The sequence below is a fragment of the Bombina bombina genome, chromosome 10, assembly GCF_027579735.1.
Source record: "Bombina bombina isolate aBomBom1 chromosome 10, aBomBom1.pri, whole genome shotgun sequence".
NCBI classification, from domain to species: Eukaryota; Metazoa; Chordata; class Amphibia; order Anura; family Bombinatoridae; genus Bombina; species Bombina bombina.
In genome coordinates, this window is record NC_069508.1 from 22,135,479 (window position 1) to 22,279,657 (window position 144,179).

General features: G+C 38.5%; 1 protein-coding gene across 3 annotated transcripts; it reads right to left on the reverse strand.

The window, feature by feature from the left end:
* Window positions 1-6,218: 6,218 nt before the first annotated feature.
* Window positions 6,219-110,409, reverse strand: LOC128641256 (beta-1,3-galactosyltransferase 2). Of its 3 annotated transcripts, XM_053693845.1 has the most exons (3): window positions 74,843-75,496; window positions 16,291-16,348; window positions 6,219-8,118 (listed from the first exon to the last, which is right to left on the reverse strand). In XM_053693845.1, the coding sequence occupies exon 3, from the start codon at window positions 8,001-8,003 to the stop codon at window positions 6,843-6,845; it is 1,161 nt and encodes a 386-aa protein (XP_053549820.1). In that variant the 5' UTR covers window positions 8,004-8,118; window positions 16,291-16,348; window positions 74,843-75,496; the 3' UTR covers window positions 6,219-6,842. The 3 variants fall into 3 exon arrangements, with proteins under 3 accessions (XP_053549820.1, XP_053549822.1, XP_053549821.1); XM_053693847.1 differs by lacking the exons at window positions 16,291-16,348; window positions 74,843-75,496 and adding an exon at window positions 110,325-110,409; XM_053693846.1 differs by lacking the exon at window positions 16,291-16,348.
* Between the last annotated feature and the right edge of the window lie 33,770 nt (window positions 110,410-144,179).

Sequence of the window (144,179 nt, forward strand, 5' to 3'; positions counted from 1 at the left end):
ATATTTTTATCCGTGCTTGATCTGTGCCAATACTTTAAATTGTATTTATATATTTTACCATGACATTATCACATTTAAAGAAAAACAAGGTATGGAGTAACACGAAGAGCTAATTGGTTGATCTCAATCATTTAGAAAAGTTTAACAATTTTCCTACAATATTCACCTTTAAAGTCTATGGGAATTTTTGTAGCTAGTCGGCCCTAAATTGTTTAGATATTTGGTCTAGACACCTAGGCATTAGTGTGTGGGATTCCTAACTATTTAGATTATTTTATTCCGAACGTAAAAAACGGTGTCATCTTGTTAGCAACCACTAGGGGGAGATGCAAACACAAAAATCAATTCCGCATAAACTGTGCAAACAAAATAAAAATTATATTATTTATTTTTTCCAATTTTTATATAGCTTAGCTCAGAAAATGGTATTTTTATTAGTTTCTACAAGATTTTGCAATGCATACACCAGACCTATTTTTGTTTAATCAGAATATCCACTGCAAGATTGTACAGGATACATTCAATTCTATCTTGAGGCAGGAAAAAAACCACATTTTTAAGAGGTAGATTAGAATAAAAGGGGACAAAGAGAATACATTTTTCTTCCTACATTTAAAGGTTTTATGGAGAATTTCTTGAGTTTATGCTCCTCTTAGGAAGTGACTAAAATGATGTTTCCAACATGGTGTATGAAGATTTTAAGACAGCTCTAGAGCCCAAAATGAATGGATACATCTTAATAAAATCTAGCAGTTCACTAGATCCATAGATATAAAGCCTCAAATGTTGCTTATAATAAACACTAAATAAAAGACTTCCATTTTTAGAATGTCATTTTTAACCCTCTCACTGCCAGAGACGGACACAAAGTTTTGCATAAAGTTGCAATAAAGATAGTTGATTGCGTAAAAAATGCTAAAGGTGGGAGGGGATATAAGTGACTAGTAGTAAAAAATCAATAATATTATAAAAAAATCTTAGCGATAATAATCTTATAATAGGGATCTATTTAATGAAAAAAAATCCCATGTAATAACTAATGTTAAAACACTACAATTGTGATAGAGTCTTGCAAATACGACTAATTTTGGGGTTCAAATAATGAACTCTAGCAATGTGCAAAAGGACAAATAATGTGATATAAATGAGTGGAATATATATAAAATGAGTGAAGTTCTACAAAACTAAATTTGACTGTGATGATCTTTGACAACCTGGGTAGTCAGTACATGTATCCTCCCATAAAGGTCAAAATGTATTTAATTCACAATTTTGATACAAAGATACATATGCGGCCGCATAACAAATAAAAATAAGATACACTTATAAAAAAGATGCACTTTTTAAAAAAAGGATACAATTATAAAAGCAATAGTAATACTATAATATTTATAGTTTTAAAAAACACATAAGAACATTGCAGACATAGATCTCTTAAGATCAAAATAATAGTGAAAATGTTCAGTATACAAAACTGATCGTTGATGGAAAAACGTTCCGGTCAATAATGTGGCTGAATCCGGAGCCTTTTGGCCTGATGAAATCCCTCAGAAAACCGCCACCGTGGTTCTGTTAATGGGAGAGAGGAACTCCTTAATGCAGTGTCTACAGCAATGACGCTTAAGAGTATATCCGTACCCACATTCAGGTTTGCGTTATCCGGCGTAGATCCGTAGTGTAGACGGGGTCTTGGGTGCGGATTTTCTCTATAATACACAGAACAAGACTTATAAAACTACAGATATATTCCTGCTTGTGACTCAAATACGCGGTCTGATCGTTAATAACAAAACAGACCCGAATTTAGGCCACACCAAACACAACTAGCTGCTCGTAGCAGAGGTATTGATCACAGCAGTTAGTAGTACGAGCAGTTAGTAGTGTCTCCCAGCCAACGAATTTGATTCACAAGCAGGAATATATCTGTAGTTTTATAAGTCTTGTTCTGTGTGTTATAGAGAAAATCCGCACCCAAGACCCCGTCTACACTACAGATCTACGCCGGATAACGCAAACCTGAATGTGAGTACGGATATACTCTTAAGCGTCATTGCTGTAGACACTGCATTAAGGAGTTCCTCTCTCCCATTAACAGAACCACGGTGGCGGTTTTCTGAGGGATTTCATCAGGCCAAAAGGCTCCTGATTCAGCCACATTATTGACACGGAACGTTTTTTCCACCAACAATCAGTTTTGTATACTGAACATTTTCACTATTATTTTGATCTTAAAGTGATTGTCAATTTTGATGCTAAAATGCCTGTTTTTTAAAAAAATTATTAAAAACAGGGGCATTTTAATACATCAAAATTTACATTTCACTCCTGTTGAGGAAAAAAAACTTACCTTTTCATCTTCAGAGCAGCTCCAGCTTCCTCCGTCGTTGCAAGCCATTTCTGATGTCAGAAATGATGGATAGGTCATCCTCCAATCACGGCTTCCCCCCCCGGGGGAATCAGTGTCTGATTCAACGCTGTGATTGGAGGAAGCCGGATTCCTCATTTTAGACCCAAGAAGAGACTTTGCAACAACCGGAGGAAGCTGGAGCTGCTGTGAAGTTTTAAAAGGTACGTGTTTTAAAAACCGGGCACTCAGCATCAAAATTGACATTCACTTTAAGAGATCTCTGTCTGCAATGTTCTTATGTGTTTTAAAACTATAAATATTATAGTATTACTATTGCTTTTAAAATTGTATCCTTTTTTTATAAGTGTATCTTATTCTTATTTGTTATGCGGCCGCATATGTATCTTTGTATCAAAATTGTGAATTAAATACATTTTGACCTTTATGGGAGGATACATGTACTGACTACCCAGGTTGTCAAAGATCATCACAGTCAAATTTAGTTTTGTAGAACTTCACTCATTTTATATATATTCCACTCATTTATATCACATTATTGTCCTTTTGCACATTGCTAGAGTTCATTATTAGAAGCCCAAAATTAGTCGTATTTGCAAGACTCTATCACAATTGTAGTGTTTTAACATTAGTTGTTACATGGGATTTTGTTTCATTAAATGGATCCCTATTATATGATTATTATCGCTAAGATTTTTTTTATATTATTATTGATTTTTAGTACTAGTCACTTATATCCCCTCCCACCTTTAGCATTTTTTGCGCAATCAACTATCTTTTTTTCACTATTTTAATTTTGAGGAGTTCTTTTTGGGAGATCCTCTCTATTTGATTGTTTGTGTGGTCTTCTGCGCTGATCAAATTATTCTTTTGATAAAGTTGCAATAACCAATAAAATATTTATAAACGTAAAAAAATAAAATGTTTTATTTTTAAATTTCCAAATTTACACCACAATGACATACAAATTTACATTATTATTTTTTTTATATACACAAGAGGCATAGGGGCATATTTAACAATGTGCGAGCGAACATGATACAAAGTAGCGTATCTTGTCCGCTGCACATCGATAATTGCCGACAGCATACACTGTCTGCATTTATCATTGCACCAGCAGTTCTTGTGAATTGCTTGTGCAATGCCGCCCCTTGCAGATTCGCAGCCAATCGGCTGCTAGCAGAGGGTGTCATTCAACCCGATCGTATTCGATCGGATTGATTTCTGGGCGTGGCCTCAGAGAAGGCGGAAACATGGGGCATCAAGCTGCATACGGAGTTTGATAAATATGCCCCTTAGCCACAGGTCTGCTGTTCCATGCATACAAAACGAGAGGTGTGAGGCAGAGTGACATGGGGATAGTGTCAGAAAAGCAAAGAGAAGACGTATATAATGATGGGGACTGGTATGCAGAGGAGAAACCGAAACTTGCACACAAAATAATGATATGAATTTATACTAGGAGATGAAGTTCCTCACCAGTACATTTATGATATTAAAAGGAACATGAAACTTAAATTGTTATTTTCTGATTCAGACAGGACATTTAATTTTAAACAACTTTCCAATTTACTTCTCAATCTAATTCACTTCATTCTCTCTGTATCCTTAGTTGAAAAGCCTACCTAGGTAGGCTCAGGAGGAGCCAGCAATGCATTACTGAGAGCTAGCTGCTGATTGGTGACTGCACACAAATGCCTCGCTATTGGTTGACCAGATTTGTTTAGCTAGTGCACTGCTGCTTCTTTAGCAAAGTATAATTTGAGAAGGAAGCAAATTTGATAATATAATTGGAAATTTGTTTAAACATCACATGTTCTTTCTGAATCATGAAAGGAAAATTTTGGTCAATGTTTCTAACCCCCAAATATGAGGTTTGTTTATAGAGAGGTGTATATTTGGGTGCTCTGACAGAATGCAGATGAACAGAATGCTAAAGTATGTTCCGAGTTCGGCCGAGGGCAGATACGCTGCAGAGTGCTCTGTTCTAATCAGAGCCTTGGGCGCCGCAACCGCCTCTGGGAACCTAACCATGGGTCTCAGTCCGCACGTCTTGTAGTTCTCTGTCTGGGAAATACTCTATCGAAAGTATCTATCTTATCTATTTATCTTTCTAACCTATCTCGAATCTATCTTGTGGCCGGTCTGTTATCTGACAGCCACTTGTCTGTCGGCCAAATGTCCGTTGGCCAAATGTCCCTCGGCTAACAGTCCGGCCACTGAATATTTGTGTTCTGAGTAACATAACTTAAGTTTGTTCATTGTCACTGCGATTGAAAAAGGACAGCAATAAAAATAGCATAATCCTTCATTTAAAAACATCCTTCGTTAAAGGGATATGAACCCACATTTTTCTTTCTAATTTACTCCTATTATCAATTTTTCTTCATTCACTTGGTATCTTTATTTGAAAAAAGTAGGAATGCAAGCTTAGGAGCTTGCCCATTTTTGGTTCAGCACCTAGGTAGCACTACTTTTGGCCACCAAACAGCAAGGGCTACCCATATGCTGAACTAAAAATGGTGTGGAACCTAAGCTTACATTCCTGCTTTTTCAAATAAAGATACCAAGAGAACAAAGAAAAATTGATAATAGGAGTAAATTAGAAAGTTGCTTAAAATTACTGCTCTATCTGAATCATGAAAGAAAAAAATTTAAAGTGAAAGTAAATCCTAGCGTTTTAATTTATTTTGAAACAACTAAAGGGCACTTTCATTCATGAAGGTATAAGATACTTCATGTAGAAAACTCCTTTATTTGTTTTAACCGATCGCCGGCAGCCCACGGCTAAAAAAATGTTTGGCTAAGAGATGACGTTTTCACCTCTTAGCCAATAGCCGTGCGGTAAATCCAGTTCCCATGGGCGCCACGCTGGATTTACCACACGGCTATTGGCTAAGAGGTGAAAACGTCATCTCTTAGCCAAACATTTTTTTAGCCGTGGGCTGCTGTAGGAGCTAAGAACGGCGATCGGTTAAAACAAATAAAGGAGCTTTCTACATGAAGTATCTTATACCTCATGAATGAAAGTGCCCTTTATTTGTTTCAATAGTAAATTTGTAAAACGCTAGGATTTACTCTCACTTTAAGGGCAGTTTTCTACAACTCAGGCCACACAATCCTATAAGAATCATGGTTCATGGGATTACCTAGCCTGCAAGAATAGGTTAGTTGCCATAGCTACTGAGCAAGGGATCATATCAACGGTACTTTACAAATCATACACATCTTGCCTGTTAGTGGAACCTGAGACCTGGGGGCCAGTTTACTAAAGTGCGGACGGACATAATACGATGTAGCGGATCATGTCCGCCGCACATTGATAAATGCCGACAGCATACTCTGTCGGAATTTATCATTGCACAAGCAGTGAACTGGTGAACTGCTTGTGCAATGCCACCCCCTGTAGATTGGCCGTTAGCAGGGGGTTTTAATCAGCCAGATCGTATAGGATCGGGTGGATTGAAGACTGCAGCCTCAGAGGCAGCGGATCAGTTATGGATCAGCGGTCTTAAAGGTACACTGAACCCAAATATTTTCTTTCGTGATTCAGATAGAGCATGGAATTTTAAGCAACTTTCTAATTTACTTCTATTATCAAATTGTCTTCATTCTCTTGGTATCTTTATTTGAAATGCAAGAATGTAAGTTCAGACGCCGGCCCATTTTTGGTGAACAACCTGGGTTGTCCTTGCTTATTGGTGGATAAATTCATCCACCAATAAAAAAGTGCGGGCCAGAGTTCTGAACCAAAAAAAAAGCTTAGATGCCTTCTTTTTCAAATAAAGATAGCAAGAGAACAAAAAAAATGTGATAATAGGAGTAAATTCGAAAGTTGCTTAAAATCGCATGCTCTATCTGAATCATGAAAGAAAAAATTTGGGTTCAGTGTCCCTTTAAGACCGCTGCTTCATAACTACTGTTTCCGGCAAGCTTGAAGGCTCATGCGGAAACAGGGGCATCAAGCTCCATTCAGAGCTTGATCATTCGGCCCCATGGTGTTGGCCATTGGAATAGTCAGGGAATGTAGATATAAGAGATAAGAATGTGACTCAAGCACAGAAATAGTCCTAACACCTTTAGCAAAAAATAAATATATAAAACAATCCTGGGGGGTTAGATGGCAATGATATTGCATAAAAACAAGCAATAGTAAGTGCACCCCGCACATTTCCCATATTTGCTGAGTATTAACATAAATAACTCCAACAACTGCAAGTGGAAACTACACAAACTGCAAAAAGTATCCCCTTTTTAAGTTAATATGGATGTAGAACACTTGCCCCACTGAACAGTTATTGCAATATAATTGCATTGCGAATATTTCTGTAATGAGGTCATGAAAAAATACTTCAGTTGTGCTTCTGTAATGTCAGATCATTGGGTTTTAGCTCAGTTGCCATTGGCTACCACTTACTGCCAGACACAACATGCTGGCCCAGTGCTTCTGTTATTTAACATTGAACCTTGTTGCATTTTATTTTGCTAGTTTGGCGCAGAAATGCTTGTTATTTTGTAGTTGGTTCCAGTACTTGAGCAACTCATCAGGTTGAAATTCATGGGAAGTAATTATCTGGTTGTATTTACAGTCAGAATATGAAACTCTCCAGTGATTGAAGTCAGAGTCATTGGGTGGTGGCACAGGGTCAATATGTAGATTGGCAAGACAAATCCCAACATATACATCCTCAAGGTGTAACCTTTTTATACTTAAAGAGGTTTTAAATATTTTCTCTGCCAGATCTCCAGAGAAAACATAACCCGTTCCAGAACAAAAAATAGGGTACATGTCTTCTGGGTATAAATCCGGCGGCATGTACCACTTACTGTCTTTATTCCTATTGGGTGAGTAACCTCTCATTAAATACCCTGTAAAATAGTTTGTTTTTGGTGGCACATCTGGCATAAGTAGTTTTTTAATGAGATATTCAGTGTTAACAAACATATCACTGTCTGTCTTCATGACGTATGAAACGTGTGGACAATATGTGGCGACCCAGTTCATGCCCATAAGTGTTTTTAGAGTCAAATTGTAGTAGTTGTCTATGTAGGATTGCTGAATGATGTCATGGTGATGTTTGCTTTCTTCCTTTATAGAATGTTCTGCATCACCATTTTTGTGTGTGTCTCTACCAAGCAGAAATAACCGTACAATCTGTAGTCCTGGCAAAAGGGTTTCATTGCCCCATGTTTTTCTGATAGCTTGGCGGGCATATGATTGTCCTGGTGAAACAGCTACAAGTAAAACTAAAAATGGATTTATCCCTTTACATTTCTCAGGCTCATTAATAATGTAATTGTAGACAATCGGATTTCTCTGACTATCCTGAAATGCATCGGACAAATGTTCCAACTCAGGTTCTGTTTGGGCCATGGGCATGGTGCGTTTAATCATTTTCCATAGGGCCCATATCATGGGTAGACTATTTTTCGAGTGATAATGGTTTACTGTTCCAGCTGAAGGATGGCCACCACTAACCATGCTGCTCAGTACCCAGCTGTGATTATTAAACATCAAAAACACACACACTAGAAGAACCAGAGACACAAATCCCATTACAGTGGTTTGGACCACAAAGCACTTGGAATTGCGCTTCAAACAGAGATGGCAGCAGTGGCGTCTTCTCCAAAACAGCATTGCTGAAGTTACTTCTATCTGCACTGCAGTATCACTGTGTCATTAATGTCTCAGTTCTTCCGCTGTAATCATTATAAGGCCTCCATATTGTGACTTTTATGTCCGGAAATGCTACCTAAAAAGGCAAAAAAAAACAAGTCTTAGGTCTATCCTCATTCTTTTAGTTAGTCCGTCACTTGCAAGTCTTAGAGGCCCTGTACACACCACATTTCAAGTTTAAATATTTATAGCTAGATACAAATAACATTAGTAAAAATAATTCTATCAGATAAAGGTTTTCAGTATTAAAACAATGATGGGTTACAAGCTAGTTCTTTATGCACGTGTACTACATTTCATACTCAATTAGAGCAAACACTTTCCAGAGTACTTCTATTATTTAATTTGCTTCCTTCTTTTGGTATCCTTTGTTGAAAAGCATACCTACATAGTCTCAGGAGCAGCAATGCACTACTGAGAGCTAACTGCTGATTGGTGGATGCATATAAAGGGAGTGCAGAATTATTAGGCAAATGAGTATTTTGACCACATCATCCTCTTTATGCATGTTGTCTTACTCCAAGCTGTATAGGCTCGAAAGCCTACTACCAATTAAGCATATTAGGTGATGTGCATCTCTGTAATAAGAAGGGGTGTGGTCTAATGACATCAACACCCTATATCAGGTGTGCATAATTATTAGGCAACTTCCTTTCCTTTGGCAAAATGGGTCAAAAGAAGGACTTGACAGGCTCAGAAAAGTCAAAAATAGTGAGATATCTTGCAGAGGGATGCAGCACTCTTAAAATTGCAAAGCTTCTGAAGCGTGATCATCGAACAATCAAGTGTTTCATTCAAAATAGTCAACAGGGTCGCAAGAAGCGTGTGGAAAAACCAAGGCGCAAAATAACTGCGCATGAACTGAGAAAAGTCAAGCGTGCAGCTGCCAAGATGCCACTTGCCACCAGTACCACCACTTAACAAGACACACAACCTGAAACGTCAAGACTGGGCCAAGAAATATCTCAAGACTGATTTTTCTAAGGTTTTATGGACTGATGAAATGAGAGTGAGTCTTGATGGGCCAGATGGATTGGCCCGTGGCTGGATTGGTAAAGGGCAGAGAGCTCCAGTCCGACTCAGACGCCAGCAAGGTGGAGGTGGAGTACTGGTTTGGGCTGGTATCATCAAAGATGAGCTTGTGGGGCCTTTTCGGGTTGAGGATGGAGTCAAGCTCAACTCCCAGTCCTGCTGCCAGTTTCTGGAAGACACCTTCTTCAAGCAGTGGTACAGGAAGAAGTCTGCATCCTTCAAGAAAAACATGATTTTCATGCAGGACAATGCTCCATCACACGCGTCCAAGTACTCCACAGCGTGGCTGGCAAGAAAGGGTATAAAAGAAGAAAATCTAATGACATGGCCTCCTTGTTCACCTGATCTGAACCCCATTGAGAACCTGTGGTCCATCATCAAATGTGAGATTTACAAGGAGGGAAAACAGTACACCTCTCTGAACAGTGTCTGGGAGGCTGTGGTTGCTGCTACACGCAATGTTGATGGTGAACAGATCAAAACGCTGACATAATCCATGGATGGCAGGCTTTTGAGTGTCCTTGCAAAGAAAGGTGGCTATATTGGTCACTGATTTGTTTTTGTTTTGTTTTTGAATGTCAGAAATGTATATTTGTGAATGTTGAGATGTTATATTGGTTTCACTGGTAAAAATAAATAATTGAAATGGGTATATATTTGTTTTTTGTTAAGTTGCCTAATAATTATGCACAGTAATAGTCACCTGCACACACAGATATCCCCCTAAAATAGCTATAACTAAAAACAAACTAAAAACTACTTCCAAAACTATTCAGCTTTGATATTAATGAGTTTTTTGGGTTCATTGAGAACATGGTTGTTGTTCAATAATAAAATAATCCTCAAAAATACAACTTGCCTAATAATTCTGCACTCCCTGTATATGCCTACTGTCATTAGCTAACTTGATGTGTTCACCTAGTTCCCAGTAGTGCATTGTTCCTCCCTCAACAAAGGATAACAAGAGAATGAAGCAAATGTGCTAATAGGATTTAATGCCCTTTAATTTGCAATTTACACACATGATACAGGGGGTTGGCAAATAAAAGAAACGTCAAATTTATCAGAAAAAAATCTACTGGTCATTTTAAATTCAAGTAAGTACTATTGCATTACCGTGTGGGCTATCCGGCTGGGCGCCAGCTGGCCTGCACGACTGTTTGCTAAAAGGTGGAAACGTCACCTCTCAGCAAAATAGCTGAGCAGCTCAGTGCGGCGAACGCTTCAAACAAATAAAGGAACTTTCTGCATGAAGTATTTTATAGTTAATCAATGAAAGTCCCCTTTATTTGTTTCACAAACGCTAGGATTTACCATCACTTTAAGGTACAAGGAAGGCGCCCCACCAGTGTCCCTTTTGACATCCGCCTGCCTTGAACCCCCCTTGCGGGGTCAAAAAAGATAGTGAAGATGTGTGAATTACAGTGCATTGTATATATGTCTGACGCGGTGACTCGATGCAGTCTGAGAAGATTTATCCTGTTACATCGGGCTTTACCCACAGTCGCTAGGGTAATGCTAGGATTACCCAATTTCAGACTTTACCCACAACACACGTATATGTATAGCACTGATATAAAAGTGCTCTGTATTTGTTAATATTTCCCTTTCTTGCTTGTAGGTGTATATTGCCTGGCGACTAAATAATACCAGGATGTGGCTTGTGCAATTAACAATTTCCTAAAAAGCATTTTATTATTGACATTTTGTAGACATTAAAACACTTAAAGGGACACTGAACCCAAATTTTTTCAGGACACACGTTAATAATAGACTGTTTCCTGCTTTATTTAAAAATCATGACATTTGTGCCCAACTTAAATACTGTACAAATGTGCCAGAATCTTCATATATTATTGCAATTAAAGGGACACTGAACCCAAAATTTTTCTTTCATGATTCAGATAGAGCATGCCATTTTAATCAACTTTCTAATTTACTCCTATTATCAATTTTTCTTTATTCTCTTTGTATCTTTATTTGAAATGCAAGAATGTAAGTTTAGATGTCGGCCCATTTTTGGTGAACAACCTAGGTTGTCCTTGCTGATTGGTGGATAAATTCATCCACCAATCAAAAACTGCTGTCCAGAGTACTAAACCAAGAAAAAAGCTTAGATGCCTTCTTTTTCAAATAAAGATAGCAAAAGAACGAAGAAACATTGCTAATAGGAGTAAATTAGAAAGTTGCTTAAAATGTCATGGTCTATCTGAATCACAAAAGAAAACATTTGGGTTCAGTGTCCCTTTAATTGCAATAATATATGAAGATTCTGGCACATTTGTATTTAAGTTGGGCACAAATTTCATAATTTTTAAATAAAGCAGGAAACAGTTCTGTTTATTAACGTGTGTCCTGAGCAAGAGCACAACCTTTACAATACACTTTGTGCTAGATTACAAGTGGCGCAGTATTTTTTGCGTAAGTGAAAACTCTCCTAGGATTTTCATTTTCAGTTATTAGACAGTGTTAATATGAGTATAACTGTACTGTGCATTGTATTGTTATTAGACAGTGTTAATATGAGTGTGACTGTACTGTGCATTGTATTGTTATTAGACAGTGTTAATATGAGTGTAACTGTACTGTGTAATGTATATTTATTAGATGGTGTTACTATGAGTGTAACTGTACTGTGTAATGTATATTTATTAGATGGTGTTACTATGAGTGTAACTGTACTGTGTAATGTATATTTATTAGATGGTGTTACTATGAGTGCAACTGTACTGTGTAATGTATATTTATTAGATAGTGTTATTATGAGTGTAACTGTACTGTGTAATGTATATTTATTAGATAGTGTTATTATGTGTGTAACTGTATTGTGTAATGTATATTTATTAGATAGTGTTATTATAAGTGTAACTGTACTGTGTAATGTATTGTTATTAGATAGTGTTATTATGTGTGTAACTGTACTGTGTAATGTATATTTATTAGATAGTATTATTATGTGTGTAACTGTACTGTGTAATGTATATTTATTAGATAGTGTTATGTGTGTAACTGTACTGTGTAATGTATATTTATTAGACAGTGTTAATATGAGTGTAACTGTACTGTGTAATGTATATTTATTAGATGGTGTTACTATGAGTGTAACTGTACTGTGTAATTTAAATTTATTAGATGGTGTTACTATGAGTGTAACTGTACTGTGTAATGTGTATTTATTAAACAGTGTTAATATGAGTGTAACTGTACTGTGTAATTTATATTTATTAAACAGTGTTAATATGAGTGTAACTGTACTGTGTAATGTATATTTATTAGATGGTGTTATTATGTGTGTAACTGTACTGTGTAATGTATATTTATTAGACAGTGTTAATATGAGTGTAACTGTACTGTGTAATGTATATTTATTAAACAGTGTTAATATGAGTGTAACTGTACTGTGTAATGTATATTTATTAGATGGTGTTATTATGTGTGTAACTGTACTGTGTAATGTATATTTATTAGACAGTGTTAATATGAGTGTAACTGTACTGTGTAATGTATTGTTATTAGACAGTGTTATTATAAGTGTAACTGTACTGTGTAATGTATATTTATTAGATGGTGTTATTATGTGTGTAACTGTACTGTGTAATGTATTGTAATTAGACAGTGTTATTATAAGTGTAAGTGTACTGTGTAATGTATATTTATTAGATTGTGTTATTATGTGTGTAACTGTACTGTGTAATGAATTGTTATTAGACAGTGTTAATATGAGTGTAACTGTACTGTGTAATGTATTGTTATTAGACAGTGTTAATATGAGTGTAACTGTACTGTGTATTGTATTGTTATTAGATAGTGTTAATATGAGTGTAACTGTACTGTGTAATGTATTGTTATTAGACAGTGTTAATATGAGTGTAACTGTACTGTGTAATATATTGTTATTAGACAGTGTTAATATGAGTATAACTGTACTGTGTAATGTATTGTTATTAGACAGTGTTAATATGTGTGTAACTGTACATTGTATTGTTATTAGACAGTGTTAATATGAGTATAACTGTACTGTGTAATGTATTGTTATAAGACAGTGTTAATATGTGTGTAACTGTACTGTGTAATGCATATTTATTAGACGGTGTTATTATGAGTGTAACTGTACTGTGTAATGTATATATATTAGAAAGTGTTATTATGTGTGTAACTGTACTGTGTAATGTATATTTATTAGACGGTGTTATTATGAGTGTAACTGTACTGTGTAATGTATATATATTAGAAAGTGTTATTATGTGTGTAACTGTACTGTGTAATGTATATATATTAGAAAGTGTTATTATGTGTGTAACTGTACTGTGTAATGTATTGTTATTAGACAGTGTTAATATGAGTGTAACTGAACTGTGTAATGTATATTTATTAGACATTGTTAATATGAGTATAACTGTACTGTGTAATGTATATTTATTAGACGGTGTTATTATGTGTGTAACTGTACTGTGTAATGTATATTTATTAGACAGTGTTAATATGAGTATAACTGTACTGTGTAATGTATATTTATTAGACAGTGTTAATATGTGTGTAACTGTACTGTGTAATGTATATTTATTAGATAGTGTTAATATGAGTATTACTGTACTTTGTGATGTATTTTTTAAGTGTTTTGTGCAACTTTTTAGTTTTGGAAAACCGTTAACCACAGCTCTGAGATCGCGGTAAGGATTGAAGCGTAAAGGGCGATTATGCTCCACTTGTAATATCAGTGAAATGAAAATGGCTTGCAAATACACAATTACGCTAGCGCAAAACCGTTTGCGCCTCACTTGTAATCTGGCCCTTTGTGTACAGCCAAGATATGCCATTCTAATAGGGCCAAGCTTGATTTTATGGTTTTGACAATTCAAAATTAATTAATTTCATAATTCAAATTGTGCACAATCATTTTATATGCACAATATCTGAGGCACCATCTCCTACTGAGCATAAGTATAAGTTCACTGTATATATATATATATAGAGTATATGTGTTTTGTTATTGGCTGATGGCTGTCACATGATACAGTTATATGCACACTTTCTGAGGTACCAGCTCCTACTGAGCATGTGTAACAATTCACTGTATATACATATATGCGTTTTGCGATTGGCTGATAGCTATCACGATACAGGGGACAAGTAAAATGGAAGTAGTAACTTTGTCAGAAAACTAAAGCTACTACTCATTTGAAATTCAGACCAAGAGTTTTAGCATTGCCTTTGTTGATTATGCAATTCTACTGTATTTAATGGTTGTGTTAAAGGAGGAAATGAGAATATATCAATGGAAGTCACATAACTTTATATGGCGTTTATACTTTACGGTGTTTAAAATGTTTCTATTTTGTTGTTTGTTATCAAAATAACATAGGAAATTTATTGGTGCTAAAAATTTGAGGAACCTGTAAGCGTAATCATTTTTGTGGGAATTTAAAATCTGTGTGTGTGTGCACAAGCGCACCATTTGTAGAGAACATAAAACGTTGTGTCTCTGGCGCCTACAATATAGAGTTGCAGAGTGGATAAGCGTGTACGTTTTATATGGAACTGAAGTTGCTATTGCTGTTTGCCAAGAAACTTTATGGGCTGTTTGTAATCCCTTGAGTGATATGGTAAATCCTGCAAGTACGGACAAATAACGTTTTTCTTGGACTTTGGATCTATTTCCTCTGTATAAGAGATAACACATATGTTTTTAAGATATCATACTTGTGTATTTTATAATGTGGATCCTTAATGACCTTTTTAAGATCGATAAAAGCTGTAGATGTAGTAGTAGATGCAAAGAAATAAGGAATCAGTATATATATATATATATATAAGTATATATATATATATATATATATAGATATATATATAAATATATAGATAGATAGATAGATAGATAGATAGTGTACCAAAAAAACATCAGATATACGTAGAAATATATATTTATAAATAAATAGAACATATTCTGCTATGTGAGGAACATTGGAATGTGAAATATTAATATTTTCATGTCAGGTAAGCACACTTGAGAATATGTGATCGGGTTTGCGCATGAGTAGGCTGTTATTTTTTTTCCTACTTTTCATGCTTCATTGACGTCTATGGGGGAATATGTTAATTTTCAAAGTTTAGCTTTTTGGGCATTATAGCCTGTGCGAAAACTTTTTACTTTCAACTTGTAATACATGCGCTACCTGACACACACTGTAGTGAGTAAGGGTGTTAGGGTTTTTTCCACTATTCACACTCCATTGAAATCTGTGGGAGAATACATTAACGTGGTTGCGATATTCCAAGTTCGGATTTTTGTGCGTGTTGAGTTAGCGCTTGTGCGAAAACTTTTTACTTTACGCTTGTAATATGTGCACTACTTGACACGTGCAAAAAACTAACTTCTAGCGGAGTTAACATGCAAACGGAGCAATAAATAGCGCTTCACTCTTAATCTAGCACTAAATATTCACGTCTGTTTTATTATGTTAAGCCACCTCACTGAATAGAACAATAATTATATAAGCAATCTTTCAGACATGAAAAAGGAGATGATGGTGGGCATTTTGAGGTGTTCTGGGGCAGAAAGCCGAGATTGCCCTAATGTAGCATCTCGGCTCGTGGTCGTGTCTCGCTATACCAAAGCTGACGAAGTTATCTCTTTTTTATTTGTATGTTCTTGAACCTTCTTCATGCTTTTTCTTTTGCATTCAAGGTGACGGTTTTATAGAAGTTGTTTTAATTTGCTTTTGTAATTAATTGAAGTAATATTTTTAAAAAAAATTTTTTTGTGATGCTGGTATTCTTGACAGTGGAAGTAATTGCACATTGTTTGCACACAGCTTTCCGATATACACAGGTAAACTATATGCAGGCCTATCTGACACACGCATTTGAGCTGTTTGACGTCACTGCTAAGCATGCACTAGCAGTGAATGTGTGTGCATAAAGCCTATCTGCCTACACTAGGGGAGCCTTGTATACAAGAATAGTTAAAAAAAAACTGTCTGAGAAGTATTTTGGCTGATGAAAAAGTATTGCAAAAAATAGCTTCTTGTAAAATTTGAAATGCATCACTATGAATTTCAAAAGTGACTTTTACTTTAATTTAAAAAAACCTTTAGGATTGGAGGTGCACAATTGTATCGGCACGTTATAGAATAGCTTCTGATATATTAGAATAGTTAATAATTTTTCCCCATGTGTCGTCATCTGACTTATCTCAGAAAAGCAGAAATCGACTTACCAGGAATCAAAAATCTGACCCATGGGTAGGCTGCTCAAAATGCTGGCGTAAAGGATAACTAATGAAAGAGGAAAAACATTCTAGTTAACTAGTGCTCTATTGCATGTAGAACCTAACATAAGGCTAAACAAACGTTTAAATGTAAAGTAAGGAAACCCAGAAAGTGATAGGCAGTCTATAATATATTAACAACAAAAAGGTATCAAAATAAAGTGCAAGGTGCTAAATAGAAACTCTCAAGTTCCTTGGTATATCACTCATTTACTCGCTCCAGCGTGGACAATGGAGATCTCACTCACCCAATCCTATGGAGAAGGCGGGTATCGCCATTCACGGCTGCAAATTCAATCCGGACGCCTCTAAGGGGGCACGGCCCAATCTCGGCCAATGGAACACACTCTGGAACGAGGCAGAGATCCCTTGCTCCGCCTCAACTTATTCCAGATACTTGTTCCTCCGATAGAATGCAGTATCCCTCCGCCAGTGACGTAGCAAAAAACAGTTCCTGCTTGCAATAGGGAACTGCCAAATGTAGAACAGCACACAATGCAATCCTTTTTGAAGAGTATAAGCTCGTAATGCACAGCAGGAAACAGCCAAACTCCGGACAATAATAACTTGAAAAGAGGAAATGTGGGCTGTTTCCTTAAAATTAATTCCTTTATTTATTCAGATTAAAATCGGCAAACACAGCAAGGATAGGGTATGGTGTAGAAGGCGCAGCACAGTCTGGCTTACGCGTTTCGGATGAAATCCGTAGTCATAGCCTACTGTGCTGTGCTCCACACCTGTTTAAAACTAGTTAAAACAAATGTGATTGGCGCACACATGAAAAACAACGCCTTCAAGTTTAACCAATACTAACAGTATGTAAAGTTAACCCACTAATGTAAGAACCGCACATTGCAATACATTGTCTGAGCCCATACAAACGTAATATACATACTGTGATAATTATGTGAATAACCAACATAGTGTTATGCATTACAGACAAAATGTCAAATATTAAGGGTTAGTGATCAATTATATATTACTAGAAATTCTATTGCCCAAATAGTGCGCATAGGAGACTCAATTAATATATCCTCATTCTCTAAGAGTTGAATCATTGCTCTTATCCTCTCTAATGCACTGATGGGCAACAGAATTCAAACAGTACCCTCAGTATAAAATACCACAATAGTTGATATCATATGTCAAAAATAGATAAATCTATTAACAAATCCTATAAGAATGAAAACATGCAATAAGCAAATAATTTTAATTTTAAATTTAAATTTAAAATGAATAGTAACCTGTCAAATACTATATGTTATAAAGATGTCTTGGCAAATCGTCATCATAATAACATATGATAAAGACAACAAGCAAACAAATAGGACATCCCCATATAGTAATTTAATGTGATTTGATACAGGTTAAGCACACATGACCAACCGATGAGTCTTACATTATAATAAACTAGGAGATCATTGGTAGGTGTATTACGAAATACCATAATACTATTCCCACAGGTTCATTACGTCATATCTTGAATTTAGACCATCAGGCACCCGAGTGCCTAAGGTAAAAATCCAAAAAGCTTCGCGTCTGGCTAGCAATTGGTCCAAATTTCCCCCCCTCACAGGTCTAGAAACTTTCTCAATAGCACACCATGTAAATCCTTTGAGGTTATTATCATGGTAGACTCCAAAGTGTTGTACTATTGGAGTCGTGGATCTCTTAGTAGAGAAAGAGGAAAGATGTTCCCTAATTCTAGAGTTCAGGTCTCTGGAGGTGAGTCCCACATATTGAATCTGGCACAATGTGCATTCAATCATATAGACTACCGATTCCGTTTTACAATTCATACAGGAATTGATTTTGTAGCTTTTCCTCGTTTTTGCACTCACAAATTCCTTTGTCACCTTGGCATAATCACAGGGCTTGCACTTCCTGTGACCGCATCTATACATCCCAGTATGTACCAACCATGATCCCCTCTCATCTTTGTCAGTTTTTAACAGGGTTGGCGAGAGAATAGAGCCCAATGTGGGGCTCTTCCTGTAGGCACATCTGAGCCCTTGTCGGACTGTATCAACCAATTTATCCTCTGCCTTCAATATTGGAAAATGTTTCCTAATAATCTCACATACCTGAGGATATTGGGTACTGTGTGTTGTAACAAAAGTAATTCCCTGTTTGGTTGTACTGTGCTTATCTTTAGTTTTCAGTAAGCTCTCTCTAGGTGTTACCTGTACAGATTCTCTTGCCCTTTTGATCACTTTTTTGGGATACTTTCTCTCTTTTAATCTCATCTCCAATCTTTCTGCCTCCTTGCAAAAGTCCTCATTGGAGGTACAGTTCCTTTTAATCCTGGTATATTCTCCTTTGGCAATGGCAAAGGGAACATGTCTGGGATGACAGCTTGTTCCTAAGAGTAAGGAATTCCCTGAAATGGATTTTCTGAAAATCCTGGAAAGTATTCTGCCATCTGAACTGCCCTCCAATGTAATATCCAGATAGTTAATAGAACTCTGACTCGCTTCAAAAGTGAAGCTTAGTCCAATATCATTATGATTAAGATAGTCAATGAATCCCTGAATGTCAGACTGATTACCCGACCAGATGAAAAGAAGATCATCTATGTATCTCCTATAAAAGGAGATACATTTCTTGTAAGGGTTTCTATCTCCAAAGATGTGGTAGAACTCCCACCAGCCCAAAAAAAGATTGGCAAAGGAGGGAGCAAATTTGGCCCCCATGGCGGTACCACATCTCTGGAGATAGAAAACATCCTCAAATTTGAAAAAATTGTGTGACAAAAGAAAAAGGGTGACCTTCAAAATGTACTTAATGAAGTCATCAGAGTAATCTGTATTGTATTCCAGAAAAAAGGCAATGGCCTCTATCCCTTTAGAGTGTGGAATACTGGAATAGAGCGACACTGCGTCCACTGTGAGCCAGATAGATTGTGGTGTCCATCTTACATTATCCATAACATTAAGGATATGTTTGGTATCCCTAATGTAAGAATGGAGAGTGACAACGAGGGGTTGAAGGATTGAGTCCAACCACTCTGACAGATTACCTAGAAGGGATTCCACACCACTCACTATAGGCCGTCCCTGGACACTTTCCAGGGATTTATGTGTCTTAGGTAAATGGTGGAACAACGGTATTTTCGGACAATCAACTAACAAATAGTCCATTGTTGCCTGATCTACAAAACCTTGTTCCAATCCATCATCCAAAAGATGTACTAATTTGGAACGAAAGTGAGTGGTGGGATCTCTTTGTAAAACTAAGTAATTATTCTCATTACATAGTTGTCTGTGGCCTTCATCTATGTATTGTTGTCGGTCCATGACCACAACCATTCCACCTTTATCAGAATTTTTGATCACCAGACTAAGGTCCTCTTTAAGAGAGGCCAAAGCACTCTTCTCAGCAAGAGACAAATTAAATTTACTTGGGGGCTGATTGGCCTTTAGTTGTAAAAGATCTCTTTCGACCCTGTTGTAAAATGTTTCAATGACTGATCCCCTGTTCTGAATAGGGTAGAATTTAGATTTCTCCTTAAATTTGGGACCCATGTTGCGACTACCCGAGTTCCCCATTGATTCTATTTGCAGCTGTTGCAGTGTGACTGTGTCACATTTATATTCAAAATCAACTGGGTCCCCGGTATCAGTATCAACATGGGTAACTGGCACATCGGTATGATCAAGTGTACTCAATCCGTGAAAATATTTCTTCAAAGTTAAATTACGTGTTAATTTGTTAACATCCATAATAGTTCTAAATACATCAAAATCTATAGTGGGTGCAAAGTTTAAACCTTTATTCAAAACACTATATTGTGCAATACTAAGCTGTTTAGATGATAAATTAATGACATTGCCTACAATCTTGGAATCGATTATTTGTATTTGGTCTGTGGACGAGGTTCCCTCAATTGATACTTGTCTTGATTCTTCGTATATTGCACTTTGGGCTGTGTATTCTGTTTGTTCTGTTTCCCTCCCCCCGCTGATGCATCTAGGTCTTGGGGAAAAACCTGATTGATGGCTAGAGTGTCTGGTCTGTTTTGAAAATACATATTAGGTGCTAATTCTGTGTAGTTACCCTGTTTGGGTTTAACTGCTACTGTGTTGTGTTGTACATAGCCTTGATTAGTGCTCATTATACCTGTGTAAGCTGTTTGGGGAATATGTACAATATTAGCAATATTAGGAGGGGCAGTATCTTCGAAATCTGGCCGTGTTTGTTCACTAATGATCTCACCCTCACTCGATCCCTCTGAATCACTACCAGAGAAGGTCACATTCTTTTTATTATTATTGCCACGATTTCTACTACGATTTCTATTGCCCCTCCTCCTACGGCCAAACCTAGGTTGATTTGCCCTAAAATTCCCCCTGGCACTTCTATTCCATATGTACACAGAATTGTTAGAATAGTCATATTTGTCCCTAATGTATTTGGTATGTTTTGTCTCCATGATCCCAGACCTCCCCTTGGCAACCAACTCTTTCAAAGTTTTATCAAATCTGGCAAAATCATTATGACTGCTCCTCCTATTCAATTCTATCTGTAATTCATTAATATCTGCTCTAATGTTATCCAACAACTTATTTTTATACTGTATAAGCAATTTCATAAGTCTCATAGAGCATTCAGATAGTACATTGTTCCAAGCATCTATAAAGTCTTTATCTTGTGCATCCACGTCAAAGGTCGGAAACTTGTATAGCCTTAATCCCCTCGGTATCATACTCAGACTCAAATATTTTTCTAATGTCCAGATATCCCACTGGGTTTTAGATTCTTTAAGTAACAATGTCTCCATTTGTTCAAACAAAGTGCTCAGTGCTAATACTCCTTTATCCTCAGAGAAAATCAATTCACAATCTGTAGGCAAAGTCGTACGTGCAGTTACAGGCATCAGTGAGTAAAAGGCCTGCTGTGTTTCCTCCATAACTGTGCTAACAAGTCTTATTAAAAGGCTGGACCAATATCACAAAACTGGGTGTAGGTATGTCCGGTAATACCCAAAAGAGATAAATGTAAAGTAAGGAAACCCAGAAAGTGATAGGCAGTCTATAATATATTAACAACAAAAAGGTATCAAAATAAAGTGCAAGGTGCTAAATAGAAACTCTCAAGTTCCTTGGTATATCACTCATTTACTCGCTCCAGCGTGGACAATGGAGATCTCACTCACCCAATCCTATGGAGAAGGCGGGTATCGCCATTCACGGCTGCAAATTCAATCCGGACGCCTCTAAGGGGGCACGGCCCAATCTCGGCCAATGGAACACACTCTGGAACGAGGCAGAGATCCCTTGCTCCGCCTCAACTTATTCCAGATACTTGTTCCTCCGATAGAATGCAGTATCCCTCCGCCAGTGACGTAGCAAAAAACAGTTCCTGCTTGCAATAGGGAACTGCCAAATGTAGAACAGCACACAATGCAATCCTTTTTGAAGAGTATAAGCTCGTAATGCACAGCAGGAAACAGCCAAACTCCGGACAATAATAACTTGAAAAGAGGAAATGTGGGCTGTTTCCTTAAAATTAATTCCTTTATTTATTCAGATTAAAATCGGCAAACACAGCAAGGATAGGGTATGGTGTAGAAGGCGCAGCACAGTCTGGCTTACGCGTTTCGGATGAAATCCGTAGTCATAGCCTACTGTGCTGTGCTCCACACCTGTTTAAAACTAGTTAAAACAAATGTGATTGGCGCACACATGAAAAACAACGCCTTCAAGTTTAACCAATACTAACAGTATGTAAAGTTAACCCACTAATGTAAGAACCGCACATTGCAATACATTGTCTGAGCCCATACAAACGTAATATACATACTGTGATAATTATGTGAATAACCAACATAGTGTTATGCATTACAGACAAAATGTCAAATATTAAGGGTTAGTGATCAATTATATATTACTAGAAATTCTATTGCCCAAATAGTGCGCATAGGAGACTCCTATCACAGTATGTATATTACGTTTGTATGGGCTCAGACAATGTATTGCAATGTGCGGTTCTTACATTAGTGGGTTAACTTTACATACTGTTAGTATTGGTTAAACTTGAAGGCGTTGTTTTTCATGTGTGCGCCAATCACATTTGTTTTAACTAGTTTTAAACAGGTGTGGAGCACAGCACAGTAGGCTATGACTACGGATTTCATCCGAAACGCGTAAGCCAGACTGTGCTGCGCCTTCTACACCATACCCTATCCTTGCTGTGTTTGCCGATTTTAATCTGAATAAATAAAGGAATTAATTTTAAGGAAACAGCCCACATTTCCTCTTTTCAAGTTATTATTGTCCGGAGTTTGGCTGTTTCCTGCTGTGCATTACGAGCTTATACTCTTCAAAAAGGATTGCATTGTGTGCTGTTCTACATTTGGCAGTTCCCTATTGCAAGCAGGAACTGTTTTTTGCTACGTCACTGGCGGAGGGATACTGCATTCTATCGGAGGAACAAGTATCTGGAATAAGTTGAGGCGGAGCAAGGGATCTCTGCCTCGTTCCAGAGTGTGTTCCATTGGCCGAGATTGGGCCGTGCCCCCTTAGAGGCGTCCGGATTGAATTTGCAGCCGTGAATGGCGATACCCGCCTTCTCCATAGGATTGGGTGAGTGAGATCTCCATTGTCCACGCTGGAGCGAGTAAATGAGTGATATACCAAGGAACTTGAGAGTTTCTATTTAGCACCTTGCACTTTATTTTGATACCTTTTTGTTGTTAATATATTATAGACTGCCTATCACTTTCTGGGTTTCCTTACTTTACATTTATCTCTTTTGGGTATTACCGGACATACCTACACCCAGTTTTGTGATATTGGTCCAGCCTTTTAATAAGACTTGTTAGCACAGTTATGGAGGAAACACAGCAGGCCTTTTACTCACTGATGCCTGTAACTGCACGTACGACTTTGCCTACAGATTGTGAATTGATTTTCTCTGAGGATAAAGGAGTATTAGCACTGAGCACTTTGTTTGAACAAATGGAGACATTGTTACTTAAAGAATCTAAAACCCAGTGGGATATCTGGACATTAGAAAAATATTTGAGTCTGAGTATGATACCGAGGGGATTAAGGCTATACAAGTTTCCGACCTTTGACGTGGATGCACAAGATAAAGACTTTATAGATGCTTGGAACAATGTACTATCTGAATGCTCTATGAGACTTATGAAATTGCTTATACAGTATAAAAATAAGTTGTTGGATAACATTAGAGCAGATATTAATGAATTACAGATAGAATTGAATAGGAGGAGCAGTCATAATGATTTTGCCAGATTTGATAAAACTTTGAAAGAGTTGGTTGCCAAGGGGAGGTCTGGGATCATGGAGACAAAACATACCAAATACATTAGGGACAAATATGACTATTCTAACAATTCTGTGTACATATGGAATAGAAGTGCCAGGGGGAATTTTAGGGCAAATCAACCTAGGTTTGGCCGTAGGAGGAGGGGCAATAGAAATCGTAGTAGAAATCGTGGCAATAATAATAAAAAGAATGTGACCTTCTCTGGTAGTGATTCAGAGGGATCGAGTGAGGGTGAGATCATTAGTGAACAAACACGGCCAGATTTCGAAGATACTGCCCCTCCTAATATTGCTAATATTGTACATATTCCCCAAACAGCTTACACAGGTATAATGAGCACTAATCAAGGCTATGTACAACACAACACAGTAGCAGTTAAACCCAAACAGGGTAACTACACAGAATTAGCACCTAATATGTATTTTCAAAACAGACCAGACACTCTAGCCATCAATCAGGTTTTTCCCCAAGACCTAGATGCATCAGCGGGGGGAGGGAAACAGAACAAACAGAATACACAGCCCAAAGTGCAATATACGAAGAATCAAGACAAGTATCAATTGAGGGAACCTCGTCCACAGACCAAATACAAATAATCGATTCCAAGATTGTAGGCAATGTCATTAATTTATCATCTAAACAGCTTAGTATTGCACAATATAGTGTTTTGAATAAAGGTTTAAACTTTGCACCCACTATAGATTTTGATGTATTTAGAACTATTATGGATGTTAACAAATTAACACGTAATTTAACTTTGAAGAAATATTTTCACGGATTGAGTACACTTGATCATACCGATGTGCCAGTTACCCATGTTGATACTGATACCGGGGACCCAGTTGATTTTGAATATAAATGTGACACAGTCACACTGCAACAGCTGCAAATAGAATCAATGGGGAACTCGGGTAGTCGCAACATGGGTCCCAAATTTAAGGAGAAATCTAAATTCTACCCTATTCAGAACAGGGGATCAGTCATTGAAACATTTTACAACAGGGTCGAAAGAGATCTTTTACAACTAAAGGCCAATCAGCCCCCAAGTAAATTTAATTTGTCTCTTGCTGAGAAGAGTGCTTTGGCCTCTCTTAAAGAGGACCTTAGTCTGGTGATCAAAAATTCTGATAAAGGTGGAATGGTTGTGGTCATGGACCGACAACAATACATAGATGAAGGCCACAGACAACTATGTAATGAGAATAATTACTTAGTTTTACAAAGAGATCCCACCACTCACTTTCGTTCCAAATTAGTACATCTTTTGGATGATGGATTGGAACAAGGTTTTGTAGATCAGGCAACAATGGACTATTTGTTAGTTGATTGTCCGAAAATACCGTTGTTCCACCATTTACCTAAGACACATAAATCCCTGGAAAGTGTCCAGGGACGGCCTATAGTGAGTGGTGTGGAATCCCTTCTAGGTAATCTGTCAGAGTGGTTGGACTCAATCCTTCAACCCCTCGTTGTCACTCTCCATTCTTACATTAGGGATACCAAACATATCCTTAATGTTATGGATAATGTAAGATGGACACCACAATCTATCTGGCTCACAGTGGACGCAGTGTCGCTCTATTCCAGTATTCCACACTCTAAAGGGATAGAGGCCATTGCCTTTTTTCTGGAATACAATACAGATTACTCTGATGACTTCATTAAGTACATTTTGAAGGTCACCCTTTTTCTTTTGTCACACAATTTTTTCAAATTTGAGGATGTTTTCTATCTCCAGAGATGTGGTACCGCCATGGGGGCCAAATTTGCTCCCTCCTTTGCCAATCTTTTTTTGGGCTGGTGGGAGTTCTACCACATCTTTGGAGATAGAAACCCTTACAAGAAATGTATCTCCTTTTATAGGAGATACATAGATGATCTTCTTTTCATCTGGTCGGGTAATCAGTCTGACATTCAGGGATTCATTGACTATCTTAATCATAATGATATTGGACTAAGCTTCACTTTTGAAGCGAGTCAGAGTTCTATTAACTATCTGGATATTACATTGGAGGGCAGTTCAGATGGCAGAATACTTTCCAGGATTTTCAGAAAATCCATTTCAGGGAATTCCTTACTCTTAGGAACAAGCTGTCATCCCAGACATGTTCCCTTTGCCATTGCCAAAGGAGAATATACCAGGATTAAAAGGAACTGTACCTCCAATGAGGACTTTTGCAAGGAGGCAGAAAGATTGGAGATGAGATTAAAAGAGAGAAAGTATCCCAAAAAAGTGATCAAAAGGGCAAGAGAATCTGTACAGGTAACACCTAGAGAGAGCTTACTGAAAACTAAAGATAAGCACAGTACAACCAAACAGGGAATTACTTTTGTTACAACACACAGTACCCAATATCCTCAGGTATGTGAGATTATTAGGAAACATTTTCCAATATTGAAGGCAGAGGATAAATTGGTTGATACAGTCCGACAAGGGCTCAGATGTGCCTACAGGAAGAGCCCCACATTGGGCTCTATTCTCTCGCCAACCCTGTTAAAAACTGACAAAGATGAGAGGGGATCATGGTTGGTACATACTGGGATGTATAGATGCGGTCACAGGAAGTGCAAGCCCTGTGATTATGCCAAGGTGACAAAGGAATTTGTGAGTGCAAAAACGAGGAAAAGCTACAAAATCAATTCCTGTATGAATTGTAAAACGGAATCGGTAGTCTATATGATTGAATGCACATTGTGCCAGATTCAATATGTGGGACTCACCTCCAGAGACCTGAACTCTAGAATTAGGGAACATCTTTCCTCTTTCTCTACTAAGAGATCCACGACTCCAATAGTACAACACTTTGGAGTCTACCATGATAATAACCTCAAAGGATTTACATGGTGTGCTATTGAGAAAGTTTCTAGACCTGTGAGGGGGGGAAATTTGGACCAATTGCTAGCCAGACGCGAAGCTTTTTGGATTTTTACCTTAGGCACTCGGGTGCCTGATGGTCTAAATTCAAGATATGACGTAATGAACCTGTGGGAATAGTATTATGGTATTTCGTAATACACCTACCAATGATCTCCTAGTTTATTATAATGTAAGACTCATCGGTTGGTCATGTGTGCTTAACCTGTATCAAATCACATTAAATTACTATATGGGGATGTCCTATTTGTTTGCTTGTTGTCTTTATCATATGTTATTATGATGACGATTTGCCAAGACATCTTTATAACATATAGTATTTGACAGGTTACTATTCATTTTAAATTTAAATTTAAAATTAAAATTATTTGCTTATTGCATGTTTTCATTCTTATAGGATTTGTTAATAGATTTATCTATTTTTGACATATGATATCAACTATTGTGGTATTTTATACTGAGGGTACTGTTTGAATTCTGTTGCCCATCAGTGCATTAGAGAGGATAAGAGCAATGATTCAACTCTTAGAGAATGAGGATATATTAATAGAGTCTCCTATGCGCACTATTTGGGCAATAGAATTTCTAGTAATATATAATTGATCACTAACCCTTAATATTTGACATTTTGTCTGTAATGCATAACACTATGTTGGTTATTCACATAATTATCACAGTATGTATATTACGTTTGTATGGGCTCAGACAATGTATTGCAATGTGCGGTTCTTACATTAGTGGGTTAACTTTACATACTGTTAGTATTGGTTAAACTTGAAGGCGTTGTTTTTCATGTGTGCGCCAATCACATTTGTTTTAACTAGTTTTAAACAGGTGTGGAGCACAGCACAGTAGGCTATGACTACGGATTTCATCCGAAACGCGTAAGCCAGACTGTGCTGCGCCTTCTACACCATACCCTATCCTTGCTGTGTTTGCCGATTTTAATCTGAATAAATAAAGGAATTAATTTTAAGGAAACAGCCCACATTTCCTCTTTTCAAGTTAAACAAACGTTTATACTGAAACTGGATAACCAAATCCTTGTCCTGCACATGCCTGGTAATGAGGGAGACGGTGTGTCTGGTCCCATAGAGCAGTTCCCAAGTAGCCCCAACAGGCCAGGTTTTCATTTTAGCTGAACCAGTGCATAGGTGAAATAATCAGCTGATGGGTGAGAGCAGGTTAGTTACCATGGTTACTGATCAGCTGATTATTTCACCTGTGCTTTAGTCCCGCTATAATGAAAACCTGCCCTGTTGGGGGTACTTGAACACCACGGTTGAGAAACAATGTTATAGAGCATGATTATACTGTATCTTTTTTTTATCTCCACAGGATACATTAATAAACCATTAAAGGGGCATGCAAACCAAAATTAAAGGACCATTAGAATTGTATAATCAACAGATGCACAATAAAAACAATAATGAATTTCAAAGAAGAAGTAGATTTTTTACTGACAAATTTCAAAATGAGTTTTATTTTCCTTCCTAGTTCATCATATGACAGTCATCAATTGCATAGATGTATAGCCGGCGAATCTTGCACATGCTCAGTAGGAGCTGGTGCCTCAGCAAGTGTGCATATAAAAAGATTGTGCACATTCGGATAATGGAAGTGAATTGGAAAGTTGTTTACAATCGTGTGCGCTATCTGAATAATGAAGGTTTAGTTTACACTTTAGAGGTCCTTTAAACCTTTATGGATCAGACAGAGCATGCAATGCTATGGGACTTTTCAATTTCATTGTATTAGCAAAATCACTTAATTCTCTTGGTATCCTTTGCTCAAAAGCATACCTAGGGAGGGTCAGGAGCAGCAACGCTCTACTGGGAGCTAGCTGCCGATTGGTAGCTGCACACTTATGCCTTTTGTCATTGGCTCACCAGATGTGTTTAGCTAGCTCCCAGTAGTGCTCTGGAACTGAGTTTAACAATGTGTTAATCCCTTTACAGGGGTTAAACACATATTTATACACAAGCAATAGTACAATAACAAAATGCTTTAATACATCACATTGATTTCATTTTGCACTTTTATATTACTTTAAAGGGACATGAAACCCACATTTTTTCTTTCATGATTTAGGCAGAATATAATTTTAAACAACTTTCCAATTTACTTCTATTATTTAATTTACTTTCTTCTCTTGTTATCCTTTGCTGAAATGTTTATCTAGGCAAGCTCAGGAGCAGCAGAGAACCTAGATTCTAGCTGCTGATTGGTGGCTGCATATATATATATCGATTGTGATTGGCTCACACATGTGTTCAGTTAGAAACCATTAGTGCATTGCTGCTCCTTCAACAAATTATACCAAGAGAATGAAACAAATTAGATAATAGTAAATTAGAAAGTTGTTTAAAATTATATTCTCTATCTTAATCATGAAAGATAAAATGTGGGTTTCATGTCCCTTTAACTATGCAGAGAAATTCAGAAAATGACTTTCTTAGGGTATGTGACAAGTAGAAAATATATAATTCAGCATCTAATCTATTTGCCAGCTTGTCACTGATATGCTTGTGTTTAAAGCTACAGGAATCTGCTTAAAAACTCATTTTTAAACCCCATTGGAATTTAAAGCACAGTGATATGAGACAGAAAGATGATATGAAATACAAAGGATAATGCTAAACCGAGTCTGTTTTAGCGTGCACAAATTCCAACACAATAATTCTTATCATTAAGAAAGTTATTTATAGACAAAAGAAGTACGTATGTGCATATTTTCATTTTCACCATTTGTTTAGTGAAACTGCAGCATTCTGCTGTTTTGGTGTCGGATATATTATAGAAAAAGTACAAGACACAAATATCAAAGTGGTTTTTTTTTTCAAAATAAATCCAGAACAAAAATAGTCAAATGCTGCAGACCTCAGCCATTTTTGTCATTTGTTTCATTAAGCGGAAGCTGAAAACTAAAATATGCACAAACCTAAAAAGAAGCACCATGAGTCTATATAGAAGGTATTTTTTTGTTGGTTTGTATGTAGCGCTAAGGAGCTCACACCAGCTGGGTAGCGCTGTCATTGCATTAGTGACCCAGTGACGTGCGGTGAGGTCAGAGGCTGGTGAGGCAGTGGCTTTGATACGCCTGAGAAACATACACACATACATATTATTTATATATATATATATATATGCACACACTAACTTACTCTCACTCTCTCTCACACACACACACTCTCTCTCTCACACACACACATACTCTCTCTCACACACACACACATACATACAAACACACACACTCTCACACACACACTCTCTCTCTCTCACACACACACATACTCTCTCTCTCTCTCATACACACACATACTCTCACACACATACTCTCACACACACACTCACACACACACACACTCTCTCTCACACACACACACTCTCACACACACACACACTCTCTCTAACACACACCCACCCACTCTCTCTCACACACACACTCTCTCTTACACTCTCTCTCACACAGTCTCTCTCACACTCTACTTATGCTCTACTTGCAAATTCAGCCCATTAAAATGTGTTGTAGTTTCATTAAGCAATTGCAAAAGCCATTATTGTATATACAAAAATAAACCTAAAAAGTTTCCTATACAGTTAACACTCTACACTTTAATAGTCTAGCATGTCATTGACAGTGTAGACTAAAGATACTGTGATATGTGCTCCCTAATCTCCTTAAGAGGCTTTTGCAGCCAATATCTGACTTCTTTGCTATTTCATTTGTCAACATAGAAAATCCCACTAACCATAAAACAAGCCCAGTATTTTTATTACATACTACTGCTAAAGTTAGAAAATCATCTGCTAATGATCTTCATACACTTTTATAAACTGAGTTATTAGTGTGGTAACCGACTGTTTTTGTATAAAACAAAACTTCTGTTTTCTATCTATATCACCAATCACTACTTAAGTTGTTCCACTCACTTGCTGATGAGCACCACCACTCATGGAGGAAATGGAGCCAGAGCCAGACAGATTTGTGTAAAAACTTTTTTTCCACTTAAACTTTCTCATAGAAAGAACATGTATGACATCTACAGTCACTGCACACTGACTGCACACTGACTGCACATGGATGTGAGAGTCAGGCATGTTTCGTTCTTAAAGAAAGTTTAAGTGGAACACACACACACACATTTGCTTGTTTTTTTAACTACAAAGGAGATTATAGCCCAGCAATAGAAAAAAAAAAAAACAATCTCAGAGAACGCTGTTCAAAAGGAAAGTGACAGAGAATAATAGCCAGTCATTCACCAACTTGATGTAAAGACACTACTGAGGAACGCTCTTTGTGTCCTGGAAACCCTCATTGAAAGTGATGTGGCAGAAGTGGCAGTGAATCAGTTTCAGTGGCCACACTGTGCTTTACAAAGTCACACAGAGGCAGCTAGGTAATTTCCTTATTGAATCATCTTAATGCTACTAGCAGGATCTGCAAAGCAAATAAGTAGAACCTTCATGCAGGGACTGTCATCCAATCCCCAGTGATTAAGTAAAAATCTTTCCCTACATTCAAAGTATGCAGACAGTAGAGACACAAAAATCTAAACTGAAAAATAATCCTAAAGTCAAATTTATATCTGCGCTTGCTTACCCTCCTTCATACGCAGGAAGCACATCCATGCTCCGGCAGCGCTGCTAGCTGATTGGCTGTCTGTTCACTCCAGACATAGCGGCGGTTTGGAGAGCAGCCTCAAATTGAGTTTAATATGGCCCACAACAGATACCACTGGGTGGCGCTAGCTCATATAGTGAGTTAGTAACCCAGGAGCATCTATGAAGGGCAGCTGAACTTCTGCCTCTCCTTAATTGCGATTGCGCAACATGGATGTCATGATGGAATCATGGATCGCATCGCTATGTGCCGGTAGAGGAAGGGGGCTGGGGGTACCTGGGGGGGCGTGGTCAATCTGCCAAAAAGTTAATGCACAACTTTTTTTTTAATTATTCATTATTAAAAACATTTTTTTTTAAGACTTGACAGGGGAGGCGCTGCCTCCTATCACTGCATGTCACGTCCCTTTGTCAGCTATATACCCACATCAGACCTCAGATTAGATCCCTGCTGCTATTATCTCTGCTTAAGCCACATCATACCACCTAGTTCTTAAGCCCCTATGTGATCCTCTTACGCAAATCAAACATCAGATCAGACATCTGACCCAGCAGCTTCTGTCAGACATATGCCCACATCAGAGCTCAAATCAAAACCCCTAGCTCAGTAACCTCTCTATCAAATGCACGTCTACAGTAGACCTCTGATCAGAACCCCTTGCCTTGCAACCCTTCTGTCAATCATGTGCTAGTTTTAGACCTTTGATCAGACACATTGGCCTGGTAACCCCTCTGTCAGACACATACTGTAATCAGACCTCAGGTCAGACCCCTTGACTTGCAGCTCTTCTGTCAATCACATACCCATATCAGATGCCAGATCAATCATACCACTGGACCTGCAGCCTTTCTGTCATTCACATATACATATCAGACCTCAGATTTCACCCCTAGCCTGACAGCCCTCTGTCAATCACATACCCATATCAAATCTCAGATCACATCCCTGGGACCTGCAGTTCTTCTGTCATTCATATATCCATATCAGACCTCAGATTTCACCCCTAGCATGACAGCCCTCTGTCAATCACATACCCATATCAAATCTCAGATCACATCCCTGGGACCTGCAGTTCTTCTGTCATTCACATATCCATATCAGACCTCAGATTTCACCCCTAGCCTGACAGCCCTCTGTCAATCACATACCCATATCAAATCTCAGATCACATCCCTGGGACCTGCAGTTATTATGTCATTCACATATCCATATCAGATCTAAGATTTCACCCCTGGACCTGCAACACTTCTGTCAATCACATATCCATATCTGACCTCAGATTTAACCCCTGGCCTGACAGTCCTCTGTCAATCACATACCCTAATCAGACCTCAGTACACACCCCTGGACTTGCAGCCCTTCTGCCAATCACATACCCATATCAGGTTTCAGATCACACCCCTGGTCCTGCAGCCCTTCTGTCATTCAGATACCCATCTCAGATCTTAGATCACACCCCTGGACTTGCAGCCCTTCTGTCATTCACATATCCATATCAGAGCTCAGATTTCACCCCTAGCCTGACAGCCCTCTGTCAATCACATACGCATATCAGACCCCTGTACTTGAAGCCCTTCTGCCAATCACATACCCTAATCAGACCTCAGATCACACCCCTGGACTTGCAGCCCTTCTGCCAATAACATACCCATATTAGATCTCAGATCACATCCCTGGACTTGCAGCCCTTCTGCCAATCACATACCCATATCAGATCTCAGATCACACCCCTGGACCTGCAGCTCTTCTGTCATTCACATATCCATATCAGATCTCAGATCACAGCCCTAGTCCTGTAGCTGTTTTGCAATATTTGTGTCTATGAAGGGAGAAGCCGTGAGTGACTATGTTCTTCAGTATAGTTGTGTATAGATAGAAGCATTGTGCAGTGAATATCCTCTCATATTAACTTCGGAGACAAAAGCATAGAATCAATATGTTGGTCACGGGTTGATGAATCTGGAGACTTCTGGGCAGTATTAACACTTTGTGATTTTCAGACCACTGTAAAATAATCAGAAGCCGGGAGCCTTCCCTAATACAGCTTGTCAAATCATATTCATCATGGCAAGCAAAGTGTGTCGTCCAAATCATATTCACCATAGCAAGCAAAGTGTGTCATCCAGGTCATATTCATCATGTCAAGCAAAGTGTGTCGTCCAAGTCATATTTATCATGGCAAGCAAAGTGTGTCATCCAAGTCATATTTATCATGGCAAGCAAAGTGTGTCGTCCACATCCAAGTCATATTCATCATGGCAAGCAAAGTGTGTTGTCCAAGCTATATTCATCATGGCAAGCAAAGTGTGTCGTCCAAGTCATATTCATCATGGCAAGCAAAGTGTGTCGTCCCAGTCATATTCATCATGGCAAGCAAAGTGTGTTGTCCAAGCCATATTCATCATGTCAAGCAAAGTGTGTTATCCAAGTCATATTCATCATGGCAAGCAAAGTGTGTCGTCCAAGTCATATTCTTCATGGCAAGCAAAATGTGTTGTCCAATCCATATTCATCATTGCAAGCAAAGTGTGTTGTCCAAGCCATATTTATCATGGCAAGCAAAGTATGTTGTCCAAGTCATATTTATCATGGCAAGCAAAGTGTGTCATCCAAGTCATATTCATCATGGCAAGCAAAGTATGTTGTCCAAGTCATATTCATCATGGCAAGCAAAGTGTGTTGTCCAATCCATATTCATCATGGCGACCAAAGTGTGTCATCCAAGTCATATTCATCATGGCAAGCATAGTGTGTCATCCAAGTCATATTTATCATGGCAAGCAAAGTGTGTCATCCACATCCAAGTCATATTCATCATGGCAAGCAAAGTGTGTTGTCCAAGCCATATTCATCATGGCAAGCAAAGTGTGTCATCCAAGTCATATTCATCATGGCAAGCAAAGTGTGTCATCCAAGTCATATTCATCATGGCAAGCAAAATGTGTTGTCCAAGTCATATTTATCATGGCAAGCAAAGTGTGTTGTCCATGTCATATTCATCATGGCAAGCAAAATGTGTTGTCCAAGTCATATTTATCATGGCAAGCAAAGTGTGTTGTCCATGTCATATTCATCATGGCAAGCAAAGTGTGTTGTCCATGTCATATTATCAAACAATGATTTTTTAAAGGTATAATGTTAGCAACAAGTGTCAACTTGTAACACTGAGTTTAAATGAATTGAAACTTCTCAATTTCCCTTTAGTTGCTGTATCAGGAACTCTCCTGAATAAATGATCTGTCACATCAAAAACAGATAAATCTATTGAACCTGAGTGGGCACGCCTAACTAACATACCTCTAGCGAGTAAGTAATACAGCCCTGTGATACACTAGATGCCTGAGAAACATTAGCTGTGTACAAAAGAATATTAACAATGTATATTCAGTCACACAGAAACCGCTATAAGCAGTTATCGCAAACGTTTCAAATGCATAATTGGCAAACTAATGTATTCCAATCAAGAGATGTGCATTGGTTTTCGGGCAAATGCCCATTCGTACTGAAAATCTGATTTTTCTTTTAGTAAATTAAAACGAATATCCGAATGAATGCAGCAGTAAAATTTAAAAAAACATAAAAATATACTGACAAAATTCATCAGTATTTGTTTCTTTTAAATTACTTTTAAAGTAATAATAATAATCGTACCGTGCTCTGGAAAGCGCGCTAACCCGATCCTCCCAGGTGCGGGTCCTGGGAGCCAAACAGCTAAGCTTCCTGTAAGTGAGGCCAGGGCGCTAGCAAGAAGAGAATCGGGTTAGCGTGCTTTTGAGAGCGCATTAGGTTAAGTATTGTAGCTACAAGTGAACTTTTGACCTGTAGCTTTGAAAAATGTACCTTCATTTAACAAAAATTGTATTTGCGTTTCGTTTTAAACTAAACAAAATCCGAATAGTTCAGGCAACGAATATTTTTTGGGGGGAAATTTCCTTGAATATTCTGAACAAAATTTCATCTGAAATGAAATTTTCTTCCCTGCTCATCTCTATTCCAATCTACCAGAAAAAAAAACTTAATTCTGAAATGTATTAACTCTACAGCCTAAAAGTTAAATAAAAAAAAAACATTCTGGTTTGTTTCAAGCGCACATCTTGGCTTCTTTTCATTCGCATGTTCTCAGTTTGTATTTAAATAAACATGAATGTAATAAAAAAATATATTGTTTAAATCACGTTTATATTAAAAAACTTGTACCTAACTTAAAGTGAATGTAAATTTTGAAGATAAAGTGCCCAGTTTTTAAAAATTCGATTAAAAACAGGGGCATTTTAATTTATCTAAATTTACATTTCACTCGTGTTGTGAAAATACTTACCTTTTAATCATGACAGCTGCTGATCGCTTCCTCCGCCCGTCGCAAAGCCTATTCCTGTGTCTAAAATTAGGAATCCGGCTTCCTCCAATTACGGCGTTGAATTAGACACTGATTCCCCCGGGGGGAAGCTGCGATTGGAGGATGACTGATCCATCATTTCTGACGTAGGAAGAGGCTTGCGACGGGCGGCGGAAGCGATGCAGCGGCTGTCAAGATTAAAAGGTAAGTATTTTCACAAAATGAGTAAAATGTAAATGCCCCTGTTTTTAATCGAATTTTAAAAAACTGGGCACTTTAGCATCAAAATTTACATTTACTTTAAAGGGAAAGTAATGTCAAAATGACATTTTCATGATTCAGATAGAGCATTCAGTTTTAAGGGGATATAAAAAATATTTTATGATTCAGATAGAGCATACAGTTTTAAGGGGATATAAAAAATATTTTATGATTCAGATAGAGCATTCAGTTTTAACAGCTTTTGTTGAAAAACTGGCAGCAGTTTTGCAAGAATGCAATCCATTTCCAAGAGCATCACTATTTCCTGCCATGTAGCCCTCCAGACACCTACCCAGGTGTCAATTCAACAAAGAATACCATGAGAACAAAGCAAATGTGATCATCGAAGTACATTTTATTAAAATGTTATGCTCTTAATCACAGAAGAAAATGTTTGGGTTTCATATCCCTTTTTTAACAACTTTCCAATTTACTTCTGTTTTCTAATTTGCTTCATTCATCAGTGCACTACTGGGAGATAGCTGCTGGTTGGTTTACTAGATGTGTTCAGCTAGCTCCCAGTAGTGCATTGCTGCTCCTTCAACAAAGGATACCAAGAAACTGAAACAAATCTGATAATAGAAGTAAATTGAAGAGTTGTTTAAATCTGTATGTTCTATCTGAATCATGTACAAAAATATTTGGGTTTCATGTCCCTTTAACATACATAAAAATATTTGTTTGTGAGAGTGATAAAGTTTTAGAATATTAAAAAAAATGTTAACAGAAGTACTGGACACGTTCCCCCAAAACACCCAGCGTAAATTGCACACAGTGTGAACACTATATTCATTTATTCAATCTAGCTCCCCAAATTAGATATACAGGTATACCTCATTTTATTGGGCTTTGCTTTATTGCGCTACGCAGATATTGCTCTTCTTACAATTTGAAGGTCTGTGTCGAGCAAGTCTATCAGCATCAATTTCCACTATATATACACATATAAACACATAAATGCACATGAATACACAAATATACACATATAAACACATACATGTACATGAATGCACAAATATACACATATAAACACATAAATGCACATGAATACACAAATATACACATAAATGCACATGAATACACAAATATACACATATAAACACATAAATGTACATGAATGCACAAATATACACATATAAACACATAAATGCACATGAATGCACATATATACACATATAAACACATAAATGCACATGAATACACAAATATACACATATAAACACATACATGTACATGAATGCACAAATATACACATATAAACTCATAAATGCACATGAATACACAAATATACACATATAAACACATAAATGCACATGAATACACAAATATACACATATAAACACATAAATGCACATGAATACACAAATATACACATATAAACACATAAATGCACATGAATACACATATATACACATATAAACACATAAATGCACATGAATACACATATATAAACATATATATATATACACACCACAGCAAAACGATTATGACCCCCTGAAGGCTCAGATGATGGTTAGCATTTCTTAGTAATAAATTATTTTTTAATTAGGGTATGTACATTTTTTTAGACATAAAGGGGTCCCTGTAAGGAGCGCAGCCTAAACTGGAGGGGATTTTGACCTGGGGGAGGAAGAGGCCTATTATTGGTGGTGAGGAGAAACGGGGTGGATCCCAAATTTGCCAGTGAAGGTAAAGTTTTTTCATTTTGAAGACATCCATGCATTCTTTATTATTTACATCAGCTAATCACTAACTTTTTTTCACTTTTTCTTTTATATTTTAAATATTATATATATTTATCCATCCCTACTGTTATGATGGTTACTCCTCCCTATCTCTATTTCCTGCTTTTCTGGTCAGTGATGTATAGAGCGGTCACACCCGCTCTATACGTCACTCAAAAGCGCGTTCACGATGCTCCTTTGAACTGCGCATGCGCAAATTGCCGATTTCACCCTCCACTCCACATGCGCAACTTGGCGAGTGCTGGTAATTCTAACTGCATACAGTTACGCATGCGGGAAACGGAAGGGCGCGTGTATTCCGATGTAAAGAAAAAACGACAGCGCATGCGCATACCATCAAGGAGGCAAATGACGTGGAGTGATGGCCGCCTAACAGCCAGATTTTCAATTTGACAATGTAAAAACGTGACCTGACCGAGAGTAAAAAAAAAAAAAGGGGGTTGAATTTGTATACCGTCAGAAATGGATTTATAAAGCAGATAACCTTTGTTTACAATAAGATTTATAAATATTGATGAATGAAACTCATACTGATTTGTATCATATAATAAAATACTAGATCAACATGAAGCTACATTTACCTTTACTTTAAGGGGCTGAGCGGGAAAAAGCAGGAAGTCACTTTTTAGTGAAAGTCAAGGTGACAGCAACTGCCATCAGTGTCTTCGTGTTTTCCCCACTCAGCTTTCTGGTATGGTGAACTTGGAAGATATGCTGGGCAGCTGAGGGAGGCGACTCAACACCGGGCCCTTACCTGGTTAGAAGAGAGGACCCGGTCCTTGCTGGAGCAGGGTGAAGAGCCAGTAGATGATCTCGTAGCAGGGCGGACCCGTCCGGTCCGCAGGTCAAGGCTTCCTGACGCCTGGATCCGGAGGGAGTTAGGATTGCAGTTGATAGGAGAAGTAGAACCCCTAGCCCTGGGCGCTGATCTTGAGTGACGCAGGCAGCAGCGGGAGGTCCCGTGATTGTTGTGGACCAGGTGGTGATGCAGATGGAAGGTGCCGGTGATCAGGACCAGAGGACCCACCCCATGCAGACAGGGCATGTAAACTGGGGTAAGCGGTCTGGGAACGGCCCGGTTGGGCCTGATGCTGTTATGGTCGGGTTGGTAAGTCAGCAGAGGCAGGACCAGTGTGACAGCCTGGCTGGGGCTTGAGGCTGAAGAGGGGGTGTTAGTTTTGGTTGTGAGCGATTCATGGGTTTCTGTAGTGAGGAAGGCTAGTGAAAGGAAGCCTAGGCTTCAGCCTGAGTATTTGGAGGAGTGATGCAGGAAGGGGCAGCTCAGGGTAGACAGTATATTAGCTTGGCCAAGGTAGCCACCCCCCCTTCAATTTATGTTGTGTGTGGGCAGGAGGAGGTTAATTCAGGTTCTCCAGGGGGATTCAAGACTTGGGATAACATAGATGAGCTGACTCTTTGTTTGGAATCCCTGGGGGTGATGTGATCCCTCCCACTCCCAGGCAGCATAGGCCACAGGACTTGTCAAGGGTGGTTTCTTCCAGGGTGGGTTCCTCTATCAGTGGGAGGCAGGTTAGGGATTTGATTTGGGGGAATTTGGGCAGATTCCTGGAGGGAGGGATTACGTTCTTAACTCCTCACTTATGTGGCCTTTATGTTTCAGATGGGAAGGGAGAGGAGTCACGGCCTGAGACAACTTGGGGCCTTCATACTCCTGGGAATGCCGGCCAAGTGAGGAGTTATAGTGGCCTGCAGAAGTCCTGACCGAGACCATCAGCCTGGACATGGGGTACAGCGTTCTGAGGGAGGAACGTTCTGATGGGGTTGAATTGCATGCTGCAGTGAGTACGGCCGGGGATTTCTGTCACAGTCAGCAATACAGAGGGGGCAGGGGAAACACTTATCTGTCCAGAGGGACCAATGTTAATGGGAAACGGCCGACGCGGCCTAGTGGTGGGTTGCTTGCTGGGGGCGGGCAATGCAGGAAATATATTACGGTAATAGGGTCATGAGAAGTAGGTGTTACGGCTCTAGAGGAGAGGTAGGGGTGGGGCTACGGCCGGTATGCTCGGCCTTTCCACGGGTTAAGGGTATGGTTTGTCACATGTTTCCTTTTTACAGGATTATACAAGGCCTGTGGATCGACAGAGGAGGACTACGGAACCTAGAGTTGGAGGGTTCCAGAGGACACAGCGTGCCATGGCTGGGGCACACCCTGGTCAGCCCACAAGAGATGGAGAGATATGGACAGGTTTGTGTGGGTATAATGTGGTGGGTCAAGCAATCAGTGCTGATGGGGGTGTGGATGTGTACATGGGGGATTCTGTTTCAGGTACCTTAATGGGGTATTGAAGGAACTATTGTCAGGATCGAAGGAACTGTAGCACTGGGGATTCCAGCAGTGGCCAGTGCATTGGTTCAGCCGGTGGCAGCTGGAGACTGTGCTCCCTCCGGGGGGGGGGGGTGCTTCTCTGGGGGGTCATGATGGTCTAGAGATTCAGGTGTCAGGAGGAAATAGTAGTGCAGCTTCAGCTGCAGCTTCCGATAGTGGTCCGGTTAGGGCGTCTGGGGGGCCTGAGCTTAAGATAGCGGCACTGTCTTATCACGATCTTGTCTCTGCTCAATTGGCTCCTTAGGTATGCAATTGACTGCTGACTTGGATAAAAAAAATAAAAATTCCTGACTAGGGTGCAGCTCTCCTGCTATTTAAATGAGATTGCAGGGGTGCAGAGGACGTACGGGAGAATGGCCTGATGGGCCTATGATGAACAGTTCCGGCAGCGCCTATCTGTCAAACCGGAGATGCGGTGGGACGATAGAGACATGGGCCTTTGGCTGTAAATCATGACCCCGCTGCGAGCTGCGTAGTCCTTTCAGTCTGGTGCCGGCAGCCAATCACAAAGGGGGAATGTCGGCTCACATGGAAAAGGGATTTTCTTTGCATTTCATTGTGAAAGTTTGCAAATGGAACGTATCGTCCAAGTTTAAACACGAAAGCTTGGGGTGTGGAGGTGCCCACTCTGTCTCAAAGTGCTTCCATAAGGGGGAGTCAGGAGGGTCTCCCAGTGTGGATAGGCAGATGTAATTGTGGCTCGCCATGTAGTTTAGGAGGAGAGGGTGTAGGGACTAGGCGGTCATATTGTGGCCTGTTGTTAGTTTGGATTTAGAATCACAACTACTGGGGGGGGGGGGGCATTTTAAGGGTAAGCTGTAATCGGATTGGAAGTGGGAAACTTTGATAAAGAGGTGGCTTTGGTACGCATGGTGAGTCCCTTCCAGGAACCTCCTATTGCCAACTTGCGATTTCACCTTTGGGAGTGATTCCTAAGGAGGATCCTGGAAAGTTTAGAATGATTCCCCATTTCTCTTTCCCAAAATGTATTTTGGTGAATGATGGTATACTGGAGGAGCTTGCATCAGTATCTTATACCTCCTTCAATTTGGCAGTCACGTTGGCAGGGAGGCTGGCCCCTTTTGTGTTGCTTGCCAAAATTGATATCAAAGTGTTTTTTAAGGTTACTGCCGGTACACCATACATCACACTATTTACTGGGCCATTAATTTAATGGATCCTATTACGTAGACCTCTGTCTTCCCATGGAGTGATCCATCTCGGGCTTTCTGTTTGAATGTTTTGGCCCATTCCTAGAGTGGGGGGTTCGTGTCCAGTCAGGTTTTACATTGGTGGTCCGCTAACTAGATGAATTTTGTTTGTGGGCTCAGCTGGATCGGAGGTCTGTGTTACATTGAGGGATGTGTGTCATCAGGTGGCGAGGGATACTGGTGTCCCAATGGCTATGAAAAAGTCACGTGTCCAGTGTCGGCACCTTTGAATTTTTGGTTATCACTATTGACTCCGGGGTCATGGAGTGTAGGCTGCCATGGATAAGATTGAGGATCTTGTAGGAATGGTTTGACGCTTCCTTAGCGTTTTCAAGGTGACACTGATGGTGTTTCAGTCTCTTTTAGGCAAATTGCACTGTGCATGTCAGATTATTCCTTTGGGGAGGGTATTCTGCAGGAGATTGTCCTTGGTGACGGCTAAGGTGCTTAAGCCTTTTTATTTTCTGAGATTATCTCGGGGGTTTAAGTAAGATCTGATAGTATGGGTGAGGTTCTTGAGTGATTTTATTGGGGTTGCCTTGTTCCAGGATTCCAGGGTGTTGAATGTGGATTAGAACTGGTGATTGATGCAGCTGGTGGCACGGTTTTTGGGACCTATTTCCAGGGTCATTAGTGTGCAGCCTTTTGTCTGCCGTCATGGTCTTCAGAGAACATATTTTGTAACTTGGTTTTCGTGGAATTGTTTCCGATATTTGGTTGCTCTGTTTGTGTGGGAGAAGGATGTGGTATCTAAGTCTGTCTTGTTCTACATTACTAACATGGTGGTGAACATTTTGCCCGGTTTTTGTTCTTCATTTTGTGAAATTGTTGTGTTTCATATGGTCTTTGTATTAGCGTTCTTCTGGGCCTTCTGCATTTCGGAGTTAGTCAGCCGGAACAGGTGGATTCCGGGCGGTTTGCGGGCGAGTGATGTAATGGTGGCTATCCATTTGAGAAGAAGTTAAACTGACCAGTGTGGGATGGGTAGGAGTATTGCACTTTTCCCCAGTGGCAGGGAGGTGGGCCATTGTAGTTGTTTGTAACAGTACCAACGTTACGACCTCGGTATGATGGCCCTCTAGTAATTCATTTGGATGGGTCTTTTTCTATCTCAATTTGGTTCAGAGCGGTGTTCCAATTGGCTCTACATTGGTTGGGTTTGACCTCATCTGATTTTTGGTTCCCAATTTTTGGGGGATGGGGGATCTGACAGATATCGATCATACATTTCCCATGGATTGGGAGTGTGAGGATTAGGGGTTGTGTTAGTTGTGGTTTTTTTCTGTTTTGTATTTTGGTAGGAAGAGCATTTGGGTGATGGAGCATCCCGTCATTTACTGGGCCAGGACTGAGGCTAGGAGCAAGGTTGTGTTGATTGTACATGCAGGTGGTAATGACCTGTTTTTTCATGTCTCAGAGAGAATTAGTGTGGAGAATTAAGAGGGACTTGGGGAGGTTGCAGAAACTGCACCTTAATCTTAAAATTGTGTGGTCCCATGTTATTCCGAGATTGGTTTGGAGGGCGGCATGGGACCATGCTGGGCTGGAATAGGAGTAGTACGAAGGTGAATTAGTTGGTGGGGATCTTTTATCCGGTGGTTTGGTGTGCTCTTGCTTACCACCCAGACTTGGAGGAGGTTGGACAAGGGGAATTTTATTTGGGGGACGGAGTGCACCTTAATGGGTTTGGTCTGCAGCTTTTATACTGGATTTTAAGGAGACGTTAAGGAAACTGTTGGGTTGGCTGGACTGGGCTGATGGAATCAGGCCAGTCGTTGGCGGGGGTGCTAGTTCATTTCACAGTAATGAAAGGATATGGCCAAGTGAGTAGGGTGTTTTAACAATTTGCCTCCCCATGGGGTGGGAGTGCAGGTGGTGGATTTATAGGGGCAAGGGGTCCCCTAGTGACAAGTAGAAGTACATTTTTAACGGGCTCAACAACTATTGCTTGGGTCCAGACTAATGACTGCCATGTGATGAATAAGGGAACTAGCACCGCTTGATGGTCCAGTTATGGTATTGTTATGTTGATGATGAAAAAGATATTTTATTACAATGTTATTTATGGTTATTTATAAAAAGTGGTTATTTAATGGTTATTTAAAGGTTTTTATATCTAATAAAGGTGCTGCGGCCAATTCATACCAAGGTGATGTCTCCAGAGTTTTATTATATATAGAAAATCGTATTGGTGTGATTGAATGAGTGTAAAATGTAATTAAGGGCCGGAACTTGACGACTTAGAAGGTCAAGGGGTCCCTGTAAGGAGCACAGCCTAAACTGGAGGGGACTTTTACCTGGGGGAGGAAGAGGCCTATGATTGGTGGTGAGGAGAAAAGAGGTGGATCCCAAATTTGACATGCTTAAGGGGCTGAGCGGGAAAAAGCAGGAAGTCACTTTTTAGAGGGAAGTCAAGGTGACAGCAGCTCCCTCCCGCCCACCCTTTTGTTGGCTTGTTTTTATTTTACAGTTGTCGCAGCGGAGTAGAGGGGGTGCTAGTTTGTTCACAGTAATCAATGGATATGGCCAAGTGAGTAGGCTGTTTTAACAATTTGCCTCCCCATGGGGTGGGAGTGCAGGTGGTGGATTTATAGGGGCAAGGGGTCCCCTAGTGACAAGTAGAAGTAAAGTTTTAACGGGCTCAACAACTATTGCTTGGGTCCAGACTAATGAAGGCCATGTGATGAATAAGGGAACTAGCACCGCTTGATGGTCCAGTTATGGTATTGTTATGCTTGATGATGAAAAAGATATTTTATTACATGTTATTTATGGTTATTTATAAAAGTGGTTATTTAAAGGTTTTTATATCTAATAAAGGTGCTGTGGCCAATTTATACCAAGGTGATGTCTCCAGAGTTTTATTATATATAGAAAATCATATTGGTGTGATTGAATGAGTGTAAAATGTAATTAAAGGGACACTGTACCCAATTTTTTTCTTTTGTAATTCAGAAAGAGCATGCAATTTTAAGCAACTTTCTAATTTACTCCTATTATAATTTTTTCTTCATTCTCTTGCTATCATTATTTGAAAAAGAAGGCATCTAAGCTTTTTTTGATTTCAGTACTCTGGACAGCACTTTTTTATTGGTGGATGAATTTATCCACCAATCAGCAAGGACAACCCAGGTTGTTCACCAAAAATGGGCCGGCATCTAAACTTACATTCTTGAATTTCAAATAAAGATACCAAGAGAATGAAGAAAATTTGATAATAGGAGTAAATTAGAAAGTTGCTTAAAATTTCATGCTCAATCTGAATCACGAAAGAAAAATTTTGGGTACAGTGTCCCTTTAAGGGCCGGAACGTGACAACTTAGAAGGTCATGTCATTGCGCACTTAATAGACTACAGTATAGTGTAAATATAACTTTTATATGCACTGGGAAACAAAAACAATAGTGTGGCTCACTGTATTGCTATATTTGCTTTATTGCTGTGGTCTGGAACCAAACCCGCAATATCTGAGGTACGACTGTGTTATTTTATTATTTTATTACTCTGATGCCAAGTGCAGGATACCCAAATGCCGCAATATGCAAACAAATATATGCTTAAAGGTAGAGGCGTAACTAGAATTCAAGTGCAAGAATCTAAGAAGCCCCCCCCCCAAAAAAAGTGAATTTGATACATATCTTCTCTTTTTTTTTAACATTTAACACAGAAAAAAAATGGCGAATCAGATTACATGTCTGCAAAAGGAGGTACCCTGTGCCCACAGTCTGTGAGATGGTCTGACCTTTATTACTGTATATAGTGACACTGTTTACCCCACCAGTACTGTATATAGTAAGTTAGTGACACAGTCTGTAATCTGCCCGTGAGGTGGCTGGCCTGATCCTACCTGCCCCAGTACTTTATAAAGTGACCACAGTAGTCTGTGACATGGTCCAGCCCCCTGTACTGTATATAGTGGTACTGTATAGACTGACACTGTTTAACCCCCCCCCCCCCCCCACATGCTGTAGTAACAAGGTCTGTAATTTGCTGGTTCCACAAACATACACACACACATACATATATACATGCATAAATACACACACAGTCACATACATACATACACACATGCATAAATACACACACAGTAACATGCATACATACACACACATGCATAAATACACACAGTCACATACAAACATACACACACACATACATGCATAAATACACACACAGTCACATACAAACATACACACACACATACATGCATAAATACACACAGTCACAAACATACACACATACACACACACATAAATAAATACACACACAGTCACATACATACATACACACACATACATGCATAAATACACACACAGTCACATACACACATACACACACACACATATATGCATAAATACACACACAGTCACATACACACACACATAAATAAATACACACACAGTCACATACACACACACATACATGCATAAATACACAGACAGTCACACACAAACATACACACACACATACATGCATAAATACACACAGTCAAAAACATACACACACACACACATACATGCATAAATACACACACAGTCACAAACATACATACACACACACATACATGCATAAATACACACACAGTCACAAACATATACACACACACACATACATGCATAAATACACACACACACATAAATAAATAAATACACACACAGTCACATACATACACACACACATACAGGCATAAATACACACACACATAAATAAATAAATACACACACAGTCACACACATACACATACACACACACACAGTCACACATGCATAAATACACACAGTCACATACACATACAAATAAATACACACACAGTCACAAACATACACACACACACACACAAATAAATACACACACAGTCACAAACATACACACACACAAATAAATACACACACAGTCACATACATACATATACACACACACACACATACATGCATAAATACACACACAGTCACAAACATGCACACACACACATAAATAAATACACACACAGTCACAAACATACACACACACATAAATAAATACACACACAGTCACAAACATACACACACACAAATAAATACACATACAGTCACATACATACATACACACACACATACATGCATAAATACACACACAGTCACAAACATACACACACACACATAAATAAATACACACACAGTCACAAACATACACACACACATAAATAAATACACACACAGTCACAAACATACAACACACACATAAATAAATACACACACAGTCACAAACATACACACACACACATAAATAAATAAATACACACACAGTCACAAACATACACACATACACACACACACATAAATAAATACACACACAGTCACATACATACAAACATACACACATACACATAAATAAATACACACACAGTCACATACATACACACACACATACATGCATAAATACACACACAGTCACATACATACATACATACACACACACATAAATAAATACACACACAGTCACAAACATACACACACACAAATAAATAAATACACACACAGTCACATACATACATACATACATACATACATACATACACACACACACATAAATAAATACACACACAGTCACAAACATACACACACACAAATAAATACACACACAGTCACATACACACACACACATACATGTATAAATACACACACACAGTCACAAACATACACACACACATAAATAAATACACACACACACAAATAAATACACACACAGTCACATACACACACACACACACATACATGTATAAATACACACACAGTAACAAACATACACACACACATAAATAAATACACACACACACAAATAAATACACACACAGTCACAAACATACACACACAAATAAATACACACACAGTCACAAACATACACACACAAATAAATACACACACAGTCACATACATACACACACACACACACACACACACATGCATAAATACACACACAGTCACATACATATACACATACACACATACATACATACATACACACACACACATGCATAAATACACACACAGTCACATACATATACACATACACACATACATACATACATACACACACACATGCATAAATACACACACAGTCACATACATATACACATACACACACACATAAACACCAATGGGTAAAACAGAAACACTAACCCCTGTAGTCAGAGACACTAGTGAAGCATCAGGTCACACTCACATGATATCAGTGCAGGCAGCGGCAGGTCACCATTTTTTATAAAAAAAATTTTTTTTTTTTAAGCTGGGCCTCCACCCTTGGGGGCCCAGTCGCAATTGCGGACTCTGCACCCCCTGTAGTTTTGCCCCTGCTTAAAGGGACATGAAACCCAAAAATGATTCAGATAGAGAACACAATTTTAAACAACTTTCCAATTTACTTCTATTATTTAATTAGCTTCCTTCTGTTGTTATCCTTTGCTGAAAGGTTTATCTAGGTAAGCTCAGGAGCAGCAAAGAACCTAGGTTCTAGCTGCTGATTGGTGGCTGCATATATATATACTGATTGCCATTGGCTCATCCATGTGTTCAGTTAGAAACCATTACTGCATTGCTGCTCCTTCAACAAATGATACCAAGAGAATTAAACATATTAGATAATAGAAGTAAATTAGAAAGTTGTTTAAAATTGTATTCTCTTTCTGAATCATGAAAGAAAAAATGTGGGTTTCATGTCCCTTTAAGGAATCATGTCTGATTCCTATAGTCACAAACACCAATGACAAGACAATGGCAGCATTGTGTCCATCTCAACAGCAATATCTCAGCTCTGTCTTTATAAATAAAAAGAACATTTTATTACATAGGAATGTAAAATATTTATTACTCATTTCGGGTTAGCACTGTAGTTTGAACGGGGTTTTTGGGTTAGCACGTGATACGTTTTTTTTAAGTTGCGCTCTCTATCTATTGAATTCTATAGGGAAGAAGTTAACGTGGTCGCGATATCTAAAGTCTTACAGTTAGCGCACATCGGCTTTCGCTGTTGCTCTTGCTTTTACTTTCAGCTGATATTATTGCTATCCCGCATGCGTTACAAGTTTATTAAATACCTCTCCACTTGTAAACTTGTAACCACCAGAATCTCCAACGAGTGATGTTTAGAGAATCATGCCCTGTAATGAGCTGTACCACTATACACTGCATCTGCAAGTATATAGTTAGAACCTAATTTCTTCATTGCCCCTTTATCCATCTTTATAGGTGGTATTTACTGTTTGCCGTTTTAATTTATTTTTCTATTTGTTCTGGCAATCTTTAAAGGGATATAAAACCTTAATTTTTTATTTCATGATTCAGAGCAGCAATTTTAAGCAACTTTCTAATTTACTCCTAGTATCAATTTGTCTTCATTCTCATGGTATGCTTTGTTGAATGAGCAGCAATGCACTACTGGTTGCTGTCTGAACACATGGGGGAGCCATTTCAAATTGGTATATATATATGCAGCCACCAATCAGCAGCTAGAACCTAGGTTCTTTGCTGCTGTTGAGCTTTTCTAGATAAACCTTTAAGCAAAGGATAACAAGAGAAGGAAGGCAATTAAATAATAGAAGTAAATTAGAAAGTTGTTTAAAATTGTATTCTCTTTCTAAATTATGAAAGAAATTTTTTGGTTTTCATGTCCCTTTAATGACATGTTAAGCTGCAATGCAGGAATTTTGAGCTCTGTTTTGAAAAACTGATATTTTCTTGTCTCACCAGACAGTATACACAAACCCAGAGGTCAGGCAACGCAAACAATTAAAGCCCTGGATAATTCCTCTTATTTTATTGACTACTACAACTTCATGATTTCCTGTAGTATTTGCTGAATGAGATTAGCTCAGTAGGCATCTATTTATCAAGCCATCAATTTACTTGCATTCGACGGCACCAATACGCTCGCCTAAGATCGCCTAACATCGCTGCTGCGGACCTGAATACGTTCTCCAAAATTATCAAAAAAGCTGTCAAAACGTCACGCACCAAGTACGGGGCGATGAGCAGCGGACTGTTGTTAACTAACAGTCATCGATTTCGCTGCTCTTCAGCTTTTTCACAGCTTTCTTGGTACCCTGTCACTAAACACCCACACTATACTATACTGTTTACCCCCTATACCGCCACTCCCGAAGCCCACCGCAACTCTAATAAAGTGTTTAACCCCTAAACCGCCGCTCACGGACCCTGCCGCAACAAAATAAAGTGTTTAACCCCTAAACCACCGCTCCCAGAGCCCACTGCCACCTACATTATACTTATTTACCCCTAATCTGTCGCCCCCTACACCACCGCCACCTACATTATACTTATTAACCTCTAATCTGCCGCCCCCTACACCGTCGCCACCTACAGTATACTTATTAACCCCTAATCTGCCGCCCCCTACACCGCCGCCACCTACATTATACTTATTAACCCCTAATCTGCCGCCCCCTACACCGCCGCCACCTACATTATACTTATTAACCCCTAATCTGTCGCCCCCTACACCACCGCCACCTACATTATACTTATTAACCTCTAATCTGCCGCCCCCTACACCGACGCCACCTACATTATATTTATTAACCCCTAATCTGCCCCCCCTACACCGCCACCACCTACCTACATTAATTAACCCCTAATCTGCCGCCCCCAACGTCGCCGCCACTGTATTAAATTTATTAACCCCTAAACCTAAGGCTAACCCTAACCCTAACACCCCCTAATTTAAATATAATTTTAATAAATATAAATAAATATTCCTAGCATTAAATAAATTATTCATATTTAAAACTAAATACTTACCTATAAAATAAACCCTAAACTAGCTACAATATAACTAATAGTTACATTGTATCTAGCTTAGGGTTTATTTTTATTTTACAGGCAACTTTGTATTTATTTTAACTAGGTAGAATAGTTATTAAATAGTTATTAACTATTTAATAACTTCCTAGTTAAAATAAATACAAGTATACTTGTAAAATAAAACCTAACCTAAGTTACAATTACAACTAACACTACACTATAATTAAATAAATTCCATAAACTAAATACAATAAAATACAATTGTCTAAAGTACAAAAAAAAAAAAAACACTAAATTACAGAAAATAATAAACAAATTACAAGATTTTTAAACTAATTACACCTAATCTAATTCTTCGGCCCGGCTGGGTGAAGACTTCTCACGGTAGGGTGATCTTCAAGGGGTTAGTGTTAGGTTTTTTTAAGGGGGGATTGGGTGGGTTTTAGAGTAGGGTTGGTTGTGTGGGTGGTGGGTTTTAATGTTGGGGGTTTGTAAAAAAAATTTACAGGTAAAAGAGCTGATTACTTTGGGGCAATGCCCCGCAAAAGGCCCTTTTAAGGGCTATTTGTAATTTAGTGTAGGGTAGGGCTTTTTTTATTTTGGGGGGCTTTTTTATTTTGTTAGGGGGATTAGATTAGGTGTAATTAGTTTAAAAATCTTGTAATTTGTTAATTATTTTCTGTAATTTAGTGTTGTTTTTTTGTACTTTAGATAATTTTATTTAATTGTATTTAATTGTATTTAGTTTATGGAATGTATTTAATTATAGTGTAGTGTTAGGTGTAATTGTAACTTAGGTTAGGTTTTATTTTACAGGTATATTTGTATTTATTTTAACTAGGAAGTTATTAAATAGTTAATAACTATTTAATAACTATTCTACCTAGTTAAAATAAATACAAAGTTGCCTGTAAAATAAAAATAAACCCTAAGCTAGATACAATGTAACTATTAGTTATATTGTAGCTAGCTTAGGGTTTATTTTATAGGTAAGTATTTAGTTTTAAATAGGAATAATTTATTTAATGCTAGGAATATTTATTTAGATTTATTTAAATTATATTTACGTTAGGGGGTGTTAGGGTTAGGGTTAGACTTAGGTTTAGGGGTTAATAAATTTAATATAGTGGCGGCGACGTTGAGGGCGGCAGATTAGAGGTTAATAAATGTAGGTAGGTAGGTAGCGGCGGTGTAGGGGGGCAGATTAGGGGTTAATAAATATAATGTAGGTGGTGGCGGTGTAGGGGGCGGCAGATTAGGGGTTAATAAGTATAATGTCGGTGGCGGCGGTGTAGGGGCAGCAGATTAGGGGTTAATAAGTATAATGTAGGTGGCGATGGGCTCCGGGAGCGGCGGTTTAAGCGTTAATACGTTTATTTAGTTGCCGTGGGGTCCAGGAGCGGCTGGATAGGGGTTAATAACTTTTATTTAGGTGGCGGCGGTGTAGGGGCGGCAGATTAGGGGTTAATAAGTATATTGTAGGTGGCGGCGGTGTAGGGGCGGCAGATTAGGGGTTAATAAATATAATGTAGGTAGCGGCGGTGTAGGGGGCGGCAGATTGAAAACCAGGTATACTGGCCCGGAATAGTGGCAAGCGTACCTGGTAGAAAATTCATAACTAGCAAAAGTAGTCAGATTGTGCCGAATTTGCATTCAAAACATCTGTAATGACGTAAGCATTGATCTGTGTCGGACTGAGTCCGGCGGATCGTATGTTACGTCACTAAATTCTACTTTTGCCGGTCTGTAGGGTTTGATAACTAAGGGGAATCAGGCTCGCTACAAATACGCTGTGGAATTCCAGCGTATTTGCGGTTGACGGCTTGATAAATAGATGCCGTAATCTCAAATCTCAAAGGCACAGTAGATTTTATAGTCATAAAGGATTATCAGATTGTTACAATTAATTCTCTCACTACATTATTTTGAAATTACTCTTTAACCTTTAAAAGGACAGTAAACACCATGTAATTACAAGATATTTCCGTTATCTTCCAATAACCTAATTCATCAGTCAAGTCTAAACATTTTAGATCAAATTAACATGTTATTTGCTCCATTAGTTTTTCAATAGCCAAACTCCACCCATTAATATTTATGTTATTTGGAGAAGCCAACGCATCTGCAGACAAGTCATAATGTTAGTATAAACTGTGCTGAGTTAGTCTTTCATCTGTTGTTTGTATACATATATCTGTGTGTGTTTAAGTATTTGTGTATGTATAAGTATATGTGTGTATAAGTATAAGTGTGTGTGCAAGTATATGTGTGTTTATAAGTATGTGTGTGTGTTTATAAGTATATGTCTGTAAGTATATGTGTGTGTATAAGTATTTGTGTGTGTATAAGTATATGTGTGTATAAGTATATGTGTGTGTGCAAGTATACTGTACAGGGAGTGCAGAATTATTAGGCAAGTTGTATTTTTGAGGATTAATTTTATTATTGAACAACAACCATGTTCTCAATGAACCCAAAAAACTCATTAATATCAAAGCTGAATAGTTTTGGAAGTAGTTTTTAGTTTGTTTTTAGTTATAGCTATTTTAGGGGGATATCTGTGTGTGCAGGTGACTATTACTGTGCATAATTATTAGGCAACTTAACAAAAAACAAATATATACCCATTTCAATTATTTATTTTTAACAGTGAAACCAATATAACATCTCAACATTGACAAATATACATTTCTGACATTCAAAAACAAAACAAAAACAAATCAGTGACCAATATAGCCACCTTTCTTTGCAAGGACACTCAAAAGCCTGCCATCCATGGGTTCTGTCAGTGTTTTGATCTGTTCACCATCAACATTGCGTGCAGCAGCAACCACAGCCTCCCAGACACTGTTCAGAGAGGTGTACTGTTTTCCCTCCTTGTAAATCTCACATTTGATGATGGACCACAGGTTCTCAATGGGGTTCAGATCAGGTGAACAAGGAGGCCATGTCATTAGATTTTCTTCTTTTATACCCTTTCTTGCCAGCCACGCTGTGGAGTACTTGGACGCGTGTGATGGAGCATTGTCCTGCATGAAAATCATGTTTTTCTTGAAGGATGCAGACTTCCTCCTGTACCACTGCTTGAAGAAGGTGTCTTCCAGAAACTGGCAGTAGGACTGGGAGTTGAGCTTGACTCCATCCTCAACCCGAAAAGGCCCCACAAGCTCATCTTTGATGATACCAGCCCAAACCAGTACTCCACCTCCACCTTGCTGGCGTCTGAGTCGGACTGGAGCTCTCTGCCCTTTACCAATCCAGCCACGGGCCCATCCATCTGGCCCATCAAGACTCACTCTCATTTCATCAGTCCATAAAACCTTAGAAAAATCAGTCTTGAGATATTTCTTGGCCCAGTCTTGACATTTCAGCTTGTGTGTCTTGTTCAGTGGTGGTCGTCTTTCAGCCTTTCTTACCTTGGCCATGTCTCTGAGTATTGCACACCTTGTGCTTTTGGGCACTCCAGTGATGTTACAGCTCTGAAATATGGCCAAACTGGTGGCAAGTGGCATCTTGGCAGCTGCACGCTTGACTTTTCTCAGTTCATGGGCAGTTATTTTGCGCCTTGGTTTTTCCACACGCTTCTTGCGACCCTGTTGACTATTTTGAATGAAACGCTTGATTGTTCGATGATCACGCTTCAGAAGCTTTGCAATTTTAAGAGTGCTGCATCCCTCTGCAAGATATCTCACTATTTTTTACTTTTCTGAGCCTGTCAAGTCCTTCTTTTGACCCATTTTGCCAAAGGAAAGGAAGTTGCCTAATAATTATGCACACCTGATATAGGGTGTTGATGTCATTAGACCACACCCCTTCTCATTACAGAGATGCACATCACCTAATATGCTTAATTGGTAGTAGGCTTTCAAGCCTATACAGCTTGGAGTAAGACAACATGCATAAAGAGGATGATGTGGTCAAAATACTCATTTGCCTAATAATTCTGCACTCCCTGTATGTGTGTGTGCAAGTATATGTGTGTTTATAAGTATATGTGTGTGTAAGTATATGTGTGTTTATATGTATTTGTGTGTGTTTATAAGTATGTGTGTGTGTTTATAAGTATGTGTGCAGGGCCGGATTGGGCCACCGGGATACTGGGAAAAATCCCGGTGGGCCGGCAGCCGGTGGGTCGGCAGGGGCAGTCTGCAATTTTCTCACAGCATTGTGTGATGAAATAAGATGTAGGCACTGGCAGAGAAGTGCCAGGGGACAATGCCTGTAGCGCTGGAGAGAGGCGGGACTTGTACCAATTGCGATTCCGGTTGGCTAGCCTGAGCCACTGCAAGGCGCTACAATTTCAGAGGGACAGGCAGCAAGAGCCACATCACTGAGCAAATGAAGTCTGGAGACGGAGAGACAGACACAGCTTGGTTAACGGGCTGGTTATTGGTGTGAGCTGCTAATCACTGTTTAAACCGGTGAGAAACAAGCAAATCTATTCTGTACCTTTTTTTTCCTGTATCCGCATATATATAATATTTTATATCCTGTTGCAAAGTCTGGGCGGTAACTTCCACAGCGTGGGTTTTTTCCACGCAAGAGGGTGGGCATTCTTTCTGTGTGTTGCTTGCAGCTGTGATTTGGAATATTATTAGAGCTAGCGTTCCATTGATGCTAACCAGGCTTGACTTATTGCACGATTATCATGATAATGTTAGGTGCTGCACCTGCACTGTTTGCTATGTTGTGAGCCTGTTATGTGAATCAATCTCTCATACCCATCATAATCTGTGGCCCTCTCTAAAGCTTCTTACCTTCTTTTCCCTTGTGGCCTTTGATGCTAAAATCTATGTATTATTATTTTTTAAGAGTTTATGCGCAATACAATTTGTAGAAGTAGGTCAGTTATACACAAATATATCAAATCTAATGATGCAGAGTGTGTATTGAGTCACTAATTGCCATTTGTGATTGTGGACTTGTGTGAACGTGTTATCCATCTTGGGTTTCAACCTTAACCTATTTTATCATTCCCAAGCACCTGCATCATGCTCCATGTCATGGTTACTGTCTGTGTATGTGAGCCTTAAAGTTATATTAAATTAAATACTGACATTGTCATGTGTGCAAGCCAGATCAACAGCTTATAGTTCCATAAAACAATAGTATTTGTAACCAAGTGGCCCCTTATTGGCATAGGTTGTAAACACCTGCTTCATATCCTAAACTCACCATTGTTAGAGCCTGAAGTAGCTAAACAAACTGCATAACTCTCCCCTCTATATAATGCTGTTGGGTCAAATCTAAGCTGATATTTTACTGTTACGTGATGGTTCTTTTAGTTATAAGACGATAACCAGCTTATTATAAAGTTATAAAAATGAGATTTAGTCCAATTTAATACCTTAATTTAGATAGCTTATTTGCTTTGTTTTTATTGGTATCCTTTGTTGAAAAACATAACTATGTAGGTTCAGGAGCAGCAATGCACTACTGGGAGCTAGCTGCTGATTGGTTACACATGTGTCTCTTGTCACTGGATCAGCTCGGGAGAGGGGGCACTGGGGCCGGGGGGGGGGGGGGGGGGCACGCCGGGGGTGGTTGCTGGTCTTCTAACATTTCCAGGGCCAGTCTGGATTCCCAGTCCGACCCTGTATGTGTGTTTAGAAGTATATGTGTGTGTATATAATTATATGTGTGTATATAAGTATATGTGTGTACGTTTAAGTATTTGTGTGTGTGTGTAAGTAATGTATGTGTGTGTGTGTATAATTATATGTGTGTTTATAAGTATATGTATGTTTATAAGTATATGTGTGTGTGTGTGTGTGTGTGTGTGTGTAAGTATATGTGTGTACGTTTAAGTATTTGTGTGTGTGTGTGTGTGTAAGTAATGTATGTGTGTGTGTGTATAATTATATGTGTGTTTATAAGTATATGTATGTTTATAAGTATATGTGTGTGTAAGTATATGTGTGTTTAGAAGTATTTGTGTGTGTGTATAAGTATATGTGTGTAAAGGTATATGTGTGTGTGTGTTTAAGTATATCTGTATTTATAAGTATATGTGTGTGTGTGTGTGTATAAGTATGTGTGTGTAAAGGTACATATACTTGTGTGTGTAAGTATGTGTGTGTGTATAAGTATGTGTGTGTAAGGGTACATATACTTGTGTGTGTAAGTATATGTGTGTGTGTATAAGTATATGTGTGTTTATAAGTATTTGTGTGTGTGTGTGTGTATAAGTATATGTGTGTTTATAAGTATTTGTGTGTGTGTGTAAGTATTATGTGTTTGTGTGTAAACATATGTGTGTAAAGGTATATGTGTGTTTATAAGTATATGAGTGTGTGTGTATGTGTAAGTATATACAGTATGTGTTTATAAGTATATATATGTGTGTGTGTGTGTAAATATGTGTGTGTGTAAGTATGTGTGTGTGAATTGCTATCGTGTGCAGACATGTCAGGTGCAGACATGAATAGATTGATATGATGTCTGTTATCAGTCTATCTGTGGGTGCTGAACATTTATCACGTGCCTTTGGTTGCTGAATTCGATGTGTCCATTTTATTGTCAATATTTAACCAATAACGTGGGTGGATTGTGATCACATACTCAGTGATGTTCATACATAGGTGACATGCAATCCAATACTTTCCCAGCACATTGTTAGCGCATGTATTTTTTCAGCAATGTCCTTTTAATGTTATTTGGCTAGATTACGAGTTTTGCGTTATGGTTTTAACGCTGAAAAAATTGCATTTTCAGCGTAAAAACAGTAGCACAGCCATTACGAGTCGTGTCGGTATAGCTATACCACAAGCATTTTAGCAACGTCAATCACGCACTCAAAAAAATAACGTTTTTGCGTGGGATTTCCGTAGCGTCAGTATTACAGGCTGTGCGGTGAGGCTAAAATGCTTGCGTTACAGCCTATACCGACACGATCCATACCGCCATCTGAGAGCAGTAGTTATGAGTGTAACAAACATGTTTCATAAAACTTATAACTAAACTGTTACAAAGTACACTAACATCCATAAACTATCTATTAAACCCTAAACGGAGGCCCTCCCGCATCGCAAACACTATTCAAAACTTATTAACCCCTAATCTTCCGCCCGCCCACATCCCCGCCACTATAATAAAGTTATTAACCCCTATTCCACCGCTCCCCGACACCGCCGCCACTAACTAAACCTATTAAACCCTAAACCGCCAGCCCCCACATCGCCACTACTAAATAAACCTATTAACCCTTAAACCGCCACCCCCCACATCGCCACTAATAAATTAAACTATTAACCCCTAAACCTATCACCCCCTAACTTTAAATTAAAATATCCCTATCTTAATATAAATAAAAACTTACTTGTGAAAAAAAAATTAACCTAACATAACTATTATACTAAAATTAAAATAACTACCAATTAAAAAAACTAAATTACACATTAAAAAAACTAACACTACTAAAAAAAAAAAACACTAAATTACGAAAAAATAACAAGCGAAATTATCAAAAATAAAAACAATTACACCTAATCTAATAGCCCTATAAAAATAAAAAGGCCCCCAAAATAAAAAAACCCTAGCCTACAATAAACTACCAATAGCCCATAAAAGGACCTTTTGTAGGGCATTGCCCTAAAGAAATCAGCTCTTTTACCTGGAAAAAAATACAAAGACCCCCCAACAGTAAAACCCATCACCCAACCAACCCCCCAAAATAAAAAGCCTAAGCTACCCATTGCCCTGAAAAGGGTATTTGTATGGGCATTGCCCTTAAAAGGGCATTCAGCTCATTTACATTGCCCTGAAAATGTTATTCAGCTCTTTTACCTAAAGCACAAACCCTAATCTAAAAAAAAAACAAACACCCAAAAATATTTTTAAAAAAACCTAGCCCCCGAAGATCCACTCACAGTTTCTGAAGTCCGGACATCCATCCTCATCCAGACGGTGAGAAGTCTTCATTCAGGCGGCGTCTTCTATCTTCATCCCGGCGGCGCAGAGCATATTAATCCTTGAAGACATCCGGCGCGGAGCGTCCTCTACATACGGTCACCACCGTACACTGGTTCTTCAATGCAAGGGAGCCTTTTCAAAATGGCTGATTTGAATAAGCAATAGAATTTCATTAGCTCCTATCTTATTGGCTGATTTGAACAGCCAATAGGATTTCAGTAGCTCTCATCCTATTGGCTGATTTGAATTTCAAGAATCAAATCAGCCAATAGAAATGCAAGGGACGCTATTTTGAAAAGGCTCCCTTGCATTGAAGATCCAGTGTACTACGGTGACTGTATGAAGAGGACGTTCCGCACCGGGATGAAGATAGAAGATGCCGTCTGGATGAAGATATTGCTGCCTGGATGAGGATGGATGTACGGACTTCAGAAACCGTGAGTTAGATTTTGTAAAAAAATTTTTGGGTGTTTTTTTTTTTCAGATTAGATTTTGGGATTTAGGTAAAAGAGCTGAATGCCCTTTTAAGGGCAATGCCCATACAAATGCCCTTTCCAGGGCAATGGGTAGCTTAGGTTTTTGTTAGAGCTAGGCTTTATATTTTGGGGGGTTATTTGGGTTGTGGGTTTTACTGCTGGGGGGTCTTTGTATTTTTTTCCAGGTAAAAGAGCTGATTTCTTTAGGGCAATGTCCTACAAAAAGTCCTTTTATGGGCTATTGGTAGTTTATTGTAGGCTAGGGTTTTTTTATTTTGGGGGGCTTTTTATTTTTATAGGGCTATTAGATTAGGTGTAATTGTTTTTATTTTTGATAATCTCGTTTGTTATTTTTCGTAATTTAGTATTTTTTTGTTGTAATTTTAGACTTACATTTTTTTAGTTGTTAGGCTTTTTTAAAGTGTGATTTAGTTTTTTTAATTGGTAGTTATTTTAATTTTAGTATAATAGTTATGTTAGGTTAATTGTTAGTTTAAACTTAGGTTTTTTTAATTTTACAGATTAGTTTTTATTTATGTTAAGATAGGGATATTGTAATTTTAATATAAAGTTAGGGGGTTGTTAGGTTTTAGGGGTTAATAGTTTAATTAAATTTTTTGTGATATGGGGGGCTGGCGGTTTAGGGGTTAATAGGTTTATTTAGTGGCGGTGATGTGGGAGGCCAGAGGATTAGGGGTTAATACATTTATTATAGTGGCGGCATTGTCGGGGAGCGGCAGAATAGGGGTTAATAACTTTTATTAGTGGTAGCAATGTCGGGGAGTGGCGGAATAGGGGTTAATAACTTTTATTAGTGGCGGCGATGTCGGGGAGCGGCGGAATAGGGGTTAATAACTTTTATTAGTGGCGGCGATGTCGGGAGAGGCAGATTAGGGGTCAATAACTTTATTTCGGTGTCGGCAATGCCAGGGGCGACAGATTAGGGGTGTTTAGACATGGGGTTTATGTTAGAGTGTTAGAGAGTGTTAAACGTAGCTTTTTTTTCCCATAGACATCAATGGGGTTACGTTAGTTTTTTTTCTAACACTCTCTCCCCATTGATGTCTATGGAGGAAAGCGTGCACGAGCACATAAACTCAGCCCTTGGCTTTTGTGTGGTATGGAGCTTATCACCACCATATCGCACGCACAAGGAGGCTTTTCAGAAACTCGTAATGGCAGCGCTATGGGGGTGAAATAACGCAACTTTTGTTGCGTTCGTTTCGCACCCTCTATAGCGCAAAACTCGTAATCTAGGCGATAGACTGTAAAATGGAAAATCACCCAGGCTGACTCCTACTGTTGTAGTGGTAAGATAAAAACAGAGGCGCCACATGTGTAGGTCAATATAGACAAGGAAAACCAGACAGCATCAGATTAAGGGTACTCACAAAAGGAGCGGCACTCTGGTGTGCCAGCGGGGACAGGCTGGTGTTTCTACAGCAAACCAGCTAGCTGTATAACAGGTCCACAATGGAGACAGTCAGCACTGGAATTCTCTGCTTGTGAGTCCTCTAGCCGGTGTTCCTGGTATGAATTTTCCTTCAGCTGGAGTTTTATCAGCATTTCTCAGTTCAGCTGCAATGTGTGTCTCTCTCCAAGTCAGAAACACTGGCAGCTTGGAGAGCTGAACTGAGAAATGCTGATAAAACTCCAGCTGAAGGAAAATTCATACCAGGAACACCGGCTAGAGGACTCACAAGCAGAGAATTCCAGTGCTGACTGTCTCCCTTGTGGACCTGTTATACAGCTAGCTGGTTTGCTGTAGAAACACCAGCCTGTCCCCGCTGGCACACCAGAGTGCCGCTCCTTTTGTGAGTACCCTTAATCTGATGCTGTCTGGTTTTCCTTGTCTATATTGACCTACACATGTGGCGCCTCTGTTTTTGTTTTTATCTTACCACTACAGAAGTACATCATCCTTTGGGGTGACGACAGAGAGCAGCCTATCAAGTTTTGGGACGTGGAAGACACACATTGGACTATATCTGGCTAGCCCATTACTTTTTATAGGTCTTAAACATACCTATTGGTGTTTTTTTATTGTTTTGTATCTACTGTATATATAGGGAACTGTATTAACCCCCTTTTTTTATATATATATACATATTTATAAATCTACATATATTTTGCTCACTAGCGCCTCCTATAGAAGCACAGTGTCCTGTACTCACTGTTTCTTCTTTATATTGACTCCTACTGTTAGATTGTTTCACCACACTCAGGAAGTGAAACAGGAAGTGTGACAAGAAATGTACAGAAAACCTAAAGCCATCGGGAGCAAGTACAACATTTAGATTACATTATGCGTTTTACATAGATTTTACAAAAACACCCAGTTAACATAAATCATTAAAAAAAATATCAAGATGCAGTTTTAAAGGACTTGGCGGTTACTTTGCATAATATTTATATGACAATAATTACATACCTGAGATCAGGCAGCGCATCTGTGCTTGGGGTTTCCCTTAAAGGGACGTGAAACTGCTGGGTACAACTAGACTAGCAGGGTTACTATTCACCATGATATTGTTTTCCTCTTGTACCTACAGATCTCTTTAAAGGGACTTTTTTTTTCTTTCATGATTTAGATAGAGCAGCAATTTTAAGCAACTTTCTAATTTACTCCTATTATCAATTTGTCTTCATTCTCTTGCTATCTTTATTTAAAAAAGTAGGAATGTAAAGCTTAGGAGCCGGCCCAATTTAGGTTCAGCACCATGGATGGTGCTTGCTTATTGGTGGCTACATTTAGCCACCAATCAGCAAGCGCTACCCATGTTCTGAACCAAAAATGGGCCAGCTCCCAATCTTTACATTCCTGCTTTTTAAATAAAGATAGCAAGAGAATGAAGACAAATTGATAATAGGAGTAACATTGCATGCTCTATCTGAATCATGAAAGAAAAAACGTGGGTTTAGTGTCCCTTTAAAGCCACTCCAGAAGCACCGCCATCTTGGTACGCAGATATTGTTTCATTCTGTGACAGAAGCACTGAGCTTTCACAGATCGGTGACGCTGGCTGTTTGACAGCCTTGCACTTTGTATTAGCTCACATAATAAAAAGCATTTTTTTACACAGTTTAAGTCATACAACAAATATAAAAAGTTCTCAGGAATAATATGTCCTGCTCTCTATTGTGCACGTTATACTGAAGTGCATGTTATGGCTTATCAAGAAGACAACGTCATCGGTCTGTGAATGCACTTCTGTCACAGGGTGCGACAATACTTAAATTCCAAGATGGCGGCGCCTAGTGTGAAAATGCAGAACCTCACTAACCAGCTCTTTTTTTTAATGGTTAAAATTAGAGAATGGGGGGGTGGAGCCGGCAGCCGCAAGGTATGGCCACACTGTAAGTGAGCTCTGTGCGCTTATTCTCTCTACTTAGATTAACCACCATTGCAAGAGAAAAATTTCGGCAATGCTGCCTAGAAATCGTCTAGCCTACTGATCTAGCACCTTATGTAGGGGAGTGGATTGCAGAAGCCTTCACGGAAAGGGAGATATTGATTCGGCTCTGACAAAGGGCCTAGCCGATCGCCGCCATTTTACAACAGATGCCAGCTTCTAATAATACACGCAGCATGTAAAAAAGCGGTGCTGCATTGAAACGGATCCAAAAGTCTTGAAAGAGCCACACATGTTTATCTGACACCGAGAAGAGATGTGTGCATCCCGATCAGAGCCCACAACCACCTAAATTATATATGAAAGCAGGCAATCTTTAAAAGGGTAGTCAAACAACCTTAGAAGTAATAAGGGTCGCCATATAAAGCAACAAGCTCAAGTGCACCTCTCCTGCCTATACCACATAGCTTGCCACTTTATTACAAAGCACATCAATCTAATGGCACTACAATTTACACAACTTATGCAGCAATATCTATACCCTTAACAGCATGGCTTAGTATCACGCCATATCAGTAAAACCCCATCTGATGTTACATAATTGAATTTACAACTGTGCATAAACTTCTTGACAACATCTGTCACTCATGAAAAGCCTAAGCACTTATTTTGAGACCTTATCACAGATCTCATTATTAAATCTAAAAGTGCTGTTCTCCTCAGGGGTAGATGACAAACCCTATAATAGCAGAAATAACGGAGTGTATGATCATGTTGCCTAAAAAATTATCAAAGCAAGACAAGCAAGGCAAAGCACCCTCTACTCCATGGCAATCAGTGAGCACATTCTTCAAACTCTCAGACACGCCACAGACCACCTCTTCTGCAGCATCTAGATCTCAGAGACCATCTTCTCCTACCTCAGAAGATGAGGAGGACACCATAGAAGATCCAGATCTCAAGGCACTTCTTGCTACAATACCCTCCAAGCAGGATCTAATCAATCTAGTGCCTCAAGTACGCTAATGCATAAAGGACGAAATTGCCAACCTGAGAAAAGAAATTACGGAAATAGGTAACAGGGTTGAAGCATTAGAAGAGGACAACGATCTCAACCAATCCAACATATCTACTCTCCAAACTACCACACAAACTCATGATCTAAAAATAATACAACTACAAGACAAGATAGAAGATCTTGAAAACAGGGAAAGGAGACAAAACCTACAAATAAGAGGTATCTCAGAATAAATCCTCGCAAACACCCTCCCTGAATTTCTACAAGGCCTATTTTCACATATCCTGAATATCTCCTCTACAGGTGATATTGCAATAGACAGAGCACACAGAGCTCTCAGGCCTAGACCGTCAGACCAAGCACCGCCATGAGATGTAGTACTCAAGCTAAAAGATTATCAAACAAAAGAAGACATACTAAGAGTGGCTAGACAACATAAAGCAATCAACGTTCAGAACTGCCATATACAGATCTTCGCTGACCTAGCTCCCCGTACTCTCCTTAGGAGAAGGGAGTTCCAGCCATTAACATTGCTGCTGATGGAAGGAGGAATTCCCTATAGATGGAGATTCCCATGCTTTCTCACAGTAACTCACCAAGGCACTAAACACATCTGCAAATCAATGGAAGAAGCCCAAGACCTGTGCACAGCAATTGGAATACCACCACCTAAAGATCTGCCCATCACGGACGACACACCTGCCTCAAGCATGAATCACCAACCTCAGCAGCAGTGTACTCAATGGCAGACCATACCGCCTCAAAAGAACCAAGGCACATCCTACAACCATGTCAGCAGATCCTACATGAAAATTGACTGCCTGATCTTATATACGGAAGATATGGTATGAAAAGATCATACACTAAGTATAATGTTTAGATTTAAACTAAAAGAATAGGCACAACCTTTACAAAAGTTATAAACCGTTCTCTAAGTTAAGATGTTTATATATCCCTCAGTACCATTAGATGTGGATAAATACATACTGTTACTTGTACCAGTAGTTATGTTAACCCGCATTAGAGGAAAGAGCTATCCTTCCACTACTCTGTAACAAGAGATGTTAACCTTTTTGTTTATATTTGTTCTTGGCAGATGTTATATACTATTACCTAAAATGCTAGTTATCCCTAGCTATAATAATGTTATACCTATATTTTTTGTTCATGTTCAGCTACTACCCAAACTATACTTATTGCACATTGCAGTTACATAAACAACACTCGGACCTCCTCCAATTAGCCATATGTAGTGCTAAACAAGTAATGCCTAAGTTTTGGAAATCGGAAACCATCCCTACTCTAAGCATGTGGAAAACTCAAATGCAACGGAACCTAAATCTGGAAGGGTATTTTTATTACATTATAGACAACCTCGACTTCTACTCTGAGATGCTATATATCTGGGAAATTACATATTCACCAAGAATAAGCAAAGTAATGCCCCAGAACTAACTACCAAAACAGAGAATTAAGTATTAGACTAAAATATAAGAACTTATTTCCCCTCATCACTCCACACCCCCTCTCTCTAGTTTTAATCCTCACCCACCTTTAGAAATAGTATAATTTTATGGATCTGATAAGGAACAAAATGCACCTACCTTATACCTATCTACTTAAGGTACAGTAGCTATACAAAACCATGTTCTGTCCTGTTTTTTTCTTTTCCTCTACCCCTCTTTCAACATTCCCTTCTTTCCTTCTACTTCCCTTCTCTTCTTTTTCTTTCTTTTTCCTCTCATTCTTTCTCTCTTCTACCTCACTTTTGTTATGTTTGTATGTTTGACACATTGTTCAGTTATATAACTATGTCGCAATATGTACTTGGAGCCAAAGAACTGGACTGCATGATAAAGACATTCCTATAGCTCCATTTAAGGACGACTCCGATAGCAACATCATCATGTTCACAACATCCTGTGTCATTGTATTCATTATATTATGTAGCAAGATGAACACATCTTCAGACTTGTACAATTGCAATAAGTTGATAGCTTTGTTATACAAAATACTGTTATTCTAAATTTTCTTGATATATTAAAACTTTATTACAAATAAAAGATTAAAATAAAATTAGCGAATAGCTTTAAAGAGCACTAGGAGATGCTGCCCAGTATTGTGTAAAAGTAAGAAACGCATCTTGAACAATCATATGTTAACATCGTATCTATTACACTGATCTATGAGCACACTAACGGTTGTGTCTCTTATGTAATTTCTCTTCTTCCTCATAAACTTCCCTCTTCCCCAACGCACATCTAATGTACTAACAAGAATAAGAAAGCTCTGCTTAAAGAGACAGTAACCTCAAAATTAAACTTTCATGGTTCAGATAGAGCATGTCATTTTAAACATCTTTCCAATTCATTTTTGTTAGCTAATATACTTTATTCTCTTGGTATTCATTATTGAAAAGCATACCTAGGAATGCTAAGGAGCAGGAATTAGCTCCTGATTGGTGGCTGCACATAGGGCCAGATTTACCATTAGGCAGAGTAGGCATGTGCCTACAGGTGCCTTTCATAGACGGGCGCCTGTCTCTCTGCTCCATATGACTTTTCTGCACACCTCTGGGGCTCTGCCCTCATTCACCATAGTAGATAATAACTTTGCCCTAAACAAAGATGGCCACTATGCTGGCTGGTCCATTCCATTTCTCCAGTGAATGCGGACAGAGCAGACAGAGTGGCCTGAGAGTAAGTGTGTGGGGGATGGTTCTTTTATGGGGGGTGACAGTGAGTGACTATTTGTGCGCTATTACAGAGCGCACTAAGTGCACGGTGGGCATGTATCAGATGCTGCAGCAGCGGCTGTCAAAATCACAATGACAGATTGCACAATCAGAGCGCAGTCTTTCATATAAAATACCATAGGTATGAATATTATTGCTAAAATGCAAAATGCCAGGGCTGTTGCATAGGATAAACACACTTTAAAAAAACAACTGACCCTTGGTTTATTGTGCACATTGCAGGCTCGGTCAGCAAAGTTTCTAAATAAATCCCCAGTCTAGACAACCTGCACTTTTCTTGTATAAATTATATTTAATAAAATACTATTCTGACTGGAAACTCATCATACTGGGCAAATACAGTCTAGAGTGTTTTGTTATAGATCATAGACTGCCATTTATGTGGCAAAATTAGCAGTTGCTGTAAAAAAAATCATAATTCTATAAAGTTTTAGGCTGTATCTATAGGTTCATACATGTGAACCGGGAGCGCGTGGGGGGCGCTTTAGATTTCGGTGCCTACAGGCACCTGGGCTGTACCCTCCCATTTATGCCTCTTGTCTACTTGCTTGCCAGATGTGGTCAGCTAGCTCGCAACAGTTGCTGCTCTTTCAACAAAAGATACCAAGAGAATGTTTAAAATTCTATACTCTAAGTGAATCATGAAAGAAAAAAATGTTGGTTTCATGTCCTTTTAATAAAAAGTTGTCACATTGTGATCACAAAACTGTAAGAACTTAGATGCTGCGAATTTGTGGTATTATTTGGCAGCACAGCCTGACTATTACTATTCAAGGTAACAAAATACACTGGAACTACTGTCTATTTCATAAGCAACTCCCACTTCTGCCTGTGCTTTTTGTGTTAGAAAGGAGAAAACTGATACAATTTAACTTACAGAAAAATCTCATTAAAGAGATATGTAACACAAATGTTTTCTTTCATGATTCAGATAGAGCATACAATTATAAACAACAATTTTCTTTATTCTCTTGGTATCTTTTGTTAAAAAGCAGCAGGGATGTAAGCTTAGGAGCCAGATAATTTCTGAAACACTATTTGGCAGCAGTTTTGCAAGAATGTTAACCATTTGCAAGAGCACTAATGGGCAGCACTATTTCCTGTCATGTAGTGCACCAGATGCTACCTAGGTATCTCTTCAACACAGAATATCATGGGAACGAAGAAATTTGATAATAGAAGTAAATTGGAAACTTTTTTAAAATGGTTCGCTCCGTCTGAGTCGCAAAAGAACATTTTTGAGTTTCATATCCCTGTAAAGCAAAATTTAAATACACACTGCCCATAAATGTTTAAAGGGCCATAATACCCAAATGTTTAAACACTTGAAAGTGATGCAGCATAGCTGTAAAAAGCTGATTAGAAAATATCACCTGAACATCTCTATGTAAAAAAGATATTTTACCTCAAATCTTCCTCAGTAGCCACCTCCCATTGTAAAGGATTTCTAAGCAGCATTTTAGTGTGTCTGTCCCGGGACAACTGAAAGGATGAGCTTCGTGCACTCTCATATTATTTCACCAATCAGGTAAAGGAAGCTTACTATGAAATCTCATGAGAGTTATGTCAAATCTCATGAGATCACAGTAAGAGTTCATGACCTCAGCACTGCTGATGCTGATTGGCTGCTGTTCATTTCTTCATTTTTTTTTATTTTTACCTGCAGCTGGGAGCAGGTGAAGTATAACTTTTTACACAGAATTTACTCTGCTGAGCTGAGGAGATTGTGAGGTAAAATATCTTCCTTTTTTACATAGAGATGCTCAGGTGATATTTTCCTGTCAGCTTTTTACAGTTATACTGCATCAGTTTCAAGTGATTTAGCATATGAGTATTATGTCCCTTTAAATGTTTATCTCTGTATTAATATGCTAGTTCATAGGGATCAATAAGCATAAGTCATGCTCTCAGTTACATATCTCCCAGGTATCTCCAGTAGAGGAGTCATAAGGCTTCAGCTGTGATACCCTAGAGATTTCTTTTAGTCTGTAAATTGGTTGCTGGTGACCTGCCGGGGCCAGTTAGGCAAACAAAAGATTGTAAATAATAAACTAAAATGATCACTTTGCTCAGGTCTATAAAAATGTATGACAATAGATATCCAATCATATCGGTACTAAGGTAGTAGAATAATAAAATAAACGAAGAGAAAGGAAGATACCTTATACCAGCACTCTTAGTCAAATAATTAGTTTACTGAGAAAATTGCGCATATACACAATAAACCCTCATACTGTGCACAGTGTACATAGCTATAGATACATAGTAAAATGGTTAAATATAACAAAATTCACCAATTATGCACCAAAATAATCCCCTAAGGATTCAAAGAAGGAGGTAGCAAACTAAGCATAATACAGGAAACAGCGATAAGCATTCAATAAACTTGTGCTGAAAAATGACAACCAATACTTATCATAAAGTTCAGACGTAGACAGTCCAGTGAGTCAAACCACATACCATCCGGCAAAGAAAAGGAAAATATTTGTACTCCAAAACAGTGGCCGATGCCTTTTAGATCCGGTCGCTACAGCCGCAACCCTTGTAAGTGTTATCACTGACTTGCGAGGAATTGGTGGAGGTGATCCTGGAAGGAGCTCAACCTCTACGCGGCCAAACACCAGGCGTTCCCAGTGCTAGTATACCACGGAGGGATACCATGTCTGCGTCCCAACACACCTCCTTCTACACACTCACACCGCCAATTAGTTCCTTGGGCTCAGAAACACAGAGCTATCCTTGTTAGCGCTCACACCACCACAATTTCCTTAGATTCTGTTCACCGAGCTGTCCTCCTGCATTAGCTGCGAGATTGCATGCCTCCTAAAACTCAAATTCAAACTGAGTTCGCCGATGTACGTTTCACCTGCTGATTGGCTTCTTCCGGGCTTGTATATTGATTAATCATATTATTGCCCTTTTACAAAAGACTGTAAATGCCTGACATGTCACCCTAATCAGTACTCTGGCAAATACAATTCAAGTCACATTTCCTGGGTTTATACTGGAGCAAATTTAAAGCTATAGAAAGTTCAAAACTGAAATGCATATGGATGAATTTCAGTTTGAAAAATAAGCATTTTTGCAAGGGAAATCAGACGGCCCAGCACCCCCTAGCATCAATATACCTCCCCCGGCCATTACCTTAGGGCTTTCAGGAGCGGAGCAGCCTTGAATGGATACGCTATGCTGTGCACAAGGCTGACTGAGAGGCTCCTTCTGCAACTCCAATGGCCCACCGGCCCATTCTAAGAACTCCTGGCATCCCGGTGGGCCAATCCGGCACTGATTTTTGCAATATATTTCCATATATTGCTGTTTTCCTGTGGCATACGCACATATCCTGTGAGGGTTGTGCACCAGTAGTCAAACACCCTTCCTGGTTTCAATTTTTTGACCAGCCCTTTAAAATACTGGACTGACCAGTTCAATTCTAGATGCCTGGCAACCAAAAGAGTATCCAGTACAGAAAGGGTGGTTGATTCACAGAATAAACTTCTAATAGAGGAGGTGAAGAACAGATAGATGCCTTGGATATGTGTACATCTGTCTTAGCTTACAGAAGTTAACAGAAGATTGTTCCTTTATATGTATAAAGAAAGGAGTAATTCGCCGAAGGGTGATCACAAGATCTGGGGAGTGCTCCTTTTCTGATATATATATAAATCAAAATTCATTAAAATTATGGTGGAGACAAAAGTCTGAGATTAAAATCTTCCATGTCACAAAAGTAAATCAATAATTATTGTTGCATAGGAAATTCGCACATCTAGGCAAGTATCCCCGCTTGCTTTTACCCAGGAAAACTCCATATACACTGTTACCAATGCACAAGAGGATTCTGGGTAAGATATGCAAATTAGATATCCAACATCTCTGATTTTTTGCTTCATACTGTGTTAACACACAGCGATTCCCTAATAGGGAGAGTGCAGCAAATACAGAAATCACCGTTAGACAGCCTGTTTCGTTCTTGTTGGAACTCATCAGTAGCAGATAGATTTCTGATTGCTGCTTAGGTAAAGCTCATTTCGGGGTTAAATCAAAATTCAATAATTAGGGCAGCAAAACGGGTAAGTCACGCAGCGATATGTATATGAATATATACATTTATATTTGTTTATATTTGTGTATATGTACTTATATTAAATACTGGTCTGTCTACTGAAATACTGGTCTGTCTACTGAAATACTGGTCTGTCTACTGAAATACTGGTCAGTCTACTGAAATACTGGTCTGTCTACTGAAATACTGGTCAGTCTACTGAAATACTGGTCTGTCTACTGAAATACTGCTCAGTCTACTGAAATACTGCTCAGTCTACTGAAATACTGGTCTGTCTACTGAAATACTGGTCAGTCTACTGAAATACTGGTCTGTCTACTGAAATACTGGTCAGTCTACTGAAATACTGGTTAGTCTACTGAAATACTGGTCTGTCTACTGAAATACTGGTCTGTCTACTGAAATACTGGTCTGTCTACTGAAATACTGGTCTGTCTACTGAAATACTGGTCAGTCTACTGAAATACTGGTCAGTCTACTGAAATACTGGTCTGTCTACTGAAATACTGGTCAGTCTACTGAAATACTGGTCTGTCTACTGAAATACTGCTCAGTCTACTGAAATACTGGTCTGTCTACTGAAATACTGGTCAGTCTACTGAAATACTGGTCTGTCTACTGAAATACTGGTCAGTCTACTGAAATACTGGTCAGTCTACTGAAATCCTGGTCAGTCTACCGAAATACTGGACACCTAGCAACCCTATACATTAAATACAAACAAGATACAAATACTGTCTAGATAGACAGACAGACAAATAGATAGACAGATAGATACTAGATAGATAGATAGATAGATACTAGATAGATAGATAGATAGACAGACAGATAAATAGATAGATAGATATATAAAAGATAGATGATAGATAGACAGATAGATAGATAGATAGATAAATAGATAGAAACTACAGGGGGTGCTGAGTTCGCAATTGCGACTGGGCCCCCAAGGGTGGGGGCCCAGCTTAGAATTTTTTTTTTTTTTTAAACGTTGACCTGCCACTGCCTGCACTGATATCATGTGAGTGTGATGTGATGCTTTACTAGTGTCTCTGACTACAGAGGTCAGTCTTTCTGTTTTACCCATTGGTTTTTATGTGTGTGTATGTGACTGTGTGTGTATTTATACATGTGTGTGTGTGTGTATGTATGCGACTGTGTGTGTATTTATACATGTGTGTGTGTGTATGTGTGTATGTATGTATGTGACTGTGTGTATTTATACATGTGTGTGTGTGTATGTATGTATGTGTGTATGTATGTATGTGACTGTGTGTGTATTTATGCATGTATGTGTGTGTATATGTATGTGACTGTGTGTGTATTTATACATGTATATGTGTGTGTATGTATGTGACTGTGTGTATTTATACATGTATGTGTGTGTGTATGTATGTGACTGTGTGTGTATTTATACATGTATGTGTGTGTATGTGTGTATGTGACTGTGTGTGTATTTATACATATATATGTGTGTGTATGTGTGTATGTATGTATGTGACTGTGTGTGTATTTATACATGTATGTGTGTGTGTGTGTATGTGTGTATGTATGTATGTGACTGTGTGTGTATTTATGCATGTATGTGTGTGTATATGTGTATGTATGTGACTGTGTGTGTATTTATGCATGTATGTGTGTGTGTATGTATGTATGTGACTGTGTGTGTATTTATACATGCATGTGTATGTGTGTGTATGTGTGTATGTATGTATGTGACTGTGTGTGTATTTATACATGTATGTGTGTGTGTGTGTATGTATGTATGTGACTGTGTGTGTATTTATACATGTATGTGTGTGTATGTATGTATGTGACTGTGTGTGTATTTATACATGCATGTGTGTGTGTGTGTATGTGTGTATGTATGTATGTATGTGACTGTGTGTATTTATACATGTATGTGTGTGTATGTATGTATGTGACTGTGTGTGTATTTATACATGCATATGTGTGTGTGTATGTATGTATGTATGTGACTGTGTGTATTTATACATGTATGTGTGTGTGTGTATGTATGTATGTGACTGTGTGTGTATTTATACATGTATGTGTGTATGTGTGTATGTATGTATGTGACTGTGTGTGTATTTATACATGTATGTATGTGTGTGTATGTTTGTGTAACCAGCAAATTACAGACCTTGTTACTACAGCATGGGGGAGGGGGTAAACAGTGTCACTATACAGTACCACTATATACAGTATGGGGGGGGGCTGGACCATGTCACAGACTACTGTGGTCACTTTATAAAGTACTGGGGCGGGTAGGGTCAGGCCAGCCATCTCACCGGCAGGTTACAGACTGTGTCACTGACTCACTATATACAGTCTTGGTGGGTTAAACAGTGTCACTATATACAGTTATAGGGGGTCAGACCATCTCACAGACTGGGCACAGGGTACCTCCTTTTGCAGACATGTAATCTGATTCACATTTTTTTTCTGTATTAAATGTTAAATATAAATAATAATAAAAAAATTATATGTATCTAATTCACCTCTTTTTTTTGGGGGGGGGGGGGCTTCTTAGATTCTTGCACCTGGGCCCTGTGGTTTCTAGTTACGCCTCTGGATACTACATAGATAGACAGACAGGCAGACAGACAGACAGATAGATAGATAGATAGATAGATAGATAGAAAGCTGTGGTTAGGTAAGAGAGGCTATAAAATGTTATTAAACAATGTTTTCACAGATGTTTTTATAGTCTCAGAACTTTCCTCCTGTAGACAGGTTACAATGTTCACAAATTGTCTCTTCCATCTAAAAGAGAATATTTCCAAAACTATTACAATGTTTTGTTTTGTTTAATAGATGTCAGAGTGCTGAATAAACATACTTTTTTTTTCCTATTGGAGTATTTTCTATCAGCCATTAAGTTAGCAATAGATACTTCAGTATCAGTTGTACAACAACATGCACGTTTTGCTTTAGTTTTTCACATAAAAATATTTTACATCTAAAAAAGTGGCAAGCTCTTAACATCTGTTGTTTCCTGAGTACAATGTCCCTTTAACCTATTAGACAACCAATTTAGAGTAATAAACGTGGGGAAGTCTGAAACCAACATAAAGCACATATACCCTTGTACCACCTCACTGTAAACAAAGCAATCTCCTCTTTTCAATGAGAGGTCATGTGACCATGTGTTTTTGTGATAATGGTAATTACTTAAAGAGACAGTGTATCCTAATTTTTTCTCCCCTTTAACCTGTTCCCCATTATCCATTTTACCTGCTGGAGTGTATTAAATTCTTTACAAATAGCTCCTTTAACTTTATATCATCATTTGAAATATCGGCTTTTTCCTGTGGTATCTCTACATATACTGAAAGTTCTGGCTATAGAAAAGCTGAAGAAATTAGCCAGCGGAAGAAATTTCACTCCCATTAGGAGATAGGAAAGATAAGTAATAAAATGTTAATTTTTAATTGTTCTGTCTTGGGCTTTTTTTTTTTTTACAGACAGAGATAATATAAAGAAGCATGCGTGTATACAGAAAGTGATAAAATAAGGAGATCTGATTTCCCTGCAAGCTCAACCTATTTTAATGGGCTGAGGTTTCAAAGAACAAAAACAACTATTGGAAATGCAAAAATAAACATAAATAAGCAATTGTTCATATATTTTATACACTGCAGCTGGTATAACAAATTGTTGGAAACACATTAAGATAAAAACAATTTTAAAGTACACTGTCCCTTCAAACTATTACATAAAAAACTGTATAGTGATACAAGGGTGTGGAACTGAATATGTGATTCTTTATCACCCAAAAGTAAACCCATAACTCAATGAGCAGGCTCTCCCCTTTCAAATACCCCTCCAGTATGCTACTTGATAAATAACAAATGGTGAATACGTAATAACCCAAACAGCAAGTTTAGAGACATAAAGTGTATCCTGAAAGGAAATTGCAGTGCTCTCTCTGCCAAATCTAAACATACACTTGGGACCTCTTATTATAATGAGTAACGTCTGTTTTGTTTAGTGATGGTTCCCATGACCTGCTAGGTATCATTATGGTTAAATAGATACTAAACCTTTGTTCTCTTGCTATCTTTATTTGGAAAGCAGGGATGTAAGCTTAGGAGCCAGCCCATTGTAGGATGAGCACCCTGGATATTTCTTGCTTATTGGTGTCTACATTTAGTCACCAATCATCAAGCGCTACCCAGGTGCTGAACCTAAAAATGGGCTGGCTCCCAATCTTTACATTCCTGCTTTTTAAATAAAGATAGCAAGAGAACAAAGATCAATGGATGATAGGAGTAAATTAGAAAGTTGCTTAAAATTGCTGCTCTATCTGAATCATCAAAGAAAAAATGTGGGTTTAGTGTCCCTTTAATGAAACATAACAATTCATTAATCTGTAAAACTGTGACTATATCTTGTAACAAAGTGTCTCTATTCAAATGATTGTGGTTGAGACACTTTCGCCCTCTCTTCCAGGATAAGATCACACCCCTTGGTTGATGCTTAGAAAAAAAGAGGTATTGTCACACAAATTATATTCATTCCATTAAAGGGACAGGCTACTCCAGAATTGTTATTGTTTAAAAAGATAGATAATCCCTTTATTACTTATTCCCCAGTTTTGCTTAACCAGCACTGTTATATTAATAAACATTTTATATTTTATAATATACTTGTATCTAAGCCTCTGCAGACTGCCCCCTTATTTCAGTTTTTTTTTGACAGACTTGCATTTTAGCCAATCAGTGCTGACTCCTAGGTAACTCCACTGGAGTGAGCACAATGTTATCTATATGGCACACATGAACTAGCGCTGTCTAGGTGTACTGTCAAAATACACTGAGATAAGAGCATTGAAATTAGCACATGAGGCTACCTAGGTTTAGCTTTCAACTATCCAGACTTTCACACATACATATACACACACCAACACAGGCACATACTGTACAGATAAACCCACACTTTCAAATAGATGCCCACATATACACAAGCAACTACATACATCAGAGACATAAACACACATATACACAAGCAACTACATACATCAGAGACATAAACACACATGTACATACACACACACATTTATATATATATTTCTATACACACATACATACACACATCTATATATTCACACACACATATACACACATACATACACTCACATATATATATTTATACATATATATATATATATATAAACACACACACACACATACATAAACACATCTATATATTCACACACACATATACACACGTACATACACTAACACACACACATATAGATAGAACCACATATATATATACACAAACATACACTCTGTGTGTATATATACCATGTGTAACACATAAATGCGTCAGTATATACCGCCCCCTATAGAGCACATAATAAGACACCCGTTATGCTATGCCCCTGCTATACAATATGATTCCTGCCACTATACATATACAGTACTTACCCTCAGATGCCATAGTGAGCAGTGACCAGATGAGATGCCCTCTACTTGTGCCCAGATCAGATCTCCCCACTGGTTCTTATATCCATCTCCCCAGGCATGTGCCCATGTCTTTCACCCCCTCCTTGTGCCCTCTGTCAGCACATTAGTTTTACCTCCTTATTCTCGTTTCAACCCCCAACCCAAGTGTCCTCGCCTTGTGCACAGACCGGCTCTGCCCTGCTCCTTGTGCCCAGCGTTATCCTTTCTGTACCCCCAGATCTATTCTGCTCACTTATGGTTAGGTCCATCCCCACCTGCCTGTGCCCATGCCTGCTCTGCACTGCTTGTGTCCAGCTCTGTACTCTTGTGCCCAGGTCTGCTCTGCCCACTGTGCACCCAGACCAGACCCTTTGGCTGAAGTCTGCCCTTCTCCTTGTGCCCAGATCAGATCTCCCCACTTGTAGTTCGGTCCATCCTTTCTCCTTTTGCCGAAGTCTGCTCTCCCCTCCTAGCTCAGTCTCTGAAGCTCTCCCCTTCCCTGGATCTGCCCCTCTCCAACCCCCCAGCACAGTCAGTACATGCGCACACTGCTGGCTGCACATTCCAACGAAGCCTTCTCTGCAGCTGTGGCTACATCCCAGCCCCACACATCATCTGCAGCGTCAGAAGAGCCACCTCAAGTCACTGGGGCCACAGACATGTACTGCAGGGTATACCCGGGCACTGTGCTTATTGGGTAACAGCTGATCCATCTCTACACAAATCACCAAACATCTACTGGAGCACAGAATTCTTGCACAAAGCCCAGATTAGCCAATCCCTGTCTGTAAATCTATATGGTTCATATTAGCTGCTATAGATCATAAGATTTCTATGGTGCAGTAAATATTTTTTTTATATCCACACATTACTTGTTGACTTACTATATCCCTGGGGACACATTCTCAATCTGTGCATGACCTATGGGTCTATTCCCCATATAAATATTAAAGTGACCTAAAATGCAGACAAGAAATACTCTGTTTATCTTTATTATTGCATTATTATGTGTATATTACTACATGTGTGTCAGCTCTATAGCAGCAATGTGAGCCAATGACAAGAGGCGTATGTGTGTAGCCACTAATCACCAGCTAGTTTTCAGTAGTTCATTGCTGCTCCCCAGTCTACCTAGATATTATTTCTAATAAAAGATACAAAAAGAATAAAGTAAATTTGATAACAGAGGTACATTGATCGTCTGATCCATGCAAGTGACTTCATGTCCCCAACTGCCAGGTCCCTGTGTCATTAATACACCAATTTCCAGACAAAACATGCTGCTATATTGCTGCACCCCTGTCTGCAGGTGTGTAACTAGCTTTATTGCTTGGGCATCATTTTAAAACAAGTGTAAAAATGTTACAATAACTATCACAATACTCCATACAACACACAACACATATCCTGTAGAACTAGGGGTATGAGCTATATTCTGTGGCACTAGCAGGGGATGTGCTATATTCTGTGGCACTAGCAGGGGGTGTGCTATATTCTGTGGCACTAGCAGGGGGGGTGCTATATTCGGTGGCACTAGGGGTATGTGCTATATTTTGTGGCACTAGGGGTATATGCTATATTCTGTGGCACTAGGGGTATGTGATATATTCTGTGGCACTAGCAGGGGGTGTGCTATATTCTGTGGCACTAGCAGGGGGTGTGCTATATTCTGTGGCACTAGGGGTATATGCTATATTCTGTGGCACTAGGGGTATGTGTTATATTCTGTGGCACTAGCAGTGGATGAGCTATATTCTGTAGCACTAGGGGTATTTGCTATATTCTGTGGCACTAGCAGGGGATTTGCTATATTCTGTGGCACTAGGGGTATGTGCTATATCCTGTAGCACTAGGGGTATGTGCCATATTCTGTGGCACTAAGGGTATGTGCTTTATTCTGTGGCACTAGCAAAGGATGTGCTATATGATGTGGCACTAGCAGGGGATGTAATATATTCTGTGGTACTAGCAGGGGATGTGCTATATTCTGTGGCACTAGGGGTATGTGCTATATTCCGTGGCACTAGCAAAGGATGTGCCATATTCTGTGGCACTAGCAGGGATGTGCTATATTCTGTGGCACTAGCAGGGGATGTGCTATATTCTATGGCACTAGGGGTATGTGCTCTATTCTGTGGCACTAGGGGTATGTGCTATATTCTATGGCAATAGCAGGGTTTGTGCTATATTCTGTGGCACTAGGGGTATGTGCTATATTCTGTGGCACCAGGGGTATGTGCTATATTCTGTGGCACCAGGGGTATGTGCTATATTCTGTGACACTAGCAGGGTATGCTATATTCTGTCGCACTAGGGGTATGTGCTATGTTCTGTGGCACTAGCAGGGGATGTTCTATATTCTGTGGCACTAGCAGGGTATGTGCTATATTTTGAGGCACTATGGGTATGTGCTATATTCTGTGGCACTAGGGGTATGTGCTATATTCTGTTGCACTAGTGGTATGTGCTATGTTCTGTGGCACTAGCAGGGGATGTGCTATATTCTGTGGCACTAGCAGGGGATGTGCTTTATTATGTGGCACTAACAGGGTATGTGCTATATTTGGTGGCACTAGGGGTATATGCTATATTCTGTGGCACTAGGGTTATGTGCTATAGTCTGTGGCACTAGGGGTATGTGCTATGTTCTGTGGCACTAGCAGGGGATGTACTATATTCTGTGGCACTAGCAGGGGATGTGCTATATTTTGTGGCACTAGGGGTATTGCTATATTCTGTAGCACTAGGGGTAAGTGCTATATTCTGTGGCACTAGGGGTAAGTGCTATATTCTGTGGCACTATGGGTAAGTCTTATATTCTGTGGCACTAGGGGTATGTGCTATATTCTGTGGCACTAGGGGTATGTGCTATATCCTGTAGCACTAGGAGTATGTGCTATATTCTGTGGCACTAGGGGTATGTGCTAAATTCCGTGGCACTAGGGGTGAGTGTTATATTCTGTAGCACTAGGGGTATGTGCTATATTCTGTGGCACTAGGGGTAAGTGTTATATTCTGTGGCACTAGGGGTATGTGCTATATTCTGTGGCACTAGGGGTAAGTGTTATATTCTGTGGCACTAGGGGTATGTGCTATATTCTGTGGCACTAGGGGTAAGTATTATATTCTGTGGCACTAGGGGTAAGTGTTATATTATGTGGCACTAGGGGTATGTGCTATATTCTGTGACACTAGGGGTATGTGCTATATTCTGTGGCACTAGGGGTATGTGCTATATTCTGTGGCACTAGGGGTATGTGCTATATTCTGTGGCACTAGGGGTAAGTGCTATATTCTGTGGCACTAGGGGTAAGTGCTATATTCTGTGGCACTAGGGGTAAGTGTTATATTATGTGGCACTAGGGGTATGTGCTATATTCTGTGACACTAGGGGTATGTGCTATATTCTGTGGCACTAGGGGTATGTGCTATATTCTGTGGCACTAGGGGTATGTGCTATATTCTGTGGCACTAGGGGTAAGTGCTATATTCTGTGGCACTAGGGGTAAGTGCTATATTCTGTGGCACTAGGGGTAAGTGCTATATTCTGTGGCACTAGGGGTATGTGCTATATTCTGTGGCACTAGGGGTAGGTGCTATATTCTGTGGCACTAGGGGTATGTGCTATATTCTGTGGCACTAGGGGTATGTGCTATATTCTGTGGCACTAGGGGTATGTGCTATATTCTGTGGCACTAGGGGTAGGTGCTATATTCTGTGGCACTAGGGGTAGGTGCTATATTCTGTGGCACATGGGGTATGTGCTATATTCTGTGGCACTAGGGGTAGGTGCTATATTCTGTGGCACTAGGGGTATGTGCTATATTCTGTGGCACTAGGGGTAAGTGTTATATTATGTGGCACTAGGGGTATGTGCTATATTCTGTGACACTAGGGGTATGTGCTATATTCTGTGGCACTAGGGGTATGTGCTATATTCTGTGGCACTAGGGGTATGTGCTATATTCTGTGGCACTAGGGGTAAGTGCTATATTCTGTGGCACTAGGGGTAAGTGCTATATTCTGTGGCACTAGGGGTAAGTGCTATATTCTGTGGCACTAGGGGTATGTGCTATATTCTGTGGCACTAGGGGTAGGTGCTATATTCTGTGGCACTAGGGGTATGTGCTATATTCTGTGGCACTAGGGGTATGTGCTATATTCTGTGGCACTAGGGGTATGTGCTATATTCTGTGGCACTAGGGGTATGTGCTATATTCTGTGGCACTAGGGGTAGGTGCTATATTCTGTGGCACATGGGGTATGTGCTATATTCTGTGGCACTAGGGGTAGGTGCTATATTCTGTGGCACTAGGGGTAGGTGCTATATTCTGTGGCACATGGGGTATGTGCTATATTCTGTGGCACTAGGGGTAGGTGCTATATTCTGTGGCACTAGGGGTAGGTGCTATATTCTGTGGCACTAGGGGTAAGTGCTATATTCTGTGGCACTAGGGGTAGGTGCTATATTCTGTGGCACTAGGGGTAGGTGCTATATTCTGTGGCACTAGGGGTAGGTGCTATATTCTGTGGCACTAGGGGTATGTGCTATATTCTGTGGCACATGGGGTATGTGCTATATTCTGTGGCACTAGGGGTAAGTTCTATATTCTGTGGCACTAGGGGTATGTGCTATATTCTGTGGCACTAGGGGTAAGTTCTATATTCTGTGGCACTAGGGGTATGTGCTATATTCTGTGGCACATGGGGTATGTGCTATATTCTGTGGCACTAGGGGTAGGTGCTATATTCTGTGGCACTAGGGGTAGGTGCTATATTCTGTGGCACTAGGGGTAGGTGCTATATTCTGTGGCACTAGGGGTAGGTGCTATATTCTGTGGCACTAGGGGTAGGTGCTATATTCTGTGGCACCAGGGGTATGTGCTATATTCTGTGGCACATGGGGTAGGTGCTATATTCTGTGGCACTAGGGGTAGGTGCTATATTCTGTGGCACTAGGGGTAGGTGCTATATTCTGTGGCACTAGGGGTAGGTGCTATATTCTGTGGCACTAGGGGTAGGTGCTATATTCTGTGGCACTAGGGGTAGGTGCTATATTCTGTGGCACCAGGGGTATGTGCTATATTCTGTGGCACATGGGGTAGGTGCTATATTCTGTGGCACTAGGGGTAGGTGCTATATTCTGTGGCACTAGGGGTAGGTGCTATATTCTGTGGCACATGGGGTAAGTGCTATATTCTGTGGCACTAGGGGTAGGTGCTATATTCTGTGGCACTAGGGGTAGGTGCTATATTCTGTGGCACTAGGGGTAGGTGCTATATTCTGTGGCACATGGGGTAAGTGCTATATTCTGTGGCACTAGGGGTATGTGCTATATTCTGTGACACTAGGGGTATGTGCTATATTCTGTGGCACTAGGGGTATGTGCTATATTCTGTGGCACTAGGGGTAAGTGCTATATTCTGTGGCACTAGGGGTAAGTGCTATATTCTGTGGCACTAGGGGTAAGTGCTATATTCTGTGGCACTAGGGGTATGTGCTATATTCTGTGGCACTAGGGGTAGGTGCTATATTCTGTGGCACTAGGGGTATGTGCTATATTCTGTGGCACTAGGGGTATGTGCTATATTCTGTGGCACTAGGGGTAGGTGCTATATTCTGTGGCACTAGGGGTAGGTGCTATATTCTGTGGCACATGGGGTATGTGCTATATTCTGTGGCACTAGGGGTAGGTGCTATATTCTGTGGCACTAGGGGTAGGTGCTATATTCTGTGGCACTAGGGGTAGGTGCTATATTCTGTGGCACATGGGGTATGTGCTATATTCTGTGGCACTAGGGGTAGGTGCTATATTCTGTGGCACTAGGGGTAGGTGCTATATTCTGTGGCACTAGGGGTAAGTGCTATATTCTGTGGCACTAGGGGTAGGTGCTATATTCTGTGGCACTAGGGGTAGGTGCTATATTCTGTGGCACTAGGGGTAGGTGCTATATTCTGTGGCACTAGGGGTATGTGCTATATTCTGTGGCACATGGGGTATGTGCTATATTCTGTGGCACTAGGGGTAAGTTCTATATTCTGTGGCACTAGGGGTATGTGCTATATTCTGTGGCACTAGGGGTAAGTTCTATATTCTGTGGCACTAGGGGTATGTGCTATATTCTGTGGCACATGGGGTATGTGCTATATTCTGTGGCACTAGGGGTAGGTGCTATATTCTGTGGCACTAGGGGTAGGTGCTATATTCTGTGGCACTAGGGGTAGGTGCTATATTCTGTGGCACTAGGGGTAGGTGCTATATTCTGTGGCACTAGGGGTAGGTGCTATATTCTGTGGCACCAGGGGTATGTGCTATATTCTGTGGCACATGGGGTAGGTGCTATATTCTGTGGCACTAGGGGTAGGTGCTATATTCTGTGGCACTAGGGGTAGGTGCTATATTCTGTGGCACTAGGGGTAGGTGCTATATTCTGTGGCACTAGGGGTAGGTGCTATATTCTGTGGCACTAGGGGTAGGTGCTATATTCTGTGGCACTAGGGGTAGGTGCTATATTCTGTGGCACCAGGGGTATGTGCTATATTCTGTGGCACATGGGGTAGGTGCTATATTCTGTGGCACTAGGGGTAGGTGCTATATTCTGTGGCACTAGGGGTAGGTGCTATATTCTGTGGCACATGGGGTAAGTGCTATATTCTGTGGCACTAGGGGTAGGTGCTATATTCTGTGGCACTAGGGGTAGGTGCTATATTCTGTGGCACTAGGGGTAGGTGCTATATTCTGTGGCACATGGGGTAAGTGCTATATTCTGTGGCACTAGGGGTATGTGCTATATTCTGTGGCACTAGGGGTATGTGCTATATTCTGTGGCACTAGGGGTAGGTGCTATATTCTGTGGCACTAGGGGTATGTGCTATATTCTGTGGCACTAGGGGTAGGTGCTATATTCTGTGGCACATGGGGTATGTGCTATATTCTGTGGCACTAGGGGTATGTGCTATATTCTGTGGCACTAGGGGTATGTGCTATATTCTGTGGCACTAGGGTTATGTGCTATATTCTGTGGCACATGGGGTATGTGCTATATTCTGTGGCACTAGGGTTATGTGCTGCATTCTGCATTCAGAATACTAAACTGCTTTCTTTAATGCAATTTGTGTATATATCTTCAGTGCTGCTGTAATAAACAATAACCATGCTTTTTTTTCTCTTTTACATATTAATATTTAGAAAAATATTGCAACTCAATCAAGAATTGAATGAAACTCTGCCATGATATGAAACAATGTGTACTTGTGTATAAATAAGTCATTTTATCTATCTAGTTATGGAAAATCAAGTGATCAGCCATCAGCAAAACCATCATTTTTACTACATTACATATACAGTGCATTGTGCTGGAGCAAATGTACTTTAGATTATGACAATTTTTTTATTATTTTTTTATTTATTTTGAATATGTCAGAGGAAGGAATGAAACTGCACTGGCTGTGCTGCAGACTATATTTTAAGTTTATATGACATCTGATCATTTAGAATGTTTAAATATAAACTGTGTGCGCAGTATATTTGCTCTGTATATCTCTTAAAATGTTTTTTCACTAATTCTCAATTATGTTCTGCACTTTGTATGTGGTCAAGTTATTTCCTCATTTGTTCACAACTCTTCTATTCATTTTCACCCTGGTTCCCCCCCATATTTTTAACACATTTTACTCTGCAGTTGACTCTGTGGGGCCTATTTATCATATGTCTGTCGGACCTGAGCCGACAGTGCGGATCAGGTCCGACAGACATTGCTGAATGCGGAGAGCAATACGCTCTCCGTATTCAGCATTGCACCAGCGGCTCTTGTGATCTGCTGGTGCAACGCCGCCCCCTGCAGACTCGCGGCCAATGGGCCAGCAGGGAGGTGTCAATCAACCCGATCGTACTTGATCGGGTTGATTTCCACCGATTCCTGTCCGCCTCATCAGAGCAGGCGGACAGGGTTATGGAGCAGCGGTCTTTAGACCGCGGCTTCATAACTGGTGTTTCTGGCGAGTCTAAAGACTCGCCAGAAACACAGGCTCACAAGCTTCTTACGGAGCTTGATAAATGGGCCCCTTTATCTGGACAGTAAAGACCTTGAGGTTTTAATATAAAATGTTTAGATATACATAGTAAAGCCGCTTATTATTTATTTTGCCCTCTTTTTCTGTAATTTATCTCTGAAAATTACAGCTTTTCTAATTATCAGAGCTGGAAATGCATCTGCTGACTTTGCAAGGTCAACCCTGCTACATATAATTCTCTAATTGGATTTAACAGATAAGAACTGCAAAGCAATGCACTTTATACATAAAAAGAGATATTAAAGTCAAAATTAAACAATCATTTATATAAAACATACATTTTAAACAAATTTCCAATTTACTTCTATTATCAAAATTGCTTTGTTCTCTTGGTATCCATCGTTGAAGACTAAATCTAGATAGGTTAATAGGAGCTCAGGGGCGTGCATGTGTCTTTACCAGTCTTTAGCAACAGTATTAGCAACTATGTATAATATTGTTATAAACACTGTTGAAAACACTGCTGCCAGATGGCTAAAGACACGTGCACGCTCCTGAGCTTACCTAGGATTACTCTTTAACAAGAGAACTAAGCACATTTCATAATGGAAGTAAATTAGAAAGTTGTTTAAAATGGCCAATCCATTTAAAATTAATTTTGACTTTACTGGATGACAGAGGCTGCCGTTGTCAGCTGCAGAGTCAAACCCAAACTAGCTCCTCCAAATAAAGCATGTGGTAAATTTGTTTTAATTTGTTAATTTCTGGCATGTGGTTAATTTGATTTAAAATGGTTTAAATTTGGCTGAAATATATTTACATCTGTGTTCCTTATATTGCTACAGAACTGCTTACTGAAGATTGTTTAGTAGGATTATACCAAGTTGTGTAAGGTGATTAGGTCAGTGTAAGATGTAATTGGATGAATGGGCTGGTAAATGGCAAATGAGATTTAAAGGGACATTGTACACTAGATTTTTCTTTGCATAAATGTTTTATAGATGATCCACTATATAGCCCATCTGTGATTGTTTTTGTAAAACGCTATAGTTTTGCTTATTTGTAAATAACATTGTGCTGATTTTCAGAATCCTAAACAAGCCACCAAGTGTTAGATGTATACTGATGTCTACAGACTCCTGGTTGTGTAATTGGTCTTTTCATATACAGGGGAGGGGGGAATTGTCTGTTGTTCCTGCTTTCTCAGTCCCCTTTCCTGCTTTCTCAGTTCCTTTTAGTGGGTGTCCCACTTCTACATTTTAAAAGGTTTTATACTGGATTTGTATATCAGTATATGTGCATATTATTCTTTATAGTAGTGTCTATTACATGCACTTATATGAAAATTGGTGTATACTGTCCCTTAAATATTAGTAAATGTAAGGTTCTATATTGTGGAAGTAAAAATATGCAGGCTACGCAACAGGGATCAAGTCAAACAGGAACGCATGTGAACGGAGTTCCTGCACTATTTTTGCAGGTGGAACTAAGTTCACCCTGGAAAGAGAACAGAAATGCTTCAGTAAACACTGCTGCTGATGGTGTGAGGAGCTGGAGCACAGTCTGGTTAGAGGGATAGTGAGATCCTCTAGTAATGGGCAGTAACACTTTCTACAATACACTAAATGCAAGCCTATCAGCGGTCCTGCTGTGTGATCACCATGCACTGTGTGGAACACATGGTGCTTATATTTCTGTGTGGCTTGCTCTGGGGTTATTTAGCTCCCCTCTGCAGAAATAGGACAATTGCACCTTAAGTGGGTGAGACTCTGTGACAGAGGATGAGTCTCAGACCCAAACGCAACCATTCAGTGTACAGATTATATACATATAAATACAGTGTGTGTGTGTGTGTGTATAACAATATTAATTGTGAGGGGGTGGAAGTCTTTGTGAGTTCCCACACTTTTTTTTTGTAGGACATGACCCCTGGTACTAGACTTAGCAAAATCGAGGAGGAAAAGGATTTAGGGGTACTTATAGATAAGCTTAAAGGGACACTGAGCCCCAATTTTTTTCTTTCGTGATTCAGATAGAGTTTGAAATTTTAAGCAACTTTCTAATTTACTCCTATTATCAATTTTTTTTCATTCTCTTGGTATCTTGATTTGAAATGCAAGAATGTAAGTTTAGATGCCTGCCCATTTTTGGTGAAAAAGATGCCTTCTTTTTCAAATAAAGATAGCAAGAGAACGAAGAAAATGTTATAATAGGAGTAAATTAGAAAGTTGCTTAAAATTGCTGCTCTATCCAAAAAAAAAATTAAAAAAAAAATTGCTGCTCTATCTGAATCACGGAAGAAATAATTTGGGTTTAGTGTCCCTTTAACATGAGTGCACAATGCAAGGCAGCAGCTTCTAAGGCTAATAAAATACCAGCATGTATTAAAAGAGGCATTGATGCAAGGGGAGATAGCATAATTCCATTGCTGTATAAATCCCTGGTATAACCTCACCTTGAATATGGAGTGCAGTTCTGGGGACTAATTTTAAAATGGTCATTACAGAATTCAAAAAAGTTAATCTGCTATGTTGCTATTTTACTATATATGTTCTCAATTAGCATAAACGTTATTTGTTTTTCTTTGCCCCACAAGTGATCATTGTGGCCCTTTGCTTTAGTAGGTTGAACAACTTGCTATAGCTATTTCCAAATGTAAAATTTCCCATCAAAGTAATCAAAAACAATTGCTTAACTAATCGGGATCTGAATGCCTCTCAAATACTGTAAATGCACATTTATTTATGTGAATGAAATATGGTCTAAATGTGTTGGTACAACAAAAAGCAATATTACTACATATATGTTATTTCTGTTTGTTTGTGTTATGTATTGTCTGCAATGTTAGTGCATAATCTGTACTGAAAATGTTACTGTTACATTAAATAATAACAATGATGATAATAATAATAATAATAATACAAATAATAATAATAATAATAATACAAATAATACAAATAATAATAATAATAATAATAATACAAATAATACAAATAATAATAAAAGTGTAGCATTAAAATATCATTTTAAGATTTAGTATAAAAGAAAATTCTTGAGGGCGATAACAAATAAATCACAGCAATCTTGTCATGACAATAATGTTCATTTGTTATAAGGAAGACAATTACATTATAGTGAAAAAATAACAAGCTCTCTCATTAGGGCATTGTATTGGTAAACAAATTGCTGTATTCAACCCCTACAACTAGGTTAATCTTTTAACGCCGTTCTGCCGTTCTATTCCGTCATAATTACACTGGGCTTTAGTGCCGTTATGACAAAATAAAACGTCATAACCGTTGGCTGTCCTAAAGCCAACTGCGCTTCTGATTATTTGATCGCGGTCTGGAGGGAATGCCTAGCGTCACAGGGACGTCCCCCTGACCTAATCCCATCATTGAAATCTCACGATGTTTGTAGACAAATTAACCCTGTAATCAAAGGGTTAAACACATAGCCAGAGTTTTACTTCAGTTGTGCTTCAGTGGATAAAACTGCTCAGCAAATAAGAAGCAAGTGTACTGTACATGCGTATGCACCTGTCACGTTCTGTGTCTTCTGAAGCAGAATTGGGGTGTGACTGTGCCACTTTGACCCTTTTAAAGGAATTAAACACATAGTAAAAGAAGGATATTTTTTTCAAAGTTAACTGCCCTAATTACCTAAACTATTTTATATTTTTTTACACTAGAATGCCCTTTTAAATCTGATAAGGCTGTGAACTAAGTTTCAGTTGTGTTACAAAAAAATCTGTTGTATACAAAGGCAACTGTATGTTTTGGTTTATAAAAGTTTTTATAGGGTTCTATGTTGTAACCTTAATCACAAGCAGTAATGACTGTAAAATTATAATATTAAATACTTAGGGACAGTAAAGTCATAATTAAAGGGACATAAAACTAAACTTTCTTTTATGATTCAGATAGAACATACAATTTTAAACAACTTTCCAATTTACTTCTATTATCACAATTTCTTTGCTGTCTTGTTATCCTTTGTTGAAAAGCAGCAAGGTCAGCTCAGGAGTGTGCACGTGTCTGCAGGACTAAATGATGTTATATAGATGGCAGCACTATTTCCTGTCATGTAGTGCTTCAGGCATGTGCGCGCTAACTATCTAGATAGCTCTTCAACAAAGAATAACATAAGAACAATGCATATTTGATACTAGAAGTGAATTGGAAACTTTAAAAAAAAAAATTGTAATCTGTCTGAATTATGAAAGAAAAAAACTGTGTTTCATTCCCCTTTAAACTTTTATGATTCAGACAGGGCAGCGGTTTTAAACAACTTTCCAATTTACTTCTAGTATCTAATTTGCTTAGTTCTCTTGGTATCTTTTGTTGAAAAACATACCTAGGTAGGCTCAGGAGCAGAACTGCACTACTGGGAGCTAGCTGGTGATTGGCAGATGCACGTATATGCCTCTTATCATTGGCTCACCAGATTTATTCAACTAGCTGCTCCCAGTAGAGTATTGCTGCTCATTTAACAAAGGATAACGAATGAAGAAAATTTGATAATAGAAGTAAATTGGAAAATTGTTTAAAATTGTATCTTCTATCTGAATCATGAAAGGAAGAAAATAAGTAAGAAAATGGGTTTAGTGTCCCTTTAAATATAGCAATAAAACAATGTTGCTATATACTTTCATCATTTATTTTGTCCCTTTTTCAAGTACTTTAAGTCTGGTCTAGAAACTGTGGATTTACTGAATGAGCACAACACAGCTTCAGAAGACTAACCCTGACACATATATGTCCCTGATTTGTAGTTTGTCATCTTATTCTTTTCTGTGGGAGCTAAACAATTAAGATTTTGTTAACACAATGATAGTGGTAAGGTCTTCTCTTCTCCTGACAAATGTCTGCATGGCCGCCTCCAAATAAAAAAAGTAGTGAGCGGAGCGTGACCATAGAAAAACATTTGCAGCAAACAATGTGTTCAGACTGCTGATATGTTTATGAGGAGGCTGCAGAAATAAAAATGTTGTAATTACAAGGTATTAACTGTCTCTTTATGACTGGATAGAAGGAGCTAAGTTCAAAAAGTGTATTTACCCAACCTGCCCCCCCCCCCCCACTTACTTCAGGATTCCCGTGCCTGCAGGTTTCTACTCCAGAATTGTTATTGTTTAAAAAGATAGATAATCCCTTAATTAGCAATTCCCCAGTTCTGCATAACCAACACTGTTATATTAATACACTTTTTTACCTCTGTGATTACCTTGTATCTAAGCCTCTGCAGACTGTCTCTTTATTTCAGTTCTTTTTACAGACTTGCATTTTAGCCAATCAGTGCTGACTCCACGGGAGTGAGCACAATGCTATCTATATGGCACACATGAACTAGCGCTTTCTAGCTGTGAAAAACTGTTAAAATACACTGAGATAAGAGGCGTCCTTCAAGGGCTTCGAAATTAGCACATGAGCCTACCTAGGTTTATCTTTCAACAAAGAATACCAAGAGAACAAAGCAAATTTCATTTATAACCATGAATCAGGAAAGTTTAATTCTGACTAGACTGTCTGTTTAAATGTGACTCTAAGCTTAGGGGTCTATTTATCAAAGGCTTCACAAGCCTTTTGACCCACTATGGCTGCATGTTCTCACATGAGAACCTGCACACCGTATTTAACAAGCAGCGGTTATCAGAAATGACCGAAATGGGTTAAATACAATCTCTGCAGTCTAGTACGACCGGGGAGATTGACAGCTCCAGCCCGTGCGTGATTGGCTGTGCGTGGGCAGTAAGCGGGATTGCACACAAGCGTAAAATAGCGCTTGTGTGCAATGCTAAATTCCACCAGGGGAATTCAGCCCACCAGAGGCGTGGACAGGGGCGCGTATGTATGCCCCTGCCCTCCTCAGCTTGATAAATAGCCTCCTTAGTGTGCTGTCCACTGAACTCCTCTGCAAACCATCGTTAAACAGTTGCACAAACACTCTTGTCATCTTTAGAACGGCATTTCCTGTTTATTTAATGCTATAAAACAGCTATTTGATAACAGCTAAATGTTTTCTAGAGTAAACCTTTCTTACAGATTTAAGGCTAGATTACAACTGGAGCGCGAATTTATCGTGCACCTGCACATTAACTAATTTGTCCGTTTGCGGACACTAAATAAATAATCAGCCATTACGAGTGGCTTATGGCTGTCGCAAGCTCACGGTAGCAATTAACGCTTATAAAAATAACTAGAGATCAGATCTCTGGTTATTTTTATAAATGGCCCCCGAAATACAGTGGTGTGTAGTTTAGGCAATGTAAAAAATGAATGTATATTGCAGTGATGTTTTAAAATCGAGGTTATTTTCTTTTTAACAGCCAGTTGTGTAACCATGACAACACTTACTCTTGCCATTAAATAAGTCCCTCTGAAATGTATTGTAAAATGCCAAAGAGGTAAATTAATGTGTGAAAGCATTATTGTGGCAAATAAAATTCTAAGCTAATCTCCAAAGTGTTATGGCGCTATCTGTTGCATGTGAGCATTAAGGGGTTTATCGTGACTGTGCATGCGTCGGAGGTAGCGTGCATATTACAAGCTGAAAGTAAACGCATTTGCTTGAGTGCAGTTAAAAAAGGTATAAGGGCTCAAAGATATGGATTTCACTTGTAAAGAAAACAAAAAAAAAGGCAGGCAAAGGCCTTTAAAGTAGAGATACATACATTTACATGTCTAAATATATCCTATATTATAAAAGGCCAAGTGTTTGTCTGAAGCCGTCACGCGCAGTAGAGACAAACACTTGGCCTTAGAAAGCGCACAGCTGCAAATGAAACAGCAGTGCGAGGAACACAGCAGCGCGAGGATCAGGCAAGTGAAAAGACCTTACAAAGCGCACAGCTGATTGCACGCGCACCCACCCGACCTCGCACGCGCATCTCTGCAAGTGAACCACAGCAGCGCAAGGCTCAGGCAAGTGAACCACAGCAGCGCGAGGCTCAGGCAAGTGAACCACAGCAGCGCAAGGCTCAGGCAAGGGAACCACAGCAGTGCGAGGCTCAGGCAAGTGAACCACAGCAGAGCGAGGCTCAGGCAAGGAGAGAGAGAGAGGAGGGGGGGAGAGAGGGGGAGAGAGAGAAAAAGAGAAGGGGGAGAGGGAGGGAGAGAAAAGGAGAAGGGGGAGAGGGAGAGAAAAAGAGAAGGGGGAGAGAGAGAGAAAAAGAGAAGGGGGAGAGGGAGAGAAAAAGAGGAGGGAGAGAGGGAGAGAAAAAGAGAAGGGGGAGAGGGAGAGAAAAAGAGGAGGGAGAGAGGGAGAGAAAAAGAGAAGGGGGAGAGAAAAAGAGAAGGGAGAGAAAAAGAGAAGGGGGAGAGGGAGAGAAAAAGAGAAGGGGGAGAGGGAGAGAAAAAGAGGAGGGAGAGAGGGAGAGAAAAAGAGAAGGGGGAGAGAAAAAGAGAAGGGAGAGAAAAAGAGAAGGGGGAGAGGGAAAGAAGAAGAGAAGGGGGAGAGGGAGAGAAAAAGAGGAGGGAGAGAGGGAGAGAAAAAGAGAAGGGGGAGAGAGGGAGAGAAAACGAGAAGGGGAGAGGGAGAGAGGGAGAGAAAAGGAGAAGGGAGAGAGGGAGAGAAAAAGAGATGGGAGAGAGGGGGAGAAAAAGAGAAGGGAGAGAGGGAGATAAAAAGAGAAGGGAGAGAGGGAGATAAAAAGAGAAGGGGAGAGGGAGAGAAAAAGAGGAGGGAGAGAGGGAGAGAAAAAGAAGGGGAGAGGGAGAGAAAAAGAGAAGGGGAGAGGGAGAGAGGGAGAGAAAAAGAGAAGGGGGAGAGGGAGAGAGGGAGAGAAAAAGAGAAGGGGGAGAGGGAGAGAGGGAGAGAAAAAGAGGAGGGAGAGAGGGAAAGAAAAAGAGAAGGGGGAGAGGGAGAGAAAAAGAGAAGGGGTAAAGGGGGAGAGGGAGAGAGGGAGAGAAAAAAAGAAGAGGGAGAGAGGGAGAGAAAAAGGGAGAGAGGGAGAGAAAAAGAGAAGGGAGAGAGGGAGAGAAAAAGAGAAGGGGGAGAGGGAGAGAGGGAGAGAAAAAGAGAAGGGAGAGAAAAAGGGAGAGAGGGAGAGAAAATGAGAAGGGGGAGAGGGAGAGAGGGAGAGAAAAAGAGAAGGGGGAGAGAGGGAGAGAAAAAGAGAAGGGGGAGAGAGAGAGGGAGAGAAAAAGAGAAGGGGGAGAGAGAGAGGGAGAGAGAGAGAGAGAGAGAGAGAGAGAGAGAAAGAGAAAGAGAAAGAGAAAGAGAAAGAGAAGGGGGAGAGAGAGAAGGGGCAGAGAGAGAGAAAAAGAGAAGGGGGAGAGTGCAAAATAAGGGGGAGAGAGAGAAGGGGAAGAGAGAGAAGGGGGAGAGAGAGAAGGGGGAGAGAGAAGGGGGAGAGAGAGGAGGGGGAGAGAGAGAGAAGGGGGAGAGAGAGAAGGGGGAGAGAGAGAGAGAGAGAGAGAGAGGGAGAGAGAGAGAGAGGGGGAGAAGGGGGAGAGAGAAGGGGGAGAGAGAAGGGGGAGAGAGAGAGAGAGAGAGAGGGGGGGAGAAGGGGGAGAGAGAAGGGGGAGAAAGGGAAGGGGAGAGAGAGAGGGGGGGAGAAGGGGGAGAAAGAGAGAGGGGGAGAAGGGAGAGAGAGAGAGGGGGAGAAGAGGGAGGGAGAAGGGGGAGAGAGAGGGGGAGAAGGGGTAGAGAGAGAAAAAAAGAGAAGGGGGCGAGTGCAAAATAAGGGGGAGAGAGAAGGGGGAGAGAGAGAGAAAAAGAGAAGGGGGAGAGAGAGAGAAAAAGAGAAGGGGAGAGTGCAAAATAAGTGGGAGAGAGCACAAAAGAGAAGGGGGGAGAGAGAGGGAGCAAGGGTTGGAACCGCGGTACCTAAAAAATTGGCCCGTGTACACGGGCTTTAGGACTAGTATATATATATATATATATATATATACACACACACTCATATATATACACACAAATACAAAATTTGGTTTAGCACATTTTACAAATAGTTTATATACACATCTTTGGGAGTGCTGCCAATATGACCCAGTAAATACATAAACAAAAAGTTATTGGCGCACATCCATTTTCAAAAGCACAACATATTTTTTGAACTGCTGCAAAACATTGCCTGCAAACAACATCAAGAGACAACTATTCTTTTTAAATAAATTTGGGATCTTAGTCACACAATATGGCCATATTTTGCTTAGCCAGTCACCACTTACAAGGTGCCCCAATTAGACTGGTCCTAACACTACAGTCCTATTGCCCAAAGATGTGTACATAAACTCTTTGTAAGGTGTGCTGAAAAAACAAATTTTGTATTTGTATTTAAACATAATCAGGGAGACTGACCATCTCCCATTGGTTTAAGCACCCCACCCAAGCTCAGGTGTGCTCATGACAGTGTAATAGAGTTGTGAATATTAAGCCAGGGAGTCTCATTCTATTATGGAGAGTAAAAGCATTAATGATTCAGCCCTCTGTGGCAAAAGGACTGTAGTGTTAGGACCAGTCTAATTGGGGCACCTTGTAAGTGGTGACTGGCTAAGCAAAATATGGCCATATTGTGTGACTAAGATCCCAATTTTATTTAAAAAGAATAGTTGTCTCAGACTTGATGTTGTTTGCAGGCAATTTTTTGCAGCAGTTCAAAACATATGTTGTGCTTTTGAAAATGGATGTGTGCCAATACATTTTTTGTTTGTGTGTGTGTGTGTATGTGTATATATATATATATATGAAAAGATCAGAGGTGATAAAAATGCGCTATACACTGAACACTGAACAGATGCAGTCCCAGTTCTTTAAGAATACAAGTTATAGATTGGGTACCCCCATCCAAACCTAATAGGCTACTTGAATTAAGGAAGCTTGAAACAAAATGGATATACAAATTAAAAACACTCCAACCATTAGGTATGAATATAGATATCGATGTAGCAGCCTTCATGTAAATAAATAGTGTGTAGAAATTGTTTTGTATATAAATTATTTATCTGAACTTTTTTCCATAATTTAAATAAATAATTTTAATAATAATTATGGGTTATATTTACAAAATAAAAATATACATCAAATCTATTTTTTAAAATCAATTTTAAAAATTAATTTTTAGGTATAAAGTATCAAGTTAATATGTATTGTAAAAAAGAAAACACAATTGATCAATCCTTCAAACTATGGTTTTGTCTAACTTATCCAATCCACATTTGTTCTACATTAAATATTATAAAGCATATACCATAAATATCACAACAATTTAATGACCGGCATCAATTTTTAGTTAAGGAAAGCAGTGCTCAATATGACCATTTAGATTTAGGAGAGTGAGCTAGCCCAGAGTTTAATTATCACATACTTATTTAAAGCAATAGACACTATAACTATTTAAATTCAATAGGTCTTAAGAAAAGTTGCCCACTGCGTTAAAACCAAAAGTTTCCCAATATCGATAAGATCGAAATACTATCACTTCAAACAATTGTTTTAAAAAATTTTTATCTTTGTATTTATATATGGTTATTTATATTGTATTTTTATTGTCTTTTATCAATTGAAGTATGTTTTGTCGTTTTATTATATATGCATTAGCGTCTGTATGTTTGCAACAATATGAGAACTATGGAGCAATCTAATAGGAGCTCACATACACACCCTCGAGCTCCGATTGGTCCGTTTTTGTTTAAATAGAAAGAGCGCCTGTTTCAATGTATCCGTTATATATCCTCTTGAAGAAGCCCGGCCGCTGACCGGGGGAAACGCGTCAGGAAATACAGACTGACAACATAGTCGGATGCGTTAAGGGTACTGTTCCCTAACTCTCATACAAGCCACGGACTTAACTGACATGGTATCCGGATTAACCTGTCAGTCACTTCTGGTGTAGCGGTGTACGGCAATTACAACGAGCCGACGGTGAGAGGAGTAAAAAACTGAACTACCCACGCTCCTTCTATTTTGCAGCTTTTTAACTTGCATCTAGTAAGTGCATAAATTGTATGTGTGTCATATTTTGCTATTAAACGCCTTCACTTGAGTCTCGCCTCTCTGCGCCTTTTTCTTTTTATCTCTCTCTCTCTCTCTCTCTCTCTCTCTCTATATATATATATATATATATATGTATATATATATATAAAACACAGAAGAGGACTACACTCTCATACCGGACCGGGTACACATCCCATGACCCTGTAACATGCTCAGCCCTGGGTGCTCACGGGCACTCACAGGAAGCTGTGCTGCCCCAGAGTTACAGGCACTTAACCCCAGACAGGTGTGGGTGCAAGAACCATAGGGAAATTACAAAACAAACAGGAAGCTGTGCTGTCCCCAGAGTTACAGGCAGTTAACCCCAGCCTGTAACTCTGGGGACAGCACAGCTTCCTGTTTGTTTTGTAATTTCCCTATGGTTCTTGCACCCACACCTGTCTAGGGTTAAGTGCCTGTAACTCTGGGGACAGCACAGCTTCCTGTGAGTGCCCGTGAGCACCCAGGGCTGAGCATGTTACAGGTAGGGTTGCCACCTCAGCCATGTTTTCCTGGACACTTATGAGTTATACATGCTGCAGGGTGTGCAGGGAGGAACATGAATTTCAACCCTGGAAAGCACACAAATAGTGACTCTGAACAGAACTATTCATGTTCCTCTCTGCACACCCTGCAGCATGTATAACTCATAAGTGTCCAGGAAAACATGGCCGAGGTGGCAACCCTAGTTACAGGGTCATGGGATGTGTACCCGGTCCGGTATGAGAGTGCAGTCCTCTTCCGTGTTTTGTATATGTCTAGGGTGATTTCATAAGCCTGTGCACCCATCCCTTGTTCCCAGTTTGTTTGGATTTGAGAGCTTGCATTGTGTGGCTGTTTTAGGGTCCCAGGTATTGGAAAGGACCTTGAAGTGGTACCTGGGCTTGTCCCATTTGGCCAAATGCGGTAACTAACCTTTCCATTTTTGCTTTTAAATCTTAGCTGAGAGCTTGTAGGTGAGTGCTGGACTTTCTCTGTGTGTTGTGTGTGTATATATATATATATATATATACAGTATATATTATATATATATATATATATATATATATATATATATATGTGTGTGTGTGTACATATGTATTTAGGTATTTATATGTGTATATATCTATTTACAGACATACACATATATATATATATATATATAAATACATACTGTATGTACACATAAATAGACACACACACATATATATATATATACACCTATAAATACATACTGTATGTACACATAAATAGACACACATATATATATATATATATATATATATATATACACATATAAATACCTACTGTATGTACACATAAATAGACACACATACATATATATATATATATATATATATATATATATATATATACACATATAAATACATACTGTATGTACACATAAATAGACACACACACACATATATATGTGTGTGTGTGTGTGTGTGTGCATTGGAGCCCTTTGCAGTCAAGTAGCTAAACACATGTAAAAGTATATTTATGCAATATTCATATTTAATAAAGCGTTAAACTGTGTATTTACTGTAAATATATCACATTCCAATGTTCTTCACATAGGGAAATTATATATATATAGGTATTTATGAATAAATAGAACATATTATGCTATGTGAAGAACATTGGAATGTTAAAAATTGATATTTCATGTCAGGTTAGCGCATAAGTAAGGGTTCTAATCTTTTCCACTTTTAAAGCTCTATTGAAGTCTATGAGGCCCATTTATCAAGCTCCGTATGAAGTTTGTGGGCCCGTGTTTCTGGCGAATCTTCAGACTAAAGACCGCTGCTTCATAACCTGTCCGTCTGCTCTGAGCATGTGGCCAAGAATCGCCACAATTCAACCCGATCAAGTACGATCGGGTTGATTGACACCTCCCTACTGGCGGCCGATATGCTGTGAGTCTGCAGGGGGCGGCGTTGCACCAGCAGCTCTTGTGAGCTGAATACACAGAGCGTATTGCTCTCCGCAATCAGCAAGGTCTTGCGGACCTGATCCGCACTGTCGGATCAAGTCCGCAATACCTTTGATAAATAGGCCTCTATGAGGGAATACATTAACACGTTTATGATATTCAAAGTTCGGCTTTTTGCATACATCGGGTTAGTGCTTGTGCAAAAACGTTTTACTTTCAGCTTGTAATACTCGCTCTTACTTCTAGTGGAACTAACACGTGAGCGGGTGTGCAAAATACTGCTCCATACGTAATCTAGCCCTGAAAGGGCAATACAGTTGTCTTAAAGGGACTAGTTGATAACAGGAGTAAAAATTGAAAGTGTTTTTTTTCCACACTCAAGTACACAAATGTAATTTTGCCTTCCACGCTCCTTTTAAAGGGACAACATATTCAGGGAAGTATTTGTGAAGATGTCCTTGTATTCAAAACAGGTGAATAGGTCTCAAAAACATTGTTTTTTGTTTAGTTTTGCTTCTTTAGAAAGTGATGACTGCTATTCATTTGAGACAAAGGCGACAAAATACTTTTCATGGTACTGAAAAAACAAAAAAAACAAAAATGACAGAGTACTAAGAAGGCGTTGACAAGACACTTTCTGAAGCATTGAGAATGCAAGAAAACGAGTTGGCTTCATATATATTTTATAACTAGCCAGGCAAAGCTTTATATCAGATGGATTCAGGTGTGGATGTTCCAGGTTCTGATGCTGACACATAACTTAATAACTAACTAAACGTTGCCAGAATTCTCTTTCAACAAAGCAACCAGTTTTCTACACATTAGCTTTCAGGCGCGCTTCCTTGTTGCTTAAAGGGACATTCAAGTCAAAATAAAGTTTTATGATTCAGAAAGAGCAGCAGTTTTAAGAAACTTTCCAATTTGCTTCCATTATCAAATTTTGCACAGTTGTTTTATATTCACACTTTCTGGGGAACAAGATCTTTCTGAGCATGGGCACAAGCTCACAGTGTATACGCATACTAGTCTGTGATTGGTTGACGTCTGTCACATGATACATGGGGCCGGAAAATAAGAGAAAAAAATTAATTTGTGAGAAAAAAATCTATTGCTTATTTGTAATTCAGTGTAGGTGTTATTGGATTGTGTTTTTATTATGCACTTGTTAATTATGTAATTCTACTGCATTGCGTGTTCCTTTAAGAGGGAAACTTTGCAATATTCTCCATATTATCTTATTTTTGCAAGCAGTTTTCATTGATGATTGCTGACCCATATATAGTCTCTGTAGTACAGCCATGGTGTTTGAATACAGCTGCACAGGACATATATACGTATTTCTCGTGCACCAAAAACTCTTATTAGGGGTCTAAGGGGCCGATTTCTGAAAGTGCTGATGGGCAGATCCGCTGTAGCGGCCGCTAGCAGGGGGTGTCAAACAACCCGATTGTATGCGATTGGGCAGATTGCGGTCCACTGCCTCAGAGGTGGCGGACGAGTTAAAGGGACATTATACACTCATTTTTTCTTTGCATAAATGTTTGGTAGATGATCTATTTATATAGCCCATAAAGTTTTTTTTTTTTTTAAATGTTATAGTTTTGCTTATTATTAAATAACGTTGCTCTGATTTTCAGACTTCTAACCAAGCCCCAATGTTTTATGAGAATACCGTCAGCTACCTTCTCCAGCTTGCTCCTGTTGGTGTAAAGGGTCTTTTCATATGCAAAAGAAGGGGGAGGGGGGAGTGTCTTATTTCACACTTGCAGTGGGCTTTCCAGCTACCTTTTCAACAGAGCTAAACTGAGAGCTTCTAAGTAAGTTTTTAAACAATTTTATACTGGATTTTTATATCAGTATCTGTGCATCTTATTCTTTATAGTAGCGTCTATTACATGCAGTTATGTGAAAATGAGTGTATACTGTCCCTTTAAGGGACCGCTGCTTCTTAGCTCCTGTTTGCAGCGAGCCTGAAGGCCCCTATGTCTCTTAATGCTCGTCTCTAGCCTGATAAGGCTATCTAATAAGTCTCCTGAGTACTTTGAGGACCATTAAACAAAATTATCTATATAGCCCATCTGGAAGTGTTTTTGTAACAATCTATAGTTTTGCTTACTTTTAAATATTATTGTGCTGATTTTCAGACTCCTAACCAAGCCCCAAAGTTTTAGATGTATACTGATGTCTACAGATTTCTGCTGCTCCTGTTTGTACAATCTGTCTTTTCATATACAGGGAAAGGAGGAGGGGGAGTGTCTTCTGTTCCTGTTTTCCCAGCCCCTTTCAGTGGGTGTCCCAGCCTAGCTTTATCAACAGTTCTAAACTGGGAGCTTCTAAGTAAGTTTTTAAAAGGTTTTATACTGAATTTTTATATCAGTGTCTGTGCATATTCTTCTTAATAGTAGTGTCTATTACATGCAGTTATATGAAAATTAGTGAATCTGTCCCTTTAAAATAAAGTGTTACACTAATACAATACACTATCCAATAAAAATAATGAATATCAATATAAAAAGTTATATAACGGTTAAAAGGTATATGGCATATGACAATGTATTTGAATGGATAAGACTTTAATATATATATATATATATATATATATATATATATATATATATATATATATATATATATGTCTTAATATGTGTATGGGTGTGTGTATATATATATATATAAATCAATGTAAATATTTGCATAGGAAATTAGTACATCTAAGCAAGTATCCCCGCTTGCTTTCCCCCAGAAATTCTTAATATACAATGTTTCCAATGCACAAGAGAATTGTGGATAAGATATGCAAATTAGGTATGCAAATTCTCAGTTTTTTGCTTCAAAAATACTGTTTTGACACAGCGATCCTTTTAACAGGATTATGACAGCAAACCAGAAATCACTCACTAGACAGCATGCTTCGTTCTTTTTAGAACTCATCAGTAGGAGATAGATTTCTGATTGCTGCATTGGAAAAGCTATTTTCATGGTTAAACCAAAATTCATTAAAATTATGGGGGGGGGGGGAGATGTAAAACTGAAATTAAAATCCTCCATGTCTCAAAATTAAATCAATGTACATATTTGCATAGGAAATTAGTACATCTAAGCAAGTATCCCCGCTTGCTTTCCCCCAGAAACATTGCATATTAAGAATTTCTGGGGGAAAGCAAGCGGGGATACTTGCTTAGATGTACTAATTTCCTATGCAAATATTTACATTGATTTAATTTTGAGACATGGAGGATTTTAATTTCAGTTTTTTTATCCCCCCCCCCATAATTTTAATGAATTTTGGTTTAACCATGAAAATAGCTTTTCCAATGCAGCAATCAGAAATCTATCTCCTACTGATGAGTTCCAAAAAGAACGAAACATGCTTGTCTAGTGAGTGATTTCTGGTTTGCTGTCATAATCCTGTTTAAAAGGATCGCTGTGTTAAAACAGTATTTTTGAAGCAAAAAAACTGAGAATTTGCATACCTAATTTGCATATCTTATCCACAATTCTCTTGTGCATTGGAAACATTGCATATTAAGAATTTCTGGGGGAAAGCAAGCGGGGATACTTGCCTAGATGTACAAATTTCCTATGCAAATATTTACATTGATTTAATTTTGAGATATGGAGGATTTTAATTTCAGTTTTTTATCTCCCCCCCATAATTTTAATATATATATATATATATATATATATATATATATATATATATACATATGAATATACATGTGTATTTATATATGTATATATACACATACACACACACACATATATTTATGCATATAAACAAAATATATATATATATATATATTATTTGTATCCATTTCCACTCAAACATCTTAAAACATGAAAAAACATTTTTCTTCAATTGTAATATTTTATAAAGTGTTCTACTGTGTTTTTACTGTAAAAATTTTACATTGCAATGTTCTTCACATAGGAAAAAATATATATATTCCTTTATATCTGCATATATCTATACCTGTATATGTTCATATAGATATATAGGTATAGATATATATTTTTAGAAAAATCAGATATATAGAAATATATATTTAAAAATACAAAAACATTTTCTTCGAAGAAGAACCTTGGAATGTAAAATATGTATAACTACCTTGGGTTTAGCGCTGTAAATCTAATGCGGTGTCGGGTTAGCCCACAAGCGATAAATGTTAGTTGTTTCTTTTTAAAACGCGCTCCATTAAAGTCTACGGGGAGAAGTTAATGCGGTTGTGATATCTGAAGTCCTGAAGTTAGCAAGCATCAGGTTTCGCTCACGCACATATGATTAAACTTGTAATACGTGCGCTAACCCAGGCAAGTTAAAGTTTACTTCCGGCGGTTCTTATTCGCAACCGAAAATGCAAAATAGCACGCCACTTGTAATCTGACCCTATCGAGATATATACATTGCAATATACAGTGAGAGAAAAAATGATTTGATGCAAATCAATTTATAACTTTTTTGAAGGGTTCCTGAAGAAAGGAAGAAATACAAAGGCGCCTCTATGTGCACTATCACCAAGCAGAGTAAAATCAGCAGGATATATATTGATATATACACTCACATTTGGTGAAGCACACTATAGCGGTGGTATGTTTAAAACAATTTGTAATGTAAAAACATATTAAAAACTGATTTTAATATGTTTTTACATTACAAATTGTTTTAAACATACCACCGCTATCGTTGTTGGTCTTTGGAAGGTCCTTTGAACCTCACACCTGCCCTTCACTATTGGGTATTTGCTGACAAACATTGGAAGCGGCTGTTGGATGCAGAGCTCTGCACCAAGGCAGTGAGGACACAAAACCATCCCCCTTCACCTGTTGGAGATACTGGAGATCGGAGTCTATCGGTCTGCCACAATTGCACTATAGTGTGCTTCACCAAATGTGAGTGTATATATCAATGTATGTACTGCTGATGTTACCCTGCTTGGTGATAGTGCAGTTAGAGGTGCCTCTGTATTTATTCTTTTCTTCAGGAACCCTTCTGATTTAGACAAGCTTTTCCAGAGAGCAGACACCGTGTTTTCGTCTTTTGAATATAAGAGACTAACCACGCAGAGACTATTTGGAATTCATATATGACCTGTGTTTTTGGTATTGGTATTGTGGAGATTTTATACCGACATTCTAGTTATGAATAACTTGGTTATATAGAATATCTATTGTTAAAGGGACAGTATACACTCATATTTATATAACTGCATGTAATAGACACTACTATAAAGAATAAGATGCACAGATACTGATATAAAAATCCAGTATAAAATGGTTTAAAAACTTACTTGCTGTCAGTTTGGCTCTGTTGAAAAGGTAGCTGGAAAGCCCACTGCAAGTGGCAAATAAGACACTCCCCCCCTCCCCCTTCTTTTGCATATGAAAAGACCCTTTACACAAACAGGAGCAAGCTGGAGAAGGTAGCTGACGGTATTCACATAAAACTTTGGGGCTTGGTTAGGAGTCTGAAAATCAGAGCAATGTTATTTAAAAATAAGAAAAACTATACATTTATTTTTTTTTAAAAACTTTCTGGGCTATATAAATAGATCATCTACAAAACATTTATGCAAAGAAAAAATGAGTGTATAATGTCCCTTTAAGATTTACCATCATATCGTAGCTCCCACTATCAGTATTAGAGTGATTAGTTCACCACTTCTTAACGCTGTTGACAGATATAACTTTTTTGAAATGCGTTTTTCTGGATTTTTGTTGTTGTTACTCTGTCTCTCACTGTTCAAATAAACCTACCATTAAAATTATAGACTGATCATTTCTTTGTCAGTGGGCAAACGTACAAAATCAGCAGGGGATAAAATAATTTCTTCCTCATTGTAAGCTGTAAAAAAAACAGAGAGATGTTGTATGACCTCTCCATTCATGTTCACTAGTAGCAGTTTGCTAATACATGTTCTGCACAAAAAAAGCTTCTATAGAAAATTGTACATTTGATTTTTGAGTTGTCTATCTCTTTAAGCAGATATGTGTCTGTGTGTACCCAGGTTATCAGTTACTGCATACAAGCTGGTTTGGAAGTCAGAGGTGTCTAATTAACCGGCCCCTGGGTTCTTTAGTGGTGAACATCTGCTACAGAATCAGTTTATAGAGTGTATCATTGTTTTTGTTACAAGATCCTCCACAGCTATAAGATGATTTTAAAGAAACATTGTGCTATTAATATTGTGCTTCTGAAACAGCAGAATTTAACTGAGGAAAATATGTGAACAAAATTAAGGAATTTATATTCCTTCAAGATTTCATTTTGAGGATGGGAGAGGAGGGGGAGTCAAGGAGAGGGGGAGAAGAGATACAAATGTCATTCCCCCCCTCATTCTTTCCCTCCTTTGAAATAATTTTTTTTTTTTTTTTTTAACTTAGATTGTTAAATTTGCCAACAGAAGAAATTGTCATTTCTATCTTACACTAGTGTCCTTGAGAAATATGATCATAGAATATTTTTTGAACTGTGTGAAGCCTTGAACATGTATAATGTAAATGCTAAAATGTAATAAACATCTATACTATAATTCTGTTTGTAATGTCCGTCGGCAGTTGCGCACGCATCAAGGTGGATTCCAAAAATAGCAGGGTGGTGAAAGAATCCACCGAAGGTAAGCTGCATCCCGGTGGATTCCGAACATGGCAGAGTGGTGCCACCCTGCGATTTTCTGAATCCACCGGGGTGCAGCGAAGGAAAACGGAGCCAATAGGATTTCAGTAGCTCTCATCCTATTGGCTGATTTGAATTTGAAGAAACAAATCAGCCAATAGGAATTCAAGGGACGCCATCTTTAATCGCATACCTTGAATTCACTATTCAGTGTATGGCAGTGATCGGAAGAAGAGAATCCTCCACGCTCCATGGCTCCGCAGTCGCCGGTCTTCAGTTCCGCCGTCGCCAGTCTTCTGTTCAGCTGTCCTGGATTAAGAAAGAAGAGGTCCCCGCTTGGAAGAAGATGTCGACTGCTTTGAAGAAGACTTCACCGCAAGGAAGAGGACCTTCTCAGCCGGAATTCAGGACCCGTGAGTATATATTTGGGGCTTTAGTGTTAGTTTTTTTTTGGGGGGGGTTAGATTATGGATGGGCAGCAAAAGAGCTGAATGCCCTTTTAAGAGCAATGCCCATACAAATGCCCTTTTCAGGGAAATGGATAGTTTAGGTTTTTTATTTTGGGGGGTTTGGTGGGTGGGGGTTTTTACTGTTATGGGGTTCTATTATGTTTAATTCTTAAAAGAGCTGTTAAACTTAGGGCAATGCCCTGCAAAAGGCCCTTTTAAGGGCTATTGGTAGTTTATTCTTAGATTAGGGGGTGCTTTTATTTTTTTGGGGGGGGGCTTTTTTGTTTTCATAGGGATTAGGGTAAATTTTTTAAACTTTGGTAATTTTGTTTTTTATTTTCTGTAATATTAGATTTTTTTTATTTTCTGTAATTTTATCTTAATTTAAACTTAGGTTTAATTTTTGGGGTTTAGAATGGTTTATTTTTAATTATTTTTTTTACATTAGGGATGGGCAGCAAAAGAGCTGAATGCCCTTTTAAGGACAATGCCCAAACAAATGCCCTTTTCAGGGCAATGGATAGTTTAAGGTTTTTTAGTGTTAGGTTATTTATTTTGGGGGGTTTGGTGGGTGGTGGGTTTTACTGTAAGGGGGGACTTAGAATTTTTTGTAACTGCAAAAAAACTGTTTAACTTAGGGCAATGCCCTAAAAAAAGCCCTTTTAAGGGCTATTGGTAGTTTAGCATTAGATTAGGGGGTGTTTTTATTGTGGGGAGGGGACTTTTTTATTTTTTCATAGGGACTAGGTTTAATTTTTAATTTTTGATCATTTGTTTATTTTTTTCTGTAGTTCTGGGCAGGCTTACAAACTAGTCATGTAATAAGAGGGAATAGTTTATTTGTCAAAAATGTAAACTAAAATCTGTACAAATTAAATTGGAACAATTTACCAGCATTTGTTACATACTTTGTACGAATGCTGGCTGTTAGTACAATCCCCAAAGCTTGATTGGTTAAATATAAAACAGTAACAGCGCTAATCAAATAATGTGCAACAAAGGATGAATACAATTATTTATTATTATAGTAAAAAGACACTGAAAAATATTAAAATTGCATTAGAAATACTAGACATACAAAGATGTGTTTGCAATTATTGCATTGAGAATACTGAACATACAGCGTTGTGTTTACAATTTGGGAAACTCTGAACAGAGTAAAAAATCAGGCTGGATAAAACTAGTGACTGCTAAATGCACACTCGTTCTGAAAAATCCTATACAAGTTCTATTAAATGCACTAAATAATGCAGTAAAAACGAAATAAAAAAGTTACACAGTGAAAAGTAAAAAAGCTGCAACTTACTGGTCTGGCCAGACAAATCTTACTGTTACTCACTACGCGTTTCTGGGTCATGCCCCTTCATCAGGTTAAGCCAGACATGCCTGTGCAAGTCTGACAAGAAAGTGCTGTATGCAGGACAGGAGTAGCTGATTAAAACAATGATATACTTTTGTAATTCCTTATTTAAGGGGGGTGGGGCAAGACGTCAAAAGCATGAGTCAAACAAGCCTTGGCACATACATTACATAATGGTTCATCAGCGTGGTAGATTTAATTCAAACATATATTCAGGGCTCAAAATGTCAAGCCCTAAGCTACTAGCCATGTATCTTGCCCACCCCGCACTCACTAACCCAACCCCCTCTTTGCATATGTTTAGCCATTGTGAAACACCTAATTGTGTAGTAATTTTAAATATTTGTTATTTTAAAACATAGCAAATTAAGTCATTCTAATACAATTATTCAAAATATATATATTTGCTGTCCATTTTACGGTATATAGACAGCATTTATCTCACATGTTGCAAAGTTGTGTAAACCAAGACAGGTTCAATCTAAGGCAGCAGGGGCGTGAAACAAATCTGTTCAGTGTCCAATTTGCTTTTTTTAATTTTGCATGGGTAGTAACCTGGCCGTTAGCTTGATAAAGGGGACAATCATTTGAAATAACTGATTTGGCCTTTAGAGACTGCCACCTACACTGATCTTGTCAATACTGCAGTGTTTGCTATAGAAAAGCTTTGTTGATTTAACATTTACTCAGTATCTTTTACTACTTGCCACACTTAAATTTCTACTCGCCAATGGCTAGTGGGCAAGTGGAATTTTTGAGCCCTGTATATTGTTGTTGCTAACTTCACTGCAAGGAAGTCAGAATGAACTATAACATTTTCACCAAAGGATTTACCAACAAGACTATTTATAGAGAGATAAGCTCTCTACTGTACAATGCAGCCTATACTTACAGTATTTATTTATGTTTCTGGATGTCTGACACACAAAACTCAAAAGAGCTGGAGCCCCAATAAGGGGTCGATTTATCATGCTTGGGCGGACAGGGGCGCATATATGCACCCCTGTCCGCCGTAGCTCGCCTCTGGCAGGCTGAAATCCACTGCCGGAATTCAGCATTGCAAACAAGCGCTATTTTTCAATCCCGCCCCCTGCCGCACGTGATTGGCTGAAGTTTTTAATCTCCCAGGTCGAATGAGACTGGGGAGATTGAAATTAGCCACATAAGAGGTGGCAAAAGGTTAGGGAAGCAGTGGTCTGATGACTGCTGCTTGTTAAATACAGACTGCAGATTCTCTTGTGAAAACCTGCAGCCGTAGCAGGGTGAAGCATCTGATAAATCGACACCTAATGCGCATATAAATGTATCATGTGACAGCCATCAGCTGTGTAATCTTGCACATGCTCAGTAGGAGCTGGAGCCTCTTGCACATGCTCAATAGGAGCTGGAGCCCCAGAAAGTGCTCATATAAATGTATCATGTGACAGCCATTAGCTGTGTACTCTTGCACATGCTCAGTAGGAGCTGGAGCCTCTTGCACATGCTCAATAGGAGGTGGAGCCCCAGTAAGTGTGCATATAAATGTATCATGTGACAGCCATCAGCTGTGTACTCTTGCACATAATTGGGTGTTTGGATCAGCAATTTAGTTTTGATCTATCAAATAACTAAAGGACACAGTAATATTTCAGTAGTGAAATGAGGTTTATTGGATTAACAGACATTGCGCAATTTGCATCCAAACAAAATTAGACAGGTGCATACATTTGGGCACCCCAACAGAAATAGTGCATCAATATTTAGTAGAGCCTCCTTTTAGCACCTCTAGATGCTTCCTATAGCCTGTAATGACTGTCTGGATTCTGGATGAAGGTATTATGGACCATTCCTCCTTGCAAAACATCTCCAGTTCAGTTAGGTTTGATGATTGCCGAGCAGAGACAGCCCGGCCGCTTCAAATCACCCCACAGATTTTCAATGATATTCAGGTCTGTGGACTGGAATGGCCATTCCAGAACATTGTACTTGTTCCTCTGCATAAATGCCAGAGTAGATTTTGAGCAGTGTTTTGGGTCGTTGTCTTGTTAAAATATCCAGCCCCGGCGTAACTTCAACTTTGTGACTCATACCTCAACATTATTCTCAAGTATCTGCTGATATTGAGTGGAATCCATGCAACCCTCAACTTTAACAAGATTCCCAGTACTGGCACTGGCCACACAGCATGATGGAACATCCACCAAATTTTACTGTGGCTAGCAAGTGTTTGTCTTGGAACGCTGTGTTCTTTTTCCGCCATGCATAACACCCCTTGTTATGACCAAATAACTCAATCTTTGTTTCATTAGTCCACAGCACCTTCTTTCAAAATGAAGCTGGCTTGTCCAAATGTGCGTTTGCATACCTCAAGCGACTCTGTGGCGTGTGTGCAGGAAAGGCTTCTGCATCACTCTCCCATACAGCTTCTCCTTGTGCAAAGTGCGCTGAATTGTTGAACAATGCACAGTGACACCATCTGCAGCAAAATTATGTTGTAGGTCTTTGGAGGTGGTCAGTGGGCTGTTTTTGACCGTTCTCACCATCCTTTGCCTTTGCCTCTCCGATATTTTACTTGGCCTGCCACTTCTGTCCTTAACCAGAACTGTGCCTGTGGTCTTCCATTTCCTCACTATGTTCCTCACAGTGGACACTGACAGCTAAAATCTCTTTGATAGCTTTTTGTAGCCTTCCCCTAAACCATAATGTTGATCAATCTTTGTTTTAAGGTCATTTGAGAGTTGTTTTGAGGCCCCCATGTTGCCACTCTTTAGAGCAGAGTCAAAGAGAACAACAACTTGCAATTGACCACCTTAAATACCTTTTCTCATGATTGGATACACCTGTCTATGAAGTTCAAGGCTTAATGGGCTCACCAAACCAATTGTGTGTTTCAATTAATCAGTGCTAGGTAGTTACAGCTATTCAAATCAACAAAATGACAAGGGTGCCCAAATTTATGAAAGTTTATTTATGAAACGGCTAGGATAATATATATACAGTATATATATATATATATATATATATATAACACACACAGAGAAAACCTGGGCTTGTCCCATTTGGCCAGATGCGGTAACTAACCTTTCCATTTTTGCGTTTAAATCTTAGCTGAGAGCTTGTAAGTGAGTGCTGGGTTTTCTCTGTGTGTTGTATTAATTTGTTTTGTAATTTTCCCTATGGTTCTTGCACCCAGACCTGACTGGGGTTAACTGCCTGTGGCTCTGGGAACAGCACAGCTTCCTGTGAGTGCCAGTGGCACCCAGGGCTGAGCATGTTGCAGGGTCATTGGATGTGTACCCGGTCCAGTATGAGAGTGCAGTTCCCTTCCGTGTTTTGTATAAGTCTAGGGTGATTACATATTCTTGTGCACCCTTCCCTTGTTCCCAGTTTGTTTGGATTTGAAAACTTGCATTGTGTGGCTGTTTTAGGGTCCCAGGTATTGGAAAGGACCTTGACGAGGTACCTGGGCTTGTCCCATTTGGCCAGATGCAGTAACTAACCTTTCCATTTTTGCTTTTAAATCTTAGCTGAGAGCTTGTAAGTGAGTGCTGGGTTTTCTCTGTGTGTTGTATTAATTTGTTTTGTAATTTTCTCTATGGTTCTTGCACCCAGACCTGACTGGGGTTAACTGCCTGTGGCTCTGGGAACAGCACAGCTTCCTGTGAGTGCCAGTGGCACCCAGGGCTGAGCATGTTGCAGGGTCATGGGATGTGTACCCGGTCCAGTATGAGAGTGCAGTTCCCTTCCATGTTTTATATAAATATATATATATATATATATATATATATATATATATATATATGTATATATATAATGTGTGTGTATTTATAAATTAATAGAACACCTTCTATGTTTCTATGTGAAGAACATTGGAATGTGAAATATTCATATTTTCATTTCGGGTTAGCGCACTTGAAAATATAAGATTGTGTTTGAGCAAAAAGCTTACTTCTAGTGGAATTAAAGGGACAATCAACCCAAAATTTGTCCTTAGTCATTCCTATAAATTTGTAAACACTTATTATTGCCAACTATAGCCCAATTTTGTAACATATATCGTTTACAAGTAATAGGACTTACTTTTTGTGCCTATGCCTGTTTAAAATGTCCGCCTGCCCCCTGTCCTATTTCATCACCAGTATCGTCATCATGTGGCTGTGATCACAGTTACTTCGCGATCGTACACGTTCCTGTGTTTGGCGCATGCGCAAAGCGCCGATTTTACTGAAGGGGGTAGTTTCAAACAGGAACTGAAAATACCACATCATTATCCTAACCGTTTCATATTGCGGCGTACCAATTACAATCTTGAGTGTAATTTTCTTTTAACAAGCTTGCATTTCCTGGTTGTCTTGATATTATGTTAAAGGGACAGTGTTACATAAAATTCCCCCACTAATGTGTTCCCAGTGATACATTTTACCACTGGAGTGTATTGAGTTGTTTAAAACAATTTTACAGTACACTGTTCCTTTAAATAACTTTCTCTTTAAAGGGATAGTCTAGTCAAAAATAAGCTTTCATGATTCAGATAGAGAATGCAATTTTAAGCAATTCTAAGAGCTGGCCCATTTTTGGTTCAGCACCGTCCTGGTTAGCGCTTGCTTTTTGGATGGCTGCATTTAGACACCAAAAAACAAGCGCTATCCAGGTACTGAACCAAAAATAGGACGGCTTCTATGCATCACATTCCAGCTTTTTAAAATAAAGATACTAAGAGAACAAAGAACAATTGATAATAGGAGTAAATTAGAACGTTGCTTACAATTGCTGTTCTATCTGAATCATGAAAGTTTATTTTTGACTAAACTATCCATTTAATAGACAGAAAATGTGAGTTCAATATATATATATATATATATATATATATATATATATACACTCACAGGATATAGGGCTTGTCTTTATTTTTTATGGCTGCTTCCCCCCCCCATATGTATATTTATGCATATTTATATCAAAATAAATAACCCTTACTCATTTGATTAATTTGCTTGTCCCTCACGATAAATCATAAATGTAAAAAAAGCATTGTGTATTTTGGACCTGATATAACCTTTCATTATCCAGTATGCAAATGCGTTGATAGACAAACAGTGATAAAGATGTATATTAGATAGACAGACTTACAGAGAGACCCAGACAGACAGGCAGAAAGACTGAGAGACAGGCAGAGATAGAGAGGCAGACAGAGACAGACAACCAGACAAAGAGAGAGAAAGTCAGATCGAGAGACAGAGAGAGCGGCATGTAGACAGAAAGAGAGAGAGACAGACTGGCAGATAGAGAGAGACAGACAGGCAGACAGATAGAGACAACCAGACTAAGAGACAGTCAGATAGAGAGAAAGAGAGAGAGAGGCACATAGACAGAGAGAGAGAGACACAGAGAGATAGACAGACAGAGAGAGACAGGCAGAGAAAGAGAGACAGACAGACAAAGAAATAGAGAGAAAGACAGACAGAGAGAAAGAGAGAGACACAGATAGGCAGAGAGACAGACAGAGAGAGAAACGGACAGACAGACAGAGAGGGAGAGACAGACAGAGAGAGACAGACAGACAGGCACAGAGAGAGACATACAGGCTCAGAGAGAGACATACAGACACAGAGACATACAGACAGAGAGAGAGAGAGACAGGCAGGCAGAAAGAGAGACAGACAGGCAGAGAGAGACAGACAGGCAGAGAGAGAGAGAGAGAGAGAGAGACAGGCAGACAGGCAGACAAGCAGAGAGAGAGAGAGACAGACAGGGAGAGAGAGAGACAGACAGACAGACAAGCAGAGAGAGAGAGACCGACAGACAGGCAGGGAGAGAGAGAGACAGACAGGGAGAGAGAGACAGACAGACAGGCAGACAAGCAGAGAGAGAGAGAGACCGACAGGCAGAGAGAGAGAGAGAGAGACAGGCAGACAAGCAGAGAGAGAGAGAGAGAGACAGAAAGGGAGAGAGAGAGACAGACAGGCAGACAAGCAGAGAGAGAGAGACCGACAGGCAGGGAGAGAGATAGATGTAAAACTAATGTGTATCCACTATGGATGCTAAAACTTTCTCCTAATAAATTCTATAATTCTGTAATAGAGATAATCTAAAAAAAATGATATTTCCAACCCCACTAAATAGTATAATAAAACAGACCTTATCATAGACACGATTACCTTTTCAGCACCCAGGTTCCAGCAGTAAGAGCACAAATTGTTCATCAGTTGTCTCCTCTTCCTGGGCTGAACTATTTGTTTTACACTGTAACTAAGAACTTACATTTGGGAGTGCCAGTAGGAGTGATCAGACTTAAGTCTCTGTATAGTGCTATCAGGTGACCAACACATCTATATAAGGGATGTGGAAAAGAATAAAAATACTGGACCTAATTATAGAACAAAGGGTCCAAGGCAGCTGGATTATGTCTCTTCACATATAATTTATTTGGCAGCCAAAGTGTTAACGAGGGACATTTAACGCAGTTAGAACATACAGAGAAATTGCCAACAATTTATTGGGACATAAAACACATTGAGATTGCAATGTACATTTTATACAGTTAATGGACTTTTAAACACAGTAGAATTGCAAAATCAAGAAATACATCATAATGCAAAAACAAGAAGTCCGAATATCAAATGAGTTGCACATTTCTGCCAAATTTACTTATTGTATCCTTGTGTCACGGATACCAGGCTGCAAGGGCTATCCCCACCCCCCTACTCCTTTTTACCCAGGATATGGCCTTTTATGTCATTCGCAATCTCCCAGACTTTTGGTTTTGCTTGTTTTGTGATCTAAACACCCTCACGGAAGAGCTGATCTCTGACCGCCTAACCCCTCTTCTGGCTGTCCGGGCTCATGGAACTACCCGCCGGCCGGGACTCCATGCATACCCGCTGACATTTACACTAGGTCGCTCCAGCGGCCCTTTACCCCAGAGCTCCGCTCTTTTGGGGATTGGTACTCCCTAGGGAGGGCAAGATGTGGGGTGATTGCTGGAGGGGAGCTCCCTTGGGAACTGGGGGTTCCAGACCCCCCTACAACTCCTATTTCCCCTTGGCCTTCCCGGTGTACGTTTGATCACCCGTAGCTCCGGCCCCCAGCCATGGATCATGTCGCTTTTTGAAATGTGGCACCTGGAAGTCTCGCTGCTCCCCCGGGATCACCTCGGAATAGTCACCTCTGTACCACTGGGACCCTATAAGACAATGGACACTATGGGGGGAGCCTGAACAAATATGCTTGAGTTGAATCCTAATAACCTGTTGGTATAGGGACCCATGGTATTTTGAAGCAATTCTGTCCATTCCTGCATGTTCAATCCTACATTTATGGCTTTTTCAGCCCCCTTGTGAAACCAATGTGAAAAGTTATTAAAGCTATTTGTGGGCATTGTGCCCCAACATTTCTGAAAAATCTCTTTATCTGCTACAGTCATTGGCCTAGTCTGATTTGAAAAACCTGTAGGAACTTTCAGGGTGTTAAAATTCTCAGATATTATGACTGGGGCAATTGGAGCAGAACTTGGGTTTTTAGTGGGGCCCACTGGCATTTTATCTTGTTTTATTACTTGTTTTGGCTCTCTCCTTTGTGGCAGTAAGTGATCACAATCTACAATTGTTCCCAGAAATATCACTAGATATTTTTTCTTCTTGTTTTATTTTCATCTGTAACTCAGTAATTTTATTTGAGTATTCGTTTCTGCTGTGTTCCGTTAATTTTAATTGATGTTGTAATTTACCGATCTGTATGGTGTTCGTTAAAGCAGAGAGCTTATTACAATCTCTGTCAGTCTGTGTTTTATCTAACTTTAATTTCAGATCTTTATTTTGCTCTGTCAAGTCTCCAATTATGTGTGTCAGTCCCTTTATTGTTGAAATCACTGCCTGTGATATCATATATTTTCTTTTATTATTATTAATCTTTTTAAGAGTTACTACCTGTGTTAGTATCTTTAAGAAACTTTCACAATTGGGGTTCTTAGCTTCTGGAATGAGGAATGGACCATTATATTAATAGATATAGTAGTTAAAGTAGTCACAAACCTCTTGTATTTTCCTAACTTTAAATTCAACACAATTTCCCATACAATCTTAAACATTTGCTCACAAAAGTGAACATTCCAACAAAACCAAATTTGAATTGTACTACTAGACTATATATTTTAAGTTCAAATCCCATGCAAATTTAAGCAATCACAAATTCCAGAACAATTCAGAATAAAATTAAACATTTAAATTAAAACTAACAGATAGAAACTGGATGAGTAATATTTAGTAGATACAACACACTCTTGTAGCAAAACAGACTGAAATATTCCTTACTTAAAAAAAAAGCGAATCACTATATATAAAATGAACATTATATTCAAAATGTGTCTGTAATATTTATAAAGGAGCAGAAGTCAATCATTTTAAACTGACTAGGACAACTAATAAACGGCTATATTTAGAGTTTTGTCGGTAACGACCCGCGTAGCTAACGCTGGCTTTTTTTTCCCCGCACCTTTTAAATACCGCTGGTATTGAGAGTTCACAGAATGGCTGCGTTAGGCTCCAAAAAAGGAGCGTAGAGCATAATTTACCGCCACTGCAACTCTCAATACCAGCGGTGCTTACGGACGCGGCCAGCTTCAAAAACGTGCTTGTGCACGATTCCCCCATAGGAAACAATGGGGCAGTTTGAGCTGAAAAAAAACCTAACACCTGCAAAAAAGCAGCGTTCAGCTCCTAACGCAGCCCCATTGTTTCCTATGGGGAAACAGTTTCTAAGTCTGCACCTAACAATCTAACATGTACCCCGAGTCTAAACACCGCTGCAACCTACGTTATCCCTATCCCGCTAATCTGCTGCCCCTAACACCACCGACCCCTATATTATATTTATTAACCCCTAATCTGCCCCCCCAACGTCGCCGCTACCTACCTACAATTATTAACCCCTAATCTGCCGACCGGACCTCACCGCTACTCTAATAAAGTTATTAACCCCTAAAGCTAAGTCTAACCCTAACCCTAACAGCCCCCTAAGTTAAATATAATTTAAATCTAACGAAATAAATTTACTCTTATTAAATAAATTAATCCTATTTAAAGCCAAATACTTACCTGTAAAATAAACCCTAATATAGCTACAATATAAATAATAATTATATTGTAGCTATTTTAGGATTTATATTTATTTTACAGGCAACTTTGTATTTATTTTAACTAGGTACAATAGCTATTAAATAGTTAATAACTATTTAATAGCTACCTAGCTAAAATAATTACAAAATTACCTGTAAAATAAATCCTAACCTAAGTTACAATTAAACCTAACACTACACTATCAATAAATTAATTAACTAAACTACCTACAATTATCTACAATTAAACCTAACACTACACTATCAATAAATTAATTAAATAAAATACCTACACATAAATACAATTAAATAAACTAACTAAAGTACAAAAAATAAAAAAAGAACTAAGTTACAAAAAATAAAAAAATATTTACAAACATTATAAAAATATTACAACAATTTTAAGCTAATTACACCTACTCTAAGCCCCCTAATAAAATAACAAAGCCCCCCAAAATAAAAAAATGCCCTACCCTATTCTAAAATACAAATAGAAAAGCTCTTTTACCTTACCAGCCCTTAAAAGGGCCTTTTGTGGGTCATGCACCAAAGAATTCAGCTCTTTTGCTTGTAAAAAAAACATACAATACCCCCCCCCCAACATTACAACCCACCACCAGCATACCCCTAATCTAACCCAAACCCCCCTTAAATAAACCTAACTCTAAGCCCCTGAAGATCTTCCTACCTTATCTTCACCACGCCGGGTATCACCGATCGGTCCAGGCTCCGAAGTCTTCATCCAAGCCCAAGCGGGGGCTGAAGATGTCCATGATCCGGCTGAAGTCTTCATCCTATCCGGGCAGAAGAGGAGATCCGGACCGGTAGACATCTTCATCCAAGCGGCATATGTTTTCTATCGTAATATGTTTTAATAAATTCTTTGGCATAACCATTTGATTTATATATATATCTGTTTTTGTGATTCACTGATGCACCTTTAGCTCTTTAGCGCTTCTCCATACACTGATAATGAGCATGCTGTACTGTATAATGATGTGAGTATCTATACACTGATAATGAGCACACTGCACTGTATAATGATGTGAGTATCTATACACTGATAATGAGCAGATTGTACTGTATAATGATGTGAGTATCTATACACTGATAATGAGCACGCTGCACTGTATAATAATGTGAGTATCTATACACTGATAATGAGCACACTGTACTGTATAATGATATGAGTATGTATACACTGATAATGAGCACACTGCACTGTATAATGATGTGAGTATGTATACACTGATAATGAGCACACTGCACTGTATAATAATGTGAGTAACTATACACTGATAATGAGCAAACTGCACTGTATAATGATGTGAGTATCTATACACTGATAATGAGCACACTACACTGTATAATGATGTGAGTATCTATACACTGATAATGAGCACACTGCACTGCATAATGATGTGCGTATCTATACACTGATAATGAGCACACTGTACTGTATAATGATGTGAGTATCTATACACTGATAATGAGCACACTGCACTGTATAATGATGTGAGTATCTATACACTGATAATAAGCACACTGCACTGTATAATGATGTGAGTATCTATACACTGATAATGAGCACACTGTATAATGATGTGAGTATCTATACACTGATAATGAGCACACTGTACTGTATAATGATGTGAGTATCTATATACTGATAATGAGCACGCTGTACTGTATAATGATGTGAGTATCTATACACTGATAATGAGCACTCTGTACTGTATAATGATGCGAGTATCTATACACTGATAATGAGCACACTGTACTGTATAATGATGTGAGTATCTATACACTGATTATAAGCACACTGTACTGTATAATGATGTGAGTATCTATACACTGATAATGAGCACACTGTACTGTATAATGATGTAAGTATCTATACACTGATAATGAGCACACTGCACTGTATAATGAGGTGAGTATCTATACACTGATAATGAGCACACTGTACTGTATAATGATGTGAGCATCTATACACTGATAATGAGCACGCTGCACTCTATAATGATGTGAGTAGCTATACACTGATAATGAGCACACTGCACTGTGTAATGATGTGAGTATCTATACACTGATAATGAGCACACTGTACTTTATAATGATGTGAGTATCTATACACTGATAATGAGCACTCTGTACTGTATAATGATGTGAGTATCTATACACTGATAATGAGCACACTGCACTGTATAATGATGTGAGTATCTATACACTGATAATGAGCACACTGTACTGTATAACGATGTGAGTATCTATACACTGATAATGAGCACACTGTACTGTGTAATGATGTGAGTATATATACACTGATAATGAGCACACTGTACTGTATAATGATGTGAGTATCTATACACTGATAATGAGCACACTGTACTGTATAATGATGTGAGTATCTATACACTGATAATGAGCACACTGCACTGTATAATGATGTGAGTATCTATACACTGATAATGAGCACACTGTACTGTATAACGATGTGAGTATCTATACACTGATAATGAGCACACTGTACTGTGTAATGATGTGAGTAACTATACACTGATAATGAGCACACTGTACTGTGTAATGATGTGAGTAACTATACACTGATAATGAGCACACTGCACTGTATAATGATGTGAGTAACTATACACTGATAATGAGCACACTGCACTGTATAATGATGTGAGTATCTATACATTGATAATGAGCACACTGTACTGTATAATGATGTAAGTTTCTATACACTGATAATGAGCACGCTGTACTGTATAATGATGTGAGTATCTATACACTGATAATGAGCACTCTGTACTGTATAATGATGCGAGTATCTATACACTGATAATGAGCACACTGTACTGTATAATGATGTGAGTATCTATACACTGATTATAAGCACACTGTACTGTATAATGATGTGAGTATCTATACACTGATAATGAGCACACTGTACTGTATAATGATGTAAGTATCTATACACTGATAATGAGCACACTGCACTGTATAATGAGGTGAGTATCTATACACTGATAATGAGCACACTGTACTGTATAATGATGTGAGCATCTATACACTGATAATGAGCACGCTGCACTCTATAATGATGTGAGTAGCTATACACTGATAATGAGCACACTGCACTGTATAATGATGTGAGTATCTATACACTGATAATGAGCACACTGCACTGTATAATTATGTGAGTATCTATACACTGATAATGAGCACACTGTACTGCATAATGATGTGAGTATCTATACACTGATAATGAGCACGCTGTACTGTATAATGATGTGAGTATCTATACACTGATAATGAGCACACTGCACTGTATAATGATGTGAGTATCTATACACTGATAATGAGCACACTGCACTGTATAATGATGTGAGTATCTATACACTGATAATGAGCACACTGCACTGTATAATGATGTGAGTATCTATACACTGATGATGAGCACACTGCACTGTATAATGATGTGAGTATCTATACACTGATAATGAGCACACTGCACTGTATAATGATGTGAGTATCTATACACTGATAATGAGCACACTGCACTGTATAATGATGTGAGTATCTATACACTGATAATGAGCACACTGCACTGTATAATGATGTGAGTATCTATACACTGATAATGAGCACACTGTACTGTATAACGATGTGAGTATCTATACACTGATAATGAGCGCACTGTACTGTGTAATGATGTGAGTAACTATACACTGATAATGAGCACACTGTACTGTGTAATGATGTGAGTATCTATACACTGATAATGAGCACACTGCACTGTATAATGATGTGAGTAACTATACACTGATAATGAGCACACTGTATAATGATGTGAGTATCTATACACTGATAATGAGCACACTGTACTGTATAATGATGTGAGTATCTATACACTGATAATGAGCACACTGCACTGTATAATTATGTGAGTATCTATACACTGATAATGAGCACACTGTACTGCATAATGATGTGAGTATCTATACACTGATAATGAGCATGCTGTACTGTATAATGATGTGAGTATCTATACACTGATAATGAGCACACTGTACTGTATAATGATGTGAGTATCTATACACTGATAATGAGCATACTGTACTGTATAATGATGTGAGTATCTATACACTGATAATGAGCACACTGTACTGTATAATGATGTGAGTATCTATACACTGATAATGAGCACACTGTACTGTATAATGATGTGAGTATCTATATACTGATAATGAGCACACTGCACTGTATAATGATGTGAGTATCTATACATTGATAATGAGCACACTGTACTGTATAATGATGTAAGTTTCTATACACTGATAATGAGCACGCTGTACTGTATAATGATGTGAGTATCTATACACTGATAATGAGCACTCTGTACTGTATAATGATGCGAGTATCTATACACTGATAATGAGCACACTGTACTGTATAATGATGTGAGTATCTATACACTGATTATAAGCACACTGTACTGTATAATGATGTGAGTATCTATACACTGATAATGAGCACACTGTACTGTATAATGATGTAAGTATCTATACACTGATAATGAGCACACTGCACTGTATAATGAGGTGAGTATCTATACACTGATAATGAGCACACTGCACTGTATAATGATGTGAGTATCTATACACTGATAATGAGCACACTGCACTGTATAATGATGTGAGTATCTATACACTGATGATGAGCACACTGCACTGTATAATGATGTGAGTATCTATACACTGATAATGAGCACACTGCACTGTATAATGATGTGAGTATCTATACACTGATAATGAGCACACTGCACTGTATAATGATGTGAGTATCTATACACTGATAATGAGCACACTGCACTGTATAATGATGTGAGTATCTATACACTGATAATGAGCACACTGTACTGTATAACGATGTGAGTATCTATACACTGATAATGAGCGCACTGTACTGTGTAATGATGTGAGTAACTATACACTGATAATGAGCACACTGTACTGTGTAATGATGTGAGTATCTATACACTGATAATGAGCACACTGCACTGTATAATGATGTGAGTAACTATACACTGATAATGAGCACACTGTATAATGATGTGAGTATCTATACACTGATAATGAGCACACTGTACTGTATAATGATGTGAGTATCTATACACTGATAATGAGCACACTGCACTGTATAATTATGTGAGTATCTATACACTGATAATGAGCACACTGTACTGCATAATGATGTGAGTATCTATACACTGATAATGAGCACGCTGTACTGTATAATGATGTGAGTATCTATACACTGATAATGAGCACACTGTACTGTATAATGATGTGAGTATCTATACACTGATAATGAGCATACTGTACTGTATAATGATGTGAGTATCTATACACTGATAATGAGCACACTGTACTGTATAATGATGTGAGTATCTATACACTGATAATGAGCACACTGTACTGTATAATGATGTGAGTATCTATATACTGATAATGAGCACACTGCACTGTATAATGATGTGAGTATCTATACATTGATAATGAGCACACTGTACTGTATAATGATGTAAGTTTCTATACACTGATAATGAGCACGCTGTACTGTATAATGATGTGAGTATCTATACACTGATAATGAGCACTCTGTACTGTATAATGATGCGAGTATCTATACACTGATAATGAGCACACTGTACTGTATAATGATGTGAGTATCTATACACTGATTATAAGCACACTGTACTGTATAATGATGTGAGTATCTATACACTGATAATGAGCACACTGTACTGTATAATGATGTAAGTATCTATACACTGATAATGAGCACACTGCACTGTATAATGAGGTGAGTATCTATACACTGATAATGAGCACACTGTACTGTATAATGATGTGAGCATCTATACACTGATAATGAGCACGCTGCACTCTATAATGATGTGAGTAGCTATACACTGATAATGAGCACACTGCACTGTATAATGATGTGAGTATCTATACACTGATAATGAGCACACTGCACTGTATAATTATGTGAGTATCTATACACTGATAATGAGCACACTGTACTGCATAATGATGTGAGTATCTATACACTGATAATGAGCACGCTGTACTGTATAATGATGTGAGTATCTATACACTGATAATGAGCACACTGCACTGTATAATGATGTGAGTATCTATACACTGATAATGAGCACACTGCACTGTATAATGATGTGAGTAACTATACACTGATAATGAGCACACTGTATAATGATGTGAGTATCTATACACTGATAATGAGCACACTGTACTGTATAATGATGTGAGTATCTATACACTGATAATGAGCACACTGCACTGTATAATTATGTGAGTATCTATACACTGATAATGAGCACACTGTACTGCATAATGATGTGAGTATCTATACACTGATAATGAGCACGCTGTACTGTATAATGATGTGAGTATCTATACACTGATAATGAGCACACTGTACTGTATAATGATGTGAGTATCTATACACTGATAATGAGCACACTGTACTGTATAATGATGTGAGTATCTATACACTGATAATGAGCACACTGTACTGTATAATGATGTGAGTATCTATACACTGATAATGAGCACACTGCACTGTATAATGATGTGAGTATCTATATACTGATAATGAGCACACTGTACTGTATAATGATGTGAGTATCTATACACTGATAATGACACACTGTACTGTGTAATGATGTGAGTATCTACAGTATATACTGATAATGAGCACACTGTACTGTATAATGATTTGAGTATCTATACACTGATAATGAGCACACTGCACTGTATAATGATGAGTATCTATATACTGATAATGAGCACACTGCACTGTATAATGATGTGAGTATCTATACACTGATAATGAGCACGCTGGACTGTATAATGATGTGAGTATCTATACACTGATAATGAGCACACTGTACTGTATAATGATGTGAGTATCTATACACTGATAATGAGCACACTGCATTGTATAATGATGTGAGTATCTATACACTGATAATGAGCATACTGCACTGTATAATGATGTGAGTATCTATACACTGATAATGAGCACACTGTACTGTATAATGATGTGAGTATCTATACACTGATAATGAGCACACTGCACTGTATAATGATGTGAGTATCTATACACTGATAATGAGCACACTGTATAATGATGTGAGTATCTATACACTGATAATGAGCACACTGTACTGTATAATGATGTGAGTATCTATACACTGATAATGAGCATGCTGCACTGTATAATGATGTGAGTATCTATACACTGATAATGAGCACACTGTACTGTATAATGATGTGAGTATCTATACACTGATAATGAGCACACTGTACTGTATAATGATGTGAGTATCTATACACTGATAATGAGCACACTGCATTGTATAATGATGTGAGTATCTATACACTGATAATGAGCATACTGCACTGTATAATGATGTGAGTATCTATACACTGATAATGAGCACACTGTAATGTATAATGATGTGAGTATCTATACACTGATAATGAGCACTCTGCACTGTATAATGATGTGAGTATCTATACACTGATAATGAGCACACTGCACTGTATAATGATGTGAGTATCTATACACTGATAATGAGCATACTGCACTGTATAATGATGAATATCTATATACTGATAATGAGCACACTGCACTGTATAATGATGAGTATCTATATACTGATAATGAGCACACTGCACTGTATAATGATGTGAGTATCAATACACTGATAATGAGCATACTGTACTGTATAATGATGTGAGTATCAATACACTGATAATGAGCATACTGCACTGTATAATGATGTGAGTATCTATACACTGATAATGAGCATACTGTACTGTATAATGATGTGAGTATACACTGATAATGAGCACACTGCACTGTATAATGATGTGAGTATCTATACACTGATAATGAGCACACTGTACTGTATAATGATGTGAGTATCTATACACTGATAATGAGCACACTGTACTGTCTAATGATGTGAGTATCTATACACTGATAATGAGCATGCTGCACTGTATAATTATGTGAGTATCTATACACTGATAATGAGCACACTGTACTGTATAATGATGTGAGTATCTATACACTGATAATGAGCACACTGTACTGTATAATGATGTGAGTATCTATACACTGATAATGAGCACACTGCACTGTATAATGATGTGAGTATCTATACACTGATAATGAGCACGCTGCACTGTATAATGATGTGAGTATCTATACACTGATAATGAGCACACTGCACTCTATAATGATGTGAGTATCTATACACTGATAATGAGCACACTGTACTGTATAATGATGTGAGTATCTATACACTGATAATGATCACACTGTACTGTATAATGATGTGAGTATCTATACACTGATAATGAGCACACTGCACTCTATAATGATGTGAGTATCTATACACTGATAATGAGCACACTGTACTGTATAATGATGTGAGTATCTATACACTGATAATGAGCACACTGCACTGTATAATGATGTCAGTATCTATACACTGATAATGAGCACACTGTACTGTATAATGATGTGAGTATCTATACACTGATAATGAGCACACTGTACTGTATGATGTGAGTATCTATACACTGATAATGAGCACACTGTACTGTATAATTATGTGAATATCTATACACTGATAATGAGCACACTGTACTGTATAATGATGTGAGTATCTATATACTGATAATGAGCACACTGCACTGTATAATTATGTGAATATCTATACACTGATAATGAGCACACTGTACTGTATAATGATGTGAGTATCTATACACTGATAATGAGCACACTGTACTGTATAATGATGTGAGTATCTATACACTGATAATGAACACACTGTACTGTATAATGATGTGAGTATCTATACACTGATAATGAGCACACTGCACTGTATAATGATGTGAGTATCTATACACTGATAATGAGCACACTGTACTGTATAATGATGTGATTATCTACACACTGATAATGAGCACACTGCACTGTATAATGATGTGAGTATCTATACACTGATAATGAACACACTGTACTGTATAATGATGTGAGTATCTATACACTGATAATGAGCACACTGCACTGTATAATGATGTGAGTATCTATACACTGATAATGAACACACTGTACTGTATAATGATGTGAGTATCTATACACTGATAATGAGCACACTGCACTCTATAATGATGTGAGTATCTATACACTGATAATGAGCACACTGTACTGTATAATGATGTGAGTATCTATACACTGATAATGAGCACACTGTACTGTATAATGATGTGAGTATCTATACACTGATAATGAGCACGCTGTACTGTATAATGATGTGAGTTTCTATACACTGATAATGAGCACACTGCACTGTATAATGATGTGAGTATCTATACACTGATAATGAGCTCTCTGCACTGTATAATGATGTGAGTATCTATACACTGATAATGAGTACACTGTACTGTATAATAATGTGAGTATCTATACACTGATAATGAGCACACTGCACTGTATAATGATGTAAGTATCTATACACTGATAATGAGCACACTGTACTGTATAATGATGTGAGTATCTATACACTGATAATGAGTACACTGTACTGTATAATGATGTGAGTATCTATACACTGATAATGAGCCCACTGCACTGTATAATGATGTGAGTATCTATACACTGATAATGAGCACACTGTACTGTATAATGATGTCAGTATCTATACACTGATAATGAGCACACTGCACTGTATAATGATGTGAGTATCTATACACTGATAATGAGCACACTGTATAATGATGTGAGTATCTATACACTGATAATGAGCACACTGTACTGTATAATGATGTGAGTATCTATACACTGATAATGAGCATGCTGCACTGTATAATGATGTGAGTATCTATACACTGATAATGAGTACACCGTACTGTATAATGATGTGAGTATCTATACACTGATAATGAGCCCACTGCACTGTATAATGATGAGTATCTATATACTGATAATGAGCACACTGTACTGTATAATGATGTGAGTATCTATACACTGATAATGAGCACACTGTACTGTATAATGATGTGAGTATCTATACACTGATAATGAGCACACTGTACTGTATAATGATGTGAGTATCTATACACTGATAATGAGCACACTGTACTGTATAATAATGTGAGTATCTATACACTGATAATGAGCACACTGCACTGTATAATGATGTGAGTATCTATACACTGATAATGAGCACACTGTACTGTATAATGATGTGAGTATCTATACACTGATAATGAGCACACTGTACTGTATAATGATGTGAGTATACACTGATAATGAGCACACTGTACTGTATAATGATGTGAGTATCTATACACTGATAATGAGCACACTGTACTGTATAATGATGTGAGTATCTATACACTGATAATGAGCACACTGCACTGTATAATGATGTGAGTATCTATACACTGATAATGAGCACACTGTACTGTATAATGATGTGAGTATCTATACACTGATAATGAGCACACTGTACTGTATAATGATGTGAGTATACACTGATAATGAGCACACTGTACTGTATAATGATGTGAGTATACACTGATAATGAGCACACTGTACTGTATAATGATGTGAGTATCTATACACTGATAATGAGCACACTGTACTGTATAATGATGTGAGTATCTATACACTGATAATGAGCACACTGTACTGTATAATGATGTGAGTATCTATACACTGATAATGAGCACACTGTACTGTATAATGATGTGAGTATGTATACACTGATAATGAGCACACTGTACTGTATAATGATGTGAGTATCTATACACTGATAATGAGCACACTGCACTGTACACTGATGATAAGTATCTAGAGCTTGATAATATACACGCTGCACTGTATAAGGATGTTAAGTATAATTTAATTATAAGCATGCTGCACTGTATAAGGATGATAAGTATAATTTAATTATAAGCACACTGCACTGTATAAGGATGATAAGTATAATTTAATTATAAGCATGCTGCACTGTGTAAGGATGTTAAGTATAATTTAATTATAAGCATGCTGCACTGTATAAGGATGATAAGTATAATTTAATTATAAGCACACTGCACTGTATGATGATGTGAGTATTTATACACTGATAATGAGCACACTGCACTGTATAATGATGTGAGTATTTATACACTGATAATGAGCACACTGCACTGTATAATGATGTGAGTATTTATACACTGATAATGAGCACACTGCACTGTATAATGATGTGAGTATCTATACACTGATAATGAGCACACTGTACTGTATAACGATGTGAGCATCTATACACTGATAATGAGCACACTGCACTGTATAATGATGTGAGTATCTATGCACTGATAATGAGCATGCTGCGCTGTATAATAATATGAGTATCTATACACTGATAATGAGCATGCTGTACTGTATAATGATGTGAGTATCTATACACTGATAATGAGCACGTCTCACTGTATAACGATGTGAGCATCTATACACTGATAATGAGCACACTGCACTGTATAATGATGTGAGTATCTATACACTGATAATGAGCAGGCTGCGCTGTATAATAATGTGAGTATCTATACACTGATAATGAGCACGTTGTACTGTATAATGATGTGAGTATCTATACACTGATAATGAGCATGCTGCACTCTATAATGATGTGAGTATCTATACACTGATAATGAGCACGCTGCACTGTATAAGGATAAGTATAATTTAATTATAAGCACACTGCACTGTATAATGATGTGAGTATCTATACACTGATAATGAGCACGTGTCACTGTATAACGATGTGAGCATCTATACACTGATAATGAGCATGCTGTGCTGTATAATGATGTGAGTATCTATACACTGATAATGAGCACACTGTACTGTATAATGATGTGAGTATCTATACACTGATAATGAGCACACTGCACTGTATAATGATGTGAGTATCTATACACTGATAATGAGCACGCTGCACTGTATAATGATGTGAGTATCTATACACTGATAATGAGCACACTGCACTCTATAATGATGTGAGTATCTATACACTGATAATGAGCACACTGTACTGTATAATGATGTGAGTATCTATACACTGATAATGATCACACTGTACTGTATAATGATGTGAGTATCTATACACTGATAATGAACACACTGTACTGTATAATGATGTGAGTATCTATACACTGATAATGAGCACACTGCACTGTATAATGATGTGAGTATCTATACACTGATAATGAGCACACTGTACTGTATAATGATGTGAGTATCTATACACTGATAATGAGCACACTGTACTGTATAATGATGTGAGTATACACTGATAATGAGCACACTGTACTGTATAATGATGTGAGTATACACTGATAATGAGCACACTGTACTGTATAATGATGTGAGTATCTATACACTGATAATGAGCACACTGTACTGTATAATGATGTGAGTATCTATACACTGATAATGAGCACACTGTACTGTATAATGATGTGAGTATCTATACACTGATAATGAGCACACTGTACTGTATAATGATGTGAGTATGTATACACTGATAATGAGCACACTGTACTGTATAATGATGTGAGTATCTATACACTGATAATGAGCACACTGCACTGTACACTGATGATAAGTATCTAGAGCTTGATAATATACACGCTGCACTGTATAAGGATGTTAAGTATAATTTAATTATAAGCATGCTGCACTGTATAAGGATGATAAGTATAATTTAATTATAAGCACACTGCACTGTATAAGGATGATAAGTATAATTTAATTATAAGCATGCTGCACTGTGTAAGGATGTTAAGTATAATTTAATTATAAGCATGCTGCACTGTATAAGGATGATAAGTATAATTTAATTATAAGCACACTGCACTGTATGATGATGTGAGTATTTATACACTGATAATGAGCACACTGCACTGTATAATGATGTGAGTATTTATACACTGATAATGAGCACACTGCACTGTATAATGATGTGAGTATTTATACACTGATAATGAGCACACTGCACTGTATAATGATGTGAGTATCTATACACTGATAATGAGCACACTGTACTGTATAACGATGTGAGCATCTATACACTGATAATGAGCACACTGCACTGTATAATGATGTGAGTATCTATGCACTGATAATGAGCATGCTGCGCTGTATAATAATATGAGTATCTATACACTGATAATGAGCATGCTGTACTGTATAATGATGTGAGTATCTATACACTGATAATGAGCACGTCTCACTGTATAACGATGTGAGCATCTATACACTGATAATGAGCACACTGCACTGTATAATGATGTGAGTATCTATACACTGATAATGAGCTCTCTGCACTGTATAATGATGTGAGTATCTATACACTGATAATGAGCACACTGCACTGTATAATGATGCGAGTATCTATACACTGATAATGAGCAAACTGCACTGTATAATGATGTGAGTATCTATACACTGATAATGAGCACACTGCACTGTATAATGATGTGAGTATCTATACACTGATAATGAGCACGTCTCACTGTATAACGATGTGAGCATCTATACACTGATAATGAGCACACTGCACTGTATAATGATGTGAGTATCTATACACTGATAATGAGCACACTGTACTGTATAATGATGTGAGTATCTATACACTGATAATGAGCACACTGTACTGTATAATGATGTGAGTATCTATACACTGATAATGAGCACGTTGTACTGTATAATGATGTGAGTATCTATACACTGATAATGAGCATGCTGCACTCTATAATGATGTGAGTATCTATACACTGATAATGAGCACGCTGCACTGTATAAGGATAAGTATAATTTAATTATAAGCACACTGCACTGTATAATGATGTGAGTATCTATACACTGATAATGAGCATGTGTCACTGTATAACGATGTGAGCATCTATACACTGATAATGAGCATGCTGTGCTGTATAATGATGTGAGTATCTATACACTGATAATGAGCACACTGTACTGTATAATGATGTGAGTATCTATACACTGATAATGAGCACACTGCACTGTATAATGATGTGAGTATCTATACACTGATAATGAGCACGCTGCACTGTATAATGATGTGAGTATCTATACACTGATAATGAGCACACTGCACTCTATAATGATGTGAGTATCTATACACTGATAATGAGCACACTGTACTGTATAATGATGTGAGTATCTATACACTGATAATGATCACACTGTACTGTATAATGATGTGAGTATCTATACACTGATAATGAGCACACTGCACTCTATAATGATGTGAGTATCTATACACTGATAATGAGCACACTGTACTGTATAATGATGTGAGTATCTATACACTGATAATGAGCACACTGCACTGTATAATGATGTCAGTATCTATACACTGATAATGAGCACACTGTACTGTATAATGATGTGAGTATCTATACACTGATAATGAGCACACTGTACTGTATGATGTGAGTATCTATACACTGATAATGAGCACACTGTACTGTATAATTATGTGAATATCTATACACTGATAATGAGCACACTGTACTGTATAATGATGTGAGTATCTATATACTGATAATGAGCACACTGCACTGTATAATTATGTGAATATCTATACACTGATAATGAGCACACTGTACTGTATAATGATGTGAGTATCTATACACTGATAATGAGCACACTGTACTGTATAATGATGTGAGTATCTATACACTGATAATGAACACACTGTACTGTATAATGATGTGAGTATCTATACACTGATAATGAGCACACTGCACTGTATAATGATGTGAGTATCTATACACTGATAATGAGCACACTGTACTGTATAATGATGTGAGTATCTACACACTGATAATGAGCACACTGCACTGTATAATGATGTGAGTATCTATACACTGATAATGAACACACTGTACTGTATAATGATGTGAGTATCTATACACTGATAATGAGCACACTGCACTGTATAATGATGTGAGTATCTATACACTGATAATGAACACACTGTACTGTATAATGATGTGAGTATCTATACACTGATAATGAGCACACTGCACTCTATAATGATGTGAGTATCTATACACTGATAATGAGCACACTGTACTGTATAATGATGTGAGTATCTATACACTGATAATGAGCACACTGTACTGTATAATGATGTGAGTATCTATACACTGATAATGAGCACGCTGTACTGTATAATGATGTGAGTTTCTATACACTGATAATGAGCACACTGCACTGTATAATGATGTGAGTATCTATACACTGATAATGAGCTCTCTGCACTGTATAATGATGTGAGTATCTATACACTGATAATGAGTACACTGTACTGTATAATGATGTGAGTATCTATACACTGATAATGAGCACACTGCACTGTATAATGATGTAAGTATCTATACACTGATAATGAGCACACTGTACTGTATAATGATGTGAGTATCTATACACTGATAATGAGTACACTGTACTGTATAATGATGTGAGTATCTATACACTGATAATGAGCCCACTGCACTGTATAATGATGTGAGTATCTATACACTGATAATGAGCACACTGTACTGTATAATGATGTCAGTATCTATACACTGATAATGAGCACACTGCACTGTATAATGATGTGAGTATCTATACACTGATAATGAGCACACTGTATAATGATGTGAGTATCTATACACTGATAATGAGCACACTGTACTGTATAATGATGTGAGTATCTATACACTGATAATGAGCATGCTGCACTGTATAATGATGTGAGTATCTATACACTGATAATGAGTACACTGTACTGTATAATGATGTGAGTATCTATACACTGATAATGAGCCCACTGCACTGTATAATGATGAGTATCTATATACTGATAATGAGCACACTGTACTGTATAATGATGTGAGTATCTATACACTGATAATGAGCACACTGTACTGTATAATGATGTGAGTATCTATACACTGATAATGAGCACACTGTACTGCATAATGATGTGAGTATCTATACACTGATAATGAGCACACTGTACTGTATAATAATGTGAGTATCTATACACTGATAATGAGCACACTGCACTGTATAATGATGTGAGTATCTATACACTGATAATGAGCACACTGTACTGTATAATGATGTGAGTATCTATACACTGATAATGAGCACACTGTACTGTATAATGATGTGAGTATACACTGATAATGAGCACACTGTACTGTATAATGATGTGAGTATCTATACACTGATAATGAGCACACTGTACTGTATAATGATGTGAGTATCTATACACTGATAATGAGCACACTGCACTGTATAATGATGTGAGTATCTATACACTGATAATGAGCACACTGTACTGTATAATGATGTGAGTATCTATACACTGATAATGAGCACACTGTACTGTATAATGATGTGAGTATACACTGATAATGAGCACACTGTACTGTATAATGATGTGAGTATACACTGATAATGAGCACACTGTACTGTATAATGATGTGAGTATCTATACACTGATAATGAGCACACTGTACTGTATAATAATGTGAGTATCTATACACTGATAATGAGCACACTGTACTGTATAATGATGTGAGTATCTATACACTGATTATGAGCACACTGTACTGTATAATGATGTGAGTATGTATACACTGATAATGAGCACACTGTACTGTATAATGATGTGAGTATCTATACACTGATAATGAGCACACTGCACTGTACACTGATGATAAGTATCTAGAGCTTGATAATATACACGCTGCACTGTATAAGGATGTTAAGTATAATTTAATTATAAGCATGCTGCACTGTATAAGGATGATAAGTATAATTTAATTATAAGCACACTGCACTGTATAAGGATGATAAGTATAATTTAATTATAAGCATGCTGCACTGTGTAAGGATGTTAAGTATAATTTAATTATAAGCATGCTGCACTGTATAAGGATGATAAGTATAATTTAATTATAAGCACACTGCACTGTATGATGATGTGAGTATTTATACACTGATAATGAGCACACTGCACTGTATAATGATGTGAGTATTTATACACTGATAATGAGCACACTGCACTGTATAATGATGTGAGTATCTATGCACTGATAATGAGCACACTGTACTGTATAACGATGTGAGCATCTATACACTGATAATGAGCACACTGCACTGTATAATGATGTGAGTATCTATGCACTGATAATGAGCATGCTGCGCTGTATAATAATATGAGTATCTATACACTGATAATGAGCATGCTGTACTGTATAATGATGTGAGTATCTATACACTGATAATGAGCACGTCTCACTGTATAACGATGTGAGCATCTATACACTGATAATGAGCACACTGCACTGTATAATGATGTGAGTATCTATACACTGATAATGAGCAGGCTGCGCTGTATAATAATGTGAGTATCTATACACTGATAATGAGCACGTTGTACTGTATAATGATGTGAGTATCTATACACTGATAATGAGCATGCTGCACTCTATAATGATGTGAGTATCTATACACTGATAATGAGCACGCTGCACTGTATAAGGATAAGTATAATTTAATTATAAGCACACTGCACTGTATAATGATGTGAGTATCTATACACTGATAATGAGCACGTGTCACTGTATAACGATGTGAGCATCTATACACTGATAATGAGCATGCTGTGCTGTATAATAATGTGAGTATCTATACACTGATAATGAGCACACTGCACTCTATAATGATGTGAGTATCTATACACAGATAATGAGCACACTGCACTGTATAATGATGTGAGTATCTATACACTGATAATGAGCACGCTGCACTGTATAACGATGTGAGCATCTATACACTGATAATGAGCACACTGCACTGTATAATGATGTGAGTATCTATACACTGATAATGAGCACGCTGCACTGTATAACGATGTGAGCATCTATACACTGATAATGAGCACACTGCACTGTATAATGATGTGAGTATCTATACACTGATAATGAGCATGCTGTGCTGTATAATAATGTGAGTATCTATACACTGATAATGAGCATGCTGTACTGTATAATTATGTTAATATCTATACACTGATAATGAGCACACTGCACTGTAAAATGATGTGAGTATCTATGCACTAATGAGCACACTGCACTGTATAATGATGTGAGTATCTATACACTGATAATGAGCACACTGTACTGTATAATGATGTGAGTATCTATACACTGATAATGAGCACGCTACACTGTATAATGATGTGAGTATCTATACACTGATAATGAGTACACTGTACTGTATAATGATGTGAGTATCTATACACTGATAATGAGCATGCTGCACTCTATAATGATGTGAGTATCTATACACTGATAATGAGCACACTGCACTGTATAATGATGTGAGTATACACTGATAATGAGCACACTGTACTGTATAATGATGTGAGTATTTATACACTGATAATGAGCACACTGCACTGTATAATGATGTGAGTATCTATACACTGATAATGAGCACACTGTACTGTATAATGATGTGAGTATCTATACACTGATAATGAGCACACTGTACTGTATAATGATGTGAGTATCTATACACTGATAATCAGCACACTGTACTGTATAATGATGTGAGTATCTATACAGTGATAATGAGCACACTGCACTGTATACTGATTATAAATATCTAGAGCTTGATAATATGCATGCTGCACTGTATAAGGATGTTAAGAATAATTTAATTATAAGCACGCTGCACTGTATAAGGATGATAAGTATAATTTAATTATAAGCATGCTGCACTGTATAAGGATAAGTATAATTTAATTATAAGCACGGTGCACTAAATAAGGATCAGTATAATTTAATTATAGGCATGCTGTACTGTATAAGGATAAGTATAATTTAATTATAAGCATGTTGCACTATATACGCATTAGTATAATTTAATTATAAGCATGCTTCACTGTATAAGGATACGTATAATGTAATTATAAGCATGCTGCACTTTATAAAGATAAGTATAATTTAATTATAGGCATGCTGTACTGTATAAGGTTCAGTATAATGTAATTATAAGTATGCTGCACTATATATACATAAGTATAATTTAATTATAAGCATTCTTCACTGTATAAAGATAAGTATAATTTAATTATAAGTATGCTGCACTGTATAAGGATTATAAGTATAATTTAATTATAAGCATGCTGCACTGTATAAGGATTAGTATAATTTAATTATAAGCATGATGCACTGTATAAGGATAAGTATTATTTAATTATAAGCATGCTGCACTGTATAAGGATGATAAGTATAATTTATTTATAAGCGCGCTGTACTGTATAAGGATGATAAGTATAATTTAATTATAGGCATGCTGCACTGTATAAGGATAAGTATAATTTAATTATATGCATGCTACACTGTATAATGATGATAAGAATAATTTAATTATAGCCATGCTGCACTGTATAAAGATAAGTATAATTTAATTATAGGCATGCTGCACTGTAAAAAGATAAATATAATTTCATTATAAGCATGCTGCACTGTAAGTATAATTTAATTAAGCTATTGCACTGGATAATGATGTGAGTATCTATACACTGATAGTGAGCACACTGTATAATGATAAGTATCTAGAGTTTGATAATAAGTATGCTGCACTGTATAAGGATAAGTATAAGGCAGTGGCTTTTGCACAGCACAGGCAATGAATTGCTTGGTGTGTCGGGGGTAGGAGAAGCTAACCATAAGCACAAGGATTTCTATAACTGATCTCACGGAAGGTCTCCCCTTAGAGAAGAACATGCCCTGGCTGATCCCCAGCAGCATCGAGCTGTGAGCAAGCTGCTTCCTTCTTCGCTATTGCTGGACTCTACCTACCCTTATTTACTACCACTGCACAGTGTTTCCTTTGGCGCCTTTCTGACCATCCCCCTAGGTTATTCCGTTTAGTCGGCTGTCGACCGAGGCTGTGAGAGGAGCCTGTGTAAGAATCAGCACACAACGGGATCCCTTTGCTGAGGAGAGTCGGGTGCGGCGCTGATCTTTCGGTACTAATGTGTAAGTACCGATATTTGTTTGTTGAATTATTCTAAACATCTATCTCAAGCGGATATTTCTGTCTTCCACTTAGACGCCACTCCAAACAAATTGGGAGAAATCAGAAGACCGCCATTGCATACTTTGTTTCATGGACAGCCTGTGAAGGATACTCAATTTTGGATACAATTTCGGGAGCCTGTCTACAGAGTTTCCATCTATATCAAATAGCAACTTTTTATTTTTGTAAACTTGTTTGATCATTTGTATCAACTTTGTATCAACTTTTTAACTGTTTTTTGTATAATAGGTTTAGTAATAAGAATAAGTATAATTTAATTATAAGCACGCTGCACTGTATAATGATAAGTATAATTTAATTGTAAGTATGCTGCACTGAATAAGGATGATAAGAATAATTTAATTATAAGCATGCTGCACTGTATAAGGATAAGTATAATTTAATTGTAAGTATGCTGCACTGAATAAGGATGATAAGAATAATTTAATTATAGGCATGCTGCACTGTATAAGGATAAGTATAATTTAATTATATGCATGCTGCACTGTATAATGATGATAAGTATAATTTAATTATAGCCATGCTGCACTGTATAAAGATAAGTATAATTTAATTATAGGCATGCTGCACTGTATAAAGATAAGTATAATTTAATTATAGGCATGCTGTACTATATAAGGATAAGTATAATTTAATTATAAGCATGCTGCACTGTATAAGGATTATAAGTATAATTGTGTTATTAGCATTCTGCACTTTATAAGGATGATAAGTATAATTTAATTATAAGCATGCTGTATTGTATAAGGATAAGTATAATTTAATTATAAGCGCACTGTGCTGTATAAGAATAAGTATAATTTAATTATAAGCACGCTGCACTGTATAATGATAAGTATAATTTAATTGTAAGTATGCTGCACTGAATAAGGATGATAAGAATAATTTAATTATAAGCATGCTGCACTGTATAAGGATAAGTATAATTTAATTGTAAGTATGCTGCACTGAATAAGGATGATAAGAATAATTTAATTATAAGCATGCTGCACTGTATAAGGATAAGTATAATTTAATTATAAGCATGCTTCACTGTATAAGGATTAGTATTATTTATTTAGCATGCTGCACTGTATAAGGATAAGTACAATTTAATTATAAGCATGCTGCACTGTATAATGATAAGTATAATTTAATTATAAGCATGCTCACTGTATATGGATGATAAGTATAATTTAATTATAAGCATGCTGCACTGTATAATGATAAGTATAATTTAATTATTAGCACGCTGCACTGTATATGGATAAGTATAATTTAATTATAAGCATGCTGCATTGTATAAGGAGAAGTATAATTTAATTATAAGCACGCTGCACTGTATAATGATAATGATTACGGGTTTTTACAAACCCGGCATTAGCCGCAGAAAAGTGAGCGGAGAGCAAAATTTAGCTCCACGTCTCACCTCAATACCAGCACTGCTTACGGTAGCAGTGAGATGGCAAACGTGCTTGTGCACGATTTCCCCTTAGGATTTAATGGGGGAGAGCCACCAATGGGTTGTGGTCTGTGAGAACTGTGAAGACCCGTCTGTACAGGTAGTAATTTTTTTCAGGGCCCACCCGTGTAGCCTACCTCTCTGGGTAACAGCTTCCTACAGATGTAGGCTACGGGGTGGTCATGCCCTTCTTCGTCCACCTGCCTCAACACTGCTCCCAACCCAAACATGGAGGCATCTGTATGAACACAAAAACGTTTGGTTGGGTTAGGAGCGGCCAGGATAGGGGCTGTAATCAAGCTTGTTTTAAGGTTTTGGAAGGCGGCCTCACATTTGGGGGACCACAGGACCTGTCGGGGAAACCCTTTTCCAGTTAGTTCGGTCAGGGGTTTGGCAGGGCACTGTAGTTGGGGACAAACTTGCAGTAGTACCCTGCGGTCCCTAGGGAAGCTAAGACCTGGGTCTTGGTCTTGGGGGTTGGCCAGTTCGCTACTGCCTCAATCTTGGCCAGCTCTGGCCACTGCTTCCCGAAAATAGAGCAAATAATACAATTGTGTGTTACTTCAAAATGTTTACATTTAACTGCAGTAAAGGTAGATTTGGTGTTTTATAGCAAAGTTTTTGTATGTAGTATTTAAACAGAGCACATAATGGTTGGTTTTAGCAGGCCTGTTGTATAAGATTTGAGACGTTTTCTGGTTATTAGGTTTGGTAAACTTTGAAGCAATTTTTAGAATGGTTGTATACAAATCCTGCTTATTTTTGCTGCTGGGATTTATACATTGTCTGTAGCTTGGAATTAGAGTTTACATTTGACTACATTTTGTAACTCTTGTATTTTTCTTGTTTTTGGAAAATGGATACTTTTTTTTTTACTGATGAGCTAGTTTTTTTTTATCAGAGTTGTCCCTGCTAGACATGTTGTGTGTGTTTGTCTTCAAATAATGTTTTTATTGGTCACTGCATGGATTTATACACTGTTTGTTTAAACAATTCATTTGAGAGTAAAATAGTTTAGAATTATTGTTTTCTGTCTTTTACAAAAAAAAAGCTTTACAGTACTTTGTTACTTTACCAAGAAGATGGTCGTTTGCTGAGTGGATCAGCCATTCTTTCGGCTAGATTTAGAGTTTGGCGTTAGCCGTCAAAACCAACGTTAGGGGCTCCTAACGCTGGTTTTGGGCTACCACTGGTATTTAGAGTCAGGAAAGGGTCTAACGCTCACTTTCCAGCCGCGACTTTTCCATACCGCAGATCCCCTTACGTCAATTGTGTATCCTATCTTTTCAATGGGATCTTTCTAACACCGGTATTTAGAGTCGTGGCTGAAGTGAGCGTTAGAAATCTAACGACAAAACTCCAGCCGCAGCAAAAAGTCAGGAGTTAAGAGCTTACTGGGCTAACGCTGGTTCATAAAGCTCTTAACTACTGTGCTCTAAAGTACACTAACACCCATAAACTACCTATGTACCCTAAACCGAGGTCCCCCCACATCGCCGCCACTCTATTAAAATTTTTTAACCCCTAATCTGCCGACCGCACACCGCCACCACCTATGTTATCCCTATGTACCCCTAATCTGCTGCCCCTAACATCGCCGACCCCTATATTATATTTATTAACCCTTGATCTGCCATCCCAAACGTCGCCGCCACCCTCCTACCTCCTCAGAAAACCAAACATAAATCCCAATATATATACAGTACAAAATTACAGGTGCACTTTGACTCCACTGTGCCTTCATGACTGTCAATTTGTGGCAAACAAATCACGTGAATCTGGAACAGAACACACAGCACAGAGTGTGCACACAACACACATGTGACATATACAATGAGTTTACACAGTTACAGTAGTACTAGAGACATTTAAAACAAGTAGCATTGAACTGAACTACTATAACTAATTTTTAACTACAGTTTCTTCTTGATGATTATATTATCTTTATGGGATCACAAATATAATTAGTTAGTTATTAGTTAAAGCAGTACTACACAACTGAACATTGAACACAGTGACTGAGTCTGTCACTGAACAGTACACACAGTCACAGTCACACACAAACAAACAAGTTACAATACATAAAAAAGCCCACAGTCGGCGGAGCGTGCGGTCTCCTAAGATGGCCGCAACAAGCTAAAGCTCTTACGACGGACCGGGAATTATACAAAATATAACTATTCTCTTCAGCACTGTTGAGATCCTAAAGGTGCAGTTTGCTGGGGGAGATAACCTGGATCACAAAGATATCACTTAGTATGGCTTTTTCTATCCCCTCGGAGTACTGCCATAAGATCTGACAGTCAGCACCGACGGAGGCCTATAAGCCGCAAGGAGCTGCATGGGAACTACACCACCACAAGGCAGGGTGAAACCCTGGTCACGTAGCAGATCGGAGAGAAGTCCGGGTGATATCTGCCTAAAGCCCTTAACGCTTTGTCGAGCGAACTCCAGCCAGCTCAAACTCTAACTCAAGACGGCTTGCAAATGTTCCGGAGAACCAAAACATCGCTGAGAAGGGTAAGAGAAACCACCTAACGATAAAAATGTTACGACATTACCAACCACCAGCACCTATCTTACTCCAGTAAGGAGACAGAAGTAGCCCCACTGATACTTATACGTGCTATGCAAAGAATTATGTGTAATTTTGACCGCAGATACCAAGGAACGGTTGTATCTCACTGTTAGACTACAGAGAACCATAACTGAACTGTAAGACCAAAGAAAAACTTTTATTACTTGGAAAAAGGGGCCTCCTAATACCTGTTTTGCTTTAACTTTTACCATGCAAGATACTCATAAATGATACCGCAAGTCTATTACAACCCCAGCACAGAGAATCTGTCTATTGTTTAAAGTGAGACATTAATTCAGACATCCTTGTATGAGCTGTGACGCAGTTACACAGAACCGAAAGTAGATTGAACCCTGAACGATCAGCGCATCACTGCTACAGAGTCTGAAACTTGATTAATCCAACATCATAAAGTGTTCAGATTACCTTGGATTCCTTGTTATAACAGTGAACTTTATACACCTTCCCCAATTAGCTTCTCACAAACTCATAATTTAGGACAATAGACCAAGAGATCAAACAGTACCTAGGTTATCTTGCTGTATTCCAACACCTACACTTCTAGAATAGGCATTTCATCGTTCATCACAACAGAAGAAAATTGGGGGCCTCATCTGGATTTTTGGGTCTGTTAATCGAAGAACTCCCTAACAATACAATAAATACAGCCTATTCCCCCCCCCTTTTCCTGCTGTCCCGTGTGTCAGTGGGTCATATCCACCTTCCCTTGCCCGTGATCGCTCTGTGTGAGCAAAGCCCCGGGGGGATAGGGCTCATTCAATACGCTGCTAAGTCACTTCTGCCATACCACCATACAACTATATCATAATGTCACAGAGAAGGGCAGGAAAAGCAGACAAACATCCAAAAACACCCCAAAAATCCCAGGAGGCAGTGAATGCTTTTTTTAAACAGGCTGAAAAGCACAAAAATAAAATCGAATCCACCCTTCTACACCCTCCAGTCTTAGAAGAAAAAATGGATGATTCTGAGGATTCTAGAAGCACGACGCCAGAAGCCACTGATTCAATAGATGAACCACCTATCACCTACAGAGCCATGGAGGCGCTAATAGATCAAGTTAAAACATGCATTAAAAATGAATGCGCCGATTTAAAAAAAGATATAACAGATCTCAGCCGCAGAGTTGATTCACTAGAGGAACATGAGTTTGTTTTCTCCCAGAAAATGGCAGATCTCTCTTCTAAGGTATCACATCAACATCATAATTACGCAGATCTGGAAGAAAAACTGGATGAACTCGAAAATCGCACCAGACGAAACAATTTACGATTTCGAGGGATCCCTGAAACAGTGCAAAACAACGAAATAAAAGAATTTCTAAGGGGGCTATTCTCAGAAAAGGCTAACGGTGAGGAGGGCACAACGCTAACAGATGTGGCTCTAGACAGAGCGCACAGGGCCCTTCGCCCAAAACCTGATGCGGAATCGCCACCAAGGGACATTATTGTCAGATTTCAAAGTTACCCACAAAGGGAAGAGATCTACAATCTGGCTAGAAAGAAACAAGCAGTGATGTATCAAGGAAGCAGAATACAGATCTTCCAGGACCTTTCCTCGAGGACTTTGCAAAAACGGAGAGACTTTTCAATCTTAACCCTTCATTTACGACGACTAAACATTCCATATAGATGGGGTTTCCCCACCTCTGTGATCGTCTCGAGAAACGGCAATAGACTTGAATGCAGATCCCTATCTGATATTGGCAAATTCTGTACTACAGCAGGAATACCCACACCCACACCAGACGCTGAACTGTCCTCTCATAATGCTTTGCCAGATCATTTGGCCCCAAAACAGCAGAGGAAAGCATGGTCTATTAACACCAGCGCTCAACTTAAAAGGAAACAAGCTAGTACAGTGGACACAGACTCTATACAACCAGGTTGAACTAGATATATTGCTTTGTTTATTGAAGATCATTGTCTATTATGCATGCCCTAGTATATGTTCACGCTTATTTCTCAGGCTGATGAGTTAACATCAGGAATTTTTACAATAGTATGAAGAAATATTGAGTGAAGATAATACTGAAGAAGTTGGGCAAGTATATTATTTATCAAGTTCTATGGTTTTAGTTAATGGTTTAGTTAAAATGACCGAATGTTAAATACATACAGGGTTAGTACTTTAATTGCTTACTGTATATTACATGTATTAGGCACGCCTTAATTGTTTAGGTTATATTACATTGTTTATGTTTCAATGCAGTATCTACTATATGGGACTTAAATAGTACATAAGGGCTCCTGAAAGAAAATGAGATGTATTACCCATAGTGTTACCTCCAAAATAACTGACCCTAATACAGATAAATCTATAACACAACACAGTAATTGGTGCGAAAAGGGGTTGAGGGGCGTGGTAAGTCACTGACCCAGAGTAAGTAAACAGATAGCTCAGTCAGATATTTTTGTTTGGTAAACTAACAGCTCATTGATACCAAATGAGCGAGGAGAGGAGCTTACATAAGTAACAAGGAGGTTCACTCTAAAGATTGATTTATAATGTTGTTAATGTTCATAGGACAGATTACACAGAGGTGTCTCAGATTAACAATAGGAGACAGATGGTGAGATGATATCTTTATATTATGCCGATTAACATAGAATTTTTTAGTTAAGGATATTAACAGCTGAAACATTGGCAGAATTGTGTATAGTTTCCCGGTCTGTTATCCTGCCTCACTTGTTTGTCGAAAGTTTTTCAAGACCTAAAGTAATTGTACTGTATTTGTTAATTAAATTACTGTTTGCTATATCTTTTCACAATACAACGAGATTTGCTCTATCTAAAAGGTAATAGTTCATTTACCCCCTGCTATATCTTTCCTTCCCTTATCTCCCCACCTTTGCTTATTTCCTCTTTTCCAGACCACCGGTACACAAGTCTAATAAGGTAAAATACTAACCTAGTGTTCTTTTTAGCTACAACTAGGGCCAAAAATGAATACAATTAGAGTAGCAAGCCAGAATGTAAAAGGTTTCTTATCAGCAGGCAAACGGTCAATTGCCTATTTTGATTTTTTTAAAAAGGGTATTGATGTAATTATGCTGCAGGAGACTCACTTTAAGAAAAGAAATGAACCTCAGCTAGCCACACGACACTTTGACAAGCACTTCCTTAGCTCAAGCACAAATAGGCATAATGGTGTTGGTATTTCGTTCAGACGAGGCGCCCCCTTTGAACTGACACAGAAATATACTGATAAAGAGGGCAGACTATTGATCCTTGTAGGGCTATACTATGGTAATTTGGTCACCTTTGTCAATATATACGCCCCGAATCGACCCACTCCCCACTTTTTTAAATCGGTTACCAATGCTATTCTCGACATCTCCAAAGGTCCAATTATAATGGGAGGGGATTTCAACTTTACCATGTACCCGTCTTTAGACAACTCCACTGGGAAATCAAATCTTATTAAAAAAGCCCTGAAAGCCAACTGTGAAGTCTTACACTCCATCTCACTTTTTGACACCTGGAGAATTGCACACCCCACACAGAAAGATTACACCTTTTTTTCTCACCCCCAACATTCCTACTCCAGACTGGATTATATCATGTGTAGCCAAATACTCTTAACTAGCCTGACCCAGTCTATTATATCACACACACCGTGGTCAGACCACAGTATGGTCATTTCCACCTTTCTCTGGACAACTAGACCAAAAAACACAATGACTTGGAGGTTAGATGAAACTATTTTGACAAACCAAGAAACAGTAAAAGAAGTAACTAAGGCGACTAAGGAGTTCTTCCTACATAACAAACCAGAAGACACATCTGTAGGCAATAATTGGGAGGCGTATAAATGCTTCATAAGAGGACACTTAATCAAATACACCGCTAGACTGCGGAAACTGGGGAAAGCTCAATTCACCTCACTGACTGACAATTTGAACACAGCTGATAAAGCATACAAGGTAGATCCAACTTCAGACCAAAAGCTCACTGACCTTAAGCTAGCAAGGGAAGCCCTTAATAATTATCTAACCCAAAAAGCCCACCTGAGGGCTTTAACAACCAAAGCCAAGTTTTTCGCAGAAAGTAATAAAGCGGGGCGCTTGTTAGCAAGATCACTCAAAAGAAGACAGATTCATTCGTTTATTAGGACTATCATACACCCAGCTAGAGGGCCGGTCAGCAAACACGAAGAAATAGCAGACACGTTTGTTTCTTATTATACAAAGCTCTATAACATCAACTCCAACACCACCCAGGAGACTACTAAAAATATTTCTCATTATCTTGCTTCTCTGGAGACCCCTTGTATCTCAGAGGAAGATTGCCAAGTGCTAGACGCCCCAATAACTACCCAAGAAATAGCAAACACCATTAAGACACTCCCAAATGGTAAATCCCCTGGACCCGACGGATTAACTGCCAAATTTTACCAATTATTTCAGGCTCATCTCTGCTCTCCACTACATGCACTCTTTACATCTGTAGATAAGGGAGAGACATTTTCTACCTCCTTACTAGACGCCATAATTACAGTGATACCGAAGGCAGACAGAGTGGGGACCCTGGCGGGTAACTATAGACCCATCTCACTTCTAAATACTGATATAAAGATCTATGCAAAAATTCTCGCTAACCGCCTCAATGCAATTTTACCTAAGATCGTACACCCAGATCAAGTTGGCTTTGTAAGGGGAAGAGAGGCAAAGGACAACACAATCAGAGTGTTGCAATCCCTGCGGTGCACAAAAGAAAATGGGACTCCTCTAGCGCTTCTGTCATCTGACGCCGAGAGGGCCTTCGACAGGGTCAACTGGCAGTTTATGTGGGGGGCTCTGTCGAAGTTTGGCTTCTCGGAAGCTTTCATTACAAGAATTCAGGCGTTGTACTCAAACCCCCAAGCTAGAGTCCGAGTGAACGGAACCCTTTCACAGCCTTTTCATATAACAAACGGAACCCGTCAGGGTTGCCCTCTGTCGCCTTTACTATTTGCAATAACTATCGAAATCCTAGCAATAAAAATCAGAGAAAATAAAGATATACTAGGCTTGCAATATAATCAAGTAAACCAAAAGTGCCTATTATTCGCGGATGTTGTGATCTTCACTCTCCAGTCACCTACTACTACCCTTCCTGCCCTGGTAAAAACCCTAGAGGATTATGGGCAGGTCTCTAACTTTTCTATAAATATGGAAAAATCAGGCATAATGCTATCGAACCTCCCCCAGCAAGATATTGACTTTATAAGGAAACATACGCCATTTCGTGTTACAGACAAACTTAAATACTTAGGTTTAAATCTTCCCCAGAACAACACAGACCTCTTTCGATGCAATTATATCAGTCTACAAAAAACAATCAAAAACCTTCTGGAGGGATGGCATAGGCAGGGACATCTTTCTTGGTTCGGGCGAGTGAACACTATTAAAATGATGATAATACCCAAATATCTATTTCTCTTCCGGACACTACCGATGGCCCTGCCTATCTCATATCTAAGGTCGCAACAGAAAATGATCAATTCATTCATATGGTCCTACAAAAAGCCTAGAGTTTCCCAGCACACACTATACATGCATAAAGAGGATGGCGGTCTCAGTGTACCAAACCTCTTAAACTACTACAAGGCGGTACACTTATCCAGAGTGATCTCCTGGACTCATTCCCGACAATCAGACCTCTGGGTGCAGGTGGAGAGCTCCCTTACTGGAATAGACCAAATGAGAGATATAGCTTGGTTACCTAAAATTCACAGACCACCACAGGCATACCAGAATGCCTATATCAAGGCCACTCTAGAAATCTGGGATTCGGTCCTAGCCCATGATACTGCAATCTCCACCCCAGTTTCGCCTCTCACTCCCTTACTAGGCAACCGGCTATTTTTAGAAAAGGTTTCCTTTACCCATTGGAACTCTGAGAAACATTTACGTAACTTGCCAATATATCTTTTACTGGAATCAGGAAAGTTTAAGGACAGAACTGAGTTAAACGACAAACTAGGAGCACCCTTTCATGGTTGGTTCTCATACCTTCAGATAAGGCATGCGCTTCACAACAACACACACAAAGATCACATATTTAGACCATTGACTGTATTCGAAAAGTTATGTATTAATCCCGACTACCAAAGATCACTTCTTTCTTTGACATATAAGCTATTGAGAGGGTCTTTTCCTGACCGTAGTCCTAATTTCTTAAAGAAATGGGAGGCTGAGGGACTGGAAGAGATCACAAATGAGGACTGGAAAAACAGTTTTAAAGCTACACACTCTGCTTCCACTTCGGTGCTACTAACCGAGCTGAACTATAAAATACTCTCCCGCTGGTATCTGACACCACAGCGTCTTAGATACATTTATCCGACCACTTCCTCAGCATGCTGGAGGCGCTGTGGTGGGACAGGCAGCTTAACTCACATATGGTGGGATTGCCCACTTCTGACGGAATTCTGGTCACATATAGAAAGGTGTATTAATAAAATACTAGGAACAAATATCTCTCTCAATAGTAAACATATTATGCTCAATATCCTTCCACCAATACATTGTATCTACCGCACGGAAACTTCTCCAACTGATGCTAACAAGTGCAAA

Excerpts from the sequence above, each read along its gene's own strand:
- LOC128641256 (XM_053693847.1), bottom strand. The coding sequence starts at position 8,003 with ATGCTGTTTTGGAGAAGACGCCACTGCTGCCATCTCTGTTTGAAGCGC.